The 144179-nt window shown below is 40.6% G+C and overlaps 2 protein-coding genes across 2 annotated transcripts; both read right to left on the bottom strand.

The window, feature by feature from the left end:
• Positions 1–36283: 36283 nt before the first annotated feature.
• On the bottom strand, positions 36284–84773 carry dicer1 (dicer 1, ribonuclease type III). The gene is made up of 30 exons (XM_030044169.1): positions 84638–84773; positions 78529–78572; positions 78041–78152; positions 76369–76570; positions 73474–73636; positions 73054–73184; positions 72295–72429; positions 69634–69794; positions 67996–68164; positions 66825–67297; positions 65989–66121; positions 64593–64835; positions 64234–64388; positions 63091–63223; positions 61190–61265; positions 60915–61054; positions 60283–60462; positions 59255–59468; positions 58201–58354; positions 56837–57019; positions 55426–55531; positions 54027–54202; positions 51690–52458; positions 50936–51088; positions 48082–48717; positions 46845–47100; positions 46058–46326; positions 45188–45350; positions 44905–44980; positions 36284–42793 (listed from the first exon to the last, which is right to left on the bottom strand). Exons 4-30 carry the CDS (start codon positions 76480–76482, stop codon positions 42628–42630), a joined length of 5727 nt encoding a protein of 1908 aa, XP_029900029.1. The 5' UTR covers positions 76483–76570; positions 78041–78152; positions 78529–78572; positions 84638–84773; the 3' UTR covers positions 36284–42627.
• A 4944-nt stretch (positions 84774–89717) lies between these two features.
• clmna (calmin a) lies at positions 89718–137656 on the bottom strand. Its single transcript, XM_030044495.1, has 13 exons — positions 137284–137656; positions 112440–112501; positions 108940–109035; positions 108738–108821; positions 108540–108632; positions 103904–104097; positions 102832–103025; positions 101377–101459; positions 97891–100086; positions 96659–96840; positions 96013–96103; positions 95828–95883; positions 89718–93215 (listed from the first exon to the last, which is right to left on the bottom strand). The coding sequence occupies exons 1-13, from the start codon at positions 137366–137368 to the stop codon at positions 93092–93094; spliced, it is 3540 nt and encodes a 1179-aa protein (XP_029900355.1). The 5' UTR covers positions 137369–137656; the 3' UTR covers positions 89718–93091.
• Positions 137657–144179: the final 6523 nt, after the last annotated feature.

The following is a 144179-nucleotide window of genomic DNA, read 5'->3' as shown; positions in this document are numbered from 1 at the left end:
GGCTTGGGCCCACAAAAACACTGTGGTCGCCGTGCCCTGACAGCAGAGTAATACACACCGTCAGGAGAATCCAGACACAACGGGACTTAAAGGGAGGCTTCGCTGATGCCTGTCTGTAATTGCCCCAGGTCACGGCCGCCGCTTCACTGCAGATGACCCAGGCAGGCATTATATATTATTACACGACGAGGGACTTCAAACCCCTCCATAAAATGAACTATCAAGGGTATTTCTCCCAACTTTGAGCTCAGGAGGCCTGGATTTTGTAAAAATCAAGATCTGGTTCCCCCCCTATATATACGGGGTTTTTTTTCTCCTCCCTGTCTTTTTTTAACATTAATTCCCAACAATGGTACTTTTCATTTGAGTGAGAGCAGAGCAAGGCAAGCCTCTCTCAGCACATGGTGAAGAGTGAGCGGCTGGAGCACTGAGAGCGACTCGGGCTTAAGTATTTTTTCTGAGCAGGGTCCAAAGATGACCTGGCTAATGGAAGTTCGTTGGTAGGGAAATGTCTTTGCCCGAAATACTACAGCCCAAGGCAGTTTCACTCCTCCAGTGACTGAGTTATGTAAGTGTCAAAAAATATCCCAGACTTGGCTTATTGAATCCTGGGCCCGCTACGTTCGGGCATTAAGCCCGAGAGCGTTGTTTGCTTTTTCACAGAGCTGTAGTGCATTAACACTCGCCGTCTGTTCTGCCTGTTTTCTCATTTTTAGACGATCGGATTTTAAAACCGGGACCCAAAACTGCGGTTTGAAAGGAAAATGAACCTCACAAGTCGCATTGGAAGCTAATTCCTAAAACATATGTGAATAAGTCAAAATGTCCTAAAGACTGAGGAATCTTGATGAGGTATTTGGAAACAGCCATCAGGCGCAAGTCAACTTTCATTTGATTAATGCTCCCTTTAAATGACCCACTCCCACCATGTTCACAATCCAGCAGTGTATGACTATGATATGTGGACTATTACTGATAACTTTGCTTGTTGTAAAGCTTCGGTTAAGTGGATAGAAAAATCCCAGAGAGAGCTATCGGATATCTGTTGGAAACCAGACCTTATTTTTTCATACAACACTTAATCCCTGTTTTTCCATTATGAAGCTATTTCATGAGGTTTTTTTTTTTTTTAAATTATTATTATTAAGCAATATGTTTACATAAGAATGGAAAGTGATTTGTGACTTAAGACATCAGAGTGCAAAGTGGGATTTGTGAAAATGACTTGTTTCAGGGTGTATTTTCACAACTTTTACACGGCTTTACTTTCAAACTGAAGAGTTCATTTAGAGCAGAGACTAAATTTTGTAAAATGAGCTTTAACTCTTAGACTGATATTACAAGTTGTGGACATAAATTGTGTGAAAGTTTTGCTCATCAGTTATGTGGCGACAAGACAATTGGACACTCCAGGTTAATTTAAATGAGACTTCTTGGTCCCCTTACAAATGCATGCTGCGTAGCCCAGCTTTATTCAAACCCACAGGACTTTACTTGAAATTCCACCGGAGATTCCAAGGTTTAATAAAAGGATGGCAAGACATTTAAATATTTCCTGTTTGTGTTGCACTCATAAAACAATGGCATCTTAGCTTGGGATATTTCCCTCAATGTAAGTGGGATGTAGCTTCAGTGAAGGGTTCTTTTTTTCCCTAAAATTTAAAGGGATTATTCATCAATTATCAATTATTATTATTCATCAAGCTGTTCTGTAGGACAGTAGTGGTGCTCTCTTCCTCTCATTGTTACTGAGTGCTGGATACTGGCTGGATGCTCCAAATGCTAACTGTCCTGCCATTGAGCTGGACTTCCCCCCAGCTAACATTTTGAAAAATAGTCACCTTAATCCACCCAAATTGTTAAATAAACAAAATGTATGTGCAGCAGGATTCTTACAGCCCAAAATGGCATAAAAACTGTTGCGATGGTGTTCATTCTGTCACCATCCCAGTAAAATTTGCTGCCGAGGAGGAGTCGACAACTTTGAATGTTGAATTTACAAACCACAGCTGATAAATCCTACTCATTTTGCCTTTAAGTTCTTCAAAGAAAGTTTTTATTTTTGTCCTCCAACATGTGTAAATGTGTTCAACAATAAAAACAGACATTAGCTCACTCCATAGCCATAGTTAATGATAGCAAACTCAAGGTTCCTACATCAGCCGATGGCCGCCCACCCAGAGCCGGGTTCTGCTCGAGGTTGTTGGCCTGTTAAAAGGGTTTCTTCCTCACCGCTGTCACCCTATGCTGCTCTTGGGGGAGATTTTGGTCCATGGATTTGACCAATATAATTGAGATAACTTTTGTTATGATTTGTTGCTATACAAATAAAATTGAACTGAATTGATTTGAATCTTTTCTTAAATCAAGTTCAAACACTTGTCAAGCTTCTCCAGCACCTTATGATTATATCACTTCTTCGTCAAATTATATCTGATGTTATTGTGCTATCAACAACTGGAAATATGTTTCGTGAGAACATTCAACAGAAGGGAAACAAATTAAAGAGAAAACACAACAAAGTTTCAAGTTTCAAAATGTGTCATCAAAAGTAATGCAACTACAGTTTCAAGCCATTTCAAGCACTTTAATCAAATTCCAAGAACCTGTCAAACCTTAAAAATCCCACATTAAAATTCAAGCGTTTTCATAGATTTCCTGCATCTGTGCGGATCCTGAAACCAACCTGCCTTCGTCTCTGTGGTGGCTACTGTTTCACTGGCGTACAACGATACAGGAAGTGCAGAAGTTTCTTTCTAGGTGTTGGTAGGAGAAAAAATACCTTTTTAAACAATATTTTGGTCAAAACTAACATCCGTGTGCGCTCGGTAGTCGAATGTGCACTTAGTTCCAGAAAGCTTCACTTGTAAAGTGATGTTAAACCTTCTTTGAGTGGATTAAGGTGGTTATTTTTCAAAATGTTAGCTGGGGGGAAGTCCACCTTAATGGCAGGAGGCTAACAGTTAGCATTTGGAGCATCCAGTCAGTATCCAGCACTCAGTAACAATGAGAGGAAGATAGAACCTCTACTGTCCTACAGAACAACTAGTGGGGAAGTGAAATAATACCAGATCTCTCAAAACAGGTGAACTGTCCCTTTAAGCCAAAATGAGAGTTCAACGAGTCCTCAATTAAAACTTCTTTGTAGAAATCCTGATGATGGTAAATGTATCTACCAATCAAACCCACCATAGTCCAGACCCATGCTTTCCACTAGTCATGTCTCTTCCACTTAATCCTGGACAAACAGATTTCTCTCACTTCACATGCACAATACAACCTTATTCACACTTAAAAACACCTGACTCATTTCACAAAACCATAAAGCCTCACAATGCAACACATGTATCTTGTTGCACGGCCCAACAATTGCAGCCAGAGTCATCTCATCCATAGCATTATCAAAGCTGGAATACATAAGCTTCAGATAAACAGCCATACACTGTAATGTATTTGACGCTAGGTTGCCCTAATGTGTCACAGCTCTTTTGAAGCATCCCCAAGTTGTAAGGCCCTTATCATCTACCCTAATGCATAGGTAATCACATGTGTGTCAGTTCTCACCACTTCCCCTGCTGACAGCCCAATCGGCTGGCCACTCCAAACATGAAAAACATCCTTTTTACAACATCGCTTTTTTTTTTTATTCCTCCAAGCCTGTGATGGACACCCAGGGAGACTCTGTGACACTGATGGCTGGGTGAGGGCATCATTTCCATGAGTAAAATATCAAGCCTCTGTCAGACCTGTCACCGCTGACACACACATACACACAAGCCCATGCACACAAACTCAAAGCATGCTGGGAAGCCTCTGCGACGCCCATGTCTCCAGATACATTTTTTTCCCTGAGTTTTTCTTTTGAGTGCCGCTGCCTCCTGGCCCCCAAATGGATGAGATGGCAGCGGTCTCAGGGGGAAGAAAGAAAGCATTCACGTGCGTGACACATCAGGGAGGCGGCAGGACGCTCGTCTTCGCTTGGTGTCAGGTGGTTTACCGTTTGGCCAGCCGGGGCGAGAGCAGACGGAGAGAAATGGCAGCACTTAGCCACAGCGCAAGTCATTTTGTTTTCAGTTGGCACCATTTACAGACACTCTGCGGCGTGGGTTAAAGAGGTTTGGGGAAGGAAAGTAATTTGTCTCGTCTGTTTGTTTTCCCTCATTCTTGTTGATTCTTGGACCTTTTTGGAAGTGTTTATTTTTGGATATATGTATGGCGTGTGATTATTCAGATGTTAAGCACAGTTTATAGGGCCCTTGAGGTGCAAAACAGATTCCCAATTTATACTTCATTTTAATGACTATAACTGACAACCCACTACATGGTGTGGTGGCTGCTAGTTAGTGCTAACAGATTATAATGTGTTCTTTCAGTGTTTGTGTGTGTTATTGGGCTATAGGGTCATATACATGATGAAGTATATTGAAATGGTTTAGTTTAAAACTCATTGTTTAACTCCCGAATTTCACAAACGGTGGATTACTATATTCTAATCATGATGCTGTGTTTATATTTTTAATCACAGTGATCATTAAAATTTCATCTCATCTCATCTAATTTAAAGTGGTCTAATGTAATCAAATCCAATCTAATCTAAAATAATATAATCTAGAATCATCTAAAATATTCTAATCTAATCTAAAATAATTATAGCTGTCCTACACTGTTTCCTAAAAATTACATTCCTCTACAAGTGAAGTGCGTTTAAGGGTAAGAGTATTTTGTTGCAGATTATGTTTGTTTGTGACAGATCACAAATGCATTTCTAATCAACATATCTTTTATATCATGCTGGGTGATATTTTAGCCACCAAAACCATTTGGTTACGTTTAGGGAAAGTCTAGTTTTAGGCCCAAAAAAAATAAATAAATAAAAAATAAACAAAAAATAAACAAAAAACAAAAAACTGACCTGGTTAAGGTTAGGGAAAGGGTTAGGGTTAGTCCTCCTAGCGTGGACTGCAGACTAGGTGGTTACAAACCTTCTGATGATGCGTTACGAACAAACAATCCAATTACAAAACACGTTCCCCTCAAAATGTAATTATGAGTGCAGTGTAGTTGTATGTTTTTAGGCAGCAGGGCTTGGCTGTCAGAGTTAACTCATTAACGTATGTGATTAATTTGAGGACTTTAACACGTTGTTAACCAGTTACACAAATCAACGCAATGTTGAACTTTGATCCTGTTTTGACCCTGAACTCCACGCAGCATCACACAGCAGATGCTGCTTGCAGAAAGCTTGTGAACACCCGTACACAAAATGAGTGACAAGACATCAAGGAGTCCACTGGATGTAAACTTTTCTTTCAAGAAGCTTCCTGATGGATCTCTGGACAGAAATGCAGTCATATGGACATCCTGCAGTATTGAAATATTGTTCTATTGGAGCACAACAAGTTTAAAATATCATCTAAATATCAAACATGTTTTGCCAACTTAGTGCTTCCCATAGTCCTAGTAGTATGTTACTATTAGCAGCGGTGCTGTCAAACCACACTTCCAGAGTGTGGAGCGGGCAGATCTGTCAGCACACCAAAATCACACAGTCACTCAGCGGATTTCCATGCACTGTCAGCGCATCAGCATTGTTGAAGACAACAGGCTGGAAAATAGCAGATTATAATCCATCATATAAACCCACTTGAAGAGCAATAATAGCTTCCAAAATACACTATAGAACAGTGAAAGGATAAGCAAGCAAGTATTTTCATACATTTTAAATATGTGAATAATCACGATTAATCCATGTGTACCTTGGGATTAACAATATTTAAATAAATAAATCACTTGACAGCCCTAAAAAAAAAAACAGAAAATACTTTAATTTAGGATCATCTAAGATAATCTTATCTAGGATGATCTAATGCATTAATTTGACATTTGGAAATTATTAAAATGTTGATAACACTTTAATGCCTTTTGTTGCATTACAAACTAATAATCTAATAATTAGAAGTGCAGAGATTTTTTAGAAGAAAAGTTAGAAATGAATTAGAAATGGTAGCATGAACTCTGCTGTTGCCAGATGAATTATTCAGACCCTTGTTTTTTTGGGGCTTATTTATTATTTATTATACGATGCTTTGATTATAATAATCGAGCATGCACAATATCCTTACAATGCACTTGTGATCCTTTATGAGCTCCTCTTCAGCTCTACATATTTGAGGAGTCTGTGTTGGTGGCTACCATCAGAGAGCGTTTCTGTGTCATGGAAATGTATTCAGACTGCTGATTAGGAACATTTGTCCTCAAAAGTCTAACTTTCAAGGTTTCAGCATCGTTTTGTTCCAGCTCCTCACACGTTTTCAAACCTAAACACCTCTGGGTTCTTGGTCATGCTGCTGATTGCACTGCCAGATACACTCCAAAAAGGTGAAAACAGGAGGCTCGGTGGAACGACGTAAACAGCAGAGGCAGCTTTCTTAGTTTTGGCAAAAATGTATGTTTTCATCAAAGTATTGGTGCAGCCACACCCGCAGCCGACAGAAACCAAAACTGTCTGTCTGCTGGTTACTGCCTGATATACAAAAGGGGAAAAGAGGAGCCCAGAGATACTGGTAACATTTGGTCTCGGCACCTACAATGAAATAATATATTGTTTCAGATTCCTCACATTTTGACACAAAGCACTCATATTTGTCTGCTACAAAGTTATTTCAGCCTCTGTTATAATATCTTCATGACCTGTTGTCACATACAAGGAGTTTCATTGTTACAGTGTATCCTAGTACTGGGCGAAGTTGTAACACCAGCTGGAGTAAGATGTCACATTTTAGGAAAGAGGTCAAACTTGACCCGACACTGAAATAAAGTAAATTCTGGTTCTGAGCTCAATTTTTGAAATTTAACAACTCTTTGTAGGATTTTGGCATCTCCTTTAAAATATTTATATTTTAAAGGAGTTTATATTTGGGTTGCCCTTTAAAAAATAACCACAGAAACACCAAAATGTATATTTTACTAGGGTTAACTGTAACATTTCATGCATATATATATATATATATATATATATATATATATATAGATACAGATAGATAGATACAGATAGATAGATAGATATTTATGCCATTTTATTTTCTAATATATGTATTCTTATATTTTCCTATATAGTTCTTATATTACTATTTATTGTGTGTCTTTTTATATTAGTATTTACTGTTTTCTTGAATGGAGCCTCCCAGCAAAAGTATTTAACACGTTTGTATTTGTACAACTTGTCTGAACCTAATACATACACAGTTGTTTTGACTTCAACATCCTCAGTATTATTCAAAATATGGACGTAACCCAACAAGTGGCTTTGGTACCTCTTTGGCTGTTTGGCTGTGAACTGTGAGGTCAGTGTTAGATTGATGAACGTGACCCCATGTTACCACAGTGCCTGCTCTCCCCTGTGCACTGTTGCTGCAAACCAACAGCTCTTTATCTAGTGAAACTTTGACATTGCTGATCTGGAGACCTGAGACCAGCGGGGCTTTTATCTGAGGCTTTTCTTCCCCAACATCATCCATTGTTGTGGCAGAACAAAAAAGAAAAAAAAAAAGTGGCGGCAGTGGGACCTCGAACCACAAGCACTACAGTTAATTTGTCTGCTTCAGCTGCCTTTGACTTGAATATCAATTCAACAATTAGTGGGGAAAGCGCAGGCCTGCTCTCCGGGCCTCTGTCAGACCTCCCTCTCTCCCTCTATCCACCCTTCCCTCCCTCCTGCCTTAGCTCCATTCCCCCCCTGCTGTCTGGTTGAAGGAATCCACTGTAAACTGCACTGGAGGGAGATTAATTCAGATTATCAGGTGCCGGTGCCCCCCGACTCTCCACTCTGCTGTGTTTTCTCTACATTTGGGGCCTAATAAGGAAAGCAAACACAGATATGGCTGCTTCTTATTTTCAGGACAATTGTTGCTGATGAGTTAGAGGGATAAGGAGTGGAGGACGTGGAGGAAATTGGGCTGCGGGCTTCATTCTCCAGCCCGGCGGGAGACTGCTGGGTAAAGCTTGAATAACAAATGAGTTTTGCTGAGGATTTGGCTAATCATCTCAGGCCCAGCCGCCCCGGGACAACTGGACTTATCAGAGGGAGAGAGAGGGGGAGAGAGAGGGAGAGAGAGAGAGAGGGAGAGAGAGAGAGAGACCCAGCACTTGAACTGCGGACCCCGGGCCCTAATTAACGGCGACCGCAAATGAAAAGCAGCTGGCAATAATTACATAATTAAAGTGCCTTTGGGGGGGAAGAAAAGCATAATTTCAGCCATCGCCATAAATCTTGTGCTGTCCGAGCCCATACTTTTAACATGAACTTTTCCTGAGCAGGTTAATGCATTACTCATATAAAAAACACAGTATCCCTTTGTGTTTTGCTTGGACCTGCTTAATAACAAAGAGTAGGCCGGCCGGCCGGTGGATCGCTCGCTCTGCCCCGTGAATGTATCACAGAGTTTCTGGAGCATGAAGAGCCGACACCTCCACTTACCTCCATGTGTGAACTCTCTCTCCTTTTTTTCTTTTTTTTTTTTTTCTCGCCAGTATTCCTCCACAAACGGTGGGCAAGCCGAGCCGGAGCTATTACTTACTGAATCATAACATTGTGTTGCCGGGATAAGGCATGTTCAGGAAATCCATCCTGCGAGTTACGTTGGAGAATGTGAAAGAGATTTCAGCCCCCGCCGCTACGAACCAGGAAATTTGATTGTGAATTAGGTTTTCTTTTCTTTGATGTTTGATGTTTTCTTCATTTTCTTTCCTTTTTTTGGGGTGGGGGGGTTTGTTCTCCTCTTTAGTTTTTAACACATTTCTTGGATGGCCACCCAGGCCACCTCAGGCTCCAAGGATAGCCTGTGTGCATTGTGCAAAAAAAAAAAAAAAAAAAAAAAAAAAAGTCTGACACATTTACATTTTCAAATTAGTAACAAAAACCTCAAAGGGAACATTTGGTTTTACTTTGGGTAATTCTGCTGAAACTCAAGTTGGAGGATAACTTTCGGCATGAAAACACTGCCGCCACCAACAGATGAGCAATTAAGCAATTACACCCATTTCACAAAGTAAGCCATAAACACCTCTAAGTGTATTGTGAATGGGCCCAGCACGTTCTGCCGGGCCCCGGCGGTGATCTTTTGTCAGACGTGCTCTCCGATGATTAATAGTTTAATTTTTCAAAATTATTTAGACACACAAATAATTTGATACAACGAGGGGCTATTACCACATCTTGTAATAGACATGTTACCATGATGAAAGCTTTAATTTGTTTTTAGAGCACTTACAGGGGTTAGAAAAGCCACCTCACTCCCCATCATCAATCATGTGTCACTTAACAGAAGTGTTATATTATGGGAGAAATGCAAATATTCCGCCTTAAATGGATGCTGTTGGACAGCTGGCTTTTCCCCTCGGCTTTGAATCTCCGCTTACTGTTTTCACTGTTAAGAAAATTACAAGTAGTCGTCTGGTAGAGGATTTGTCCTCCGCGAGTGAAGGATGGTATTGGCAGCAAGCACAACACGATTTGCAGGCAGGGTGTAATTGAAAAGGACAATGTCACTTAAACGGACATGTGTACTGGCCCAGAGTCAGATATCCGATGATTTAAAGATTTATGGAGCAATATTGCAGAAGGACAGGAAGACTTTGGTAAAGAGTTGCCCATTTGCTCTCAGGCCGTGGATTCCATCTAGAGAGCTTTTTCCCCCTAAAACATTACACATGACAGAGCGGTGATGCCATTCAATGATGCCTCTAGTTTTATGTGACCTTAGTAAAAGGTGTTAGTTAAAGACTGAGGTTGAAGGAGCCAGTGATTTAGCATAATATCGGCATAATATCTCCAAAATATATAATGTTTCTGCTAATCTCTTCCCAAAGCAAGCGGTGGTACGACGGCATATTAGGGCCATTGTAGGTAGGAAAAAATTACAGAGCCAGGTGTGGTGAGGGTGGATTCAGAGGAATAAACTCAGAATTTACAAGCTCAAAGTCATACATTTACAAGAAAAAAAAAATCCAAAATTTTCTTAGATTAAAAATGGTAAATTTACAAGAAAAAACACATAGACATATTTATGACCACACCCTGCTTGCTGTGTATCACACCTGCAGCTGATTCCTTCATCTTTCTTTATAATCTCAGAAACAAGTTTTCTTTGTCATAAATTTTTGAGTGTTTCTCAGAAATTTACCACGTTAATCTCGGAAATTCTGAATTTTTTTCTCAGCTTGAAACTGGAAACACTCCTCTAGGGAAACTAGTCCCCGGGGAAATATTTGCTTCACACAGCCAATTATCAGTTCCATGGTTTATGAATGGCAAAGACTTTGTTAGTCACAGAGGCAGAACATTATGAGGTGGGCATTTCAATAGAGGGATTTTCGAGTAAATATTGTTAGTAAATATTCCGCATAATCTGTAAATTAGTTTGTTGCAATGTAAAGTGTGAGGCAATTGTAGTAAATGGGCCAAATATTCAAAATGACTAATATGATCCTTTAAAGAAGCACAATGGCCCACTGTAATGAAATACTCCACACAGTATGTGTGTGTATATGCATGTCAGAGCAGAAGCTTTGGATTACAGGACATCACACAAAAGCAGAATTACTTTGCAAATTCAAACCTTGGCTGCAAAGAAAGGCGCTCCTCACAGAAGCCCAAGTGCAGTATGTGCACTTCAACAGGATTACAAAGCTCCACGCTGTTCAAGGTCCCAGACGCTCCTCCGCCGAAGGTCAGCAGTGGTCTCACCATTCCCCAGCTCCTCCACCTCAACCAGACTTTTGTGTGTTTTCTTTTCCAGAACCGAAGATGATGTTTTGTTGTATTGTAGGGGGAGTTCAAAAGGTGGCGCACAAGTACGCAGCTACACGAGGTTCCTGCATTAATGGTAATCATTGTGGCGGGGCTAAAATCTGAAGCAGATTTCTTAGTATTTATGTTACATTTTGTGTGTGTGTGTGTGTGTGTGTGTGTGCGTTGAGGAGGAGAGGATTTAAACAGCACTGGGCCGGTTACAAGCCCAGCACACATTCTCCCTGCGCTGCACCCATCCGGCTCTGTACTGTAAATGAGTTTTCTATGCCTGTTTTTGTGACTGGGCTTGTTGACACATCAGCGTGCTGCCACACAAATGCAGACCTGATTGGGACCATGAGTGTTCCAGTGCATTTCAAGCGTCTTGACAGACTTCAGGGTTAAGATGTTCTGAATTAGATTTGAATTACAACCACTAAATGCCCCTGTCAAAGCTAATTACGGCTGACACTGCCCATGTGCGTTTAGCTGAGTCGGTCTTATTGGAAAGGCACAGAGCTTAAACAAAGAAATACTCCGAAGGCATCGCCCCTGAAATTGTCACAGTGTAAAAAGGCTAATAGGGAGGTATTTCTCAGCTAAGAATGCTAATCCACACAGCCTTAGCTTGGCAAGTAAAAGCCCCGTGGAAAATCTTGCAGGGGAGGTGTTGTTCTGCAGATAAACGCCAAACTGAATTATTTGGAGGTAGGAGTGTTCTTTTTTTTTTTTTTGAAGAAAGTATAAAGAAAGACCATAAAGAAGTGCTGCTGAAATATCTACCTGCTGTTTAAGATGATAACATAAGAGGATGTGGTCAATCTGGAATGCAAAAGCACTACAGTGCATTCTCATTTCTAGTGTTTTTAGCATTTTTTTTTTTTTAGTATTTTATCTCACTCCTCTACATCACCACCTCTCCATCAGCAGAGCCAGTCACATCTCTCCTGATACAGTGACAGAGATGAGTGGCTGGGATATAACTCTATCCATAACACTGGCTCAGATGGAGGACCTTTCAAGATGAAGCTAAATCTCTCTCAGCGGCTGCAGATGTTTAAGCTCACTCTTCCTGACACAGTAATTGCCGGGGGAACCAAGGTATCCTCAAACAACGGTCAGCCTCTCTGAAAAAAAAAAAAAAAAAAAAAAAAAAAATGAAAAGACGATGAAATAAATTAAAATTCTTGTGTGAGATGGTGAAAATAAACAGTGTGCCTGAAATGGCACCAACAATCCACAGAGTGGACTCTGCTATTTCTCAGGCGTCGGTGCTCGCAACATTGGAGCTGTATGCATCGTCAAGCTCTCTCTCTCACCCTCTCTCACCCTCTCTCTCTCTCTCTCTCTCCTCTCTCCTTCTCTCTCTCTCTCTCTCTCTCTCTCTCTCTGTGTGTGTGTGTGTGTGTGTGTGTGTGTGTAGTGACAGCTCAGGTGTGAAAGTTTCACCTCAAGAGGATGAAAGACTTCTGCCCTCCTTCAACTTACATCTGGCCTTTTACCTTGAATAAAGCCACTTTTGGTAACATTTACTATAATTTACCCACATTTTACATTGCAGCAAACCTTTTTGCAAATACTTAAGACTTCACAACATATAATCCAACAAACTTGATTTTCAATTTTCAAATTTGAATTTTTGATTCAACCACCCACCTTATAATATTCTGCTTCTGCGCCTGACAAAGTCTTCAACATTGTTAAAACACAAAAATGATTATGGCTGTGTAAAGCAAGCGTTTCCCCAGGGACTATTTTCTGGCGGAGGGACTGTTTCACTCACAGTATTGTAGATTCCTGATTCTTATATTTAGGAACATCTTTTTAGATTATAAAGACACTACATGTTTCTTGTCTATAAATCATCTGTGCTGTAAAAGGTACTGTACCTGTGTCATGTGACTAGAGCTTATGATCTGTTTATGATGGTGACTGTATATCTTGTTAGATCTGATGAAGAGCATGCAGCTCAAAACGTCACTTTGACTTCATGGGTGGCTGAAAAAGCTGAACTCCAATTTGCAAGGCAGCTACAGAGAGCAGATCTTCATCTATCTTCACCGTTTCACTCTGCCTAATTTCAAGTCGTGAAAACACAACAGTGCTGCTGCTCTTAGGAAAACTAATATGAACAACTTTATTACAGTGATGGAATACTGGAGTGAAGAAAGTCTGAAGTTCCTGAAAGTTCATTTTCATATCATTGTGAAATGAATGGAGACCAACAGCTGGATAAATGATACCAGAGTTCTAAAATATGACTGCTTGCTTTGGGAAAAGATAAACAGATATATTATACATGTTGTAGATATTATGCGAAACATGCAAAATCACTGGTATGCGCCTTTAAATTGTGTCTTTTAGCTTAAGTCAGAGGCTTTAGTTTATATCAGGTCTTCAACCATGACCTGGGTGTTTTATCTCGAAGTAACCTCGTTACCTTAAATCAGGTCTTATGCCTTAAATCAGGCCATTTGCATTTGATGTTACCATTTATTTTATATTAGGCCTTTTGCAAGTCAGATGTTTTGGCTCAGATGGCCTCAGGCCTTAAGACAGTCCTTTTGCCTTTTACCTCAAATCAGTTTTTGCCTTAAATCTGTCCTTTCACATTAGATGAGGCCTCTTACCTTAAATCAGGCTTTCTGCATTTGATGGTGCCTTTTACCATAAATGACATCAATTACCATTAATCTGTCCATTTTCATCTGATCAGGCCTTTTCTTTAAGTCAGGTCTTTTGCTATAAATCAGATAAATTTGATGATACAGGTCACCTTAAATCAGGCCTTTTACCTCCTTTGTGTTTTTTGTTTGTTTGTTTGTTTTGTTTTGTTTTGTTTTTTTTTTGTTTTTTTGCCTTAATTCACCTTTTATATTTGATGATGACTTTTACCTTAAACCAGATCTTTTATCTTAATCTGGATTTTTACCTTAATTCATGACCTTTTGCGTTAGATCATGCCATGTCCTTGGCCTTATATCAGTTCTAGCACCTTAAAACACATTTCTTGTTTGAAACCATCCTGTTTATCCTAAACCAGGTCTCCTAACCTGAAAGCCCACATCTATCTGAAACGATACAAGCACTGCCTGAGCACCGACACATTTATGACCATTCCATTTTTGTTTATAGTGTAAGGTAAAATGTTAAATTGCCCCTATCTCTGCCAGTAGAAATTTTAGAATAATTCTCAAAACACAGCATTAATGCATTTACGTCATTTTTTGTACAGGAATATTATTGTTTTCTCTCAAATATCGGTTTGGAGACCAGCGTGTTTTATTCATGTTTACAATGGCTCTCATGAGCTCTGATGTAATTCGACTCTAAAAAACAGGTCCAGCAACACCTCGTTACTCGCTAAGGTAACCCTGCTGTTGCCCTTGCCCCCTCAGCCCCTCGAGGTGCCCATTTCATGACGCAAACAGGACCCCCTTTTTTCTCAGCTAACCCCCCTCCACGCCTCCCCCGATGCAGCAGCCCACCGCTGACCTGCGCAGCTACCTCCCCTCCCACTTTCTATTGGTGTGCATTACATACAGCAAGTGCAAATTAGGTTACGGAGTAATATCCACAGAGCCAGGACCCGTGGGTCTCTGGCCAGCACTCATGAAACATGTTTAAGGAAAACAGTTACTGAGCCGTTATTATCAGGGGTAGGATTAGAGCGGGATTTGGACGGTCATAAATATATCACAGCTTCATTAAACATGGACAGCCCTGGAGGGGGTGAAGGGTGCTTTGGGTGCCTCTAAGTTTGGAGTTTAGGACAGGGTGGTAAGGGTAGGGGGTTGGACCGGGCTTAGCTAATGCTCTTATTCTAGACTTGGGGGTGCAATAGGAGCGTTGTGAGGCCCGAAAAGCCTTTCCATCTGAAAGCACTTCATTAGGGCCTCCCTACGCTGCAGCTTTGCCCCCACTGCTCCAAAGAGGCATTAAACAGCTGAGGCCGAAAGCTGAGAGGCCTGAGCGAATCCAGCCCCGGAGTGGAGTCTTGATTTGGTCCGTTTATGCCTCATCATTGGCCTGGCGAGGTCTCAGCTTACACTGTTGTCAGAGCATCATCGTCGGCCAAATTAGCTTTGATGCAGTTTAGGGATATTGCACAAACAACCAGTTGAGAGTTTAGAGGGATTACTTTGTCTGAAACAATTCCGCTTGATATCCTCCAAAAAAGGAGAGCACAAAAAAAGCAATCTCCAAAAAAAAAAAAAAAAAGGGAAAAAGAGAACAGCAAAACCAGGCCAGCTGTTTCTTAAAATTAAAAACCACTTTGAGTTGTGAGGAATAAGAAATATTACATTTTGTCCCAACAATTTCCCGTTTGGGATTTGTATGAATTTGAGCCACTGCTGATATACTCAAGATAATTATAATTGCACTTATTTATACACTAATAAATTAATATTGACAAGTTTCCACATACTGAAAATTGCTAGTGTCTTGTGGAAATATATATATATATATATATAAAAAAAAAACATTTTAAGCAAATACCAAGGCAGAAGAGGAACATTTTGCCACCCTGAATAATACGTTATATCCTGCATGCCATCTGTCAAAGGCATCACGCAAATATACCCGCGGCAAATCAACTCAATGCTGAAGCTGTATGGGGCCAATATCGAGGTCTTTACAGCAGGGAAAAAGCCACCCTAATAACACTGTAATATTATACTTACTCGACTTATTTTTCTTTCAGAAAACGCATGTGTCACATTGGGCTCCCTCCTACAAATAGGAATTGAGGGTATTCCACCGCGGCATTTCTGCCTGGCTCACAAACAGACAGTCCAAATGGGACCCAGGTTCCATCTCTATGCCCCAAAATGCATGGTTGTTAAGAAGGAAAATACATGAGACGAGAGGCTTGGATATCAGATTATCATCAAGTAGCACCAGATCCCCCGGTATTTTGTCGAAGATTTTGGTATTAAATCTCCGCTTCAAAGTGGCTAATTATGCTAAGTCCTGATTTCATGGTCACAGCTGCACTATATTACCAATCACAACAGCTCGCCGTCGACTGCTGTGGTTTTTCTCAGCGAGGAGAGACTGCGGCTTATCTCTGGTGGTATCGATGTCGCTGAGATCCTCAGCAGAACCATCTGGCCTGATAACTCCTTCATCTCCAGTCGTCGGAGGCCTCAGCGCTCACCACAGAGAATGGAGACATTCACTTTCAAGGGCTATCACCTTCATACTTTGTCTTTCTGAGGTGGATATGAATGGATTCTTGTTCGTCGTCAGCAATCATCCCGCTCCCTCCACTTTTCTTCCTCCCTTAATTTTCTACAGAGCTGAGCGACCAGGCAAACCTGGGCGACAGACAACTTGTCGGTAGAGAACACTGGGCCACAGCTGAACCTCTCCTGGTCGCCACTCTTCACACTTTCCTAGTTCTTTGTCTTTCTATTCTATTTTATTGTTTCATACAACTTCTATTAGCAGAAGTACAGGAGTATTGGAGCTTTCCATTGACCTGTGGAATTACAGAGAAAGCTCCAGATTTGCCAAAACATCCATTCTTCACAAACTTTATCTCTGACTGATTATTCATTTGAAAACATATTCTACCTCAATCTAATGTTCTCTGTAGCATTTATTTCACGGTGGTAGGTTTATAGCGGTGTATTTTTTTTTTTTTAATTTGATGAACAGGCCTAGCACCAGTGAACATAACCAGCAACTGTCATTGACTCTCGTTGGCGAGTCCTTTGCTGTCAGTGGACAGACCAAAGTTTTTCTGTCTTCTTGTGGGCATCCATGTTTGCCAGGTGGAATGGATTCAGCATGGAACATGTGAAGTCTGTGGCCAGCTCCGTAATGACTTGACTGTTGGGGTCAATGATAAGCCATTCTATCTGCTGATTTATTTTCAATTTTTAATCACTTGCTAGTTAATAATGCCGTGTCAACAGAACATGTCATGTGAAATCAATGTAAAAAATGAGGGCGTCTTAACATGTAAATAAGTTCTATGCATTAAAAGAGAAAGAAATACATTTTCCCCACTATGAAAAGCATATATTATTGAGATCTGACTAGTAACAGGAAGAAGTCATTAAAATTATGTGGTGGAAAGTACCGCTGTGAACACTGTGGTGGCAGATGGGCTGATTATATTTAGTTCCAATGTGATGAATTCCCAACTAATGAAAATAAGTTTTCCTACAGGAAGGGAAGTTTTCTGTTTTGATTTTTTCATATTGACCATGGGCAAAACCTTAACTCCTACCTAAACCAAATGATTTTACCTGCCTAAGCCAGACTGTTAGCGCGCCGTTTCACATGAAAGGCATGAAGACGCTGTGTCCAATTCCTGTGCTGTTGTCACATAATCCTGTCATGGTGGAGAGTCATCATCCCTACACAATATTCATGTCCGCAACATGTGTCTGCCTTTCAGAGTTCATGCTTATTTCACAAAAATTTGAGAGCATGTGTTGTCAACCAAGATGCTCGCAGTGTGCAGAGGCAGTCACTGGCGCGCACACACACACTCTCACACACACAGACACATAAATCATCCAAACTTCACCGCCAATCCCTCCGTCCTGTGGTGCTTCATGATTTGCAGCAAAAACATGATACTCAGACAGCGGAGCTCGGAGTGATCAGCCCCTAATTCAAACCGACATGCCAATTGCTGCGGTCCAACGCTCAAAGCACACAACAATCATTTGACTTAGTTTCTATTCTAATAATGCATGTCTGCTGGTAGCGTGCTATGCCTCCAGAATACCAGGCACAATCAAGCTAATATTTTCGTCTTGAGTTACTAATGACTAATAATCATAGGCTAACATAATGGAAATAATAAGGTCAGCTCAACTCAGCTGGGACGGCTGTGCTCATCAAAAGAGGCAGGATGCCATCTTGGCAAAAAGACAGTTAATGTAATACACTACAGTGTGCGTATTTTAATATTTGGGAGCTCATCAAACAACATGCAACTGCCAGCTCAAGTTTGGCCATTTGTCATGTCATGAATAATACGAAGAAGTTCTGTTTCTAAGCATCATTTATCCAGGGAGAGCTGATGGAGCACCACAGTTCACTCTAATTAATTTATAGAGCATCCATCATACAATAATCCCACTAAAACATGGTTTAAAAGCATGACTCAACACATTTAAACCAGAAGTTGTGAGAGAATAAACATCAAAAAGTATATGAATAAAGGAGTGTATAAGAAGGTGCATGACTCATACCTTGCCTAGCGGGCTTTTTCCCCCGCGAGGCCCCCCCATCACACTCATACACTTCCACACGTTGATAGTGGGAACTCACCAGTACAACCACAGTCTTCTGAATATGAAGCACTGTGTCTCTCAATGTGAAAGCATTAAGTTGGGAGGAAACCAGTGTAACTGGGAGAACACACAGAAAACAGCAGGTCGACTGTACTGTCCACTTTGTGTGTTATGGTTGGACACAATTTGAGTGTAATCTCAGTTCACACAGACAGCGGAGTCAGAAAGCAGCCGCCAAGCTCCATGTGTAATGAATCAGGAGTAAAACTGAGAGATGAACAGAAACTGCACTAAGTATACAGTGCATGTCAATGTTGCTCTATAAGGTGCATCTACCCAGAGCCGGCCCTACGACTTTGGTGGCCCTAAACAAGATTTTGTTTGTGGCCCCAAAAACACATCCAGCACACCCATCAAATCATGGCCACACTGCTCATAACTGCATGAATACGAACACACACACACACACACACACACATGAGAAATGGACAAATGAATTAACAACAATTTCTTACTTCATTTTAAACAATGTATATTAAAATATATTAAAATTTGAGAAGTTACAAAACCCAACCAAAAATATTCAAGATGCTAAATAAAGTGAACATTTTGAAACAATAAAAGCAACAAACCTGATTTAAAAATAAATAAATAAATAAATAACAATGAGCAATCAACTTGAGTGCAAAATATTCAGAATAAAGTTGATGTCAAAATATGATCTACAAAGATTTACATTTACAAAACTAAATCATTAGTCGGAAACATTTTGGGGCAATTTGGACATTTGATAGATTGTTTATTAATATAATATACCAAATCACCAATATTTCATGTTGCAAGAAAACACTGGGTGCTAGTTAACAAACCCACTGTAGCCTTTATGAATCATAAATGATGATGCATCCTGCTCATGTTGGCTATTGTTAGGTAGCAAGCAAAGAGTAAGAAATCAACAAGCTTGTTTTAATAATTTCAGCTATTTCAGCTAAAATCGTAAACACATAACATTCATTACTTCCTAGACAGCTTCCCAGGTTAAATTACTGTGGCTTAGTTTAACTCATTCAAAATCAAAATACAAATTTTAATGTTGGAAAAAACAAAACAAAACATTAGTAGGCTAAGTAAGTTAGCCATAACCAAAGCTAGCCATACAATCAAGGTGGGTATCTGGTTAACTTATGTTATGCTTCAAATTTCAGATTTAGTGAACAATAACAAACCTTTATCCTTCACCATTTTTTTCCTTTTCCAACCTTCTCTTTTTTGGCCCTTAAGCGCCACTCCTACATTTCCATTTAGGAGATACACTATATTACCAAAAGTATTCGCTCACCTGCCTTTACTCATACTACGAACTGAAGTGCCATCCCATTCCTAACCCATAGAGTTCAATATGATGTCAGTCCACCTTTTGCAGCTATTACAGCTTCAACTCTTCTGGGAAGACTGTCCACAAGGTTGAGGAGAGTGTTTATAGGAATTTTTGACCATTCTTCCAAAAGCGCATTGGTGAGGTCACACACTGATGTTGGTCGAGAAGGCCTGGCTCTCAGTCTCCGCTCTAATTCATCCCAAAGGTGTTCTATCGGGTTCAGGTCAGGACTCTGTGCAGGCCAGTCAAGTTCATCCACACCAGACTCTGTCATCCATGTCTTTATGGACCTTGCTTTGTGCACTGGTGCACAGTCATGTTGGAAGAGGAAGGGGCCCGCTCCAAACTGTTCCCACAAGGTTGGGAGCATGGAATTGTCCAAAATGTTTTGGTATCCTGAAGCATTCAAAGTTCCTTTCACTGGAACTAAGGGGCCAAGCCCAGCTCCTGAAAAACAACCCCACACCATAATTCCTCCTCCACCAAATTTCACAGTCGGCACAATGCAGTCTGAAATGTACCGTTCTCCTGGCAACCTCCATACCCAGACTGGTCCATCAGATTGCCAGATGGAAAAGCGTGATTCATCACTCCAGAGAACGCGTCTCCACTGCTCTAGAGGCCAGTGGCGGCGTGCTTTACACCATTGCATCCGACGCTTTGCATTGCACTTGGTGATGTGTGGCTTGGCTGCAGCTGCTCGGCCATGGAAACCCATTCCATGAAGCTCTCTGCGTACTGTACTTGGGCTAATCTGAAGGTCACATGACGTTTGTAGCTCTGTAGCAATTGACTGTGCAGAAAGTCGGCGACCTCTTTGCACTATGCGCTTCAGCATCCGCTGACCCCTCTCCGTCACTTTACGTGGCCTACCACTTCGTGGCTGAGTTGCTGTTGTTCCCAAACGCTTCCATTTTGTTATAATAGAGCTGACAGTTGACTGTGGAATATTTAGGAGCGAGGAAATTTCACGACTGGATTTGTTGCACAGGTGGCATCCTATGACAGTTCCACGCTGGAATTCACTGAGCTCCTGAGAGCGGCCCATTCTTTCACAAATGTCTTGTTTCACAGTCTGCATGCCTGAGTGCTTGATTTTATACACCTGTGGCCAGGCCAAGTGATTAGGACACCTGATTCTGATCATTTGAATGGGTGAGCGAATACTTTTGGTAATATAGTGTATGTAGCAGCTGTAATCAAGGTGTTATACAGGTGCCGTGGCCCCTTTAAAGGACAGTACAGTGCGCTATGTGCTGCGCAGTGGTAGCGCAGTCGGGAGTGTGTGTGTGTGTGTGGGTAAAGCTGGTGACCAGGGCCAAGCGTGTTGGAAAGGTAGCTGCAAACGAGAAGAAATAAGGTGTGTGCCCTTAGAGCTTTTGTCAGAAAAATAAATGAGGGAACTCCTCAAGACTCAAGTTTGCAGCCCCGAAGTTTGCAGTCAGTCAGTCAGTCGGGCTGTACGGCCCGGTGTGGAGGGGGGTGGACCGGGGGTGGGGGACCACTTGTCTATGGTAAGAGTAGAAACACAGAGTCACAGTGAGTGTGTGGCCCCTCTGGTGGTTGTGGCCCTAAGCAGCCGCATAGCACGTTTATGCCAGGGGCCGGCTCTGCATCCACCATACATGTTCAGTGTGTCACTCAAACAACAGACCAGCTTCTAATAAATGACCTAACTAATATTTTACAAAGAGAGGACTCTTAATGAATGAATGAATGATACTTTATTAATCCTTTGCAGGAAATTACATCGTCACAGCAGCTTCATCACTTCAACACACATAAAATTGCACACTCATACAATACAGTGGCCCCATGGCACGGAAAAATGCAATTTTCATTGTTTTATCATGATAGGGAAGTTCTTGGGGCCACATATATTCTGTCCCATGCATTAAAGTTGTGATAAATGGAGAAATGCACACAGCCTGTTCTTTGAAACTCTCCCTTAAAGACGAGTGGACAGCACTTCCTCCTTTCTGTGATGTCACACATACGCCGACTCCGCCCACTTAAACTAGCCAGCCCGCCTCCGCTCCCCAGGTAACAAGCTAACAAGTTAGCCACATGCCAAAGAAACGTTGCTGCGCCATAGACGGATACAAGCAGACTCATGTTTCATTGCACACTCTTCCAAAAGAAACACACGGTACAGACCAGTGGCTGATGGTCATATTTTCCCAGGTCTTGCAGGATTTTAGTCCAAATTTGCTTGTCTGTTCGGCTCATTTCAGTGCCGACTGTTTTATCAACTGTGATTAGCCCGACCACATGTCACTCAGAAAACAGTAAGCCAATCAGTGAAGAGGTGCTGATTCTCTCTTCTGATTGGCTAAATGAACCGTGCTGCCAGAGCTCCAGATAAAGGCAAGAGAGAGGAGTTGTGAAACTATATTTAGCAGACCACAGGTACTCAAAACCACAAATACATCTTGTTAGAGAAATCAACAGTTCAAATGAAACCCTGGAAAAATGTTGCTTCAAACAAGCAACATGGTGAGTTCTTCCTGGCAAAAACTGCTGTGGATGACAAGCTCCTGGAGGAAGGTCCGTCCATGATGCCTGTGGACAGTGGATTTAAGAGTTTAAGTTAAATGAAGTTAAACAAGTAAAAGGTTAAATAAATGTGATTTTACAATGCAGCCCCAAACCACAAACCATACAGAAATGCACAACACTGAATCTAGTGATCTGAATGCCCAGCTTCACGGTTCAGTCAGCGGACCGTGCCTCTGCTGCAGGCCATAAAGAGTTTGCTAACAACAGGCAAGAAGTGTTTGATGGATGACTGCTTTGCAGTTAGGAGTCGAGCAGCACTCAGGCCGTCATGTAGAACTGCACTCCCCCTGACTCTGGCATTGTGAAGCTAGTGATTAAATGTGTCATTTCATTTCATCTGTTAAATAATGCTGCTATTCCTCCCCTTGATAAATTATGAATGAAGGACGCCTCTTTACCTTAGCCCTACATTCAACAGAGCTTTCATGAAACAGGCAGGGCTACAGTGCAAAGCGTTGCCCTCTTTGTGCAGCAGTATACAGGCTGTGCTTTCTGCCTCACAGTGCATGGTCCTCTGGAAGTTAGTGTACAGGTCCCGCAGTGTTGTCATAGCAGCACCTGGAGAGACAATGGAGATCACCAGTGAGTTGCTACAAGACAGATGCACTAATGTGCATATACATAGGCTACAGTATGTACATATATAGGCAAAGACAATGATGCAAATGAATGCCATACCTCCCCAGACAGACATTGTGAAGTTTGGCCTCTAAGATGGCAGAGGTTCTGCACTCCAGTCTGGGCTGATGTCAAACCCTCCATTGTGTTTTTCCCTGTGTGTGTTTCAGTGGCATGAGTGAATGAAATGCACTTCACAATACTTTAAGAACACAAATGTCTTAAAAATGACTTAAAAACCTGTCAGATAAACTCAGACTCAATAATAGGCAGCCCATTCTCATTCCCAGGGTGTCAAATACCACAGCTTGGTCACACCCTCCTGGGTCAGATACCAGCACCAGAGGCACCCATTAAATGCCAAAAGCAGGCTTTGACGTCAGTACGAGACGTAGTATAAAGAGTAAGAAAGTCCAAGGTAGGTGGTTGGGGTGGACAGCGGGTATGTAAGCCACAGGACCTTCACGCTTGAGACCTGAGTTTGATTTCCGTTTCCAGCGAGACCTTTTGTGTGTGACCAAGACCATGTCCAGCTTCTGTTTTGATGCCGAAACCTTTCCCTAACCATAACCAAGTGGTTTTGTTACCTAAGCCTAACCTTTCTCTACCCTTTATAAAGTGGTTTTGTTGTCTAAATCTATAATGTAGGAGGAGTACGACTCCATCCAACCCAAATAATTGTGTAAAGTGCTGGAAGATCAGAAAATTCAAGTCCACACACTTAATCAGTGCAAATTTCACTTTCATCCCAGGTTTAATAATAGAACCAAAAACAGAGATATCCTAGATCACAGCATTACACTCATGTCAAACTCCTCTTTGAGACCTTTAGGTTGTAGGGCATCCAAAGTGTCAATCCAGTAAAGTTCCCTCTGACATACAGTACCTTGGTTTCCACATCTCCCCCTCTATCTTCAATGTGTTCAATGAAGGCGACAGGGTGTGAACATTCATTGAAATGATGAGCTACAGGACACTTAACATCATTTCATCTGATGGAGCTCTTGTGTTCACTAATTCTTTGCTTCAACATGCGGGTTGTCTTGCCTATATAAATCTTATCACATGGGCATTTTATTAGATAAGTAACATTTTCTGTGAATACCCTCAACAGGAAAGCATTTGCCCGACTTTGGATGTTGAAAAACAGATGTTTTCTATGTCTTGTGGCACTGGGCACAGTGACCACAAGGATAGTTCCTATCAGATAGAGGGGCTGGAAGAGTCTGTTTAGGACCTTCCTAATGTTGGCCTGCACCAACTTGTTGCGCAGATTTGGACCTCCACTACAGACAAAGAGGGGAGGATCTTAAAAATGCTCAGCCAATGCTGAGTCAGATGTCAAAATAGGCCAGTATTTAAAATAATTCAGTTTGAGGACCAAAGTGGCCAACTCATAGATAAATGTGCTGGGTGGGTGAGCCTCCTCAGGGTGGTCTTTTAGGTAATATTCAAGAGCCTCTAGGCCTCTGTCATGTGACATTTGTGTATAGAGACTTTCTACATCTAGTGTGGCCAGAATGATGTCTTTAGGGTAAATCTTTTAATGTTGAGATCAGTAGAATCCTGAATATACAGTATGTAGGAAGATTCTGGACATATGGCTTAGTAAAACAGTCAGCATAATTAGAAAATGGCTCTACTTGCTGGTTTAAAGACAGGTTTATCAGACCTTTGTAAGTCAGAGTTGCCAAACATATGCCTTAGTTTAATCTTTCTAAAGAAATGGAATAGGAAAGTCTTCACCTTAGAAGGGTTTGCCTTATGTGTAGGGACAAAACAGGACACACGTGTCCTGACACCAAAGCATGCCTCTGGCATTGGTAACAGACGAAAAAAGGTATTTGATGACATGGGAATGAAAATGTGTTGACATAGGCTAGTTTGAGTGTAAATTCTCACTATGTTTGTTCCTCACTAAAAGTTTAACTTGCATCAAATAAAGCAGTTCTGTTGTCAACATACTATAAGTAACATCAGACTTTCACTGAACCCCTACTACTGAACTGAGGCTGAACCTACTAAAAAATGAACAGCTACACAACCTCAGGCTGATGTAACTGGTAACACTTTACAATAAGAGTACAACAATTAACGTTAGTTAATGCCGTAATAAACATTATTTAACAGGTAATAAACATTAAGTAACAGTTAACTAACCGTTAACTAATGTGTCTAAGAATCATGTACTAATGCTGTTCATGCTAAGTTATTAATATATGTGTTATTATAGGGTTATTGTAGATATTATTAACATTAGTAAATGCCATAATAATCATTAACTAACAGTTAATTAACCATTGCGACATTAACTAATGTTAACTAACGTTAATTGTTGTACTCTTACTGTAAAGTGTTACCATGTAACTGTTGTTGTGTGTTTTTGTTATATCTATACATTCAACTGCAGGCCCTGTTCTTCAGAAACTGAATCTACGGATACTGCTCCATACAGTAAACACTGTAGTAGTCATCTGTGCTGAGCGGCTCGAAGCTCAGCTCAAGGCTTCTTGCAGGGTTGGCCAGTCTGATCTGGTCCTCCTCCTTCTGCCCCTCTGACATCTTGAACCTCAGTGCACCTGTTGCCTGCTTGTCTGTTGACCATCAGCAACCCATTTTTAACTTGATTTTAACTATGTTAATGTGTAAAAATGTTTTAAAACATACAGAGGAACTAACCTGCTTCACTGGCAGCCTTTGGCAGTCTTAGCATCCTAACAGGTTGAGGGTCAGGACAACCTTGCTCCTTGCCTTGGGAGGAGCTGATGGAGGGGGCCTGGAGGAGTGGGCTGTCTCACAGCCAGACACATGAGCAGGACTTTCAATACTTAAATACCCCTGCAGAGCATCAGGAGTCTGCATTTCGCACCTCAAACTGTCCCGAGATCTGCTGGATATTTGCAGAGCTACTTCTCCTGTCTGTGGATATCAGTTCAGGCACCTTGCAGGCCTGCTTTCTCAAGTGAGTCTGCATGGTCTCACCCTCCATCATGTCCCACACGTCATCCTCTTTCACCATAGAAGATTGAGAGTCTTCTTGGGGAGATGCTGGGGGTCAAGGTGAGGGGATGTTCTGCTGCTGGAGGGAGTATCCCATCCTCTCCAGTACAACATTTGTATGGGCCACTTGCCAGGTGTATGTTGTGTCTGCTTTGGCAGGCAGAGCCTCCCTCTCAGCCCTCTGCCTTCCCATGAACTGAAATCTCTCTGTGGCTTCACCTGTCTTGACTGGTGCTCCAAGTAACACTATGATGCAACAAGAAAGGAAATGTTAAATACATTTACGTCACAACTGATACAATGCACTGTTTAAAAGTTTTATAAACCTGAGAGAAATTATTTACTGTATAAATGTTAGAGATAAAAAATGTTGAGCCGATTTATTTCAATTCCTAAAGAGATGAGAAGATTTTTCTTGGATAGCAGCTGTGTTATTAGACCATTCTGTTCTCTATGCATGCATACGAGAACTTCAGATGTGCATGACAGAAAACTAAGAGGATAGTAAGACATGGATAAACTTTCACCATCACCATCACCATCATCATCATTGTCATTGTGGTTTGTGACCATGGTACTTTTTGTTGTCTCTCCTCCAAAAATCAGAATCTGATGGTTCTTAGTTCACCATTGTTGAAGTTCATGCAAAGCTACAATTAACTATCAAAAAGTACACTGGTAAAGCTCAGCAAGAACAAAAGATCACACTGTGGATCTGTGCAAGCAGCTCTGGCAAGGTTAGGTCTTAGGAAAAGATAAACCTGATGTCTTACACTAACCCCATCCTCAACTTGGGTGCACAGGTGGCTTGTGAGGTGAGTCTAGGAGAGACAGCCTAAGTTTTACCTCCACCAGCAAACGTCAGAGCTTTACCTTTTATACCTAGCCTTTTTTATACTGAGTCATTGCTAACATATGATGACCAGACGTGCCAGTTTGTCAGGGACTGTCCCGGGTTCAAGCTGGGTTTCCAGAGTCTTGACAAATATCTGTAAAACACTAAAATATCCTGGTTTTTATTTACTACCACGTTCACCACAACTTTGTCCCTGTTTTTTGCTATTAATGTCACCTTTTAATTCACTGTTATATAGTAACCTTTTAATTCAAGGTTACTATATATATAGTAACCTTTTAATTCACTGTTTAAATATCTGTTCTGGCATTTATTCCTTATAGTCCTTATTAGCGCATATCAAATCAGATAATGTGTGATATGCATGTGTAAACAGAATAATTCAAAGAACTTGTAATTGCCTTTTTTTCTTGTCTTTGTGTGTGTAATCAACTTGTGAATTTTTATAGTGATATGTGAAAGTAAAATGTTGAACCCCTTTCCCCGTGTGTTAAAAACAGTGTTTTTTGGTAATATGTGGTCCTAAATAGGTGATTTTCAAAACTTTCCACCAATAGGATTTCCTGGGACTTTTTTCCCCTCACTCAGGACAAACTGAGGACACAAAATCAGTTGAGTTTGCTTCTCTTTCAATTTGTCCTAGGTTTTTTCATAAAATGACTGGACTATATGTATGTGTGTGTGTGTGTGTGTGCCCCACAGCCACAATAAGTGATTTCTTTGATGCTGCTACTGTTCCAACGTGTTTGCAGACAACTGTAATTTTGCTGCCAGGCCTACAAATTTGTTATGTGGTTTAAAGGCTATTTGTACCATAAAAGTGTTTGGCAATATGATGATAATATATGTAATTAAATATTTCTTTTCCCCCAAAAGGTTTGGTATGTTTTTATGCATGTTTCAATTCCTCCAGATTTCAGCTATCCGAAATACCTTCATTCACGAGGGGTTTGGATAACCAAAGTTCTTCTGTACTCTGTTTTAAAGCAAAGCTGCATCACCTAATGAGGAACTTTTTAAAAAATGTAAAGTGTGTCCTCCTGAGCTCTTCCGCCAGAAAAAAAAAAAAAAAAATCTTGCAGGAAAAGCTTCTCTTCCACTTTGACAAGTGAGTCAATGTTTTATTCACGTTGATGGATTTCCAGTTAATGGAAGTTAGACATGAGAAAGTCTCTCGCCTGAGTCCATAAGGTGTGTTTTGGTCTCACAAATGAATACTTCCTGTGGCAGGGGATCAAATCGTGGTGTTTCTTTGTGTCAGAATGAAGTAGGCAATTAGAGTCTGAAATGCACTGAAAGTGAAATGAAGTGAAAAACTGTGGTCTGTGATAATGACAACAGAACGCTGAAGCTGATATACATATGTATTATCTGTATAATAAGGTTTTTCGAGAATGGTTGACATGATTCAAGTGGTAACACACTTACACACACACACACACACACCTCTGATGGCCTGAATATCCTTCTCCATCAGCCAACCTAATATCATACTTTTACACAGTGATTCACCCCCTCTAGTTCAGCTGGACTCATATCATATTTAAAGTCACTATGATTGAGTCCCCCCTGTTGATGGCATATTTCTCATTTATGTTAAATCAGAGAGACGTGGTGTCGGGCCTAAACACTGCTCATTACCATCATCGCAGGGGCAGGGGGAGCAATTTACCTGTGGCGACGCAGCAACGCTGAATGGAAATAGGCCGAGCAGGAGCTGAAATGATATTTTTAATTATGTAGCACCTCTCCCTCTATCTCTCCCATCATTCCCATGCTGTTCGCAAGCCTCCGACGCCCAAACCTCATTTCAATATTTCACAGATTGCATTTGCGTCTCATCAGAAACTGGGAACGAATGAGAATTTGAGGGGTTGAGGGGAACCTGGTCGGCCGGAGGGGTTGGGCGAATGTGTGTGTGGATGTATGTGTGTGTGGTGGTGGTGGTGGGTGTGGGCGGGGGCGGCGGTGGTGGGGGGTTGTAATGTCACTACAAACCGACCACCTCGCAAATCAACAACGGCAGCCACAAAATCACGGAACTTTGACATTACGTTGATTATCGGCCTAAGTGGGGGCCGTGGGCCCGTCTTCCTGTTCTTTAACACTCCCTAAGGCTTAAATCAACAGTTTGATTCTCATTAGGCTCCTGATATTTGTGTCTGGTTTGCACTGGCTTTCATTACCAAAGCAAAAACTGCTGTTTTGTTTTTAGCTATGAAAGAATGCTAAGGAAGGGGGCAGTTGAACAAAGAATTAGAAAACAATGTCTGTGGTTACAAAACCTTATAAAAAGGCTTTTGAGTGTCAGCTTGACATTTATATTTACATGTCCATATTATCAGGTGATGCTCTGATTACAGCAACAGTGAACTTTGGCAGACTCTTGGGTTGCATGGCTACTTGGGTGCGACGAGTCCACGTGGTGGTGAAATAGCCTCATTAGCTGCTGATCCACAACACAGGATTTCTATCTCTCCATCCACAGCTATAGTGCAGCAAAACAACTCCCAGAATAACACTTCAGCACATCAGTGAATGCAAGCAAAGCCGCTTACACCAATCTAAAGAGCAACAAGTCCTGGTACCCCTATTTTGAGGTAATAAAATGGCTTTTTAATATTATCTATTTGTCCTATATGAATTAGAAAGTAGATCCGGCAGGTAGCACCTGCAGGAAACTAATGCATATTAATCTTGTACCAGGCAGAAACGTGATAATACTTACAATAATAATTGTAATTACACAAAAGACATGGCTACCAGGACTTTTTGTTTTTTATACTGGCATAATTTGCTTTTTGTTTCTGTTCATGCATGTGCAGAGAATGTTATTTTGGGAGCTGTTTTGCTATGGAACTGAACGGAGTGATCAAAATACATAATTCTGGAACAGCAGTCCTGGGGAGCACAGAGCAGCTAATGAGGAGATTTCACCACGTGGAGTCATGCAACTCAACTTACTACTAAAGTTCAATATGGATTTCAAATGAATTAGAGCTGCTGCATTTTGATTGCCATGTCACATTACACGCCTTTACACGATGTAGTATGACATGTTCCAGCAAGTGAGATCTGTGGTCTGGACAGCCCATGACGTCCCAACATGAAGTCTAGCGAGTCTGAATGTTTTTGGCTTTTGTCAGTCAGTGTGATGATTCCTGCACCATGTGTCTGACTGTCAGACGCTTCGTTTGTTGACCCTTCTCCACCTTCAGCTGTGGCCTTGACGAACCTCCCCTGTTTCCTCAGACCACATGGAGAGAATTTTGGGGTTTCCATTTAAGCTTGTGCCTGCACTGCAGAATATGTTTTCCCAGGGACAGCCTGAAGGCTTGTACAAATTATTAGGACAATTAGCAAGTCTTGCTTTCCTGTTCAAATTCAGAGGGACAACTTGAGAGACCAATGAGGAGATGATGGGCGGGTCTAATTAGCACAACAATAATCAGGGTTTGTCCATGCTGTATGCACTACATTACACTGCATTGTGACAGACGGTGTGTGCTGTGGTCACGGTCAAAAGTGTAGCAGGACAGGTTTTCACTGGTGTTGGCATGAATGTTGTCGTGGAGGATGTTGTTTAAACGATGTTAAAAGATGGTGCTGGGACCAGAGACTGGAAAAAGCAAGATGGGCTAATAAAGAGCTCTGGTCCACCTCGGCACCAAAACTTCATTGGGTTGGGCATCATTTTTCTTCTATCAGTAAAACTACATGAGGCTTATTTGTTGAAGCAGTGTGCTGTGTTTAATGTGGTGTCATTCTATAGACTTTCTAAAAAATGATTTTTAATGTCCTCTAGGTGATTTGATGAAGTAACCCTGTGGTGTTTGAGCAGCTGAGTTAACAAACATTTTGGTGCCACCTTGTTTGCTGGGTCATGAATGAAAGTGATGGATTTTCTTGTCCTAATAACAATGCACAATATCCATCTATCCATCCATCCATCCATTGTCCAAACCACTTATCCTCACAAGGGTCACAGGGGGTTGCTGGTGCTCACTGGGCGGAAGGCAGGGAAACACCCTGGACATTTCGCCAGTCAATGCACAACATGCATGTCACATTTTGCCTTCTTAAAATGATCATAGTAGAGTTCTGCTCCCAGTTTGATTAGCTAACATTAGCTTCATATATACTGTAGCTCTACTATGGGCAGCTAACGTATTAAGGACATCACCTGAGCAGGAGCTCTTGCTCCAAACCTGTCTCCTCTCTGCTGGTACTCCTTGCTTCTGTGTGGGAAATGATGGCACCAGAAAAACAAGCCGATCCGAATTTGCCTCAGCTGTTTTGCCGCATCAAAAATTAACTGGTCATTTAGTATCTTAGATTTGCATCAGCCCACCCATGCTTTAGCAGCCACTGTTACTGCCAGAGAGGAGGGCAGGACCTCCGATACCAGCCAATCAGCAGCCAGTGACTCCTAAATAACAAGTGAACGTCTCCAAAGCCTTATTAGATTCTAGGTGCAAGAGGAGTCCTGGAAAATAAGTTCATTAAACTATTTCCTCACAACCTCCTCCTTTCTTTTGTGCATCAGAAACTGGAGGAAAGAAATGAGGCTGCCTCAGACTGTCCTTCTTAAGCCAGGAAACAGAGCAGGATCCTGTCAGGAGGATTTATTATTATTATTATTATTGTTGTTGTTGTTGTTGTTGTTGTTATTGTTATTGTTGTTATTATTATTATTGTTGTTGTTGTTGTTGTTGTTATTGTTATTGTTATTATTATTATTATTATTATTGTTGTTGTTGTTGTTGTTGTTGTTGTTGTTATTGTTATTGTTATTATTATTATTATTATTATTATTGTTGTTGTTGTTGGTGAAATTAAGTGACAACAGACAAGGTGACATAGGGGATAAAGTACAAACGGTGGACATACAGTACAAACCACAACAGACAACAACATAAAGTTACAATGATATGTATTTAGGTAGGGGTGTGTGTGTGTGTGTGTGGATGAAAAAACAGAGGGTATGGTATTATTATGCCCAATATGGTATAGATAATATAATACAAAATAAACACATAAATAAAGTAAAAATATAAATTTAAAAAAGAGAGAGAAAAATATATATGTATGTATATATACATACATATACATACATACATGCAGAATATGGTATATCTTAATATAGTATAATGTAATATAATTTAACGTAATATAATGTGACATAATAATATAAGATAAAATAATATAATACGACTTAATATAACACAATATGATGTGATATAGCACAATATAATATAATCATATATAATAACATCATATGATATAACATAACATAATAATCGATTATTATATAATACGATACATAACATAATCTAATATAAACCAATGTATCATGATAATGACAGTGATAAGAATAATATTTGATAATATATATTGCAATGAGGGGTGAGGCCAGACTGGGGCATCAGGGAGGCAAGCAAGGGGCCCCCCACCAGGCCCCAAGTAGCACGGACAGGAGTTTGAATTACTGAATCACAATACTATAACTCATTTATACATTTATACTATATACTATTCATTTTGATAGGCCAGTCACTGTGCTTTGTAATTGGCTGTTGGACTGGGACAGGGCCTCTTCATCTCTAATGATGATTAGATCAGGAAACAACTGTCCTGATTCTGCTCACTTCTGCTTCCTGCTCTCCCTTCCTTTCCTCTCTTCCCTCCAGTTACTTCCTGGTGAGAGGGAGGTGGACGTTGAGGGAAGACGGGAAACGAGCAGCGGGAGAGACCAGTGGCACGCGGCCTAACACTGACAACACTGGCTGGCTTCCATAAAAATCTTAGCGACAGCAGACTGACAAGAGAAACTTGCATCAGTCTGTGTTATGTTTGTGGCTTCAAAGGGCTTTTACACTGAAAAATGACTCAGTGTTAGTTTATTGGCTTCACTATTTGAAAATCCTATCTCCTATGTCCATGTTTGATGAAAAAAAAAAAAAAAAAAAAAACATTAAAAATCATAGGAATGACTCTTAATCCCACCCCTGCCTGAGCCCAAGTACACACACACACACAGACACACACACACACACACACACACACACCTGGATGTGGTTAGGATGGAAGAAGACCAGGCCCATCATTAACCCTCAGCATTAACAAGCCATTGCTGTGCTTTGTAATTGTCAGATGGTAATTTAGTGTCGTCCTCCACGCAGCACGAGCACAGTTATCCATCAACACTGGAGCAATCAACGTGGCTGAGTCGTTTGCGTGGATCTGTGAGTAAATGATGCATGACATTGCATTTTAGGCCTGCTTTTACATTAGCTTCGGCCTTCCCACAATGCCAAGGGGCTTTAAATGCTGGAGAATAACAAGATGCCCTGAGGTCGGGAGGGCGGGCCGCGAGCGCTGAGTGACGGACGCTTTAGCGCCAGCTGGGGAGTTCAGCTCTGCGGGTCAAAACACACAACTTTTTTTTTTTTTTTTTTTTTGGCAAAGAGCTGAGCAGGAAACAATGCAAGCTGCCCCCAGCCCACCCTCCCCATCCACGTATTTATTCATGCTCTCTTTTGTTTTTACAGCACAGAGAATAAATGGCTCAAGTGACGGCGGCGCAAGCCTGCACATTGTCAGCACAGGCAATAAGTCACCATTAAGGCGGCTCATTCCCACACTCTGGACCTTTGGCGAGTCCCTCTGCCCCCGCTCATGACTGCTGCACTAGCTGACCCTGTTTGCTTTCAGCTTACAGTATAAATGTGAGAGCAAGATGCTTAATCCATACGCTGTGGGGAAAAAAAAAAAAGTTTTCCTTTGCTGCCCTTTAAAATGTTAAGTTTATTGTTCTAATGTAGTAAACCTGAGTAAACCTGTCTGATGTCTAATACCTAATCCCAGTGTTATTTCTTCTCAAATGAATGGGCAGATATTTGGCGGCTGTTCTAAGAGCATCGAGAGCAGGGATGACACTGATGGCTCATTTTTATCATGGTTATTTTCTCAGGAACAAAGCTGCAGTATGATTTACCACACTGCACACAGCTCTGTTCTGGAGCTCCACTCACACTCAGACCAAAGGCTTCTGGAGAGCTAACACCTCTGTATACCATGAAATCAGCAATAACCTCAAAATTACAGAAATGTCTCAAAAAAGAAAAAAGAAAACTACATAATTATTAAAAATACATACATATCTAAACGTCTGCTCAGTGATGCTGGATTTGATCAGATTTCTTGTTTTGAAGTGCTTGTGACAGCTGTCTGAACATTAAGCCCTTCGACACTTTAGCCATCAATCAAGTGTAATCAAGTGAATCTTGATTTCTTAAAAAATAAATAAAAATAAATAAACAAAGGTAATGAACAAATTCCATAAGCAAGTAGTTTTGGTGTGTAAACCCTGACTCCCTTAGCTTGCTGATGTTCAGAAGTGGTGGCACAGAATTTGTCCTAATTGACTTTGCACTCACATTGTTTTTATGGTACCGGAACTTAAATTAATCCCATCTCATGCTACCACCACTTAATGCACTGCTGAGAACATCATGTTCATTTCACGTATTTCTGTGCAATCAGAAACTAGGTGTATGCTTTCATAAGAATCTGAAATATTGAAAACTCCTTGGAAGAACATCATACAGATATCCAGACTATTGAAGACGAACTGAGCCCCCAGCCCAGACCTGTGTGAGGCTGAGCTCTAACGGTGAAGAGCAGGGTGCCTGGGCTTGGGGGCCAGGTGATGTCTTCACCTGTTGTTCTCTGTGGCTGATGACATCACCTGGCACCAGGGAGAAAATGATGTAATCATGCATGGTGACGTCTGAGCTGACTCTAACGCCCTGTTCATGTGATGTCGGGTTTGTCGTATATCCACTAGTTGACACTGTACATCAGTGTTGACTAACTGTCCAGTTGAACTTTTAACTCTGTTCAGTAATGAATTGGCTCAACTGTCACTGTTTGTTTCAATAAATGAATTAATTCATAAACTTTATGCAACTTGTAAACATGTGTTTATTGGCAAGTGCTCACAATCAGAATCTAAATGCACACAGTGAGCTCTTTAGAGCTTTAGAGGTAACCACACAGCCCAAGGTGGACATTTCCGTCCTGTCCAGCAGTACTGACCTGTCCTGCCTGTCCACAGCTCCTCCAGCAGAGCAGCAGCGTCAGCAGGCACGTCCCACAGAGCGGATACAGCAGGTATCAGGAGCAGAGACACTGAGGGAGCTGAGCTGATCAGCAGGCCGTGCTCCTGCAGAACTGACGGAGTGGACGTGCAAACAGCACGTCAGTGGACAACAGGTCTGAACAACATGTCAATACGACAGACACCACCTCATTCCTGCTGTGACTCTTGTTGAGCTGAGATCACGACATAATTCCTCATGTCACATAAACAGTATGCAGCCAAACCACAGCCACATTTATCTCTACTGGCGTGGAGCAACGTGTAAGCAAAACACCTATGCAGCCCCTCGAAAAAGCCCCGAGAGGAGGCAGAAAATGAACTCACCAGTGTAATTCTTCATGTGTAGCTGGTGTGCTGTAATAAAAATGACAGAAAGAGCTGTGGTTGCGGAGCAGTGACGGGTTGAGCCTCCAAGGGCTCATAAAGTGGGCAAAGCTGCTTTTCCCTGGACGAGCCTGGAGCTGAGGTCACCATCTGCACCGCACACTGCTCAGCGTCCGCGCTCGGCACCACCTTTCAAGGCCATATTCTCTGACTGCTGTCCATGTTGGCTGCTGCTCACCGGTCACCTCAGAATGACTTCAAATGGACAAAGTGGCCAAACAACTCAAATAAAAAGTGGCGTCTGAAATTACATCACATGCTTTGTGCGCTATACATGTTTATATGTAAAAAAAAAAAAAATTGAAGTCTGCATGAAATGACCTCACATGACCTTTACTTCCTGTAAAACTGACTACCTTAGTTGGTGACATCATCCTGCACTAGTGGGTGACCAGTAAAACCTTCACAGATCTTTTGACGTCCTCTCTCATCCACCTGTCCCAGCAGGTAAAGTTGCTGTTGGTTTGCACTTCGTTACACTGTGATCCTTCCCTGCACCATGCCCCGCCCCCAAACTTCCTGTTTCAGCAGCAATAGTGTGTATGTATATTTACGTGTTCCTTATCATGTGACCACCATCTGAACTCCTCCAGGCTTAATAATTCTATTTTCTACACAATCAATCAATTAATCAATCAAGAGGGAACCACACTTTAATTTCATTATTCAACCTGTTGTATGACAAATAAACTTCCTTGTATCCTTGTATCCTTGTATGTGTGTGAAAACTATTGAGAAACTGCTACTTGACCTAGAAAACTGTCCATGAAAAAAAAAAAAAATGTGTAAGCTTGTTTTAACAAGGCTCACAATTTGCATCGTCATGGGACTGTGACGTTTAGATATTCTTTGAGAGAAATATAGGGACGTGCACTGAGGTTCCTGAGGGCCCACAGGGCCTGGCAGCACCTTTCATCTGGCAAAACCAAAGTGAATGGCTCCTGGTTGGCTGATGTGTGGACCACGACTGACGGGTCCTGACGCTCCACCAGCTGTGAACCACTGGATCGTGTTTTTGACCTGTCTGACCCTCCATACATATGACACTGCAGAATGGCAGCTCAGACAGGGCATGGAAGGTAGCTAACGTGCAATAGGAGCCAAGTAATGCATTTGAATACGTGATCGCAGCCAAACTTTATCATATTCCAAGATATTTCCAGGATACTTGTTCAGAATTTGGCGGGTGTTTTCCATGTCTGAAACACAAACTCACTGCCCACATGACACAAAAGTTACATTCAGAAACATTCAATTAACCTCGCAGGACCAAGAGTGAACGACCATACCATTACTTTTATTGTAGATATACTCGGCTACAATTATTACAAAAGAAAAAACAAAACAAAACAAAGAAAAAAATTAAAGGTATTTGTGATCCATAAGGTGCAGACCGCAAACCACTGCAGCACGGTATTACAGTATGAGTGAGGAGTTCAATTTTTATTCCAATGTCCCTTAAAATTTTGCTGCAGGTTGTGATGGCCCATAATTCCCCATACTGATAAAGAGTTCATCGATCATTCTGTTTTTTTTGTTTTTTTGTTGTTTTTTTGTTCCACTCTGCTGGTGTTCTGCTGTTTGGTGATGACTCCGTTCCCTGGAAGTCACCATCGTTGCTCCATGCTGGCTTTTGCGCACCCGATTCCATGCTGTGTAAAGAGCACACTCCCCATCCCGTTTCCACACTGTCATTTAGCAAAGGCATTTCATTTTTCACTTTTCCCAATGGACCTTAAAGGAAAAATCCAACCTAAAACACTACCATTGTTTAGAAACAGCTCTTGAAACATCTTGCAATTCTGGTTGTTTGGTGGTGTCTCTTTTCCCCCAAGGATTTCTGTAACATCAACCGTAAAGATCCCTCGTTCAACAATTACACAAGAAGAAATCCATCACAGAAGAGGCAAAGAGACCGATTTCCCCAACAGTCGCCTCAAAACACCACAATGCAATACAACCGCATGTCCTGAGGCGTGTTCAGACCAAACGACCAAAAATAGACGCAAATTCGCAGATGACGTGAATTTCCGCATCGCAAATGATGCGAACACGTGAAAGTCCCGCATTCACATGTGTTGAAATTTTTCAACTTGAGTGAAAAAAATCAGGGCTGTGTTCATACGAGGCTGTGATGCAAAAACACACTTTGCGTTTGGTTTGAACACACCTTTACACCTTGAAGAAGGGGAGTGGACTCTACCATAGACACATAACCCACAGACTGACTGATTATTGGGGCCAATATTCACTTTTTTTCCAATACCTGGTATTGTAATCTTGACTGACATGTTGGCCGATATGAAAACCACTCAGGTGCCGCCTCTCTATGTGAAAGAGGGTGGAACAAAAGTGGGCGGGGCCACATTTGCGCTAATATGGTTACTATTCTCATTTCCTTGTTCACTGGATTTGCCTTTTTTTGGTGCATTTATTAATTTATTTTACTTAAAAAATAAATATTTTCTAACTCAAAGCAAGGTTTGTGTTTGACACTGTAAAGCTGTACAATGCAATTTTCAAATTTACTACAAATGAATATCCGCCCTAGTTATCAGTCTCCTGGATTGCTGAGAAATGAACATCGCTCAATCCCTAATGCCCTTACACCTGCTGTGGATGGAAAGCAACAAGCTCTTCTCTGGGGGTTGTTGGATAAACGAGGCAGGATGAGGGAATGAGAGTACACTGAGACAGTTAATTACAACACTAAATCACAATTTAACACAGATCTGATGATATTTAGCAGTGGAAGAACATCCGAGTGGTGGATTTTTCCTTTAAGTAACTGATAAAGGGCTGGGGGAAGTTTGTCTTGCTAGACCAAACTAACACCACAGGAGAAATAGAAAATCGACCGGGAGCGTCGCTCGGATGACATGCAGTATATTCCATATGAAAGTAGTCAAAACAGAACTTGATCGCGAGGGACAGTTCACTTAGTGTGATTCAAGTCATGCTTGGACATGGTTGTTTGAGGGTTACAATTCAAAATATTTCAAAGAATCGTTTTTTAAGGCAGGACATGAATGTACGCGACGCCCATACATTTTAGCCCCAGATTGCGGAGATCTCTTTACTACAGTGTATTCATCAGATGATAACCTGCAGGCACATTTGTCACCCCCTCCCGTAGCCCCTTATTTTCTTTAAATAGTATTGTATAATACCAGCAAGTGAAACAGCAGCAAAGCCTGAACCACAAGTTAGTCCTCTTTAACATAACGGCATCATATATACACTTTTTTTTCTCCATCTTTCACTCCCTTTCACACTCTGACATGAGGTAAAGTATGGCGCCCAAGTGCAATGCTCAATTGTGCTACATGTACAAAAGGAAAAAAAAAAAAAAGAATCGAAAGAAAAAAATTAACAAAATAACAAATATGCCAGTAAAAGAACACAGTCCGCCACAAGTAACGCAGGGCAACCTTAACTTCGACACTCCCAAAAACAGACCCCCCCAACGCGGGGGGAAAAAAAAAAGAGAGAGAGAGAGAAAAATAGGTTGTAGGAAACTGATGCCACTTCTGACTTTAATGATTATTTGTGAGAATGTCTTTATTTTCATCAATCAGATAAAAATAAAGAGTGGGCGTGGCACCTAATGTGTGATTTCACATTCTTTTTTTTTTTTTTTTTTTAAAGTAATCCCTCGCCCTCCCTCCCGGATTTGACGTCAGCGAGTCGAGTCTTGTGGAAAATTAGTGTGTCTGGCTGAACGAGTTCAGCAGAGAGAGAGAAAAAGAATAACACGTTTCGTAAATGTAAAAATGGCTGTTTGTACACTGCAGACTTAAGTGTTGGAAGCGGTGTGACTGGCAAGGGCTTGGAAGTCCAGTTACACTCCAATGCGAAAGTCTGACACTGATCCGTTTGTCTTTTTAACGGGGGAAAGCAGAGGCACAGGCCAGATCTCAGGTTTCCTCTACGTACACTGCAGGGTGACACGCGTGCTTGAGAAATAATGACAGATTGCACTCCGTTTGACAAGAACAGACTCAAGGCAGAACTGCTTTCACCCGACCAGTTCTCTGATTTAAGTCAATTTCTACTGCTATAGTTCACATTCCTTTTTCACTCGAGCATTTTACAACGGATTCACACTTCACGCGGCTATTTGCGGAACCCGACGCAAGCCAAATGCAATGCACGGCACCCGACGTCAGTCAGTTACTGCATCCACACCGATCTGCAGCAAGTCCGTCTGTCTGCTGGCCACGAAGCTCAGTGTGTGTCAAAGATCGTTCAAATTGAGAGGTTTGGAAAGAAATCAGTGCCAGAAAGGACTGTATTTGAACTGCAGAATTTGTTATGTCACATCAAATTAGGTTATAAAAAAAATGAATATACTGAATTGATGAATTAAAAAAATTCTAAGGCCGAATGTAAATCTGAATGTAATTACTGTTGCATTTAACTGCCATGTCAAACTAAATAATGTGAGTTCAGATTAGCTCAAACCCAGCAGCCTGTGGATGGCTTTTTTTCTACCATTTTAGCAAAATTTTGTAATTTTATTACATTTTTCCCCTAATTTTACAGTTATTTTGCTTATTTTCTCATAATTTTTGTTTCCTAATTTTCTAGTAGTTTTTTTTTTTTCTGAAAGCACATCAAGTGCTCATGTTTAAGCTCTGAGGTTTATTAAATTTTATTTTTTGCTGCTTTTGTGAAGCACTTTGTATCGTTGGTATTGAAAAATGGTCTATAAATAAAGATTATTATTCAAATAAAAATTCAATCCAGCAACATTGGGGAGATATAAAATGACTGCCAGCTTCTACAAATCCCGAGTGTACAGTCTGTGATATGGCTTCCACCCTTGTGTCACTATTTTCCGGTGTGTTCCAGGCTGCATCCACGATTAGTTTGAAGCAGCTAGCTGAAGTTCTGCACTTTCACAAGCTACATGTTCAGTCGGCTGTCTGGCGTTGAAAAACTGAACCTTCACTCATTTGCTTTTCCTGACTCTCTGGGTGTGTGTCACACAGAGCTCAGTCTGAGTTGAGAAACCTGAATGTCTAATTACAGTTTCATAGTTGATGTTACATTCAGTAATAATCACATTCCATTTCTAACCATTGGATTCAATTCGAATTTTTTGCCTTAATAAATTCACTTTCCAATAAACTCATTCCTTAAATCCCTTTTTCAAACTCAACAGTTCAGCATGACTGTGACAAGTTCAAATGCAATCGTTTCTGGCACTAATTTGGCTCCACAGCAAGGCACTGGGTTTAACTTTTGTTTTTGACAGATACAAATTACTCTGAGGGAACGTACTGTGGACTCAGTGCGAAAAAAAAAAAAAAAAAAAAAAAAAAATCATCTATTTGAGTATGACATAGACAAGACCTAATTTTTCAAGGTGCAGATATCACAGTAAAAATACTACAGTACGTAGCACTGCCATAGGTATTTGTTGAATTGCAGTGTTGTCGAATAAATGTCCCGTTTTTTTCTTTACTGACGTATAAAGACAAGCGCCTGGCAGAGAGCAGAGTGCAGTGTTTTTGAGGTAGTAGCACTATGGGTGGGATATTTGACTTTCAATTGGGTTTCAGCTAGCCATACTAACACAGCTTTAGGAAACACACAGGCTAAGGTCACTTCCAACACTGTTATTCATGAAGAAATAAGTCAAGTATCATTCCCTCTGCCTGGGTTTAGGGAGAAAGTCCTACTTATTTAGCATAACTGAGTGGAACTCAAGAAAAAGCTTATGATTAAGAGTGCAATCTGATTACCTCTACAAGCATTTCTACCCATCTGATCGTTCACTTATGCTTGCCTTTTCCCAGCATTTAAAAGTAGCTTCTTAATTGATAAAATGAATGAGACTGATTACTAATCGACAAGGAAAAATTAGTTAGGCTTATGTGCAGAGAATACACTTCCTGTCCCCCCTGAAATCATCAAGCATCAACCGAAAAAGTATGGGAGGGAAAAAAACAACAACGCAGCTCTCCTCTACAGCTGTGACAGCTGATAGAACAGGACAACCAAACCAAACAGATCTCAAAATAAAAAGGTCAAATGAAGAGGTATTATAGTTACAGTGCAAAAAGATGAGAAATTCAAGCTTAATACAAAAACATAGCACCAAAAAAAAAAAAAAAAAAACAAACAAAAAAAAAAACAAAGAAAAAAGAAAATAATGCATGCAATTAACTGAGGTATTCAAGTGAAAAGGGCTTATTGATAAGAAAAAAAATGACATTTAGGCAAGAAGCAAAAAAAATTGCCAGAACTGAAAAGATGACAAAACAAAAAAGGCTGGTATCCTTATCCCTAGGAATTGACTTCAACCTCATAGTGTCACATCTGCTATAGCTTTGGTAAGTTAAGGGATGTGAGGACCACTAGTGTGTGGAAAATTAACTCAACTTGTTTTTTTTTTTTCCTAAAGACTGTACTTTAAAAGATTCTGTGTCTTCACACGAGTATCCAATTCGTAGAAAAGTCTGCAGCATATTGTACGAGTGATATGTCTTTCTCTAAGATCTGCTGTTATATCAAAACTCGGCAATTCATTCGATGGAAAGACATTTAGTGCTCAAGAATGACTTGTCAAATTCATTCATTCTTGGTATCAAAACACATTAAACAGAAACCAAGATGTTCACTAATGCCATAAACATCTAATCTCTCCCTCTCACACGGTAGATATATTGATAGATTTATAACATTATATAAGCCATCCAGTTGTCATGGTTAATACATAAGCTACACGAACATGCAACCTCAAGTGCGGTTAAAAACTACTTTAAATTACAGTAACTGGGAATGTTGAAATTCCTATCCATTTTGCAGGATATGAGGGTGGGCCTTAGCATCTAAGGCAAAGAATATCATAAATGTATTTTATATTTTTTTATATATATTTATATTTTGCTACGTATATGATTTTGGTGTCAACCTGACCACACAATTTTCAAAATAACAGACCCTAATGGAATAAGTGCAATAATGATTAAGAATACCATTTCAAGACAGATTTCAGACAGAAGTGCCACCAGGTTTGCTCCAGTGGTCTCTGTTAGCCATGTCCGCCATTAGCGTTTTAAAAACCGCTTTAAAACTGGCACTAGTGCACAGGCTGAGGAGTTTAGCGTTTTTTTTTTTTTTTCCTACATACTTTGATTTACAACTTTGATTGAACTATGTACAATCTAATACTACACAATAAGCATAAGCCTCATCTCAGACGTATAAGTTTAAACAAAATAAACAAACCAAAAAAAAACAAAAAAAAAAAAAACAGTGAGGAATAGACATTGCAATCTGACCTTTTTTTTCTTTTAACACTTTGCTAAACGTTAATAAAGCACTCGTGTGATTACACAAAGCAGAGAGGGAAAGTAAAGATTGTGTTTGCGCAAAAAAAAAAATTAAAACAAAGAAAAAAAAAAAGGAAAAAAAAACATCCAATGTGAAATCTGTTATGAGATCAGTCTGCTTCTTGTGTTGCGTCTCCACACAGTGTTCCCTGGCTGCCTTGGTTGTGCCACTGAGGGCTGAAGATGCAGGGCTAGCATCGCGCTGTGTTAGGAAGTGTCGCTTTTTCTCTTAGCGTCAATAGCTTAGGTGCTAACGTTGGGAGCTAGCAGGAGAAGCTCAGTTGTTTTGGACCTGAGGTTGATTGGCTTTGAGGCTGCGCAGGGCCCGTCGCGCTGCTGCCGACTTGGCGATCCGGTAGCTGCGGCCAACTCCTTTGAACTTGCCCTTACCGACGACCTCCACAGTCACCCGAACCTTGCCATCATACGTTCTCTCTGCAGGGCTACAGAGGGAGAAGGGTTAACAGCACACAGTTTTTCATATTGAGCTGAAATAATGACTTAGTCAGGGTTTGGGTTTTGCATTGGCTGATCACCGGTGCAACTGGCGATGAAATAATACATTGTAGTTGGAAGCTCAAACAATGGCATGCCAACTTAAAGTGGACTCTGTACAGTAGTGGTGCTATCTCCCTCTCATTTTTATTGAGTGCTGGATACTGGCTGGATGCTCATTTTTCAGAATGTTAGCTGGGGGGGAAGTCCAGCTCAATGGTAGGAGGCTAACAGTTAGCATTTGGAGCATCCAGCCAGTATCCAGCACTCAGTAACAATACCCGTCTTTTCACTATGGTACCACTGCGAGATAGGGCTATCTTAGAGCCAGACTGTGTGAATCAGTACGTTTACATGCACACCATATTCCGGTAGTATTCGGAATATTTGCAATATTCTGGTTGCGCACAAGTCATGTAAACACGCACTGAACAGGATTAAGGTCATATTCCGGTTGGAGAGAATTCCGAATAAGACCCCTGGCATATGCCTGTTCCAACTGGAATATTGGGGCATGTAAACACCTTAGTTGGAAAATGCCCCAACAGGAATACTCAGTCACAACTGTGCATGTTCGATTTGCAAGGAATTCTGGGGCGTCTTTGTTGCTATGGTTACTGCAAGCAGGGAAAAAGACATGGCGCACACTACAGCATGGAGAAAAGCAGCAAGAGCCAGGAGAATGCAGTCTGCCTTCAGCTAATGAAAGACTTAAATATCATGGAGGATATCGATGGGAGAAAACATAGAAATAGCGACAGAAGAAGAAGTACGCGTACTGCTGCCCCCCGCATCTGAGTGTCGCATTACGTAAGAGAGTGGAAACACGCCGAAACACAGGAATATGCCAAGTAACATGTAAACGGAATATTCCAGTTGCCGCAGCGCAGTTACCTTAACCGAAATATTGACCCGAACCAGAATATGGTGTGCATGTAAACGTAGTCAATGGCCTTTGGCCTCCAGCTGTGAGAACAGAAAAGCATTCGTGTTTCCACTGTTGTGCGACAGCCCCGCAGTCTCGTCTCATCCATGTGAGTGGGAAGTAGGAAGTAGGAAGCGAGTGGTTGAAGTCTGCACACCCAGCACCAACTATCTACTGCAGAAGTACATGCCACAGGATTTTTTCCCCTTGGGACATCCCTTTGTGCATTGTGTGCTTTAACTGCCTTGTACAGAGACCTCAGTTTTTTCAGTTTTTCATTGCCCTGTGGATCCCCACCACTGCCAGCTCTCTCACTATATATCGCATAACATTCTTGTTTCGTTTATCCTCTGCCCGGATGGTGAGCAGAGCCCAAATGTCCTCGTTTGACCAGGACTGCCGGCAGTTCTCCATTTTTCTATTCTGTTATTTTTCTCCTACAAAAGTGAGCTGCTGCACTGAGATCAGTACTTACCAGCTGCACCGTCTCCCCACTTATGACTCTTACCTTTGCCTCAAACCTAAGTCGGTCTTGTCTAGCCCAAGGATATTTGGTGGGTCATTAGCACCAAGAAAGCGGCCCTGACAGCCCTGATGAGGCACCATCAAATGCAACTGGCCTTGGCATGCACTAGCATGCCTATGTTTGGCAGGACAGTGAAAAGCCAGTTGTTGAGAGGAAGATATGTAGAACTACTGTTCTGGGGGAAGTATTTCTTTGCCTCTGTAAAGCACTTTGAATTGCTTTGTGTATGAACGGTGCTACAGAAACAAAATTGCCTTGCCTGTATGGAAATCAGGAAAACTAATTAATGTATAACAGCTGTCAATTTTTATTATCAGCATGGGCACTTTAACAATAGATTCTTTTTCAAAACATAAATGTCCTGTACGCAATTACAGTCAAATGGTATATGGACATGCACGAAAAATGCAGGCCTATAACTGAATCGCAACTAAGATGGTGATCAGCCAATCATCTATTTAGAATATCTCTAAAATGATTATGATCGGTGCATAGATTTAACTAGTGTAATTCAACACAGTAGCCAATTTAGAAAAACAGAAAATCAAATGTCATATATGCTGAGTGTAAGAAAACCTGGAGGTGTTGATAAAAAACTGATCCCCTACCTGAACTTGGCAGTTTCCGGTTCCATCTCTAGCAGTTCCCTCACGGGAGAGCGGGGTACATTTGCCGAGAATTTCTCTGTATGGGGGAGGAGGAGGAGGTGTTAATGGAAAATCAATCATAAACTGCACATTATACCTCCCCAACTCTCAAATTCATCTTCACATGTCATCACAACTGGCAAATATAAAGAATGTTTGCAATCACTTATGATCCCTACATGAACTGCTAAGCAATCAGGAAGCAAAAACAAAAATGAATCATTTCCCTTTCGCTCTTCCTCACCTATAAGTGGCCTCATCATTGGATAATACACTTGCCACACTGTTTCCAATGACATCCTGCTGTCCATGTAAATTGCTCCAGCTAGCGACTCGAAGATATCCCCCATTGCCTTGGGGACTTCGATGTCTTCCTCCTTCTCTTCATCTTCTTCGGAGCGCCGCAGCTGAGAGGAAAATCGCACAAAACTGTTATGCCACCATAACACACCATTTCAAGTGTGCTAAATATGAACACTAAATATGGCTACTTCCATGTGCTGTAAACCTTGCTTGTACAATGTCAAATGTGAAATGACAGGCCTAAACATTATATATCATTATCTCATGTCATTATCAAAGACATGTCAGTGTTAACCCTCTGAAACCTGAACCAATTCACTTGTGTTCTTGGAAAAACGGTGATGAGTAAATTAGCAAGAAATGAATTGAAAATTATCAACAAATGAGTAAAACAGGATACAGGATAAGATTACAGTAAATAAGAATGGAATAAATACAAGCTACTATTACTGTTATGAAATCAACACAAAGTAGATGACTAGTACCACATTAATGGAGCAGATTTTTTGCAGCACATTTTTTTAATACACATTTCCTCTTTGTGTATCCCATGTTGTCCTTAAGGCATAAAAGTACCTCTCAAGCAGAAAAGATTTGGGGCCAATACAACCATTTCCAGCCAAATTAAATCCAACTGCATTTTTCCTTCAATACTAAAATCACTGGAATATGAAACAGATCCATAGCAACAGACTCTTTTTGAATGTTAACTATTATTTAAAGAAAGAAAGAAAGATTATGTTTCTTCCTACAAAGCTTTGTTGGTCGGTACGTATTGAGCCACAGCAGCATCTGTGGGAATGAGACCCACCTCGGAGTCCATGCCTTGCATCTCATTCTTCTCCAGCTGAAACTGCACAAAGTCATCGATGACATGGAAAAGTTCGGGCGAGATGGCCTTGAAGTACTTGTGGTAGTCGTACTTGACCGCTAGAGAGGCGAAGATGGTGTTGTTGACGAGTGCTGATCGCAGGTCAGTCAGCACGCCGGGGGAGTGCTGCCGCGGGTCTTCATAAAGGTGCTTCGTAATGAGGTAGTCTAGAATTGCATCACCAAGGAACTCCAGCCGCTGGTAACAATCTAAATGGAGACAGGATTGAAAGTCAAATATGAGTAAACCTACAGATCAACAGACACTTGTGGGTCTCCATTAACTATTTACTTGGGCTACAGCCACGTGATTTTTTTTTAAAACAGTCTTTTTCCTTTTTGTCCTTCTGCGCACACAAAAAGATGGAGTTAAATGCTTTTATATTTTTGGTTATGACAGGGTAAACACTTGTCCTGAATTCCCGAGGCATTTCAAAGTTCTATTCTGTTGAGAATTTAGTCACATTCATCATTCTTTACGAAATCATAACAAGGTGGGATGCCCTCCCCTTTGAAGCTGCATAGTCTGCCTTTAATTTCAATGTTTCACCCTTTGAAAACTATGTCAAGTCATTTCTTTTTTTATGGTTAGATTACTATTGGATTGGATCAAACATCTTTATTTACAATTTCACAGTGAGAATTTAACACCCTAAACTAATCAAGAGGCAGTTTGGACTGTCAAAGGAAATGAGAGTAGCATGAGGTTTGCCACAAGAAAGTCTAACCTGTAATGGTATTGTAATGGTAGGAAGCGTGGGTGAAGGCCTGCAGGAGGTAAGCCTTGTTCTGGAAAGTGTAGTTGATCTTCTTCTCAAAGTTCTCGAAGCCGGAGATAAGGTGGTTGAGAGTTCGCTCTGCATCTGGATGGTCCAGCATGCAGCGGGGCGGGATCTTCAGCCAGCCATAGTGAAGGTCTTGAGTCATGGCCTGTGGACGTACCACTGATGTGTCCGTCACGGCCCTTCTCTCCACTGGTAACACCTGTGATCATCATCGATACTAAATATCATGGAACTCGCACAACTAAATCAATTTAATAACCTCTCATGGCATAGAGGAGACAGAAGCCTTGCTGCAATGCAGTCAGTGTTGCAACACTGACACGTAACAGAACAAATTTACATACAGGTGATGTTTTAGTTCACTATGGCAAATCTGCAGTTTATATTTGATTTGCCAATAAAGAGGAACAGAGAATTTAAACTGTTTTTCCCTCCTTTTCTTACTTACCTTTTGTTACAATTCACAAAAATCTATTTTTTTGAAGTGATTTCAATACAAGGGCTGCAACCAACTAAGAAGTCAAATGAAAGCCATATATTTTTGACTGCAGTAAAACCTCCTTTTAGTTATATTTTTTTTCCCATATATACAAAAACTATTCTGCTAAATGCAATGCTGGCACAGGACCTGGTAATTATTCAAAAAAGACTGGAGGATATACAAAGAGTGTAAATCAATCATCATGGTCCAGTAGGACAAGGCATGCCTCACACAATCTTGTCAAACACAACTGACTACAGTGCTAGACATGACTTTTTAATTGCTATAAAACCTGTAAAAAAAAAAAAAAAAAAAAAACGTATACTAGACACGATATCTAAAACTCCACATGATATCTAGCATTGTTGTTGTTAATGTAATACTGATACACTGCCATGCCTGAAAGTCTGAAAACAAGTGGCCATCTGGGTTGTGTTGAAGGCCAACAAGAAACTGAAGCTGTGAGGTAAATTTCTTCTCACTAAAGTTTGCAGTGAGATTCTACTATGTACAGCTATAAATGATAGGTATCAACTTTTAAGGTGCACATAACTGATCCTATCAAAATTAAACCAAACTTTTTTCCCCCAAGCTTTGGCCCTCAACGCTTAAGACTAAAAACATCCAACCTTTAACCTAATTAAGTACCCCTGTCCCAGATCATGCCCAGCTCCAGGAAGTGGTACAGGAAGTGCAAACCTTAAGGCCCAGGGAGCAGAGGAACATCTGGGCAGCTCTCTCTCCACAGCTGGTCAAATAGCAACCCAGAAGAGCCTCCACGCAGTCTGCAATGCTCTTGTCAGCGATACACTGCTCTGTGTGCAGGTCGTAGGAGATGGACTGCTTGCCCAACTCTGCACCACAGTTCTCCTCCGACGGGTTCCAGAAACCCACCACAAAGTCATCCTCCTCGCCGGCCTTGCTGGGGTCCAGGTAGCACATGGCATCCCATGAGCTGTAGTCGAATTCCTCAGCAGAGGGCCCGCCAGGTGCCACTTCTGAGGGGTAGTGGGGTGTAGCATGGTGAGGGGGCTTCTTGGGAGCCTTCCATTCGTAAGGCGAGTCGGGGGCAGGAGAGGAGCCAGAGGCAGGAGTAGGAGAGGGTGGGAAGCCACTGATGGAGATCTTCTTTCCGAAGGCACCGGAGCCAATCAGCATGTTGTCAATGAACCTGATGTGCTCCTGGTAGTACTCTAGGTCATCCTCCATGTTGACCTCATCCTTTGGCTCGTCCTTCAACATCAGCTCTGCATCTTCATCCCCGTCCTCGCCATCCTCCTCATCCTCCTCATAGTCATCCCCTGATCGCCCATTGGCCAGGAGCTCTTCTTTGGCCTAAATGATGAAAAGGAAATGGGAATTATGAGACAGATACGCAGTGAAAGTGACCAAGAGAGGATGAATACCACATGGCTTTCAATACACAGCTGCCCAAAGTGAACTTCTGTTTTAGATTAATTTAGCAATGACACGAAATTCATCATAACAGCCCCTACTCCTATCAGAATAGATTACACTGTAAATAAACAAGTTTACGACACCCCCCAGAAATACCCTCACGCCCCGCCTCCTTCCCCCAGGTAAACTAGCTAACACTGCAACACATCCTGTGATGGCAACAGGCAACACTGCATCAAAACCAGAGACTTATTGATGTATCAGTCAATGTGAAAATGTATCACATAAGGACCGCAGTACGTTTTGTATGCTTGACCTGAAATCTTTCGGTTTTGCTCACACCATCATCAAAAAAGAAAATTGACAGGAATTTTAACAGATATTAGGGGAAAATTCTAAGACCACTAGCTCTGATGTCTTACGGTTACTCAGAGATAAATACATGCACAACAGACAAAATAATATCACGTTACATTTGCATGGATTGCACAGAGCAATAGAGAAATAATTCACACACAGGTCACCAAGTTCTAGGACACTGTGCAACCTGAAATGCATTAAGGTATCTTAACCAAAAAAAGCTTTCCTGTTGACGGGTTTCCAGGATGAGTTGACTCAGATGTGCTCGAGAAGCTAAGTGGGATTTGAGGAGATTACAAGGTTTCAGACTGAATCACAGCACTAGGTCAGCTAAACTTTTTGGGATGTGTGAGGACATGATGCCGAGCCAACTCCATGACTCAGAGGCTTGTTTTTCTTTTACTGTGGTGAGGGAAGTTCAATAATATTACAGCTCGAGTCATAATACAAATGTTGTGAATCTGTGATTTGCTCATTTGTAGAAATACTGAACTTGGCAGCTATACATAACCATAAAAGACACTAAAACAACAATTGCACAGCCGTTTATAGCTTCCTGTGGACCTCAAGGCTTGAAACTAAGAACATCCTGATGTCAAGAAAAACAATAAAAAAAAAAAAAAAAAAGATGCCCAGAACTGTTATATGTGACTAGTTTGGACAGTTGGCTCATGGCGAGGACATGCATTCATGGGGCCAGCTCAAACAAATAGTTCTACAGCTTCTTCAGTAGATCATTATGTTTAGCTGCTAAGGACTGCTGCTGTACTGAGCCGTATTAAACTGTTGGCCTGCCAATAGTTTAATTTGTATTCCTACAATGAGAAAATCATGGATTCACATTTTTGTCTTATGTTTTCTTCTTATTATGTTTAATATATTATTAAGAAACCCTGCATAAATCCCTATCCTTATACTTGTGGAAGAGGGTTTGTTTACAACAACTAGATTTGATTTTGATTTTTATTCATCTTCTTGTGTCCTGATTGCTTTGGGTCAAACTGCCAATCAGAACGCTCTTGCCTGCCAATCAGCCACCGCTATCGATCCAACTTGCTGGATCAGCTAGAGAGGTGCTGAGGAGGGCCAATGAGAGACATCAATGTTGGATACACAGATTACAGGCAACTATTTGATGCAGAAGACCCAACAAGATCTAGTCATAAACTTTGTATCTCAGGCGCTTTACAGCTTAAGACTCATACTTCTGCATAATTCCTTGTTAAAGGACACTAAACAAATCTATCTATCTATCCATCCATTCATCTATTTATTTGGAAAGATAATGACATGGTTTATTTGGCCAGATTTTAACAATTTACTGCTGTATACAAACAGTTTAAATTTCTTGATAATGAATGTTGGAGTTTAGATAATGTAAAATATAATATTTATTAAGGGATGGTCAATGTGTAGTTTGAGATGGTTAAAAATGGATATGAGAATGGTTTTGGGACAGTGGTGAAAAATGTTAGTTTTGTGCCCGTCCAACAAGATGCATTCAAGGGAACAGAGAATAAATACCTAATTTTGGTCAAAGACCTAGAAAGAACTCATCCAAAGTAAATCTACTACATACTATTTTTAATTTTAAAAAAATTACGGTTGAGTGGTGTGGGGCGCATGTCACCACTGCTGGTAAGAGTCCATTATAGTCCTACTATGAATGGAAGACACATACAAGCAAGGTGGAACCACGCCCTCTAGTGGTTTGACAAAATCATGGCTAGTGCTAAAACACATAATCCAACAAGGACAACAAGGTGACAACTGCAGCAAAAGGAGTGGCGCTAACCTCATCTGAATCCCACTTGTCTGTACTGCTCTTGTCCTGGTTGACCACGTAGCCGGGAGGCAGCCAATTGACTGGAGGGTCGAAGATGGACACCACCATCCTGCTGGGGAGCCCCTTCTTCTTCCCCAGACGGTAAAGGTTACAATTGCTCACCTAGAGAGTTTGTACGGAGAAACATGAGTCAAGACTGGTACACAGAATCAAAAACAAAATGCTTTTACCATTCTTTACCTAATGCCTGTTTCCTCCTTTCTGTGTAGCTTGATGTGCATGAAATCAATTCACACAAGCCCACAGCCTGTAAGCCCCAGTATTAAATTCTGATTTCTATGCTCCATCCAACAAGAAAAAACTAAGTAACATAAAATACAAAATACCAGAACTGGTCAGTCCTTGTTTGTTCAGCTAGTAATGGACATAAGTATGTTTATGGAACTATGGTGCTAATCCCCGTCAATTCTCCTTGTGCAATAGCATCCACAGGTATTGCTACTGTTGTTCATGTAATGTAAAGGCTATTTTCATTGTGTGCAATTTTTTTAAATGTTTTTGAAAAACAACTTTTCTCACATGCAGTTTAAGACTGATACTGTAACTATAGTAGAGCTGTTAGAGGTAAGGAATCAAAAATACCATGAAGGCTTTCAAATAAAACTTTCTTCATTGGGGATTGAAGGCAGCACACAGTGAGTATGTGATTAAAAAATTATGCATTATAGGTGAGATGTCCCTTTAACTGAATTAAATGTCTCACCTTCTTGCTGCGCATGTAAGAGAGGCGGCCCTCGTGGGCGTCGGGGTAGGTACAGAACAGATAGGTTGTGATGGCATGCTTAAGGAAGGAGTCACCAAGCATTTCCAGCCGCTCCAGATTGAAGCCGTCACTGGCATTGGATAGGGTCAAGGCCTGCAGGATGAGGCCTGGGTTGGGCCCCAGGCTCTTGGGGGAATCCCCTGCCTCAGTGCTGGGCTGTGGAACACCCGCTGGGTCAGGTGGGGAAGGTGCTGTGGGAGGGTCGGGACCCATGGCTGCCAGGCTGCAGACTGAGGTAGCTTTATTCACGTGGTCTGAGGTCCTCCCGGGTGTACATTCATCACTAGGCTGGGGAGGGCTTGAGCTGGGCTTTTTGAAGCTGGGAGAGGGCTGCACAGGAAGTGAGGTAGTGGTTTGTATTGATTCAGGGCTCTCCTGCCGCGGCGAGCCGGGCTGGGAGCGTTGGCAATTGTCATGTTGATGAAGGTGCTCTTCTTGGTGGCCGTTGTCATCGCAGTTGGTGACTAGGGCAGTCCCATTAGTTAGATTCCTGGTGCAGGCGGCATCTCCGGGCTGAGGGGCCGTGAGGGGCCCCTGTTCAGAGAGGGAGGAGTGGTGACTGCAGGGTGGAATCGGGGCATCGGGATCAGGGAATACAGCCGCTTGGTGTTTACAGTGACCCTCAGCATGCTCGGCGCATGACTCAGGACAGGAGATGAAAGTCTTGCTATCTATGGACCGCTTCCACCCAAAATCCAGGTTTGGATACCTGCCAGACACAAAGACAACTGCTGTTCATTTTATGTGATTTGCAGGCTTGTGCCTTTTTTACAATGGAAACATAACAGTGATCACCAGCTGAATTGAGCGTTCTCAGTTATGGAACCAAAGCCACTCAATCACCCTTTTCCTTATATTATCAGCACAAGATACAGTTGAGGCAGTGCCTTTTTTATATAAGTATGAAAAAAACTGCTTCTCGCTGAACATCAGGCTTAGTTTGACACACTGTACCTGACATCCTCTGACAGCAAATCAGCACATTTTCATTTCACAATTTAGATTTAAACTGTTTTTGTGCACTGTTGGCCAAATGTTAATTCAGTTGTTTCACTCAATTGACATACTGAAAACAGTTGTTTTCTAGAATCCCTTTCCTTCATATCAGGGGGTCTACAGGTATCAGACAAAACTAAGATTTAACATAACTTAAGACTGATTATCGGATAATTCATGATTTTTTTTTGTTTTTTTAATTCAAATACGCATAGCATGTCAGTATGAAGGTATGTACTATAGATTTGCTCCAGTTATAGAGATCATTTATAGGTAGGAATATGGTCAATTAAAATAATTAATGATACTGTAATAACATGAGAAATGCTGACTGATGCAGAAGAATGTTTATGTGGAAATGAGGACCTTGTGAATTAAAATTTAAGATTATGTAATGACTTTTAAGGCCTAATATTTATAAATTTCAGTTTGGGACATTTTAAGACTTCATTGGACTAAAGTTCAGGTTAACATATTTACAAAAAAAAAAGTATGTATTGTCTTAATAGTTTAATTAATTCACTGAGCCCATCTCTTCATGACACAGACCTCCATATTAACACAAATCCTTTGCATCTGTGCAATAAATACAACATGTTGAGTTTTTACAATGTACCTGTGTATGCTACAACACCTTCTGCACACACAGGACTCCTTGTATGCTCGTATTACTGTATACCGTATTTCACTAATTAATCGCCGGGCCGCAAATAGCCGCTGGGGTCTTATAAACGCCTGGGGTCTGCACCCATTTTGCGTATTAAACGTCCACCCGAATAACCGCCGGGGCGATTATTTGCATTATACTGAGGTAACCCAAAATAAGGCTATTAACCTTATTTTTGCAGAAGTAAACAGTTAGCCTCACAATAACAGTGCAGCACTTCCATTTTCTGTCAAAATAAGAGAGCTAGCTAACGTTAGAAAAAAAAGGTGTACCGTAATCTTAAATTGACCAACTGTAAATATGTTGGACAGTAACAGTCATCACAATAATGGCCTGGTGCAGGTCTGTGCAAAAATAAATAAAGGCCTGCAGCGAATAGCCGCCTGGTTCTTTTAAACACCTGGGGTCCAAGTTGATTTTGCATATTAAACGCCCGGGCGATTAATTGGGGAAATACGGTATTTACATATTTATTTAAATTTTTCATGTCTCCTTTATTATTAGTTGCTGCATATATTGATGGTATTTCAAAAATGGCTGCATTATTTCATACTGTATACTGACTTGTCTATTGCATCATATTATGTGTTATGTGCTGTGTATTTCTTTGGGACCTGAAGTCAGGGGGGAGGGTCTGGGCTCCCACTCCAGCATCGCTGGCTGTCTGGGCTCTCAGCTCCTCGGCAGTCAAGAGGCAGTGGAGGCGGTAGAGGATGCTGGGTAGACATACTGCTTTCCTCCACAGTGATGCAGGGATGGGGTGGATGGCACACAGCTCTGGAACCAGAATCTGAAGACGACAACACAGAATGAAACATCAGGAATGTTCAATCGGTGGTCTCAAGAGAGGGTGGAGAGAATTATCTAACATGGCAACAGTAAACATGCTGTCACCATGAATACTGCTCTCTTCCAAATGGCAAATCAGTATCAAGTATTCAATTTCTTTATTCATTTTCCCAAAGTTTCTCAACAGACAGAAGGACACTCATGACAAATGCACATTTTAGAGTGTCCAGTCCAACTGACATACAGGAGGAAATGGGGGAACACACAAACTCCACACAGAGAGGAGCAGGAAGCAAATCTGTGACCTTCTTGCTGTGAGGTCATAGTGCTAACCACTAAGCCACTGTGATAGCAAATAACGTACTGGTTTCTCTGTTTGACAGGGGTCTGGCAGTGGACTTCACAACCCTTTCAACTCTTAATCCATCCACACAATGAAACCTGAAACTCTGAACAGCACGCCTTTGGCGAGGTGCCAGCTGACAGTTAAGATGGAGGAGATAAAGCAGTCATGTCTGGTAGAGCGTCTACAACAGCAGCATAGCAATCCTGACAGTCCAGACAGTCTGCTAATGATGAATGAAAGTTAACATCTGTTGTCATTTCACTTGTTCGTTATCTCATGTCAGTGTCTTCAATCATAGTAACTGTTGGCAAACCATGGTCAATTTGAGACTCATTTAAATATTCAGTAGTTGATTTACACACTTCTGATGCTGATATATTGCTGCAGAAATCCAGTGCATAAAACTGATTAACATTTTCCCTATCATACAACAAATCACTTTTTTTAAGCTGTAAACCAAGTACAGGCAAACAAAATAAACAAAAGTGTTAGCTACTGAAGACTAACCTGTTTCTCAATAATGAATGTAAATAATCTAAATGTAAATCTGCAAATTTTTAGACTTTCTTGTGGGAGGATCAGATTGTAACATTGCAACATTGCTACATTACGCAGGAGCTAAGCCTGGTTTTAACTTCCCATTATCGTGTATCTCTTGCATTTCTGATAACGTACAAAATACAATGATGAAAAAAAGAAGCAGAAATGTGAGATATCTGCAAGCTACACTGGTGCACCTAGACAGTCAAGTTTAGTTGCACCAGATCTGACAAAATTGAGCCCTGCAGCAATGCCAATGTTTGGTATGGGGTAAACCCAGGAGCTGTTGACAGTTGATCAGTTTCTTGACTTGCATGTCTAATGGAGGCATCTGTTACCTGTTTGTTCTGCAGACTCTCCCACTTGGCCTTCCTCTTCTCTGCACTGCTGAGTGGCAGGGCTTTGCCCTTCTGGTTCAGGTGCCGAGGTGTTAACAGGTTCAGTCTGCACGTACAAGAAAAAAAAAAAAAGCCCAAAGTTAACCCTTGCCTGAAAAGCAATGTTCAAAAGCAATGTTTTGTAATAATGGTTTAAGCTTACTTTTGTCATTTACATAATGTGCAATAGAAATAATTTGCTGCCATTTATGTTCAGTACAAAATGCTGCCTTAATTATTTTGTCAAAAAAATGTTACTGTAATCAAGTGTAACCGAAAACTAAGAGTCTGCCAGAAAACATTCCCTCTTCACTGCTGATTCTTAATTCCCAGCACAACTGTTTAAACAAATAAACAAACAAAAAAACAGATCTTCACACTGTAATAATTTGAACTCCGCATGAAGGAGTTCATAGAGATGCATTGTTTCTTTTCAAAGTCTTGTTGTGCAAGTTTTCTTAAATAAAATTGGCTTTGACTGGAAAGCTGAGACTCTTGTGGATTCAATGAGACACATTTGATTCATGTGTGATGATGTTAGCCCCCATAGCAGCCATTTCATTGAAGTCAGACCATTTTTTGAAACTTGATGTCACTGTATAAAATGACCTATGGTGACCTCTAGGATAATCACAGCCTCATGAAACTTTACAATCACAAACTAGAGAGCGAGGCCATTCAAAGGATGTCTGGTTTTCCAGGTAGATTGAGAATATAGAGGAGTTTCTCAGAAATTTCCAGAACAGAATGCCAAGTGCCGAAAAAATGCAATTCTTACAGAAATCTCCAAATCAAAGCATGAATTTTTCCTCAACGTCTTGGCATCCTAATGTGGCATTTTGCAGAGCTTTTTGACTGTTTTTATTTATCTTGAGTGGTAAAAAATGGCTACATTTGTGTTTAACATATGGTAGCATAAAAATTGCTGCAACATCTTATGACAACTTATGGCTTGAAACCAGCCTCAAGATTGTTTTCAGATGAATCACATATTATGTGATCGCCTCTTAATCCACCTAAATATTCATTAATCTGTGTATTAGTAGACAATTTGTGTCCAACACTCTAAATGCTGCTAAGAGGCTTTTCCACCCTAATGAGAGTAAAACACTTCATATGTTTTTGTTTTTTATTCACTATTTTTGTGCTCATTTTTGAGCCTCTACGTTCAAAAGATTTGATACCACATAATAATAGCTATTGGCAGTTCCAATCCAAAAATGTTCACTGTCAAAATCAGTACTGGCAGAAACCCCAAAATCTACTTCCTAAACTGAAAGCAAAGTTGACCCCTCTGCTAAACACATTATGTAAATTAAAAGCAGTTTCATATGAAACTGAATAAAACAGTCATGATGTCCATGGTCCTGACCTGGATGAGGTGTGGTCTACATCCAGGAGTGGCTGGTTCAGGTTGGACAAGTCCAGGTTGTACTTGGTTTTGTAATACTCGGCAAATGTCTCATATTCTGGCGAGGGGAACTTGCTGAGCGGCGTGAGGTCTGTGTACACGTCGGCCACATAGAAGCGATGAGGCTGGTCAAAGTTGCGATACCTGCAAAACACCCGGTTGAAGTAAAGGTAGAGTGGCCACAATAGAGCTGAAACAATTAGTCGATTAACTGATTATTTGATCGACAGAAAATTAATTAACTGGTGTTTTCACTTGATGAATGACTAAAACGATTAATCAAAGACTTGCTTGCTTTTCTCATTTTCCTATCATTACAAAATGAAGATGATCAGATTCTACATACCTTATTCAACTTTATGCAGGTGTGTAGGAACAAAATGTAGAAAGGAGGCCGTCCTGCACATTGCTAAAACTTACACCTCATTCACCATGCAAATGATCAGCAGTTTGCACATTAACTGCTTGATATACAGCATGATTTTGTACGATAAATGACATGTTGTCATGTGTCAGTTTCTTATCATTTGATTGGCTGCACCGTATTTTATATCTCACTGCGTCCATCTGATTTCATGTCTGCATGACAAAGGTCTCCAACTGAAACATAGCATTTCTTTTGTGAGTAAAATAATTAATAAAATAATAACACTAATGCATGTTACAGCAGTGTGCAAACTACCTCTGTTCTACACGTCATGTCAAAATATATACTTTTTTTGTCTGCTCATCAGACTAAGGAAGCAATTTGAAGCAACCATTTATAAAATGCCATCATAGTCCACAACAATTAGAACTTAGATTGAATGCATTTAAAATTGCTGGCCAAGTGGCTAGCTGGAAGAAGATTAAAACATGGCAACAGTCTTAATCTTAATCGAAATTCCCTGGTTTTCTGATAAGTAGTTTAATTTTACAACATGACCTTTTGGGGTTTTTTTTTGTATGTCAGACCTTTCTTGAAAGTAGGCTTAATGCTTTCTAGAGAATGTAATATTAGCTTGGTGCAGTCTCAGTAAGAATACAGTATGATAGCTGTAGCTTCAGTTGTTAACTTGTTGTACTGGTGGTGAACTGATTTTAGTTTATTCAGGCAATCCTGTTGCTATTGTAATGAAAACTGATAGGTGTTGTGGCCTAACCACATGTCCATACCAACTGTTGGAAGAATCAGTTAATAATTGCAGCCTCAGGACCGTTCACAAGAAATTCTCTACAGACAAGGCTGCAGGCATATGACAGCTGCAACTCCACAGCATCCGTTGGACTTTGTCCAGGGGATACGATTAATATACAACAGAAGCAATTCTTGAAAATTCCACTACCTTGGAATGATGACAGCGTCCTGGTAGTCCTCCAGCTTGAAGGTGAAGGGGTTCTGCTTGGTGTACTGAGTGGTAGGAATGCCAGTGCGGGCCTCAGACTTCTCAATGTCCTCCATGAACTTAAAGTCCAAATCTAGTGTGTTGGAATCCCCAACTGGAAGAGGTATCAGCATAACAACAAAAATATGAGGAAACTAATCAATATAAAGAGGCACATGGTACCTACGGACAAGTTAAACTGTAAGGGAAAATGTATGTATTCTACTAAAATTTAAAACTTAACAGCTGCACTAGAGCAGATTTTAATGTAAAACAAACAAACAACAACAACAAAAAAACACTGAGACTGAGAGGCTGTAGATTTGACCTGCTTGTGAAAATGAGATTCTGGTGTTGGGTAAAGTCACTGGTGAAAAAGTTAGTATGGTGGTTAAGCTAATGAAACACAGCTTTACTACCACATTAAGTAGGAGGGACAGGCGGGAGGAGTGGCCAGTGACATTTTAAACTCCCCATGAAACAAAGTCACATGACATTTACTTCCTGCAATGGTGGGAGTAATTAAAAAAATAGCAATAAAAAAATAGCAATAAAGCTTGTGTTAAACTTACCAATGATCCCTTTCTTGCATTATGTCCCACCCCAACATCATGATTCAACATGAAATAAATAAAATCAAGTAAATAGCTAAGTAAGTCAGACTGATATTTCATGGGGTTTTCAAAAAGACTAGCTGCACTGCACATAAAAACCAGCAGGTGGCAAGTGTAAGTGTCAATTTATATGGTCACAGACAACTCAAATGTTTTCATGTTCATGTACCCTATACTGAACAACTGTTTTTGTTTTTGTATATAAAGATGCTTAAGACAAGTATGGGACAATGACTGGCCACACAATGTTCTTCCCTATGGTAGACTGAGAACATAAGCATGGAAAATGTGGTGCCAGCACTTTTTTTTTTTGCTTGGCCATACATACATTTAGCAGGCAGTCAAAGGCACAAACCTGGAGTGCTGTAAAATTCAACCTAAACATATGTGATTCTCCTCACCAACATTCAGAGGTAGAACGCAGTAAGCTGAGTCGGCCAGCATGGGCTTGAACTCCAGTGCAGGTTTCTCCAGGCGGAGGATGTGGGAGAAGATGTACTGGTGCAGGCGAGTGATGAGGTCTAGCTGGGCAGTAGTGAGCGTGAAGCCCGACTTCTGCAGCTCGATTGAGATGGTCACCTCACCCGAGCGAGTGTACACCGGGAAGTGGGGGATCTGGAGAGGAGGAAAGCATCAGTTACCATCTATGATTACTGATTTCAGTGCAAAAAATATATATTTCTTAGCCCCGACACAAAAAGGGTAGGTTTAAGTACTCTGTATAAACTCAATAAATGGGAAACATCTACTTTTCCAAAATCTATACTGAATCATAAGCACTACTCGGACAGCATAAGCTTTCCGGACAATGCATTTGGCCTATTCGGATGGGATAAACAGTCTCCGTAATAAGTCTCAGTAAAAGCAGAGATAAGCATATCGACTCCATCTACGAATTATTCTCACACCAAAAATGTTGTATGCATCCTATAGTTTCCACGAGTTTACCCAATGTTTAAAAGTTTATCCATAAAACAATTACAACAATTCATATGGCTATGTAGATAGGCTATTTAGCAATAGTACTATGGCCAACTATGCAGATAATAATTCTACTGCCTACTACAGGATATCTCACCTAAAGCTGCCATGAGTGTCACTGACAAATTAATTTTTTAATGTCTTTCGATGGCCTTGATTTTCTGTCTTTCCAGGTATAGCTGAATAAGAATTATGCTGTGAACGTGATCCAAAAAGAACTTCTGCAAGTGCATTCTCTCTTATCATTACCTGGGGTTATTTTTACAGAGTATTTTGCTGTAGGTAAAACAAATGAACAAAGTTTCTTTGCATGTTTTGGTGTCTACCAAGTCATCTTCTTTAATAAAAAAAAAAAAAAAAAAAGTTATGTCCTGAAGTAGTAGGTAAAAGCTGAAGCCATATTGGTTAAGCTTGTTGGAAGAGATAGCATTCAAAACAGTTGGCATACTCGAGGTATTGGTTTGGCGGTCAGGATGCCGAAGCACCTGGTGGTATCCTCTGGTGGGTAGAGCTTCCTTCTGCGGAAGTTGAGCTCATCAGGGAGAGGGGTGGTAAGGACCATCCCAATCACGTAAAGGTAGTAGGACTGCTCTGGTACAGCGTAACTGTCCCGCAGACACTCTGGTATCTGGAGATCAAAGTCACAGTTATAATTTAAGAACATAACTGATAAAGTTGAAAATAAGCATTTAAACTTCTAAATCTTTCAGACACATCAAAAAACTTTGCATAAATACCCATATCAGTGAATTGTAGACCAAATTTGTGGATTCCCTCAGCAAAATTTAGCTCAACTTTGGAGTATTATTTGACTGCTTGCCAACCTCCTAGCATGACATGATTGGTACTAATGGTACCAATGACCCCAAGCACATTTTTATATCGGTACTTATCGGTCAACATACACTGATACTGATATATCAGTGATGCCAATATCGGCCAATCGATCCATCTGTCAGTCACTACTTCTATTATTTCTAAGTTTGGGAGAGACTTGCACATCTTGAGAGTTCTAGACCAATCCATCAAAAACCACAGGTTCAGGTCCAGGACACAGGTTTAATATAGCAGTTCCCTTACGGCTTTAGGATAGCACTGCCTCCTTTTGGTGGAGCCAGGCCGGCCGGGGACACTGGTCTCCTCTTCATCGTGTAGGTCCAGTTCCTCCTCATACTTTACTGTTTCCTTCCCTACTGGCATCAGATGGTCATCCAGCTCACCTAGGACAGTAGGAAGCAAGAAGGAATGCAAGCAAGCAAGGAGGAATTAAGACAGAAAGAAATTAGTAATGCAATAAAATCACATATAATGGTCAACAAAGAATGTTCCTTTTATGTGCTCAGTTCAGGTTTTACCTATTTTGTGAAGTTTCTCACAACATACTAGTGCAACTGCTTTCTCTGCGAGTCTGGCACAGCTCATTGCAGGACCCTGTAAAGACAGGAATGCATCACAACAATGAAATAAGAACTTGAACGAATTGCAATCTGATGGTCCATTAATAATATGCTAAACTTAAAAGGATGTGGTTGAAATAAATGAAAGACCACATGACAAAGGACTTAAACTTTGAAATACCAGCACCTCCAGTATAATTACGCTAAAATCCAATTAGTATACATCAGCTTTAAATTCATCATTTTTAAACGCACACTTTACGGTGTCACACCTAGCTTAAAAGTGGCTGTTGTATATTCTGGAGGAGGAAATTGCTTGCTGTGGTCCTCAAGTGACTGAGCAGGCAGAACTGACATTCCTCAAATCAGGCACAACAATATAGCACTGGACTAAAGATTAGGCACACGCTTGAAGAGTTCCAAAATCGGCTCCTAGGTGTAGCACCCACACAGACGATCTTCACTGATTTTCATGTTTCTGTTCAGTTAAGGACACACATTAGATGAGTTGTCGTATTATCCAGCAACTTTCCAACGATGGTCAAATGGGTTGGAGGCTGGTGTCTTGGCCTCATATCTTGTCATTACAATAACATGGCTTGGCCACAAGGTGTCATACTTGCCTTCCCCCTCAGACCCTTGGTTTGTTGAAGTTATCTTTATGCAAATTTACAATGGCAAAACTTGGAATTCTACAATTTGTTCCAAACACACATTAGTATCACAGTTTGTGTAACACCACCCAACACCAACAATAGGGCAGAAAGTTAAGATGCCTGAACCACTGGGTTCAACTGGACACACTGCTGTCACTGTAGGTCAAGTAAGGACAATTAAATCATTCATAATACATGACAGACTGATATTTTGACAGTGTCAGTCCTCCATAGCCTACTGACAGCAGGCCACAGAAAGATATCAGAGGAAACAAATATCAGGTTTTATGTTGGAGGGAGAAAGACCTAACTGAAGAAATGTGCACTGTGCACATAGTGCGCATGAAAGGCACTATTTTTCCCAGGAAAAAAAGAAATCAATAACAAAAAAAAAAAAAATACTCTGACATGGAGAAAAATGTAAAGATTGGACATCATTTATCACCCCACACCTTCAACCTAGGCTACTGGTACAAACTTATTACAAAGTCAATGACCACAGAATTAAATCAACATCTGGGACAATGTCTCAACAAAAACTATGAGCTTATATTTATGACAGTGCTGCCATTTATTCACTCATGATTTTGTGATTCCAGTGGCTAATATGGTTTCATGAACAACAGGATAAAGTCGAACTCCTTCTATGGCCCCAGTCAGCAGAGCAAAACATCATTAAAACTTTGTGGGAAACACTTTGTGGGAAGACTGATGCCGCTCTGAAGGCAAACACAAAGCCTACTCCTTCTTAACTATTGATATTTTTGTATATATTACAGAGCTTTTTAGTCATTTATTCCACTTCCTCAGATTTGAATAAAAATAAAAAATAAAAAAAGCAAAAGGTTTGTCTGTCTGCCCTGCGATGGACTGCCGACCTGTCCAGGGTGTTTCCCTGCCTTCCGCCCAATGAGCGCTGGGATAGGCTCCAGCAACACGCCGCGACCCTTGTGAGGATAAGCGGTTTGGACAATGGATGGATGGATGGAAAAAGCAAAAAGACTAACAATTACACAGATCATGGGAATATGTATATCTACTCTGCACTGTGGGGTGAATAAATCACAAATATATTTGTTAACCTACAAAGTTACCAAGAGCAGATAATATGAGAAATCTGTATTGATTTAAGTGGTCTAGCCAAAGAGGAGCATCACCTATACACTTGGACTATGGAAATAAGATTTTGGTTTTAATCTTCACCTTAACAGGAACTCGAAGTGGCGAGTTGATAGGCAAGTAGAGTGTGGACTGGTATCGTCCATCTTGTGTCTCCACAGTCTTACACTTGGGTGCCAAGTGGGTGAATGGGTCACTGGGCAGCCGAGCACAGTACCTAGAACAGAATTTAAAAAAATAAATTAATTAATTAGAAAAGTCATTAAGCAAAATGTTATTTGTTTCATCACCAGGAGTTACTGTGCAAAATAGGATAAAACATTGGCATTTTTCTCCCACAGCCTAAATTTCCAGTTGTTATTAGACTATCAAAGGCCTCTTGAATTATGACTGTTGATTTTCAGTGATATTAGGAAAAGTGTTAGTGTACTTTTTTTGGGATACCGCCTTGCCCTCAATGGCATATAAATATAGCTAACTAGCAAGCTACTAACATTGCAACGTGTCTATGATTGTGGTTGTCCCCTCAAAATGCAACATGTCTTTTAGCTGAATTCCATTATGGCCAATTGCGGTTAGTACTGGCTGAAAATGGGCACTCCCTCTTCTATAATGGTTTTCCTTTTCGTGTATGTTTAACATCAGGGCAAAAGGACAGGTCTAGAAAGACAGCTTTACTAGCCAATATCTGCTGTGTATCATCAATGCCCCTAGATGGCTCAAAACTTTAACAAGCACGGGCCCTCTACCTCTAGTGCTCTGCTGCCTTGATGCATGTTGGGAGAATTCAAGTAGTGAGAAAATGCAGTTTATACATTTTGTCCTTGAGGGCAGCACTACAGGAAAGGTCATGAGGTCACCAAAAATCACCAAAAAAGGTTCATCCTCTATGTACCATGAGAGTCCTACCCAACTTCATGGCAATTGAAGGTTTCAAGGTTTTGATATGCAGTATTTGGGCAATATGGAGGCATTCAGCAGACATACTGACGGCAGATATACCGACAGCAATTCCAAATACTCTTGTGTTTGGAACTTCTTTGTAACTCTCCAAGGGACTTACAACTACAGAGAAAAAAATAATACAGTTCCGGTCAGGGTTCCAGTTACCCGGTTCCATGTGAGGTTTGCCTGGATTATCAAATCCCTAAATTGAATCCTGGAGTTACTGAGAATACTGAGAGCTGCCAGAACTCTAACTGCAGAGATCAGAATGTGACAGAATACCTGTTAATGTGCCCAATGGCTGTGTTGATGGTGACCCGGGGACCTCCATCCTCAGAGCGAAGCACATAGGGTGGCAGGATGTTGTCATCATCTACCACCTGTTCAACTTCAAACTCGCTAACTTCCGCAGATTTTGAACATTTATTCCTTAAGATCTGGTCAAAATAAGAAAAGTAAGAGAACCATAGCTAGTTCTTATTTCCATATTTTCCAGTATCTTGAGAAATGTAACTATACAGGATCAGTAGGTTACTCAGTTAGACGACCACAAATATTATCTCAGAAATCAATCAGTTAATCAATCAATTCCACTGATCAAACGCACAAAGAAAAACACAAAGACAAAGACAAAATGTTACCTTCTCAATAGCCTTATAAGTTGTGAGATCGTCCTCAAAGGCTTTGGTCCTATCACTGTCAGCCAACATGATGTAGTTGGAGACTGGTGCCCGGGCCCTGCCTTTAGATTGGACATAGGATCTGTACTCTGTTGGCAGGTCAAAGCGCACCACCAGGTTACACTTTGGAATATCCACACCTTCTTCCACAATGCTGGTGGCAATGAGCAGGTTGGTTTCATGGGCCCGGAATTTGCGGAGAACCTTTAAGAGGAATATGGATTGTTATTTTTATCAGCAGATAGGTAGGGACAGCAAAAGGATAAAGCCTTGATACAAATTTCACATTGTGATGAGACAGATGCTCAAGAAACTCTTTAGCTCCATAAAACCAAAGTATCTAATCAGGAGACATGGGTAATATGGGCAACTGGGCGTCAAGTATATCCTATTCCTTGTATAACTACAATCAGTTCATGTTCAAGAATCTATACTTAATCCAGGCTTTAAAGGATTTCCCCAGTGCTGATGAAGGTTTGCTATATTTTCACTGGCATCTCTCTCCACCCTGTTACGTAGAATTTCATATACAGATCCTACTTTTTGAAAACAGTGTCATAGTGTGTCAAGTAACTTCTTGTTAACAGTTGCTATGGAATAATAATGTCAACTTATTCTACATTCACTATTTTCTGGCAAATAAACACTTTCACAGCTCTGTCTGAATTAACTGAATTCTGAATTAACCATGCAGGACACAAGCAACTGGAGAGAAATGCTATGACCCTATGTGCAGCCAGAAAACTTTCTGACCCTATAGCAGAAACAATATGATGCTATAGGGTCAGCATGAACCCAGAGCCCTGTGAGCATGAACAGCGCCTTATTGAATCCAAGCCTCTAGGTCAGGGTTGTCCACTCATGTACCATGGAGGGCCAAGAGGCTGCAGGTTTTCATTCCAAACAAGACCTCCACCAGGTGACTTCACTGATCACCTTACCTTGTATCAGAAAGGAGGAACTAATAAGTGAAATCACCTGGTGGAGGTCTTGGTTGGAATGAAAACCTGCAGCCTCTTGGCCCTCCATGGTACATGATTGGACACCCCTGCTCTAAGTATTAGGCCATTGTAGAGATAATAAGGGGCCCCACCCAGCACCAGCTGGGTCAGGAATACCTAAGAAAATGTATACTGACTTACTGCTGTAAATACAGTACCACACCACCAACTAGTGGGAAACTGTGTGTTGAGCATTGTGTTGAGTTTGTGATACATGATCAATCAAGCAAATGTTTGTAAAAATAAGATACTGAGTTTATGTTCTGGCACAATCTCACTAACTAGGTGAGGTGCATTAAATGGCAAGATAACTAAGAATTATAGCATTCTCTTTAATAAGAGGCGCATGTCGGTACCTCTTCTTGTTTCCTGAATTCCACCTCCATCTGCTTGTTTCGCGGCTGGTTCTTGCCAATGCTGTGGCCTGTGATAAAGTTGCTGCTGATGTAAGCCAGCTCTGGGTCCTGCTTCCCTGCCTCTTTAATTAGACTAAGGAAGAAACAGAGACATGGAGTCATGGATAACATGTTAGGGAAACATCAACTCAACTAGCTAACGACAACTAGTATTCCCTGATGTCATCTTTAAATACAAAAGGGTCATTCCATGACTGGGTGAAAAACAAGCTCAGATTATGTATGGTAATAAACTAGTATACAACAGGGGAGAACAACACTGATGGTGCTGATGGCCAAATAAATTATGTAGCCACCACAAAAGGACAAGTGTTATTGTCTGAGTAACTGCTGGGTCGTGATCCAAAAGTGGGAACCTGATAACTTGGGTCCAGTCGGCAAAAATAAATACTTAAATAAAATAAATATAATTAAATAAAAATAGTAACTGTGATAGCCAGCTTGTAGCAATAGAAAACATTCTCTTCATTCTTTATAGCAAAGGAATTAATACCTTTTGCCTGGTTATTGTTAGAAGTAGATATTATTATTAACGCATAATTTCTGTGTAGGAAAAAAATTGTTTTGGGGACCTGAATTAATCTCCAATCCAGGTTGCAATGGGTTTTTTTTAACTGCTTTTATACCCCCATTACACTTTCTTGTTTGTTTTAACAGAACATAAGAGCATTGTTGATAACTGCACTTTTCATTTTGCACAAAAAAATGGACTAACTCTTAAATTGTGGACTGTGACTGTCATATTGGATGCAACCATGATGAAGACGTAGCCCTACCGATTAAGTACAACAGCCGTGTAACGCCTCTCCACAAAGATAATCCCGCACAGAATGTTAGTAAACGGTGAGGGAAAGTTGGCTTCAGGCTTCTCTTTGGCCTCCACCTCCTCATCCTCATCTTCATCTTCAGAGTCACTCCAGGACACGTAGTTGTCCTGGTTGCGGTTGTTGTACCACTCCACACTTTCAAACTGCTGTCGCTCAAATGGTTTGTACTCGTGCAGGATTTCCAGCAGGCGGAGGACTTTAGGTGTGACAAATTTGAGGTCCAGCGAAGCAGGAGAGAAATGCTCCTCGCAAAGGGCATGCACTTTTCGCAGGATCGTGTCAGTGAAGAGCAGGAACTTGCGGTTGAGTTCCTCCTGCTCATGTTTGATGTACTTCTGGAGCTCACGAACCATGATGCCTGCAACCTTGTCAGCACACCAGGGCCCAAGTACAAGCAGCACTGCTCGGCAGTCATTCAGGACCTAGACAAGATAAGGGAGGATTAGTTTGAACTTCAACATGTTTTAAGGGTGTACTCACACTTTTTTGTACTGCCTAAAGCACTGTGATATGCACTTTTCTTCAACTGGCTGCCTCAATTAGTGAACAATACTTACTACCAACCGTCAAAATAAAAATTATTACAGAAATTCAGCAACACAGGAAATATGTCTCATACTGACTCTTTATGATAATAGTGACAAATACTGCCAGCTGTTGTTAGCTGTGTATGTGCCTCTCTCACTAATCTGACAATAACATGGCATGTTATTTCATTTACTTTCACAGTCAAGTGCACAGGAGTGCATTGCACTAATTTTATTTTTTTTTTTTTATTATTATTATTAATATGGTCACAAAATCAGCTGTCATGACATTGCAAAATGTCATGACAAAATAGTACTATCTAGATTTGTGATATTCTCATTCATAATAACTTGCAAAATCAAAGTAAATGCTTGCAGTAGTTGGACGAACATAACAATTCATAGTCACAAATTTATTTCACAAAGACTAAAACTGACAAAATACTTACCTTCAACATAAAGTACAATTTGACTGAATGTCAAAAAAAAAAATCCATGCTCTGAATTTACACTGATAGCTCACAGTATGTTTTGAATTTAAACCGGTATTATGTCCATTCACACCAAGTATGCGTTCTAGTATTTCCTCTAACCTGTTTGGATATGAAGGTGGGATCACGGTCTTCTCTGGCCACAGATATGTTGCAGTCATTCAGGAAGTGGAGAGCTTCATCCAGCTCGGTCTGCAGACGGGAGGAAAGTCCACTTTTGTCCAGGTAGGGGCCACAGTCTAGCACCACTTCCCTGGGCTGAGAGGCATATCTGGAATCGGCGGACATGCTTAGGTTACACCTCATCACAGATACCAAAACACCACTCAAACTAGCATTACCAGCCAACATATCTTGCTATCATTCATTTATATTTACTTGCATTGCAAGGTTAGCTGCAACCTTTTCAAAACCTAGAAAGAATTATTGATCACATATTGTGCTGCAAGCAGGTGTTTGTTCAAGAGGAGAACTAATGCTATGCCATCCTACAGGAGCATATACAAAACAATTAAGTGCAAAATGGATAATCTAGACTGACTTGTTATGAAGATCATCTTTGAACATCTCAAAACAAAAAACTCCAGCGCTGCCTGTAACAAGGAAAGACCGAAGACTCATTCATGGATCAAACAGACACCTTGTAGGCTGAAAAACTATAATTGGCCCATTTGGTTTCAAAGACATACTACACTGTTCTTAACTAGTGTCCGACCAATATATCAGCTGGCCAGTATTATTGCCAAATTTTGGCCTATAAAAGACATATCGCTATTATTGATATCAAGGAATATGTTGACTGGTATGCACTGATATGAACATAATGCAGAAAAAGATGCTTTGGGTAATCAAGAAGCTTATATTTGTTCCTTTTTCTTAACATCACCAGCTTTGATGTTTATTTATTTATATTCATTGTTTTCCTCAGTGTTCATTTCTAGAACAGTTATTTGTTTAAGAAGACAGCCTTCTGAGTACCTGTGCCAACTATGCAAAGGTACTGGTGAAAAATCAGTGCACAATCCACAAAAGATCTATTTTCTTTTAATTCAATTTCAATTCAATTCAATATTATTTGTAGAGCGTCAAATCATTTAAGAAAAAAAAGTTATCTCAAGGCGCTTTACAGAAACCCAACAAATATTGGTCAAATCCATGGACCAAAATCTCCCAAGAGCAAGCACAGGGCGACAGTGACGAGGAAAAAACCCTTTTAAAAAGGGCCAACAACCTCAAGCAGAAACCGGCTCTGGGTGGGCAGTTATCTGCCTTGAGGGGTTTTTGACCTTTCCAGCTCAAAAATTCACTATACTGGCAATCCTTGAATTTTTCCCTTCTGAAAGCGATCTCAGCATCAAAAAGGCAGGGTTTTACATAGGTCACATTTGGACTGAAGATATAAGTAAACTCAAATTAATTGCACTGATATTCATATGCATGACAGATCGCTTTCAGTTCAAACTTAATTTCTACATCAAAATACAGTAAAAATGGGTCTAGGACAGGCAAAGGTGCCATGGAGGACTAAGAATATGCAGATTTTCCTTCCTGACAAAAAAATCGCCCTCATAATTTTCAGTAATTAGTTCCTCTTCCTCTGACTGAACAAATTCTAATCATTGAATCACCAAGTCTGTGTTTGCTTGACATGAAAAGTTGCATGCTCTCTGGCCCTTCATGGCACATGGTTGCCCATCCCTAGTGTAAGTCAGCAATATAATGTATACTAGCTTGCACTACCTGTCCAGGACCACAAGGTCAGTGGCAGTTTCAGCATTGCTCCTCAGGATTTGCTCCAGGTTCTGGATCTTCTGCTCCAGTTCTGACGGGTCACACTTTCCATTTAGAATGGAAGCGGTGAGACCCAGAATCCGAGGTCCAGACGGACAGCCTTCAAACAGCTTAACAGACAAAATGGTTAGATAGGTCATTTATCTTGTATTTTCACTATAGTGGCTACATCAACTGAATAACTGATTAAGTGATTGTCTTAATAAAAACAACAATTTGTAATCAACCCGCCCCTCCACCCAAGTACCTAAAAGATATTAATACTTGTTCCCAACAAACCACTGTTACGGCAGATGGAAATGTAAAAGCTATCATTTCATGTGTGCCTGCTGAAATACTTCTCAATCACCAAGTCTTTTTGACAGAAAATATTAAGGTTTAATCATTACTGTGTTTATTGAGGAGCCAAATGGACTATTATTTATATCTAAGTGTCATGTATTGTTAAAATGTGGTCATTAAATACATACGAGACAGTTGAAATGAGAACCATACAGCTCTCTAACTTGGAGGGATATGCCAAATTCACGATTGCTGTTCTATTTTAAATAATCACTTATTGACACGTTCTCTTTTTGATGCAAGACCACATTCAAAAAGACCACACCAGTGATTTTGCATATTTAGCATAATATCTACAAAATGAGCATACTTCACGTTGCTGCTAATCTTCTCCCAAAGTAAGCAATCATATTTTAGAAATCCATTACAATTTTTCTTATTGTGTTATTTTGTGTATTACTCTCCCTGTCCAAAGACTGGATAATCTTTCTATGAGTTGAAACTGGGCGGAACACATCCAAACAGAAAATAGTCCCCAGGGAAACATTTGCTTGACACAATAAATTATGGATTCTGTGGTTTCAGAATTGCAACGACACAGTTAAGCACAGAAAAACGTTATAAGGTGGGTGTTGCAACCAAAAATTCACATTTAAAAATCAAGGGGTTTGATTATATGTTGTGAAATCTTTAGTACCCTCACATGATTTGCTAAATGGTTTGTGGCGATGTAAAATGTGGGTAACTGTAGTAAACAAACATTCAGAATGACTGGTATGGTCCTTTAACTCAGAATGAGTGTTGCATGAGAGACAGTTTCCCCATCAGACTAAAACCAAGTGACTGATTTGGGCTGTCTGCAGCATTTTTGGCTTGGGACTGACCATACATATGGAAGTAAGTTTGGCTAATGGGAAGCTGGCAGAATTCTGCTCATTTGTAAATTACAACTAGGTCAACTGACTGTACTATCACAGCATGAGCAGCTTTGCTGATGGGTCACTCTATTCTGATTGTGGGCCATGCAACAGGCTATAACTGCATCTGTAACAGAGTTTGGAAATAGGCACATCATGTATTTTTTATTTGCTTTGGCATTCCTTCTCATAACATTGCATTCTTTTTTATGCGTAACACAGCTAGCTCACAAATGAGAAGTAATTAGTGGGGATGAGATTTTTGTATTTGGGAATATCACATTTCGATTTTGATTCTTTAGGTCATAAGTCAATTTAAAATCTGTTCAAGTCATCACACTTACATACTATGTAACCTTATACATGGATTCTAAAGTGCCATTCTGAATTATCTGACCACTTGACTGTAAAAGATATTAAAAACATTGTCCAGAAAAAGACATATTACATGTAATCGAAGACGGCCTTAATTCACAGTGGGCTGTGAAGTATGTATTTGTAAAAGCATAGTTCTCAAAAAATTGCCACAAATTCAATTATGTGTGTGCATAAGCTTAAGCAGATATTTAGTGGCATCTGGGTGGCATCTTGATGGGTAGTCATGATGATTTTGACATGTTAAAGCTCATGAGGCATTGATCACTGTCATTAAAATCTCACACAAAAGATGGACTAACAGCTCCACATGCATGATCTGGCATTGGCACAGTTTTGGCATATGGCTTGGTCTTTCAAATGAGAATGGGGGGAAAAAAATGATTGGATGATTGGTCATCAGTTTATCATCATCATCATCATCATCATCATCAGTTCTTTCATTATCATCTATTAGACCAAGAAGTGAGTGTGTGATGCTGTTTTCATCATTCATGTAAGTCAGATGTGTTACCGGAATACACTGAAATCAAATGACAAGTCTGACAAGTGATGTGCCTTTTATTACCGACGTTGTTTTGAAATCCATAATGAAGACATACACATCTACTTTGAAACTTGAAACTTTAAAAAGAATCCACCATTGACAGTGCAAGTGGACAGACAGTTAAAACGCCATGTACTTTCCATCACTCACACTTCCTTTCCTTTGCGACCCTGAAACTGATTTTGACATTGCCATCTGGCTAGCCATCCTGATACATACATGCTTCTGAGTCTCCTTCTGCTAAGCTTTGATCAAGGAAACAAACATTCATCGCAACACCCATTATACAAAAGGCAAAAGGATTATATAAAAAAGGCAAGCTTATTAGATGACATGCAGATTTGAATTATGTTTAGCTATGTAACAGTGAGAAACATAATTGTATAAGCTCATTCCTTAGACTCATTCATCTTTCACCTTGCAGGCAGCAAACAGGTATGCACCTTTTCAGAGTACCGGTAGCAGGAGCATTAGCGACTATAATCTCACCTTCATTATCTCCCGGTACGGATGGTCTGTGATTGCCAAGTGACACTCATCAAATACCACCAGGTTGATTTTAGACAATGGCAAGACTCCATTCCTCAGAACATGCAGGAATATGTGACAAGTCATGACCAGCACCTGCACCACGGAAAACAGAATTTGGAATGTCACCGACAAGAGAGTATTACTGTCGACAAAGATTACAGTTTGATTCTATCCAATACAAGCTTACTTACATGCTACATATACTTACATACGACATATGAATACTATTTCATTTTGTTTCAATGCTAAGTGTTTCCATCAGGTCTTTGTAACCACAGTAGTAACGTTTAGAGATCAGCTGATAGTCCACTAGTTACCTCCCCCCTGCCAGCCCTGCATGGAGGAGATCTTCATAATGTATAGCACACATTTATTTGGCATTTTTATATGTTATATATGTCAATATACAACATATAAATATACAATATGTCATTGCTGAAAGGAAGCAAAGAAAGCTGAAGACAAAGAACTGTGTTATAGAAAAACATCTTCAAAGACAAAAAAATAGCTTTCAGAGGAGAAAAAGAGACAGATAGACAGACAGACAGACAGATAGATAGACAGATAGATAGATAGATAGATAGATATGATTAATTGGTTACTCAAAAACATAACAGAAAGATTAATTATCAAAATATTTGTAGGATGCAGCCCTATTTCATTTATTGAAAGAACAAACTTTTTAATGATGTTTGATTTTGAGAACGCTAAGCACACCTGATTCTCAATCATCTCTTGGCTCCACTCTTTGTCAGTCCATGCTGAGGTGTCCTCCAAGCTGGTGTATTCGCCCACCTGGAGGTCAGAGTGAGTCCTGACTGCAGCTGCTTGCTGAACCACAGACGAAGCTGAACAATTAAGATCAAACATACAGTCAACACTGTAGGTTATACTCAAATATGCAATCACTTGCAAGATCAAAAGATGTATGCTTTTGAAATTAATTCAAATAAGAAAATATTTAAGGATGCACATATGCCAACTATCAGTGTGAGTTGAAACATGAACATGAACACTGCCATTTCCAGCATTACTCTGGACACATAATTTGCAAGTAGTTACATACTTAATGAGAACATGGAAAACTCAGGCTTTTGGTGTATGTGCACAAGGCATGCTCCAGTCAACCACAGATACCTGTATTGACCAGAAAAACAGTCCTCTTCGCATTTTCTCGGAAGTCTCCACGGATTTGATGGGAGAGCTCTTTTGTTAGGAGTACTGCAATAAAGGTCTTCCCTGAGCCGGTATTCAAGCAGACGATAGTATTGTGTTCAAGAGCTGCTTCAAGAAGTTCTACCTGTAAAGGGAGATTCAGTATCACTGACAATGCATAAAGGACTGAGAGATGCCTTAAAACAGGGTTCTTGCACCATTTTAAAAGTTAAATTTAATGCTTTTTAAGACATTTTTAAGACCTCAACAAATGTAATTTAAGACCCAAAATGTTAACACGATCAAAGCTCACAGTTGGCATTTTCTTTCTTTTTTTTTATTTTGTTCCATTGTGGTAGAGAACAGAGCCAACATACACAAGTTGCATTACGTTAAACACACTGAATTGCATGTAGGAACCTGGGTTTCTGTTATCAGGTAATTACCGGACTTTGTCTGGTAAAATATGCCGAAGTCCGGTGATTTTTAACCCCTCCGGTCAAAATGTCCGGTGAAAGCATTCCCTCTAAGCACAATTTAAATTTTATTAAAACAGTCAATTTCCACATGTCATTTTATTAAAAAAAAAAAAAAAAATAGCATGCGTGATCCCTGTCTCCAGTGTACCAGCAGAGAGAGGTTTTTCTCTGCAGAACCGGATCAAAACAGCGCAGCGAAGTCGCCTGGGGGAGAACAAGGTCACAAGACTGATGCGCACTGCAGGTTGCGGAGAGACACTTGAGACTTTTGATTTTAATTCAGCTGCTGCACAGTTCACTGTAGCGAACATGCGTAAAAAGTAGGCTAAAATGTCCCAAGCCAGAAACATGTTCATGGATTTTTAAGTTTAGTTTTTTTTTTCTTTTTTTTTTGAGTTTTTATTGCATCTGTTTGATTTCAAGTTGGCAGCGCGCCGCGTTATTAAAATGGTATGAGCCAGTCCAGGGGTCCGTTTCATGAAGCAGGTTCAGCAAACTCCGAGTCTTACCCCGAACTCTGAGTTGATCTACTCTGAGATAGGAAACTCTGAGTTTTCGGTTCAAGAACAGCTGATTTCAGTTAGTTTGATCAACTCGGAGTAGTTTCACAGCTGTAAAAAGACAGCGTAAATGAGTCACCATGACGAGTCACCATGGCAACGGGGAAGCGTCGGGCTGCATTTCATTCATACAGCGAGTTTGAACATGTTTATTTATTTATTTATTTATTTTGTTTAAAAAAGTGCAACACTGCTGCAGCGGCAAAGGAGAGGGAGACGGCGTGGGAGAACATTGCTGCTCGGGTCAATGCGTAAGTTTAAATGGAGTCCGTTGCAATCACAATAATATTACTGGGGAAAACTGCTTGAATGGTAGCCTATTAATTTATTTCATTTAGGTGCAATCCCGTGGGGGAGAAGCGCACTTGGCAGCAGCTTAAGATGAAATATAAAAACATTGTCCAAACAGGTAAAACATCTATGCGTAGTCTTATAACCATCTCCCGAGGAATATTTAATTCTCTGTGCAGTAACACTGCACCTTCATCCACGGGATCGCTGTCGAAAGGACATGCCATGTTCGTGAAAAAAAGTCGCCACCTAACTATTAATGGACTTTTAATAAAGGCCTACTGACTGATTTTTTTTTTTTTAAATAACAGACGGCAAAACTAATGCCACGCCAAAACTGGCCTGCTGACTGAATGAATGAGGAAGGTAAATACCGTGTGTGGCTGAAAGAGGACGGACACAGAGAGAAACTCGAGGTTTCATGAGAAAAACCTGGTCCCGACCAGGTTAGTTTCATGGAGTCTGTTACTGCGGTAACTGACCGAGAGCTTAAGTTACCTCCCTCTGTGAAACAGGCTAGAGTTACCCCTCTGTCTCTGCTTTGAGTTACCTCCCTTTGTGAAACGGAAAACTCACTTTCCCGACGTAAGCATCTGTCGCTGACGGTACGTCGCTTAACATCGCGAAGTATCCTATTCGCTGCACGGTAAGTTAATGAAACAAATACACACTGTTTTACGGCGGGCCACAGTGCTTTCCCATCGGCATTAAATGCACCGTCTGGAAATGTAATACCGACAGCAAATTTACGGTAAATTTAATACAATTTAAGACCTTAATTACCCAGCTTTTAATTTAAGACATTTTAAGACTTTTTAAGGACCCGCGGGAACCCTGTAAAAGCAAAACTCATCTTTGGTAGGGTGTATAGTCCACAAGGTATTGAAATATCCTAACTTGTTGGTTGGTGCTCCTGTGGGCTGTAAATCTGTAATAATGCATTTGTGCCTCTAAATTCACTTCCATAGCAAATCAGCTCCCAAAATAACACTTTCAGCACAAACAACCACAAACAAAGTGCATTTTATGTTAATATAAAAAAACTAGTCCTGGTACCCATTTTTTCATGTCATTAAGACTATTGTGAAACCACTATCAGGTTGCTTCTTCCTTGCACAAGGCTACAATGCGAAGGATGCTACCTGGCGGACCTACTTTCCCATTCGAATAGGACAATAACAAGAAGAGGTGTTTATTTTCTTCAAAAAATGGGTACCAGGACTTACATGAACCACTGGCGTTAACCACTTTGCTAGCATTAATATATGCACAAAAGTGCTTTAGAACCTGTTATGCCGCACTATGGAAGTAAATGGAGAGACAAAATCACAGTACCAAAGTTCTACCAAGGTTTAATTTTGCTATAAAAAGATAACTGTCCACGAAAACCAGTATCAAAATATCAATCCCTGATTACAAAAGAGCAGCAATAAATACTGCAAAACAACTGGTTCTTCATGCTTAATTCACAGTGTAAACATGGCTACATATTTATACACATACAGTGGCTGCCTTAAAGAAATCCTTATGCATGCTGTCACCCTTGCCTGATATTTCCTAGGTGTGTAGATGTTATCGTGAATTGCCTCCTGCTGCCATGGCAGACCAAAGAAAGGCCCCATGGGTGAAGAGGCAGGGGTGACAAGCTGGAGGCCTGCCATGCTTCAAAGAGGGGGCGGAGGTTGGGGGCTGGGCTCCTCCAGTCGTCCACTTTATCTCATTTCATCCTTTTCCTCTTTTCAAAGTTCACTGGCAGGGGAGACAAGGACACGGTGTTACTGAGCTGTAGACTGCACTGCAACTGCAACTGCAGCTCACTCTGTAAGCTGCAAACAGTGTGTATGTTACTTTATACTTTAAGTGGGAGTTGTTATTGTAACGAAAAGTAATTTCCCCCTGGGGATCAATAAAGTATTCTGATTCTGATTCTGATTCTGATTCTGATTCTGAACCCCCGGCTTCCACGTTGTCTTTGGCCATGCAATTAATCCAGAATGCCTGAACCAACCTGATCAACATCCTCTCTGAAGTCTCTTAGGTGACCACTCCTACCTACAATGCAGATATTCCTCAAATAAAAAAGGAACTTGACCAAAATTTGGAACAAATTCAGAATTGACCAAGATATTTTAAAAGAATTTACAAACTAGAATGTTATTTCACATGGATATGTACCCAGAACAACTTGAGGAGCCTTTGCTGATAGGTTTTACTGTGCAACAAAAACTGACAACAAAAGTTAATAGGTGTTATAGCCTCACAACGACCCATCACCATCCTAAATGCTGAAATAATCGATCAATAATTGTAGACTCAGGAGTTTTCATAAGAAAATCTCTACAGATATGTGACAATAGCAAATCCATAATATAGGCTACTTCATTAAGAGGATACAATTAGCAAACCTTTGATAACTAGGACCTTTAAGACCGTGACTTTCCCTAAATATGTCAGAGCACTTCCATGATTTGAAACTGTTATTCTTTCCTGCATAATAATACTGTTTTCCTAATGGGGTTTAGAGTATGACTTTCACTACAGTTGAGCTGAAAACCACTAACAAGTTGGAAAACGGATCCTGCTACACTCCTATAAAATGACCCACTTGATCACAAAAAATACCAACTATTCCCTGACTTCTCTAGGGAATTTAACGAATTCTGACTTTCCCTGCCTTGAATAAACCACTTAAAATTCAAAGATATTCCAGATATTCAGTGACTAGTGGGACCCATGGGAGAATGAATGATTAGGCCTACCATTAACATTGGACTACTATGAACCACTGGACAAAAAAAATATATATATATATATTTTATAGTTTTAACTGGCTTATAATACAAAAAATTGCAGTGGGTTTCTTGAGTCTGCATAGCAGCACACTAATGAAACCCATTTGTAGGCTATTCCTGTGTTGTGCCCTGGTTCATTTAACCGTGCAAATGTCCCACTTGCTCCAACATGACTGTTGATGTTACCGTGCATGACTCAGAGTCTGCCATTCAAAAACTCATAGTAATATTTTCAGAACTGATGAGATAACAAATGTAAGTTGCAACAATCAAGATGTCATTTTAAATAGTAGTAAAAAAGAGAAGAGAGAATTAGATAATCCTGAGAGACACAAAACCACAGATGAGGTAAGAAGAAGACTTATAGGATAGGTTGCAATATTGCTAACAAAAATATGGTTTCCTGGGAAATGTAACTTCTACTTACAGGTAATGTCTGGGACTTGCTGGGTAAGCAGATAGTGCTTAATCTTGGCTTCATGATAGATGTCAGTCAATCAACTCCTGATGCTCCCCCACATCTCTGAGTGGGGACTGACCTGAGAAAACAAACACACTGCACTGTTACATACAGACATTTCTACAGAAGGCTTACAATAGCGCAACTGTGCAAGTTAGAAATCTGTGATGAAAACATCAAACTAACGGTAACAAATCAGCATCAATAACTGAGACTGTGATAAAAATGCTCTGTGCCTATTTGCCAAAAACGAGAAACTATATCAGAATGTCACTATTTAAATCAGAAGTACATGATGCTTTCAGGCTTGACAGCTTCATGTCAATACACCAATGAAATCAAGATCTTCCTGTGCTCACCATAAATAAGAAGAACATCATAGCATGGCAGCCAGAGAGACAAAACCTCCTACTACCAATATATTGATAATTGTAAACAGTGAAATAGGAGCTCACCTCTACACAAATGGGAAGTGGAAAAGACTGGGGGTATTCCAGCTCTGCAAAAGAGAATCAGAAAAGAAAATGAGAATGCCAGCATTTTGCTGGGGGTGACAGATGCTGATGGAATTGACTACAGCAGAGGCAAGAAGTATTCAGACACTAGACAACGACAGGGCTTTCAACACATTTTTTAAACACAGCCCAAAATGAAGACCACACGACTCTGCAGCGACCACCACTGAGCCACACAGCTGCAACCAATCCCACCAGTCAGCTCGGTTCAGCCAACACAAGCCTTCACTTTAATGGAGTGGCTCACATTTGCTGGTGGTTAAAAACTGGATCCAACCTGGAGCCCAAGCATGGAGCTACAGTACATCCAAGCATTAAATCAAATCTAACCTGATTATTCACTGACTGTGCCAAGAAATAAGTGAAGCAGTTCTGAAATTACTCTCCTTAAACACTCAATACCTAAAACCTGTTTCAAACCAGGACAGAACCACACTAAACTCTTCTTAATACTGGCAGTCTCAACATTTCACATGTTCAAAGAGACAACAGATTTGCTGGAAAATTCAGGGAGGCTAAAGCCCAGTATGCCTTTAACATAAATGTAAAATCTGTATGGGGCTTGAGTCCAACTCCAGAGATTTCACTCTGCATTTTTAGGGCAGCATTTCCTGTGACAATACTGTGAAGTCACATTTAAGGTATGATTGCAGTTTTATCAATAAATGTGTACATTTCAGTCGATCCGACAAAACACAAAACAAAAGTAGTGTGGTACTATGGCTGTACTCTACTGTATTAAGCAGGCATGCAAACTCATCAGGGGTGAGAAAGGTGAGAAAGATGCAATAATATCAGCTTTAAACTGTGGAGTTACAGTCCCTTTTAGCATTGGAACTTGATGCCACTGTCCAACACCAAAACAACGCCACAACAACTGCACACTAAGGGCCAAAGCTAATGCACTGACCTTAAGAAGCTTCACTGATAAAAACCAGAATAAGCTTCTGTGTTATCAAACCCTTAACACAGAGACTGAACTGGCCAAACACCTGACCACTCCTGAAACCAAACAAAGAACGATTGTAACTTGGGGACCATAGCCTTGAGAAAAGACAAGGACCTTCAATAAGACTAGGTTAAAACCTAGTACATGGTAGGCTGCAACATTTAAAAAGCAGCTGTTTTGACATCAGTTCTGTGAACAGCAGCTGTGCTGGACAGCAGATTTCAAACCCTGATACTTTAAAGAGTGCTGATGTTTTTTCACCATCAAAACACAATCCAACATTGTTTTGATGATGCAGGTCTGCTGCTATGGTGGTTTGGCTATTTCTTTGTTCTGATGGTTACATTTTTGCCTAACATCTTTATCTAGTCTTGGCCTCTTTGGCAAGTGAGCACTTTCTCAATGTGTGACATTACTGTCATGTGCTGTCATCACAACTGTCATTTGTTTCAGAAGGCCTATGAATTAAAATAATAAGGTTAACAGAGTAATAAAGTACAGTCCTGTCTCCATCCCTCAGCTATCTTCTGCATCTTACATTGTAACATGAATTATGAATTAGGTTTAGGACCTTATGCTCCGCTTATGCAACAGGTTGTGTCATTGCATTTCATTTATCATCCTCATTTCCTCCACCTAATTGAAAAAAAGTCAGTGATTCTACTATAACATTTAAAAAGTTGAAAAAAGCCATTTGATTTGTATCACTATGGAATCAGGAGATTAACAGGAGAAATGACCAATCAGGAGCATGGTGTGACAAAGGATTACAAATAGGGAGACTCCCACAAAAAGCGAGAGTGTTGACAGATATGAAAATTATTTATATCAGGGAATCTCTGATTTACGCTAATATTGTGCATGTCAAGCAGCCATTTTGAGTCAGCCTTGCTGCAAATGCACCCCAAAGCCTAAAATCATGGACATGCAGGAGCTTGGCTGTCCCTCTCTCTCCCTCCTGCCTTTGTTAAATAAAATGTGGAATGAGCTGTAGTGTGCTAATTCATGCTTAAAGAGGAACAGCCACTAGGGTCAAACACATGGCCGACGAATGGTAGCCAAAGTCTTTGGTCTGCAGACCAAACGTGTAACCTCCCTCCCTCCCTCACAGCAGTCTCTTACGCTGGTCTGACTCCTGGCCCAACCAAAAAAATTGCCTCATTGTATTTCATTGGTGCGTTCACAAAATATTTACACGAAAAGATCTTTGTTAAAAGAGATTTGATCAATGTCTGCACAGAGAGATTTTTGATAAAACGGCATTCTGATAAATGCCTATATAATAACTAAGTGGGTCCAGACAAATAGAACAGCTAGAACACCCAGGTAAGTTCCGAAAATTACATGTCTTTACTGTAATTCAGTTTTGAACACCGGGTGAAGACGACACTTATGCCATTAGTTATTACCATATGCAAAATTCCAGACGATTATATCTAGTCTCACATCATGACATGTATATAATATCAATATATTGCCTAGCCCTAGATAAGACCACCGAGAACCATGTCAAATATTTGTGCAACATCAATTCTGCCATTCCTGCAGCCTTCCATGATGCTCTTGATTTGTGGCTGTTAGGAGACCTATCACACACGAGGCTTATTACACCAGATACTACGGCAACAACTCAGCATCAACACAGATTCAACAATGTGTTGAATTTACGGTTCTCGAGGGTGAGAACCGTAAAGTTAAGCCAAATTTGTCATGCTGAAAAAACATGAAGAAGCTTTGAAAAGTCGGGCAGCACGTTACAACACAACACTCAGAGAGTCAGTCTGTTTTTTGTGGCATGCTGTGTTTTGCACAATATATTCAAAGCAGGATGCCAATGTGACTTTTCAGAGGAGGGATTACAAAGAGTAAGGCTGTGCTCAGATGAATGAAAAAAGTGAGTGAGTTCAGATATGCCCCAGGACGAAGCGCTTAGCACTGGTCATTGTGATTGTAGTTAAACTAGGGCCCATGTTGTCCTTGGTTTGTATGATGCAGCCTAACGTTTGCACTTGTACCAAGCTTTGCAGCTCTACTGATTTGGGTGTACTGACTTCTGTCTGGAATTGATTATCATGATACCATTAACATGGAAGAAAAGAAATACACAGGGCTATTTCATTTCATCTAATAATATATCTGTCAACATTATACTATGACAGAAGGGGTTACCTATAGCAATTCACTGACAAACTATTCTTTGTGAATTTCAAATTCCACCCACTGGCTGCTGAAGTTCAAGTACAGTTCTGCCCTGTGCTTGGGTCACATAGCAGCATTCCATGGGTCTGGGTGTTGAGGTCACCCCCCATGGTGCGGCACACATGTGAGCTGTAGATTACTTTGTCAATTAAACCTTTCTAGTGAAATTAAATTTTATTAGTGAAATTATTTTTTTAAGTATTGATTCCCTAAAACTCAATGCAGAGTTGCAGTTAAGAGATAGACAAGAGAGATGACTGCTGTGTTTTACTCTATTCTGAAATCTAATTTGAAAAATCATCTGTTCTGTGACTGAGCCTTGGTTTGTGAAACACAATGGAGGGAATAACAAGCTGGCTGAAACTGAAATCAACAACATTCAAAATGCAACCACACAAATGCCTAATGTAGGTAAGTTGCTTTACATCTTTTATGTCCAGGCCAATGTTACAACAAACATGCATATTGCTTCAAAGTGTAGCAAAACTGCAAGCTGCCTAAATCTGTGCAGAGCCTAACATCTAATTGAATGAAGGATGCTACTGAAACCTCCCTCTGCTACTGTCTGACCTATAATGCTAAGTGGTCATCTTTGAAAACAGGTGGTAGGGCTTATACGGTTCATGAATCATATTAATCATATTAATTTGACAGATACTGCAATTTTAATATGATCTGCTATTTTAGCAGGAAATATCATTTCCCTGTTCATTTTCACTGAAAAAGCTGATAAAATGATGGAGTGATTTTTGCTAGGGCCTGTACCAAATAAACATTTTCTCTCACATCTGGAAAATACAACTTGTAGGGCAGGGCATCTTCGTAGCATCATAATATTTTATTTACATTATCACACATTTCACCTTTATCAAGAAAATACAGCTCCTGCAATTTGGATAATGAACTTGCCCATATTGAAATTTCAGTAATATTTCAATGAATTATAAAGTTCTGATAGGTGGTAATAGCGGCATTCAGCTGCATGTCTTTTACCATTAGAGGTCAAAGTTAACACAGTTTTGATTTTGGAGTTAACTTTGGGCTTTTTGTTTCAACACAGGACATCAGCATAGTATACATCTATTATATATAGCTGTAATAGATAGCTGTACGTCTATTATATACACACACACACACACACACACACACACACACACACACACACATATATATATACATACACACACACACACACACACACACACACACACACACATATATATACATACATACATACACACACACACACACACACACACACACACACACACACACATATGTATGTATATATAGATAGATATATAGATATACACACATTGATTCTATGGATATTTTGCAGATAGATTTCATTACACATATAGTCTATGCAAAGGTTTGAAGGTGAAAGGTCTAGATATTCTATAGATATACTATATATGTATCTAGATATTATATATCTAGATATTAGATATCTATATATGTATCTAGATATTCTATAGATATACTATATATACACACACACACATATATGTATGTATGTATATATACTCTTAAGATGTGCATTTTTTTTTTTTTTTTTTTGCTTTTTTCTTATATTTTTTATATTGATCCACTTTATTTTGTTACTTGTGTTTAATAATTTTTCGAATGATATTTATTTCTCTTTCTACTGAAAGGTATATTTTGTGTTGTGTGCTATTGTTCCTGTGCAATGTCTGGACAGTCTTCTGCTCTAACACAAAAATTTCCCAATTTGGGATCACTAAAGTACATTATCTATCTACCTATCTATCTAGTGCAAGCTGCCAGATACATCGAAGTATCAAAAACTGGTGTTGTGTCAAGCAACCATACCTACAATACACACAAATACTGCAAGCTTTATAATGATATTGACTTTTTGCCCCTCGTTGTTCATATCCAGCAGAGGTGGTAAACTAGTTGTCTTGTCTGACCTAGACTGAGAATACACAGATATCCAGATTTCTCCTGAAAACAGGATTGCAGGCAATAAGTCTAACGTCGTTCTAAAAACTGGACCCGTCGACAAAGTTGTTCTGGGGTTTCACGCTCCTTGTTTGAGCAGTAAATATCCTCATACTCCTGGCAGTGAAAGGCTGTAATAGCTGGTTGAAACCTTGGCCGTAACGTTACCAGCAGGGACCATGCTGACTAACGTTAGCTAGCTAACAGGCAAACCTATCCTATTTCGGAGCCACACATGTAACGTTAGCGGGGTTGTTGGGCAGAGCAGGTCAAACACACTCTCGGTTTCAAAGTTTGTTACAAATGGTTGAACACCCAAAGAGTGAAGCATTTCGACTCACTGGCCTTTTGTTAATGGAGAATGGAGAACCGTTATTCAGCTAGCTAGCTAACTATCAACTGAGGGCTACCATATGACAAGTTAGCTTGTCTACCTGCCTGCTACGCTGTTGTTCCAACTATTGTAAAATGGATAGAGTTGTCAATGAAGTAACCTGCCTATGTAAAGCTGATATTTCACTCTGTAGCACTGCGCTGCATGCTAAGCAAATAGACGCAACAGAAAATGATAACTGCAACCCTCACGTTGTGACAAACAGCATAGCATGGCTAACCTAGCTAAGCTAGATCAAACGCGTCGCGCCTGTCTGAAGCTAATGACTTCGGTAATGAAGCCAGGTGGTCAACGGTACATGGACACGGGCCACGTCCCCGACACTGGCCGCATCATCTGTAGAGCTACACTGAAAAAGACTTTTAACAAGAATTCATATTGTGTAACACAGCATAACGTCAGGGCAGTAGCTGGAGCCATCACGCACCATCACCATGTCAGCTAGCTAGCTGGTAGCTGGCGCTAGAGTGTGTGTGCAAGGCCGACACTTCCATAGGAGTTTCCCCTTATGAAGAATTAAATCGTGCGGTAATTCAGCTCACCTGGGCTACGTTCCTTAATTGGCAGTCTTGACTTTAAAAAGTTGGGGTCTTTTGTTTGTTTTTCTCTCAGCCATTCACCCTTGCTGTCCCGATTAGCTCTCTTGTCGTCCAAAGTGGGATCACTTCCTTTCACCTGGGCCTTCGCTACGCTGAAACATTTGCGTAATATGCGTAACTGCACTTTACGGCGAATGCCATACGATTAATGTGGCGGTAAAGAATCCTAGTCCCCCGTAACGTGGTGTCACCATACACACTTCCACCGTCACCGGCCTCGCTCCTGAAACACAGTCGGAAGACTGTTTCCCCTAGGATTCGGATACATGCCAGACGTGGTCTGCTTAAAAAGAAAAAATACTCTCAATGTCCTCTGAGTAAAAAGACAAACCTCTTCAGAGGAAAAAGATCTCAGGTCCAGTGCACCAGTAAGTAAACATGGACACAAGTGAAGTGTGCTTTGCAGATCACAAAGACTGCACAGTCTATAAATCCCAGTGGTTTGACAAACAAATAAATAAATGAAGTTATATATGCATATACACATATGCATATATAACTTCATCTATCTATCTATCTATCTATCTATCTATCTATCTATCTATCTATCTATCTATCTATCTATCTATCTATCTTATCTATCTATCTATCTATCTATCTATCTATTTACGTTCAGTTTCAGTTAGTCTTTAGAGTGGGTTTTAGATCACTTCTTATTGTTTGAAAATAGTTTTTATTAACAGTATCAATACTAGTACTAGTTAGGTTTTTTATATAATATGGGGGGTGAGTCAGGGGCAAGACTGAAGACGTTCAGAATAGGTATTACAATCCACACCCAGCACTTTGTGGAGGCAGCTGACTCCCAGTCATGTCAACATCCCAGTCTCAGTAAACATCAGCACCAACACCTCCTCATGCTGGTTGGGCTCACACATTTGACCAAATACTAAAACTAAAGACATTTTCTGTATATGTTTATTTTAGTTTAGTTTGTGTAAGTAGGCTACATATTGTTTCAGTTAGGTTTTGTTTTTTCAAAGTCTAATTTTTATTTTTATTTCAGTTACACTAAAAAAAAAATGTTCACACTTAGTTTTAGTTTTTAGTTCAGTTTTAGTGAACTAGAATAAGCTTACCTTTTCATGCATTGTTTCATTAGATAGTTTATTATTTTTAATAACAAGTGACATTTTCCTATGTGTCGGCACCAAGTAGAAGGTGCAGGACACCAAAATATTCAGAGTACTCATGTAAATACTCCTTAATAACTACTTGCCTGAGAGTTCTAATTTAAGTGCATACGAACGCTTTTCATAAAAACCAATGAATAATATATCCTGAGAACTCTAAGGGTCCTCCCACCACCACTGTGCTCTGTTTTATGCATTTGTATGGCCGCACAAACAAAAACAATGACTAATACTGACTATTAAACAACACTGAATGAATCAGCCAGTGAAGCCAGAGATCATTCCATCTCCATGTTGTTGGCCACACAGCGGCAGCACAGAGCTTGGAACAGCACATAGAAGAAACACTGGAGTCTTCTCTTGGCCTTTTTGACATCTGAAAAGTAAAAGAGCAAAGAACAAGAGCCTGAACTCTTCTTGATGGAAGCAGCTACCAGCTGCAGTATGAACTCACACATAAGTCACTATGAGCCTTTCCTAACTGCTGCCTGGTGCCTGCCTGGCCTCCTGCCTGGTGTCCCTGCTGACGGGCGGGCCACAGGCTTCAGAGGAGCCAAGTCAACCGCAGAGCTCACTTCTGGACTTGCTGTTGTTTGTCCAGGTTCCTGGCTTTGACCTCCATCAAGAGTGGAGGAGCCTTCATCCTCTCCATCCAGCCCGGGCTCCTCAATCAAACCTCCATCAAGGGTGGTGAAGCCTTCATCCACTGCAACAATGTCAGAGGATTCATCTTGCTCCAGCTAGAGAAAACAAGTAGTGCTGATTTTGGAAAATCATGTGGTAAAGGTCTTCCTGAGACTTTTTCTTGCTGGACAGGGGCTAGTACTGCTGCTGAAGATGTAACATCTGCACCAGCATTTTGTTCTGCAAAAATAACAAAAAGACATACAAATCAGGGGTTTTAGGCATTCCCATGCACCAGCAGATCTGCTCAGTTTGATCATACAGCGGTGCATAGAATAATGGTTTTGAAGGAAATGAGATCCAGCAATATCACTTTACATCCTCTTGCACTTCATTTGCACTACAGTACCACTGAAAATCTTTGCAATGTAACTGCAATAAAAGATGATCACATATCATGATGGGCTTGTAGATGGCCCTGTCTTTTCCCTCAATCCAGTTGATGGACATAATGTCTGCTAAATGGGATTGGAAAAAGTGCAGAGATCATTGTGGCTATGAGCAATTAAAGTGTAATGAAAAAAATGTTATTGTGTGATATTGCTAATTTATATTTCCTAAAAATGCTGCTCATGTATCAAGGCCCATTTTCATCACAAACATTTTATAATTACACTGCATACATGTTTGTTTTGGTGCATTGATTTTTAGTGTTTTCTTTTTCTGTAAGTATGCTCTCTGTCTTTGAACGGTCTTCAGCAGAAACCAGCACACTTTTTTCTTTTTTTTTTTTTGGCAAAGCTTTTTATGCTAAAAAAAAACTCACTTTAAATTCTGTTTTCTTATTCTCATATCTCTATGAATCAGCAAACAGTATATTTCTCTGCTCTCTTCAGATGTTAGCCCTTGATGTTTTGCAACATTCATATTTTTGTACTGCTGACATACAGTGCCCTCCACTAATACTGACATCCCAAATAAAGACTGTCACTTGCTGGCAGTCACGTTTGTACTTTGCCAAATTTCTAGACTTGATTTTCAGGGATATCAAGGCTTATGATCAGTGCTCCAGCTAGAGTGTGGTTCGGATGAAAAAAAAAAATTGAAATTTGGACAAAAATTTTGACTCAGGTTCAGTCACATCACCGTTATTTTAGTGAAACTCTAGTGAAAAAAAAAATAAACTGATGAACCTGCTGTCTCTTCTGGCCAACTTCCTACATAGTGCTGGAGTTTATGTGACAACGCTGAAGGCAACTTTTAGGCTATTTCAGGTGCTAAATGTAACCTTGTCAAGAACCAGTAAAATCTCAGGCTCGGGTCAGGTTTGGACAAAAATATGTAGCCCAATCCGCACTCTAGCAACAGCAGAGATTTGTGTATAGCAACACCCCTGCACTGAACCAACTTAATAAATAAGGCCAAATCAAAGGTTGAAGGTCAAGGTCACATAAGACACAGGCATTTCCGTAACGATCTGGCCTGCCTCTTATAATGGGGAGGACACTTTACCGCCAGTACATAATAACAATAGTATTAGTTGTGGGTGTAGTCTTGATATGGGGGACTATGCAGCATGGGAGAGGCTACCGTTCTGAATCTTCTTGCCACTTATTTGATTTGATTTGATTTGATTTGATTTGATTTGATTTGATTTGATTTGACCATGTCAGTTGTCCTGGGGCCTGGGTCAGGGGAGGGCCCTCTAAATAGTCCGCTGATCTCTTTTGGAGACCATTTTGTCCTGGGCATGAGCAATACACAGAATCAACAGTTAGCAAGCATGGAACTACTGCCCTGGAAGGTTTTGTATGTTTTCTAGTTTAAAAAAAAAATAATAATAATTACATATGAGAAAAAATGTAAATGGCTGTGATATAGCCACCTATTTCAGATATTTTTGCTCATCATCGATCACTGATGTCCTTGGATGTCCTGGTGGATTAGTGCCAGACAAATAGAAGGCAAACGTGAAGGTCCTTAGTCAACTGTCACAATTGCAAGCAAAACACAAGCACACCTCCGTGCAGCAAAGCAGCTATTGATTTTCATTTTTGGAGTCCTTACATCTAAAATCAAACCAAAAGTATGGACTTTTGCTGTTATGAAAGAGAGGAAGGAAGGGAAGTCAACTTGGTAAGTGTGTTTACTTTAACAATCTTCAGAACTAGTTTTCCCCAAGTTCCTTGTAGCAATTAATTATGCGACTTGTTACAATGTAAAGAACCCCTCCCCCCACCCCCTCCAGTACTGTAACACATTTCTACATTAACCAGTCATTTTTACATTTTACAGGCTCTTTTAATATAATTGCAGCTTGAACATGTGTTACATCAACAGGTTTTATTACATTTTCTACTCATTTAGAGGGACATTTTAATTACAGTTTCTTATTACATTAGCCACCACTCATTCCATCATCAGGTCCCACAAGGCTTTCAGCAGTAAGTTTTACCGTTACTGTTCATATGTTACATCTTCAAATTTGCAACTGGTGCTTCTCAGTTGACAGCAGCAGTGCAGCAGCAGTGGCACGTTACTGTCAGGTCTTTGAAAGCTGTTGACTTGTGAAGCATGTCCTCTAGATGGCAGTATTACTACACCAAGGCATGAAGTCATCTTACATAATGTTGGAGATGTTCTGATGGCACCGAAATCAAATGTTTTTCTACTTTTCTTGACAAACAACAACAATCATTCCATCTCTCGTTCCCTAAATATAGAAGAGACACAGTGGTGAAAAGGCCAGGGTGTGCAGGTGACTTTCCTGGAACTGAATATGAGACAGCTTTACAAAGCCAGAATATTTGTCATTGAACATAGCTAATCAGAATTCTAAGGATAAATAAACAGTATTTAGGGTTACAAGGAACTGAACCAGGAAATTAATTGTTTAGGGTCAAGATATCCAACTGTGTATTAAGGCATAACTGTTTGGTATATTGTATTAACCCTGTTATGTGGATAAGTGTAATGTGACCAACTAGAAGTGAAGTAATGTAATATAACATAAGAAATTGAAGCCAACACTACCGTCAGTCCCATTCACATCTCTTGGTTAAACACAGAATGTGTCAACTGCCTTATTTCATTTACTTTACAAATCTTCAGATAATGTAAATAATCTGTCAATGACTATTTTTATAGCTGCATCAAATGTAATTAAAAGTGATGGTGAAAAATCAAATCAAGTTCTACTTTATAATGCCTTGTGGCTGCATTAATTTTGATAACCTGAGGGAAAAAACGCCACAAGAGACAAAGGGTGACAACATGTCATTTATTGCACTTGAGTGGCGCTGTTGAAACAATTAGAACAGACTGAGGTTTCAGTACAAAAGCGAAGAGGCTTCACTAGGGCAGTCAATGTCAGATTCAGGAGGGGGAGGCTGGGTGTCCTGTGGGCACACTGACTACACACACACACACACACACACACACACAGAGAATCACACTTGTCTTTCTACTAACCTTGTGGAGATGGACCTTTGACCTTTCTGTAACCCCTAAGCCTAACCTGAAAGATCTAATGCATGCTGTTTTTTTCCAGTTTGGCTTATTGATCACCTTACCCATTAAGAGGATTGGCACCAAAATCATCACTAGCCCCCTTTCCATAGCAGGAACTCTCCCCAGGGATGAGGAACCTTTTGAGGAACTGTCTGCACTTTGACAATTCAGTTCCAGGCATGTTTTCGCCCCACAAAAAGTCCCTGCTCTGGTGTTTGTGCTTTCCAATGGTCCAGGAACTTTGAGGGTGGGGTTTGCAGGGATGGCTGTCACTGATTGGTCAAAAGGGCTACTGTTTCCACTTGTGTATTGCTTCATTCATAAAACAAGTACTCTGGTATCGTTTGAGGACCGGTTTAGGACAGGGGAGGACATTTCTCTTTGATTGATAACACTAAAAGTACAGTTAGACTTTGCTGTCAGCTTCCTGACTCATGACAAAATGGCAAAAAAGACAGAGAGAAGGAGAGAGAGAGGCAGCATGACAGCGCTGTGCATGAGACAGCCAGTGAAAAAGAGAAATAAAACATTATTTTCAAATTGATTCACTATGGTTGTGTCTCAGTCAATCCTAAAGTTAAATGAGGAGCACAATCCCAGAACAGATGTACCCTACAGTACCTTGATATCTGCAAGTGTTTTCCTCAGTGATTGTAATCTCATGTAAATGTATGCATTTTTGGTTTCCTGCCCTAATTTCTTTTTTCTTATGTGATGTTACAAATGGTGCTGCCATTGATGCATGATTAATATGTTATCAATCATACCACATCAGTCACACACACAGTATATGGCTTTTGTCTCGCAGGCAGGACAAAGCAGAACTCCTCCGAGAGAAAAACACTGTTAGTGCCACTAACCTGTGGCAGTAACCAGTAACAAGGTAGCTAAAATGGGTTAAATAATATATGCATAATAATATAGGCAAATTAAATATGCAATTTTATTTCAACTGAAGAATTTGCCTAGTCTTTGCAGGTCTGTGGCTCATGGTAGAAACACAGGCAGGAACAGGCTGTGGGCACTGTTCAGTTCCTTGAAAAGAGGTTCCTGGAATGACTGTGCCTGGGTAACGTGTGGAAAATCCCCCTCAGTGTCTCCAGAAGAGAGCTTTGTGTTTAAAAGTGCCAGCGTGTACTGGAGCTCTAACATGGCAGCATAACTTCAACATGTAGCTCTCCAGTGCGAGCACTACTCTAGCTCTCAAGTGTTAGCGTATAGTGTACATGCTGCATGCTAATGCTTTGGGAACATGTCATTTAATTGTAGGCAACTAGATTTATCAAAGTATGTAGATCAATCTTTTTCATAATACAAATTTGGCATTGTTTTAATTATGCGTAGGAGATTCATGACCTCTGAAAACATAACTCTGAACCTTTACTACAAATCAAGCGCCTAAAATAACTAGCTGACTGACTTCAATCACTTCCTGTGGAAACAAAGCAAGTCATGAATTAAGTCTCACAGGAACTTTTCTACCATTACCAGTTCTTTTGTTGTGTATGTGTCTGGTACAATTAGTTTAAAGCAGCCACAAATTCTCATTTCCTCACTTTAGGGCATCCACAGTTAACTTGTACACTGTATGTTCAAAAGTTAACATGAGCACAAGGCAGAACTAGCCACCTACGAAGATGATTTTGTTGCCAATCCACGTAATCCTCAAACTGAAATATTGGGGTAGAATGGGCCAAATTCCAGAAAAGTAGCCCTTTAGCCCTTTGTCCTAACCTGAACCAAAGTTTCACTTACAACCTTAAAGCTTAACTAAACGGACCTGATCCTTCCCCTGACCTTGGATCCTAACTCGAAATCTAATGTCGTCCCTTGAGGAAATCAGAACTGGCAGGTATGTCTCTGAGTCTAATGCTAAAAGTGGGTCTCACACGCACACACACACACACACACACACACAGATGGAATCTCATTAGGATGTGCTGTACTGAATTGGTATGCATGGCTTTTATTGCTCCTCTCTAGATGAAGGAGCTTTGGAGTAAACAGTGAAATCATCCACTGGTCGGCCAGTGTGGAGCAGGGTTTGTGCTTGTTGGATGGGCCGATACGTCTGAACAGGGTAAACAGGGATGACCAGATAAATGGAAATCAAAATCACTTTTCCCATAGTGCTTCATTACAGACACTGTTCAAAAGTAACATAAGGTAAGTCATTGTAAAGCATTCTCTTTTCATTGACAGGCTCAGACAAGCTCAAGCATAGCTGAATTACATACAAACATTTGTTTGAATTTATCATAAAACATCTTAAAAATCCATTCATATACCTTATGACCCATAAAATATTACAAATATTTATTTTGCCTCAACTATTATACAAGACAGAGCTGGGGTTATGTATTAGTACAAGATTTACTAGACTTCTTATATGTTAAAAACAATATTCCATCATTATTGGGCCTGTGGTGAGTTGTGTACTTGCTGTATTAGCACTTCCAACACTATGTCTTTGGCAGTTTGCATACTTTGTTTCAAAAGTGCAATGGATTCCAAAATCCCCTTCATTAAGTACACAAAGTTAATAGCTCAAAGGAAGTGGTACAATCATATTCATCTTTTCATATTCCTGCTTCAGCTCCAGTTTTCATTATTAAAAAGCCTGAAGCTATTTTTATTAAACATCCTAAGCTGGCTAAATGGCAATTGAAATAGGCAACTGTGTATCCATATATCTCTATCTACATACCAGTGTGTTCTGTACAGTTCTAGTCTCATCAAGATGCCTCTGTGTGCTTTGCACAGCAACAAACAGCATGTCTTTACAACAGGGGCAGATCACATTAAGCCACATCAAAAGCCAAAATGCAAAAGCCTAAAAAGCTTGACTATTTTGAAATATACATCCTATAAATGCCTTCACTTGTTCTTAAAAGATAAAAAGAGTGTTGAAGTGGAAAGAGGTGTGGCAGTCAAGCTGTATGTGTGTGTAGTTGCTTGTATAGGTTTTTTAGTGATAGCGCATGTAAGTGTGTCTCTAAAACTGACTAATTTCTCTCTCCTTCTTTCTCACTGTCTGTATTTGTGTGTGTGTTTCTGTGTGTACGTGTATATGTGTACGTGTATGTGTGTGTGTGTGTGTGTGTGTGTGTGTGCGCGCATGTGTGTGTGTTCAGAGGTCCAGGCTGAGCAGCAGACGGGGCAGTGTCTTAAGGTCCATCTGAGGCAACAGCCATACACAGTAGAGCAGTAACCACAGCAACAGAAGCAGATAAAGCTCTGAGCACTCCGTCCACCTGCAAACACACACACACACACACACACACACACACACACACACACACACAGAAAGAGAAGAGAGGTTATAATAGGGTCAGTAGAGACACAGACAAAAAATCAAGAGCTTAGTAGAGTAAATTTTCTCTGCATATGACAATAAAGTCCTATGTAAAGAAAAAGCATTTGTTTTCAATAGCCTAGTCTGAAAAGTCCATCTTTACATTTGGTATCTGGATATTCTGTCTAGATGACGAAAGACACTTGTTACTGTAATGTCCAGATCATGCATTGCTAAGGGAATTCGTGGGAATCTGCAGGAGTCAGCAAGTTAGAAATGCCATCCGATGCATTCCAACAGTTTGCTCTTATTAGTGAGAAAGTATGAATGTGCCCACGGGGTAGAAATATCATTACCATGGCTAGAATTCCTTAAATAAAAATGTCATTGCCACCCAGTAAAATACCACTGCCACCAGTTAAAACATCATTGCCACTGCCAAAAAGGCTTTGACATCAGAATGGCTTTGCTACGGATAGAAACACTGCCTCTGGTAAAAACTCCATTTCCACAGTTGGCAACAACACTGCCACTGGTAAAAACATCATGACAAAAGTCAGAAACATCATTGCCATGAGTAATAACGCCATTGCTATGGTTCGAAACATCGCCACCAGTAAGAATGCCGTTGCCATGTTTGGAAACATCACTGCCGCCGATACAAACGTCATTGCCACAGGTAGAAACATCATGGCAACAGCTAACAATGCTATCACCATGGATCTAAACCTCATCCCTGTGGGCAGAAATGTCATTGCAACAGAAAGAAACCAGTTCAAACATGATCACAACAGGTAGAGACGTCATCTCTGCAGCTTCTGGTCTGACCAGCCAGCCAGCATACAAATGAGTTGAAGTCATAATCTGGACAGATTACAGAACACATGGAAGTGTAAAATAAAATGGCCTGAACATATTGCTCTTTACTCTTACACTGGGTGCAAATGAGGCTGAACACTGTGTGCATCTTTTTATGCTTCAGTACACTAAAAACTGCCCTCAGTTGCTGATATCCAGCTATTTGTTTTATCTGTTGTCTGCTCTGTCCTTCCCCAGGGCATATCAGTGATGTAACCATTACACTGGATTACTGCTGAAGCCCAGCTGCACCCATGGGGACACACACGCTGAAGTCAAGGGAAGCCTTGCCTTAAAGGTACAAAATGTATTTATTTACTTTCAAATGTGCAAATGACCATAACACAGTAACAGTTTTCCTAGTGTTGGTGATCAATGCCAGTTAATCCACTGTTACCCCGACTGCTGAAATTTCAAGCTCTCTAAATAGCAAAGACCGTCCGGCTGTTTTGTTTTGTTTTGTTTTGTTTTGTTTTGGGGAAAATCCCCCCTCCATGGAAATAAGTTCAGGACTTTATAATTGCAAACGTGATTAGATCTGCAAATATATACTGAGATCTGCAAATATGTATTTTAGGTATGCAAATATATCCTGTGATCTGCATATGTATGTTTTAGATTTGGTATGCATCAAGATCTGCAAATGTGTGCTTGGATTTGCAAATATATAGCACCAATTCAAAATATGTGCAGACATTTGTAAACAGGTTTCCAGACTTGGAAGTAAAGTATATATTGAGTGGCTCATGTTTCATTTAAAACTTCATTCAACCCCCCACAGATTGGTACAGGGGTCGGGAAGTACAATGAGAACATGGACACGGACAGTAGGGTTGGGAGATATCGGCCCAAAATATCAAACTATTTCAGGTATTTTCTAACGATGTTCTCGTCAACATGACAAAAAAGGTTGTTTTGTTGTTATTATAGTCTCTGGTAATGGGTAATTACCAGACTACTGCAACTCCTCCACCACGGAGCCAGTGGCAATGTTACTCTCACTTTCAGCAATGTTTGTTTTTGCTGTGTGAGATGATATGATGTCAACAGGTCAGAATATCATAATTTAAAAAAAATCATTAAAAAAAATATAAAATTAAAAAAAAAAAGAACATAGTGCAAAAAATTCCAAATTGTACCAGTAACACGCACTCCCATATCCACACACAGATGAATGAGGTGTAATTAGATTCTAAAAATGGTGGATAAAAGAGTGAACCAGAAGACAAATCATGTTCGCACAACATGCCCAGTCATATAATTTATATTGGAGTCTCAATTCCACTTCGCCACTGCACTTCATTTTGAGAACTTGCTATACTGGCCAATTTGAGGGTTATGTCACATAAAATGGAATAAAACAGCAGTGCATCCGTCTACATATGCTGCACTTGTCCAAAAGTTTTCAACTGTATTCTTGTAATGGTGTCACTCAAAATACATTTGTTATGTAGATGTAAGTTCCAGCATCAGTACCACAGAGCAGGAGACGACAGAATGCCCATTTTGTAATGTTGAGAGCTGGGTAGTGTGTGATCTCTCGTTTTTGTGTGTGTGAAGCCTCCATCTCTGTCCTGTCAGCCTGTGTGAACAGCTGCCCGACCAGATGGCAAGCGTTAAGTCTGAGTTGCCCTCGTGAGGCAAGACTTGAACACTTCTTCTAGTCTGCCCAAGCCCGTCCTGACTTTCAGATAAACAGTGAAAGGCTCTTACCCAAGATCAGAGCTGTCATCGTGACTTTTGCTGGCGGACACAGTCGTCTGATTGTCCTGTGAATGAAAAATGACCAGACGCAATAATATAGCACAGTAACTTTACACCCATCCATATTTCTGGGACAGCATATATGCTTGGTCAGTGATGTTCCCACAGAGACTGAAATGCAATGTCAAACCAACCATGGACTCGGTGGAGCAGGCCACCTTTCTGTGACGGAGAACTGTAGGGATTAGGATGTCTTCTTGTCTTCTGGAATGTGTAGTTTCAATCCTGGACAAGATAACAGCAACACAAAACACAGCCTGTTGGCTTACACCTCCACAAGAGACCAGACACAGGAAACACAGCAGTTAAATGCAAACTGAATACTAGTAGATAGCGATCTCTTACATCATTGCACATTGAGGGTAAAGAGCATGAAGCCAAAACAAAAAAGCTACTGTTCAATAGCTTTTTCTTGAATGACAGAGGTCCCCTTACCTTAATACTTGACTTTAGGTTTCAATAGCTCTTTACAGTTAACATAGAGTTACAGTTCAATTCCACTCTTTAATAAAGCCAGGAAAACACTGTTGTTGTTGATTCAGCTTGTTCATCTTGTTATTATTAGCCTGCGACATTTCCTTCTTGTTATAGCCCTCTAATGGGGGTAATGCCTTAATTTCCACTAACAGCCTGATTGTGGATAACTCAGTACATTTAAGGCAATATCTCAGCACACTGGGAGGCCAGAACAGTCCCATCCATTGCCATTATATTGCTTTCCCCCAGGGTAATGTGGGTTTCTCAGTGTACCAGGGAGCTGACTAAGAATAGAAAGCCTACCTCATAGGCTCAATTTCCATGGCAGAGCCTGGGATCTGTTCCTGAGTCTCAGTGACATCATCATCACTGCCTTCTGCAGGCCTATCTGTGCCCCGGCCTCCTACCATCTCCTCCCCAGGCAAAGAGCAATGTTCCTGGACTTCAGATGGTGTAACAACACCCTGGTCAGTCTCTGTGATTTCCTAATATGAGAGAAAGCGTAGGAGAGTACAGACAAATACAAAGAGAAAAAATAGGGGGTGAAAGATGGGAAAGGTGGAGGTTGGATAAAGTGTTTTCTTAGGGGGGGAGATAAAAATAAGTAGAGTAGACTGTGTTGACAGTTACACAAGGTATGACAGTATGATAGCTCAGAGATGCTATGAGCCACCCAGCTTTACTTCAACGCTTCTGTAGCAAATAAATATCTCTGTTTCTTTGAACTTCCAAACTGTCATTTGTGAGGTCTGTTTTTAATAAGAAGGCATAGTGTGGTTACACAGCTGCTGGTGTCCGTCTGAATATTGCTTCTTTGCCATAAATAATTTATCATCATGTAGAGCATTAGCATGGGAACATCACACTGGCTAGTCGAGAACCTTCAGAAAGCATCAGAGGGACAGAATGGTGTGATTATGGATGATGAATGCTGACAAGTCATCTGGTATGACTGCGCTAAACACGTGTGAGATTGTGGAAGTGTGAAATGTCACATTGCTCCATGCTCTTGGCTGTTTGGGCAGTTTGGCCATTCAATACAAAAACACTCGTGTACATACAGCCAGGAAGCAATGTTGGGGAGGTTATCTCAAAGCCTACAGAAAATCACCCTAATGAAAAACATGGTTTGCCAATTAAAGTTACTGAGACACAGTCTTTTGTTTATATAAAAAACCTTTAAAAATAAATAAATAAATAAATCTGTATTATCATCATATAATACAAAATGATGTGGCTATAAAAACACCACTGATTGGAATGCTAACAAAAATCATATACAAAAAGTAAGTTCACTCAATCAGCAAATATTAAGATAACCCAACCCTTCTTTTCTTTTACCGCCAAAAATAGTTGGTAGTTGAAATAATAAACTATGATTTAAAATTCTAAATCAGTACACTAAAAGTTTGCTAAAAACACAATACACCTTTAACTTCAGTCAAACTTCTGCCAAGCTATTAAAACATGTAAACTACTAGTTTAACTATATGTAGTGAAACTACCAAATAAAGCTTCAAACAAAAAAAAATCACCTTGTCCTGTTGTCCATGTATTGCTAAATCAACCCCATTCATGACATCTTCACCCAGCTGGATGAGTGGTTGTGCTTCTGGCAGTGTCTCAGAAGCTGGTGCTGGCAGGAGAGCAGACACACTCAGAACAGATGAGTGACTTTCAGTTTCCACATCAGATGGCTCTATAAACATGGGTTCCTCTTTGTCGGGGTAGAACAGATCCATGGGGTCAACTGGGTCACCAACTATCTCGTCGATGGGAGAACTTCTGTCAACATCTGTAAAAAACACGTCCATGTGTCCTGCTTCAATGACTGGCTTGTAACACTTAGTTACATTTGGCCCCAAGTTGTCCTGATCTGATCTGTTTTGTTGTGCTATCGCTGTCTTATTGACAAGAAAGGTCGGGCTCAATGTGTCTTGGTGTCCATTGAACTGATCACGTGAATTCCTCTCTATGTCTTGGTCAGAGTGAACAGGGGGAGTTTGGTCATCAAGAGGAGACCCGCATTTCTGTTGGGTTATACTTATTTCCATATTTTCTGAGGCCTCCGGCCCCAATGAATCGGCAGTTGGCAAACTCTTGATATCATGTTGGTTTATGTCAGCCAAATGCCCATTTTCTACTTCTCTCATTTGTTTTGAACCTTCTGGCATAACCTTATCTGACAATTGACCTTCCAAGTGGCAAACGGTACTTTCAGGGGCTTTACCGTCATCATGCTCCCTGGACTTACAGCTCTTTTCAGTGAGATTTTCAGATCTGTTGACATCAATGCCAAAACTCTTATTTCCAGAATCCCCAGCATGACATTCTTTTTGTGGAGCACATGTCCTCTCTTTGTCCTCCTCAGTTGGGTCATTGGAAATGGAAGTCAGAGGAACATTTGTATCCATGCTTAGGTCCAGACTTGATGCTCTGTCCTGGTTGGTTAGATGTGTGCTTGCTATAGCATCATGGATCTGTGTGCTGTTATTTTCTTGAGGATCTGTATGGCCATTAAGGATCTCTTGACTCGTCCCATCTTGAGTTGTCGAAATTTCTATGACGTCTTCACCTCTTCCCTTTGAAATCTCTACCTCCACTCTTTCCTTGTCAGAGGTTTTGTCCTCATTCAAACATTTTGTTTCAACATTCAGTTGTCCTTCATGTTCCTGTGATTCTCCACTTAAGTCCACATGGTCTTTTGCACATTCTGAGTCTTTGTGAGCGTTCGCTTTTACACTGTCCTGCTTGATCAGTTCTTCAAAAAGGTCAGGGGTTTGTGGTTTAGGGTTGGAGAAAGGTTGTGACTGGTTACTTTCATTAATTTTGACCCCAGAACTAGCCGATTCTGTCACATTAGATGGCTGCACAGAAGGTTGCCACTCACTTGATACTTCTTTTCTTTCTTCTTTTTGAAGCAGGCTCATATCTGTCTTTTCAGAGTCTTTCTCTGCTTTGTTATCAGCTCCATTCTGACCAGGTTCATGTTTAGATGCCCAGCCCTGGTTGGGGGGCAAGATGTTTCCTCCCTCCTCCTCCTTCTCAGGATGTGCTTGGATTCTTTCGTGAGTGCTCTCTAGTGAACTTAATGAGTAGATCCCTTCATCTGCATACAACTCAGGAATCGACTGTTTATCAGACGGTCTATCCACAATGGAGGGCATCAGTTCTTCATCAAGGGTGGTGACCTCCTCAGGTGTGATGGGGGGTGCACTGACATCCCAGGCAGTCCCGCTGTCACACAGTGAACTGTCACTTGGGCTTTGACCAAACCTCTCTGGCATTGCCTCCACCTCACTCTCTACCCAAGAGTCTGGCGAACTGATTGCCGAATCACCAATCAATGACTCAGTGTTCACTGACTCAGTCACTGAAGAGCCAGTAGGTGAGTTTGAGATGGTAAAGACCTGTTTTCCAGGATCCTTAGCATCTCCTGCCACAATGGGGGATTTGTCATCTATAGGGGTGGACCCTGCCAATGAGTCTACACTTGCCCAGGAGCGAGCCCCAACTGGTGGGGAAGTGGGTGACATGGCCCCTCTGTCCTCCGACATAGACGAGATAAAAATTTTGGGTGGGGGGTGTACCCAGTCCTTGCGGACTATGTAGGGTCTCCCCCTCAGACGGCCACGGTGGATACCATTCCTCATCTGGTCGAAGTCACTGTCACGGGAGCTAAGCCGGCCCATAGAGATACTCCGCTCAATTAGCTGGCAGGGCTCCTCTGGCTGAGAGAGAGACAGAACAGACTGGCAAATAAGACAGACACATGGAAAAAAGTAATGGAGAACATGTCTGTTCTTACTAAAGTAGTCAGTGATCCGGAACATAGCGCTGATTCTAATAAGGTTTTGGTTCTGAGTCTCTTTGATCTAAGCGCAGGATTTAACACAGTAGACCACAACATTCTTATAAATCATCTTAAGAACTGGTTTGGACTCTCAAAATGTGCTCCTAATTGGTTTCAGACAAATTACAGGAAGGATTTTTTTCCTAAGCCTTGGGGATCACATGTCAGAGAAACATGATGTGTCATCTGGTATTGCACAAGGATGCTGTCGTGCTCCCCCTCTCTTTTCTCTAGACATGCTCCCATTAGGTGATGCCGTCTGAGAATATAATGTCAATTTCTACAGTTATGCTGATGACACAGAATTATATACTTCTGTACAGCCATTGACATCAATGTCTTATGCTCCCTAACTGCCTGTCTATCTGCAATTAACAAATGGATGAGTAATCATTTTAAAGCATAATGAGGAAAAAACAGAAATATTTGTAGTTGGCCCCAAAGCCAAAAAGAGATGCACCTTCTATAAGACTATGAAATTTGGCTTACCAGATTAAGGCAGAAGTTGCAAGCCGGGGTGCGATTTAAGAGTCATTAAGTTTAAATTCTCACATAAACAAGGAGACTAAGACAGCATTCTTTCACCTGAAGAAAACCAGGGATGTGGCTTTTTTCTGCTATGCTCCCAAGCTGTGGAACACCACCCCCAAAGCTTGGTGAACACTTTTAACAAGAGCTGAAAACATATCTGGCCAATCTAGCATGTAACTAGCTGCACCTTTTATTTGGCTATTTTTATTTTTACTTGAACTATTAAGTGTTTTAACATTTGTTTGCAGTAGACATATTTTACTACACCCATAAGCTGCCTTTTATGCCTTTGCTTGTTATTGTTTTAAATTGTCATGTTTTATTTGATTCTTTATTTGATTCTTTTTGATTTTCTTTTTTCTATTTATTGTTGCATGAAAGGTGCTATATAAATAAAGTTTTAATATTTTTATATGATGGCATATATATTTATTTATTATAACTATCATAATCATCATCATTCGCCCAAATGTAGTTCCCCCTTTTTTCAAATAGTGTCATTTAAAAAATGCAGAACACATTAATGTTTCTCTAAGTTTCACCAAAATCCAGTTAGTTGTGATGCAATCAGCATAATTTTGCCAAATCTGATCTCTGAGACATTTGTGTAATTTATTTGCTGTGGAGGCACACTCACCTCCTCGATGCCAGGGAAGTGCTCCAGAAACTGTGACACATAGGTCATGATGGACTGCTCATCTGGTGAATTAATAGTGACATCTGTGGAGATAAAGGACAGTTACACCAACGCTAGAATGTGATCTGATACTGAGGTTTCCAGGACATTGGTCTTGATCCATACAGGCAAATATCATGAACAGGGTGTAGAGGTGTGGCATGACTGTGACTGTTATTACATCTGTTGCTGTGTCTGTGTGTGCTCTTCTGTGTTTACACTGCCTTTTACTTCATAAGCCACTCTCATCCTGACAAAAAATGGCACTTTGGATTACCTCAAAGCAGCTTCTAAGCCTTATTAGCTTTCCTCATTGTACCAGTATTAGATTTCAGTCTGATGATTTTTAAACTTGCCACACAGGCTAGAGAGGCATAGAGACTGTAGTATTTTTATTTGGGTCTTGTTGAACTGCCATGTCTGAAATGGCTGTGGCAGTTACCTGTCTAGATAAGTTGACGACCCATAAGTTACCATTCTTGATTGTTTTTGTTTTCACTGTACTTGCGCTGGAGGGAGCCTGGAGGTCACTTTGGGCCCAATGTTGGGAATACTGACTCGGAACATTCCAAGTTCCAAGCACAATCAAAGGCATGTTAACTAATACTAAGCTAATTTTCACTTGTTTTTAAGTAACAGAAAATGGATACTTCTCAGATATTTTTGGTGAGCAGAGCATTGTTTCATAAAGCTGTGAAAATACAATTTCTGCTTCTTTCTTTTACTTTTTTTTTATCGTAGGCATGTGGCTTAAGTGAGCCGATTCCGTGCCCTCTCCCAACTAGTTTAGACTAATTTGAACATATGCACCCGTTTTTAATCATATTGATGGGTTAACAGGAAGCTCAGTAGTTCTCCTAAGAGCTTTGCTGGGCAGTTAAATGGTATTCAGCTTCTATCATGTCATGATGTTAGTAGCTCGGTGCTGCTGGCTCTGCCACTGGAGGGTTACTTATTCTTCTGGTACTGAGTAGCACAGTTTTGGTGGATGTACTGTATGTAAACATCATAATTGGACTAGAGTAAGCTGAGTGAGCTCATATTGGCATGGCTTACACCCATGATACTGTAGCATGGAAGCATCTTACTGTTTCACTTTCATTTTTCATTGTCAAGCTTAGACTTGGACTTGCAATCTTGGGGCATTCTGATGTCCAAAAAAATATGGTAATGAATGCCTACTTTTATTATTACTACTGGAATCTCTCCCTCGTACTAGCAGTAAGATACTTCTACTTAGTCAAAGAGGGAGCATGAATGTTCTGTTAACTGGTCTATTTACTGGTAACAATGAAGCTCAATCTCAGGGTATCAAAAGTTCACATAAACAGCTTAACCTGAGTAGGACCTTAGTCAGAGCATGGATAATAACCTGGTTACACTGGTGTGTAAACATAACCATTTTCTTCTTCTTACCCTCTGGCTCCAGTAGGCGTGGGATGCCCAGGCTGTAGTGGGCTGTCCTAAAAGCCTCCTCCAGGTTCTCTCTGGCACCCCTCAGCAAGGACTTCCTCATATCTACCAAGCTGGAGTCGATGGACTTAATGACAGCCAGGAAAGCCAGACCACTGGTCCAGCTCTTCCCAAAGTCCTGCACTGCCACGCCATACCTATGATATGACACACTCCAGGTCAAGACAGATCCAGAAAGCGAATCAAACATACCCCAACTGTGGCCAAAATGCTAAATCAGTAAAATTCAATCTCAGTGTGGCATTGATTAAAAATACTGGAAATTCAATTTGTTTTGTGTTATGTTGTCATCCACTTTGACTAAATCTAATAGTTGTAGCCTTAGTGCTTCTCCCTTGCTATTGTTTCAGTGTGTCTTGGCCCGTAATTATAAATTACAATGGCAAAGGATTACTGATCTGAGAGGTTTGCCTCTTAAGTTACAAGGACGATCATATCAATGTGTGCCTTGACTACTGATCCAGGATATCATTACTAACTCTGGCATGCCTTCATTAATTTGCAATACAAATCTAATGATTTTGTCAGCCATTCAAATTCCAGATTCCTGATAAATGAGCGAGGAATCTACTCTGGCTCTTTACTGTTCTTCCTGTTAACAACAAGGATGCTTTCAAAAGACAGTGAATGCTGTGTAAGGGTCATTGTTACATAAGGATAATAACCAACCTAAATACCAGGGTTGAAGTCATTCTGTATTATTGATTGGTACGGCAACAAGGGAACTCCAAAACGGTAGTAAATTGATCCTGCTTGACAGACCATGGTTTAATCACAAAGCAATAAAATCTAAAATTTCATCTGAATAAGGAAGGTCCATCAGCTGAATTTTAAAACTTTTTTAAGAAGACACATAGGATGAAATATAAAGACCATTACACAATAAAATAAACATAACATTGCAAACAACTGTAGTCCTATCAGAATGTAGGTCTGCATGACTGGACTGGAAATGACAACATTTCATTAAGTGGGACCTTAATGTAAAGTAGGAAGGTCATTCAAGCACACTCACTTGCGTGTTCGTTTCTGCACCCACTGCAGCAGTTTCTTGATGGCCTTGCCATGTTCGCGTATGGCTGAGGACGGCCGTCTCTCCTCTGAGGGTGTGCTGGAGAGGGAGGCATCCGAGTCAGAACTGGTGGGGATGGATGACAAGCTGGAAGAGGAGGGGAACTGGCTCCTGATGTTTCCGGTCAGCTCCTTGATCTGGAAGGAGAGAGGAGAAAGAGAGATTTATTACCTTAAAAACTGAGTCAGCGCTAGCAGAAAGCCCTATTGTACTGCCATCTAGGGGTTGAAATGTTCAAGCTTCTGGCCACACCCAACCAGCTGCCACATCACTGATTGGGTGTGGCCAGGTGACCAACATGCATGGAAGCTTCAGGGCCTAAAGGGCAATGCAGCAGATTTTTGCTACCTTATGTGATTTAGTGCTGAGTTATTGTGAGTTAAGTGCTAGTCCAGGTTTTTACCCACATGGTGGTATGTACTGCTCCATACATCCTCCATGTTTGGCCTGTCAACTTGTTGCGAGAATTAGCCCTTCACTGGGACTGTTATTCTCTAAAATGAATGACGACTGCCTTGCCCATGATGTTGAGCAGCGACCCAAAGCCCCAAATTCTTCTGAATAATGGACAACATCACACATTTGTTTAGGATTCATTATTGATGCCCTTTTCCAGCTGTTGCGCTTCCCTAACTGTTGGATCTACTTTGCTCCTGTAATATTATGTAAGAGCTCTCCTTAGTATTGCATGTTGGTTTACACATCCAGTAAGTGAAGCCGTTATGCAATGAAACCTTCACAACAATCTTTCTGTTGTTGACTGAAGCTTGAAATTGTGTTGTTTGCTGGACCAGGAATACTTAATTCATTTTGGAGAAGAAGAGTCATGGTGACGTACTCATTCTGGCCACAGGAAAGGAGCTGATGGGTCAAATTTGGTGGATCTATTACACTCCTGTGGAGTATTAAATAAACTAAGTAGGTATGGAACTATCATTTTAAAGTGATAAAAAAAAAAAAAATCAAATAAAAAAAAAAAAAAGCACACAGAAGAGCACCACACCCCTCTTTGGCCAATCAGTGTGAAAAATGTCTCTTGCTTGGCCTGTGACCAACCTTCCCACCAAGTTTCATATCAGTTCATAACCCTTTGAGATATCCAGCTAAAAATTAAACCAACAAACAAACACACAGACAATATAGTGTTTTTGGTAGATTCTTCAAAAAGGGAATACATTTTTGTAGATCTCTCCCCCATGCTAACACTTCTGTGTGCATAATCTTGAGCGCTAGTAGACTCCCGTTTTGCATATACTATCTTGTCACAGTAGGCTTCATGCTGGCATTCAAGCAAAGCTGACTAACAGGTCAATGTCCCAAAACCTCTTCTTTGGGTCTGTCAACAAAAAATAGATTTCAAAGTACACTTGGTGTAGCACGAGGAATACACCAGTCAGATTTTCCCTTACCTCATATCAGCCAATACTGGTTGTTGTGGCAATTTGATGGATGCACATAGCAGGGTTTTCAGACATAACAAACTTAAAATATTCAAGTAGTATCAAGAATGGTCTGCTCTCTTTGCTTTGTCTGCTTGACTCCTGCTGTGTTGTTGTTTTTTTTCTATAATTTACATGTCATACCTTTTCTTAATTCTTAATTGTCTTAATTCTTGCTCTGACCTTGTGCAATTGGCTAATTTAATTTGTTATGTCACTCTAGATTTTGTAACTTTGCAATATGATTTGTTTTTCCATTGGGTGTAATTGGCTGATTTAATTTGATAATTTATCCATATGGTCGGCACATACAGTATGCCTGGCTGACCTGGAAGGGGCCCCCTCTCTCTGTGGTCCTTCTTAAGATTTCTTCCCCCTTTTCCCTTGTTATCTGTGGGGGCATCATTGGGGGAGCTTTTTCTTGCTATGAGGATTTATGTCAGGGGGTGTCATCCTATTTTGTTTCTTGCAAACTTGAGGGCATGTGAAGCCCTTTGACTAACAGTGATTTGGGGGTCTGAATGAACTTGAACTTGAATGTTGGTGCTAACACACCCCATAACAAGTAAGGGCTCAATGATATCAATTAAAGGAGAAATTAAATTGAATTTTATCCTCTTCCTCTGACAGTACAAAATCCCACAACACACACATTTTCTGGGCTGTGCAAAACACCCTCCTAAGCTACATAAAAGACTGCCCCCTTCTTAGAAGTAATTGGTCCAATGGAACAAGCAGAGCGTCCACAGCTACACACACACACACACATGCACACACATACACACACAGGCAGCACCTCCAGATTGCCTATACCCATTGGTTCAAACCTCATTGGTGAAATAATTTCATTTCCTCCATGCCCACTGCTATATATCTTGTCAGCTTCTACAAAGGAGCGATTGAAAGCATCCTGACTGGAAACATCACAAACTGGCATGGGATGTGCACGGCCCAGGACAGGAAGACTCTGCAACGAGTGATTAAAACTGCCCAAAACATCATTGGCACCCATCTACCAAGCATCAGTGATATCGGGGAGGTGAGGTGCCTGCGCAGAGCCAAAAGGATCCTAAAAGACAACACCCACCCCAGCCACAGCCTGTTCACCCTGCTGCCATCAGGCAAAAGATACAGAAGTATTCGCTGCCGTACAACCAGACTACAGAGCAGCTTCTTCCCTCAGGCTGTGAGACTACTAAATGCACCATCTGCACTCCTCCATGTTTAATAATTTTATTTTCTATACAATCAATTAATCAATCAAGAGGGAACCACACTTTAATTTCATTATTCAACCTGTTGTATAATGACAAATAAACTTCCTTGTGTATCCTTGTATCCTTGTATATAGCATCCTACTGTGTCTATGGAACTGGAATACAGCAGGGTATAATTCCGCGCAACAACTCCAGGATGAGGGCACAGTGTGTGAACTATGGAGGTATAATTGTTCCTCATGGTGAAGGTCCAAGGCATTCAACTGGAGTGTGGATTACATAATGATCTGCTGTACTGGAATGAGCTGCCCTTTCCCAGAGCTTTGTGAATGGAAACAGCACAGGCTGCAAATGAGGCACTGTGTTCTTCCAGTTAATCTCATGTTGGGAAGAAAAAAAGGGTGGGAGTTTGACACTGCAAGTATGCAGTAAAAACCAAGTCCAACATGAAAGTGGGTATTTAATTTCAATAAATTCTCCCTTTCTGATTACCACAAAACAACACTGTGAAAACAAGCCAGGCTCTCATATTTTAATTGATCCTTGGGATGCCGGTACATTCATCATCATCCAGTTGACAATTTTGCATCGGTTGCACTACTGTAAAGCTGCTTTGCCATGGATTTTTCAAGGATACAAGGAAGTTTATTGGTCATTATACAACAGGTTGTATAATGAAATTAAAATGTGGTTCCCTCTTGACTGATTAATTTACTGATTTATCTTGACTGATTTACCAAGACACTGACCATGTATGTGAAAGATGCAAAACTGCACCTGCAACTCTATACCACATGTTTTGGGGATGCTCCAAACTGCAACATTTCTGAAGTTCATATTTTGATATATTTTCCTTTTTTTTTTTTTTTTTCCAAAAAAACTAGTACTCCCTGACCCCTTATTGCAATCTTGCAATCTGGGGTCACTTCAGAAAGCATATCATTAACCACTCATAAACCAACCCTGTCGCCTAAAAATTACATTCACATACAACTTAACTGCATTTATAATTAGAAAACAGATTTGTTTCTGACGCATCACAAGTACATATCTAATCAACATATTGTGTATATCATGTTGGGCGGCATTTTAGCCAATTTTGTTGCCGTTAGCCAAAACTACTTGGTTAAGGTTAAGAAAGGTTAAGTGTAGGTAAAACAAGCACTTGGTTATGGTAACATAACATAACGTATATAAAGTCTGCAACAAACAAACACTGCTGTCACTTCGCACTGGGCTTGAACCCGGGTTGTCTGGGTGAGAGTCGGTTGTTAGACCCATTTGAAACCCCACCTTCCTCGTAATGTGGACTTCAGACTAAGGGATTACAAACGTTCTTGTGATACGTTACAGAAAAACATAAACCAATTACAAAATGCATTCCCCCTCAAAATGTACTTGAGAACACACTTTAGCTGTATGGGAATGTAATTTTTAGGAGACAGGACTCCATCAGTGTAAAGTGCTGATAATTCCATTCTGTTAATGCTCAATCTAGATAGATAGATAGATAAAGATACAGATATAATCTGTATTCTATAATTTGTTTTCACATACATACAGATAACTATACCGCAACACACAGAATCAGAGAACCTTCAACCCTCCCAGTGTCCCAACACATACATATGCATCACACACACAGATAAGCCTGGGTCTATGCTGGGTCATCTAAGGATGTGTATACTCTTCTCAAGGCATTTATGAGTTTGTGCAGCTTTGTTTGGTCTCATGCTCATTTTGTTACACTGTCTAACATGGACTCTGATGTTTTGTTAAACTGTTACCTAATGCGTCCAGTGAAACTCAACAAAGATACATAAAAAACTTTGAAAGAAAGAAAAGAAAATCAAAGAAGAAGACTAAAATAATGAAATAGATCAAAAGAAGAGCTGAGACAATGAAAACAGGGCAACATATTACCTGGAAGAAGAGGATGATATTCCAAATGAGTCCCAGGATGATGGAGGAGTTCCCATCAGCAATGTCGGCAGCATCAATACTGACCAGCTTTACCTGAGTGCACATCAGGACAGACATACAGTACATGTGAATAACAACTCACCAAATCAAAACGTGTCAAGAATAGGTTTCTTTCTGCCAACTGGCTGAAACACTCACATTTCTCTCCTCCAAGAAAGACAGGACCTTGGCGATGTTGTTGAGTCTGAAAATCCGATGGGAGGATTTCTTGAACCCATGAAGCTGGAAGACCATTCAGAATGAGATTAAAACATTACTAAATAATATCAGAAGTACTTCTGCTACTAATACTAGCAGGACTACTACTGCAAGAGATATGCACAGGAGAAAGGAGCCTGACCAGCTTGCAGCCTGAGAGCTCCTCCAGCAGGGCCATGAGGATGCGTCCATCCTGGATGTCCCGGAAAAGGTCATGGACCTCAATGGGTGGGTCACACTGAGAATAGAGGAATGAAGGGAGAGAAAGGAGAGGAGGCTTTACTCAGGTCATTTAGACTCTGTTCACAATAGCAACTTCGGGCTTGACAACCAAAGTCATTAAATGCAGTCAGTCAGTGTCGGGTCGGGTAGGGTCAGGTCGGGTTCGGGCAGAATATGAGAACTCTAATCAGGACTCACTGTAGTATTGTCAGCACTGTAATGAAGTGTGCGGTTGTATGATATTGGCTCTGAGTCTACATGTCACATTTCAAACATCAAGTACTTTCTTATATTCAGTTTTTAAATAGATGGTAAACTAAAACTGCATGAAACTGCGAGCACCTAAATGAATGCAAACTAAGACAAAATAAAAAACAACCTATCTCTGGAAAGTTAACTGTCTGCTTTCTATTAGAAAACAGAGCTGAGGCTTGAATCTGCATAATTTCCTACTTCATCCCAAATTTGCTCTCATGACTTTCTTTTCAAAATTGTGAATGTGGCAGAACAGCAGAGATCAGGGCACAACCCGTCTTTAACCTTGTGACACCCAGGAGCCCAGGGGCAGGCTTTATTTAACCCTCTGAACACACCATCCACACACCACATTCCCTTTATTTCTTCACAAAAATATGAATCACTGCTTTGGCCTATGCAAATGCATTTTTTGTTGTAAAGCATAGTCTCATTTATATGAGTGTCATGATTAACTAACTAAATAACTAAATAAGTAAGTAAGTAAGTAAGTAACCATAAAATAAAAAAGCAAGTAAGAAACACATGTAAAACTAAAAGATGGAAAGTGAAAATGATACAAAATATTAAATACAAAATATTTTTTTTAAATAAATATTACATTAAAAATATATTTTAATATATTTTAAAAGCTATGTATACAAAATATAAAGAAAACATATTAGTAGGATTTAAGGATTATACAAAAAGAAATGTCTGTGCTTTCGGACAAAAACAAATTTAAAAAAATATTACATCTTATGCCAAAGTAGTGATTTTTAAATACATCTAAAAGAAACTGAGGGTATTTCATTCAGGTTTCAGAGAGTTAACTGATAAGCTTTTTTCCTGTCTATTAGAGCTGTCACTGTCAAAGGAGCTTATTCTGACCATAGACTTTCCATGTAATTTTGGTGGAAAACAAACATGCAAATTTGACAAAAAACGTAACCTAGAAGGGAAACGCCTTATAAAAAAAAAACCCTCGAGCACTATCTGATCCAGCGATTCACTGCTGCTATCAAAACAAGGCATTACTAAGTCAAGCATTCATGAACTTGTCTGTACACGATGAACGGCGGCAGGAGGGGGGCAAAGTGACTGGAACTTTCCAAGACAGCAGAAGACAAATGTATGATTGTCAATTAGTGGGTCAGAGATTTGCTGCGGTGCCAAACAGTGCGTAAGACAAGAGTGGCTCATTGTGTGAGACAAAACAAAAGGCTTCATCACACAGTTGGGCTCCCAGCTCACCCTGAGATGCTCCCTTTTGGATGTGTTTTTTTTTTTTTTTTTTTGTGACCAGGACAAGATAAAAGAGGCCAGCGACTGGAACTTCAGAGGTTACAGGACAACACAGCAGTGCCATACGCCTGCCTGCCTGTGGATCTGCATGTGAGTGAATACACAGGTAAAACTACAGCAGGCAGGAACAATTCAGCACAATTCATCTTAGGGATCCACCAAACAAGGTTTTTAGAACTGACTTTGATCATCAACACAGTCACCAATGATTCAACTGCTTTCCAGCTTGACTCTCTACCAGCGACACGCACAGCAAAAATTCCAGATCAGGCAGTACTACTTCAACTTAGCTCTGTGTTTAAAGGGATGGTTTGTCCATTTTCAAAAGTCTGATATTATTTCACATATTCCCCAGCTGTTATGTAGGCCAGTAGTGGTGCTATCTCCTCTCATCTCAACACACAAACATAAAAGCACACAAATACACACACACACACACAACTTCAAAGCAGGTGTGTAAACCTTATTTCATCATAACCTTTCCCTACATGGGGTACAGGGCTTCCAAACTAAACACACACAACTAAACTGAATTGAATTTCTGTATTCATTTCAGTTTAGTTTGTATTGCTTATAATGTTTAGTTTTAGTTTAGCTTTTACTAGTTTCAGTATTAGTTTTAGTTTGTTTTTATATTATAATATTATTTAAGAAGCTCACAATAGCTATTACAGACATCCCAGTCTCAATAAACATCAGCACCAATTTCTCCCTTTATTTAAATCAAAAAGGTTTTTTTTGTGTTTTTCTTTTTTTGAAAATGACCATAAATTCGAAAAAGTAGCGTAAAACTTGTGGTAGTGAGTTGGAATGAAGTTGGATAAAAAGAATTGGGTGATCATCTACACTCCATGTTTTATTAAGAAAAGTCAAACCAAACCAGGTCAATCTGACCCGGGAGGACAACGAACATCTCACCCACGGGAAGACAACATGAGCGTCAAGCAGTTATTTTTCAGAATATTAGCTGGGGGGAAGTCCAGCTCAATGGCAGGAGGCTAAGGGTTAGCATTTGGAGCATCCAGCCAGTATCCAGCACTCAGTAACAATGAGAGGAAGATAGAGCCACTACTGTCCTACAGAGCAGCTGGGGGAGTGAAATAATATCACGTTTAAAAATGAGTGAACTATCCCTTCAAAAAAACAAAACAAAACAAACAACAACAACAAAAAAAAAAACAGCTGGACCTGTTCTCTATTTTAAAATAAAAAGCATCGATTCAGTGGGTGATCTATGTAGAAGGTCTGTAGGCAAACTAAGCTCGGCCCCTGACTGATCAATGCATTCCTTGTCCTTTTGTTGACAGAATTCCCTGTGCAAGTCCCCAAGGAACGCCGGTCGTTCTTAATGAAGCACCTCTGAATTTGCAAAGAAAGTGAAAGGGGAGGAGTGGAGGAGAGGAGCAGGCTGCTTATTCCTCCACCCATCCTTGCTGCTGCAGCAGGATAGGTGGGCTCATCTGGGAGTTAACTGACCAAGGCAGTATCTCCAGCATGGTCCTCTGCGATAAGTGTTTTACAGCCTAATGAAAATTTAATGCGGCACACACGCAATTCCACACAACCACATCTATAATTCAGAGACCAAGATGGAGTGGCTGCAACTGTTGTTTATGTGTAGTATTTTTCTGACACTACAGGGCGTTGGGCTGCTGTAGGAGTTGTAAAACCCACACAGAGGGCTTTGCGGTCTAAACATCAGTTCATAATCTGGTTTGGGGTTGGGAAGATTAGAGTTTTTACAGATGGGAATAAAATGAATTCTTTTGGTCCACCCAGGTAATATAAAGTCAAACCCCACGAGCAGCCCTATAATAACAGAGTAATGCAGAATCAATTTCTGCTTTGTGTTTCTGCAACTTTACATTACTGTCAACAAACCTTTTCTAGATGTAGATTCATCCATCGGGTAAAGGTCCTCTTCTGGACAACTTCTCTTTCAACTGCAAGAGAGAAACAGAAAGACAAAAGGTGGTCAGGATCAAAACTCTGAATCCTGGATGGGAATCCAGCAGCAGAGGAGACACGTCATGTGAGTCATCAGACACACTGAAATGGGAGTCACCTCCCACCAAAGGCTAGAACTTGTGTCTACACACTCCTTAATGCAACTTTTATCTGAGTTCACACATCCTGTCAGTAGAAACCAGCTTTTGTCTCCCATGACGAGAACACGCATTTGGAAGCCATTAGTTTTGCCATTGAAAAGTTACATTAATCATAACTCCTGGAAGTCTGATTTTTCATTAAATTTTCCTTTAAAATCCCCATGAAATCACCTAACATGGCTTCTTTTTATCTTAAATAGTGACATCATCCTGCACTAGTGGGTGTACATTAAAATTTCAATCAATAAAACCTTGTCAAATCTTTAAACATCTTCTCTCATCCACCTATCACATCAAATAAAATTGTGTTTCTCTCCCAAACTGATACCCTGTTGGTTTGCACTTCACTGCAAAAAGTCAAAATCTTACCAAGAGTATTTGTCTTATTTCAAGTAAAAATGTCTTATTTCTAGTCAAAATATCTCATTACACTTAATTCTGCCAATGGAACAAGCAAATTTTTACTTGTGACACAAGTGAACAAGTAAAAATTTGCTTGTTCCATTGGCAGAATTTGTTTCTTGTTTCAAGCTAATTTTAACTTGTTTCAAGTAAATTTTCACTTGAAACAGGTGAAAATTGTCTAAAGACAAGTTACTTCTGAGGTGATCATGTCTTATTTTAAGTGTAATGAGATATTTTGACTAGAAATAAGACATTTTGACTTGAAATAAGACAAATAATCTTGGTAAGATTTGACTTTTTGCAGTGGAATGATCCTCCCCTGCACCATGTCTCGCCCAAACATTCTGTTTCAACAGGAACTGCATCAAATCAAGGAAGTAAGAGTCCATTTCATGGGTTCTATTAGTAGCTTCAATGTTAGAAAAGCAATCAACATCATAAACATATTGTGTATCTGTCAGCTGAAACACTTCGCTGAAACTACATCATATTTATATTGTTTGAAATATTCTAACCCAAGACCAAATCGAGAATATCGAGATGTCTTGTGCATCATTTTATGTGCATTTCCCTGGAATCAAGCAGGACATATCTGGTATCTTTGGAAACCTTGGGATCTGCACTTTTAAATCAAGCTCTGTTGGTTTTGAACAAAACTCAACCACAGAGCAATGAGGAACCGACTAACGAGAGCATTAAGGTTGGAGAGCATCAGTTTACCTCATTAAAATGCTAATTTATGCAGCAAGATGGTTCAAAATCTAGTCCAGTCGTCTGCTCCATGGGGAAATCACATGGTCTCAGCATGAAGCTTCCCTACAGACTCCACCACAATGAGGTTTGGTTTCAGGGAGGTCAGCAACATCATTTGTTAACCCTGCCATGAGTCATACACAATATCTAGCACACCAGCGAAGAGACAAAACTTAGGGAAATTAAGCATCTCTGAAAAAGAGAGGAAATAATTATGCAAAAGTATTTCAAGTATTTTTTAAATTAGTTTCATCATCATCATTTCAGGAAATATTGCCTTCTTCAGGATAAAACCAACACAATTCTTCAAAGGTATATATGGGGAACAGATTTTCTACATCAAGACAATCAATATAAACATAGGCCTAGATAATATAGAAGGGTTCTCCAATATATAGAATGTATAATGGCCACTCGCGACCAAGACAGGCCATTAACATATAGTGACATTCCAAGGACACTGTCAGTAAGAATCATCAAAAAAGGTCAGACAAAGACCTTAGAGAGCACTACTTCAGGTGCCATTCAATCTTAATATAAAGTTTAACAGAAAAATAGAGAATAAATAGAGAAAAGAGAGTGAAAATGAAGTGCAACCTAAAAAAAAAATAGACAAAAATGCAATGCAGCCCTTCAAAACCAGATGCTTATGGGTTCAAGGGAGATGGAGTGTGTGATTGCGAGGCTGACAGGGCGACATGTTTCTTAGCGACTGGAGAGGGTTAGCACATTCGCTGCCGACCTGTTGCATTTAGAATATTCTTTCTCAGCGCTTGTTTACAAGCCTGAGGGAGCGTCAGCCACCTCAGACCAGACTGCCTTGACTTAGCAGCCTAAAGAAAGCATGGGGGGATGGCAAATAGCAAGAGTGGGAGGGGCTCTGGAGAGGTAACCATGGTAGCGGTGTCTGCTGCTATTTATCTTTATGTCCAGTGTGACTCACTGGAGGCTGGGGTTAACAGTTCCTTTGTCTCCAGCATGGGAACAGTGAGCTTTTGGATGTGTCAATAGTGTAATCATTTTCATTGTTTGCTCCTGTGGCATCTTCATCACTCATCAGGGGCGTCGATATGAGAACAGTGTATCTCCATTCCTGTGAAAACCATAGAAACTGCATAAGCAGCGGTGCTTTAGGTAAATGCAAAGAAAATGTCCCACTTCCTTATGCAGGGGTCAAGGCTGGAGGTTAGAGGAGACTCTGTGTAGATGCAGCAGTAGCTGTCTGCAGGCCACATTTGCCTCTCAGTCGAAGAGTAGTGGCATCTGGACTTGACATGTGATGGAGAGCTGAGCCATTCCCTTGTGAATGCAGCCGCCTTTAATCAAATGGCTTTGGCCAGTCCTGAAGTGTCCTCTTAGGGAAACGCCTCAATGGAGAGACTTCACCCCCAGTGTTCACTGTGAATGCTGGAGCTGGAGTGGGGTTGGTATTCAAGAGATGGAGCTGAGGCTTTAATGCATGAATCTTTGTCAGGGCAGAGACAGGGAGGTGGCAGAGGACAGAGGGAGGTGGATGACAGAGAGAGAAAAGACAGAAAGGGAGATGAGGAGACGATGAGGGAAGGAGTGAGAGGCAGCCTGAGGCCACATGAAAATGATGAGCTTTAATATGAACGGTATATTCGCTAAGTTTTATGAATTAAAAAAAAAAAAAAAAAAAAGGAAGCAGAAATTAGAAAGGAAATACAAGAAGATTATTCGAAAGTTAACCAAAAAAAATGACCAGATCTACTGGACTAGATAATTACTGGACATTATCAAATGATCAAATTAACAAACAAACAAACATTTAAAAAATATCATATGTGGTAATTTTGTACTTTTGTTATTATGTGTGTAGACAGACAAATAGATAAATAGATAGATAGATGGAGATTCTACACTTAAAAGACAAATTACCATAAAGGTATCCACAAAATGTACAAAAAACAAAAACAAAAAAAATCCATAAAATTACCAAAAAACTGCTTTCAAAATGACAGGAAAATCGCTCCAAAACTTAAAAAAAATTAATTTTATTCAAATCATGAAATCAAACTTTTCCAAATGAAAGCCACGAGCCCCTGGGTTTCAGAGGGTTAACGCTTTTTCTGTCAAAACAATCACACAGTATACGACGGTTGCACTTTTTTCCCAACCAGCCTAACATGCCAGAAGGTGAGGTCCCCCTGGCCTGAACAGCACACTCTCTGTGAGAACGGAACAGGCAAAATCCAGCGAGCAAAGTAAACGACTCGGCTCTTGGCCACTCGCAAACAATAAATCACAAGCGCTCACAATGTGGCACATTCATAAGGACACATGTTGAGGTATCCGAGCGAGGCCGGATGCCGTGACCTCATCTTTCATAAAAGCGTCAAACACTCTGCAGCCTCTGCCGTACAGCCAGCGCTGATCTGGCCGAGGTGATGCCATAACAGAAACCAGAGCTCCACTTTGGATAATATACCTGGAAAAATTACATCAACTGTCGTCAATTGACGGCACTGCTTTTAACGGGCATAATAGGCCTCTTTTAAAGTTTTATTTTACAAGTCTGGGTGTGTTTTCTCACAATGACAAATGAACTAATTACTCACAAAATGGTTATTTGTTCATCTAATATGGAAAGTGGCAGCTTCATAAAAACAGAAATAAGGCAAAAAAAAAAAATGGATTTGTGACCATAAATTCTTGAGCTGGATGTGCAAAAGAACGCCTGTAACGGAATGTTGGCAAGACTCCTAATTACACTTGTCTGGGTTTAATCTCCTCGTGTCCGCTGTCTGTACAACCACATCTGTGTGTGTGTGTGTGTGTGTGTGTATGTGTGTGAGAGAGAGAGAGAGAGCGAGAGAGAGAGAGCGAGAGAGAGTGGGTGTGTAAGTACCTGTGTGCTTTTGAATAATAATTGTGATAGTGATGTATTATGCATGTTATATTCATATTCACACGTTTACCACCCGTCTGATGGAACAGAATTAACAATAATTCTTGCCTTGTGTTTCTCCCTGGTTTCGCAGACATCTACATTGGCCTTCTTTCACTGTATTATATCCCACAGTGTGCAAGCAGTACAGACCTTATAAAGGTCAAGTGGAATGACCTCAAATAGTCCGAGACTGTTAAACGTGTTTTTGTGGATGTATATGTTTTCAAGTCAATGCCCAAAAGCCTCAGCTGTAAGGATGGATCTGGTCATCACCAGTGGCCTAAGGCAATACGCCTTTTTCACAGCAGCCATTTTGACATGAAGTAACAGGTGTTAATAGCAGTGTTGGGGTCATTACTCAAAAAATAACATATTATTATTATCATTATTATGCATTACTCATTGCTTGTTTCTTTTTAAAACAGTAATGCATTACATTACTTAGCTATTCCCAGTAGAAAGTCATTTGCTACACTACTTGTTACATTAGTGCCATAACTGTGAGTTAACAATATAACGTTAACCCTTACATCTGCCCAAATCCCCATGCTAATATGAAGGACATATTAGAGATATTTCTTTTCTGCTCTTTAATAAAGTAATAGCATAAAGTCGACAGCAAAGCCGGTGAAAAGCAGCCATTTGATGTTGTGTTCACAGCAGTGGAGAGCTGTTTCTGGCCTGGCCACACTTTGCACTTCACCCATTCACATTCCTCTCCTTTCACACAACAAACTGTCAGTAAGGTGCACCTCCACCCCTCAGAAGCTGGCCACTGCTCTGCCATTTGGTCCTCTCTCCCACACCACCTCGAGCCAAAGTGAGGTGACAACTTGAAGAGGTCAGAGGTCAGGAGACTGTAGAGCAAGCATGAAGACATGTTGGACTTTTTTCTCTATCCGCCCGTTATGCAGATCATTATATAAATCTTTATTGCAGACTAAATGTCCATATAAAATAACAACTTATGGAACGCAAGTAAGGCCACAACTGGTTGATTTGTACTTTGTACTGTGATTAGTGAATATAGGAACAGCAACAGTTACCTAACTGTGTTACAGATGAATGTGATGTAAATTCAGTAACGTCTTACTTTTTTCTGCGCCACCTCCATCGCAGGTTACTAATGACATTACCAAAGGTTTTTGTTCCATTTAGGTCTAACAGAGCCAGAGCCCTGCTGCTGTGCATGCTGGCTCACTCTAAAGGCTCTGGTACATGTATTTGGAACCTTCACTGATATAATCAATAATATCTGTGTTTACCCTGCTATTTCATGTTAAGATGGCTGCTGTGAAAAAACAGTGAGAGATTTGGTGTGAAAAATGTAGAGAATAGGTATGAGAGAGAGAGAGGAAAAAGTAAACACTTTCTGGTAATCCTATATTTGCAAAACTCTAGGGTCACAGTGTCGCAGGTGTGGTTAAAGGTTAAGGTTAAGGTTAAGGTTAAGGTTAAGGTTGAGTAAAGAGTTAGGTTAAGGTTAAGATCATAGGAGAGTCAGGCTCCACGGTGCTGAATCAAGTGTGCATGTAGGAGAGGGTTGCCATGTTGACACATCCCCGTCTCACACTGTTAGTTCCATGCTTGCTAGCTGAGAGTTTGTGTTAACAAGTCATTTTGAAAAGTGACCTGAAAATAAAAGCGATATACAACAAAATCACTGATACTAGCTCACTACTGAGGTTTATGGGACTTCATGTGAAGTTAAATGATGAACAAATGGTCAAACAAATGAACAAGTCTTAATCCCCAACATGCACCGAGTGAGAACAGAAATGGATATCAGGTTGTTATTGTTGACTGTTGAGGTTGTTACGAGGAAATTTTTTTTTGCGTGGTGCGATTAAATACAACATCAACGCAAATATGAAAACAGATGTGAATTTGTTGAAAGTGAGCTGACACTGTTCAGCTCAAGCAAAAGGTTTGTGGCTGTATGTGCATGTGTCCGAGAAGCACAAATTCACTTTGCATTAGGTGTAAACACACCATGAGGGCTGACAAATTCATGTCAACTGCAACTTCTCATCAGACGTGCTCTTGACTTGTGTAGCAAAACTAAACCGATTCACAGGGCATGAAAAGGAAAGGCTGGAGCCAGTTTGTTTCTTGATGATTATACGATTCTGAGACCTCCAGGTTCCGTTGCAGAGAGCACTGTGAGCTATTTTCTGTTATGCAGATGCAGATCAGAGTCAGCGGCTGTATGACAACAGTCTGCGTTCTCACCAACACAGTATCCTACTGCTCAGAGTATTGTGTCTTGTTCAAGCTATCAGAGGTTTAAGGAAAACGCTGATACCCTGAGTTATGGTGTAATAATGGACACCTTTTAGCAGGCGGTGTGAGACACAGAGAGGACACAGTGGTCTGTCCACTGGCCTCAGCCAGCACTAGCTCTCTGATGTCAGCTTGGCGGCTCTTGCCCTTGGAAACCGGAGAATGAAGCAGTGGCGTTTACATTGGGGGCTGTTGGGTAATGTTGCACCTGTACAACAGAGGTGCTATAGCTGCCTTGTGCGCAGATTAAAAACTGTTCTATTTATGCCCTGGTTTTAAGGAGACTGAGAGGAACATTTGACAGAATGATGAATGTCCTGTCCAAAACAAAGGCCAGAGCTGCACTCAAAGCCGGACGCAAAACCAGCAGTTTTGTTTAGGGAAATTAATTTGCTTTTGTCTGAAGGTCAGAAAGGCTTGGAGTCTTCCTCTCACTCTCTGTTCATGTGATCGCAGCCACGGCGTGGAGGCGTGTCTTGTTCAGGGCGTCAAAGCTTTACATACACCTCTGATACCCTGAGATCAGCTGAGTCTGTCTGTCACCATTCATAAAGCAGCAGGACGCTCACTGCAACAGTCTTTTATTTCCACTGAATGATGATCACATTAGTCACAGCAGTAATAAATTATATACTTGCAATTTTTATTTATGTCAATATGTTTCCATGGCACATTAGCCAGTTTAAATATGGATCATAGACTCATTATGAGATGACCTTATCTGGGTTATTATAAGCCAGATAAGCTTTGATTCCTCAAATCTGAAAAGGTTAAGAGTCAGGACCTGCTCTGGACCGATGACTACAGACGTCCAAACCAAACAAAGTCAGCTCTCTGTCTGTGCTGTGCTTTGACCACTGATTTTTTTTGTGTCTGTGTAGCTAAATTTGTTTATTGGTCAAAGAAACATGTCACAAGACTAATCGTGTTCTAGCCAAGTTTCTTCGTCAGAAAGACAATCATGTTTTATTTTACAAGCATTTAACCTTTTTAAACCTAAGATGATTTAGCAAGAAATGCCAAAAATGTGCAAGAAATTAGTAAAAAGTTACAAGAAATTTAAAACTATGTTACACTGGGAAAATGATCTTTTTAATTTCAGGTCATTTCCTTTTTTCTCTCTCTCTCTCTCTCTTTTTGGGCTCATTTTTGCGTCATTTCTTGCAAATTTTTGCACATTTCTTGCTAATTTTTCCTCATGGTCTTTTCCCATTTTGGTCTTTTGACAGAAATCATTTGAATCTGCTCATGTTTCAGTGGATTAACACACAGCAAGTAGGCTAGCACAGCTCAATGTCCTTTTTCTCCAAAACAACTAGAGATAAGGACAAAAAATGACACCGAACATCCTGTGATTCATAATCCACATGTTCAGAAGCCAAAAGACGGCACTTAGAGTCCAAAACCATGTCTTTACACCAGCACTTAGTTTAAGTCTCAACTAGAAACAGCGCATCTGAAGGGGTCTGTGCTTGCACACAACTTTGCCCAGTGTCCACATGCTACCAGATGTGGTCATGTGACCTTTTCCCATTTCCATGTCTCCTTGAGGTTCACATCACACAGATACAAGCCTTACATATCAATGTAACCACTGCTTATTAAATCTCATAGTCCACGTTTACTCTGAGCTTCTCAAATATCACTTCCTGAGATACAGGTGCATCCAGTCCAGCAGCATTATGTCTGCTACTAAAGATGAGGTCATGGCAACATGTGAAACAAAAGTGACCTGTGTCAGTGTATTGACATCCAACATTGAACGGCATCACAGGCTAAAAATCTGGAATCAGAATGAATTTGTTCCATATCTTGAGCGGCTTTCACGGGCTGAGCAAATCATCAAAAATCCAAGTGCCCCACTTCATCAGCTATGCTTTTGTATGACGTGAGATGAAAAGAATCCAAAATGCCTTGCCAGGAAATCACAACTGCAGTCACACAAGTCTAAAAACACTGCTTCACACTTACGTTCCACACATATTACTCTTTACCCCCTTTGCTTTCCGTTCATATCTCTTCGTAGGTTTGTCTGAGATAAGCGGTCACTTGGAGAGCTGTGGCTGGGCTTGTTCTCTCGCCGTGCAAACAGAGGCGGCTCAAATGAGTGCAACAAATGCATGAGGCTGCCAAAGCCTTTCCACTTGCACATGAATGATCTGTTAAACATGACAAGTCTTTTATTGCACTTGTGCACGTCAAACAGGGGGAGGCTAGGGCACAGAGGGAGCCAGCAAATATAATTAAGTGGCAATTAGCTCTTTGGGGGCTGGAAGCCAACACACATCTATAAAAACCAGACATGCAATGACTGATCTTTTTGTGGGGCTTCTGGCGTCAGTGTCTCTTTGCTTTGTGAATCCCACCCAACGTTATGGCCTTGCTCCCTTCAGATGGAGGATTAACAGATATCAGATACAAGAGCAAACCTATGGCCCTGCCCTGATAATGGAATTAGTAGAAATCAATGCTGTGTGGCTTGTGCTTTGTTCCTAACTTCTGATACCCAGGAAAAACAAAGTCAGTCTTTTGTTCAGATGTCAAAAATTTGCATGCTTTTTTATGATTACCTGTGGTCATATTTTTTTTTTTTTAATGAATAATACTTGCGATGCATTTTGTTTTTCTTCTAATTTTTTTTCCAATTTTTTGGTCATTTTGTTTGTCTTGTTTTCTTTTTGTTTTGTTATTTTTTTCTGTTTTTACAATTTGTGGGGGCTAATTTTGGCATTTTTTCATGTAATAAAATGTTAAATATGTCATAACAATAACACATACAGTTTTCTGTTGTTTTTTTAGACTGATTTTCTAATTATGGCCTTGGAATTTCTTCCTATTTTTTTTATTTTCTGATCATGTAATTTGTGCTATTTTTCTAATTTTCTGACAGTATTTAAATTTTTTGCCAATTTTAAAATAATTTTCTTGAACTTTTATTTTCTTTTTATTAAAATTAATTTCTCAATAATTTGCTCGTGTCCTTTTTCCCCATGAAAGAAACCAAGTGAATTTGCTCAAAAGGGTTGAGGCATCCTCCTACCATAATTGCCACAGTGTATCAGACAGAGTTCAAAGAAAGAAGAGTAAAAATTAAGAACTGTGACTGACTACCAGTCTTATTCCACTGTCTGAATAAACCGACTTTGTACCCCAGCAGGGTGAACCAGCGCTCTGTTCTGCCAATTACAGCCATGAAGAAGAGCAGACACAGTTCTTCCTCTCTGGTGAAACAGTAAAGCTGAGCGCCTGCAGACGTCCTGGAACCACCTACATAAATCCCAAAGTCTGAGCAGAAAGTCTTTGAACACGGCTCGGGAGATCAAACACACTATGTGATGATGATGTTCCCTGAGAAATACTCTTTTTTAATGATTTTGTTGTTTGTTGTTTTGCATTTTGAGCTCCTTGGCCCTGTTGCACATCACATTCAGTCTGGCAGTGTGAAGCTAAGATTGTGTCTGCTTGAAACATAAGGAAACTGTTAAAATATGAATAATAAAAGGAGAGCTTTTCATTGAAATATTCATACAGCGAACATGACAGGGGCATCTCATAATACCCCTGCGATGCATCAGCTAGAGGTATTACATAATTCCAAAGATTTCAGGGGAAGGCTCTCTATTCTCTTGGCTTTTATATCTGGGTAACCAATTCTCCATCCTACCTAATTGGGATCATTTAGAGAAGTGTTATTATATTTCTGATCACTGTACAGACCTAATGAAATGCAAATGCGTTTTTGAAGCTGTCGGTTCCCATAGAAACAATCCCTTTGGTCGATAAAAAAGTCCCATGCCTTTAAAATATGGTTAGAGTGGGCTGATGTCTGGCAGTGTGGGCTTATGTAACCAGACTCAACTGACCAACAACAGCGGCCAGTGATTGTTGATTTCATTTGCAGGCTCTGGACAGATAATCGATAGCTTACAGAGAAGCTGTAAAATCAGTTTCCTCATCCTTCCATCCTTTGACTCTCAACTAAAGGAATGGATAGTATTTTTTTCTGGCCCATTGCTACCTTTACATTGACTTTTTTTTCTAATCACAGTCTCCTTAATTTTATGTGTTGAACTGGTTAAAAAGTTATGAAACAAGAGGAGTGCTATGCATTCTATCTCTCAAAAAGAGAGATAGCATGATGAAGAAACCTTTGGAAACTAAAAGTAACATTTGGGTTTTGAATCCAAACAACTTGCTGTATTGTCTCATCTTATCTAACCATGAACTTAGATAAGATATTCATGATGTGCTCAATCAAATGGGCCAAGAGGGTCTAGTGGCAGTTAAAAACTCTGGAAGGGGATGCTCCTGGAGGAGTGGGTATCCTCCTGTGGAGTTATTATTTTTTGGCATTTCTGCTGTATTTGACAGCCACAGTAGAGATAGACAGGAAAGGCAGGGGAGTGTGAGGGGATGACATGCAGCAAAGGGCCCGGGCTTGGATTCGAACCCAGGACGCTGCAGTCGGAACTCAGTGTTATAAAGTGGTATGTGTTGTGTCTGGTGACCTACTGCGGTGGCCCATAAACAGCACTGTTGGCCAAATCCAGGGTGCCTGCTGCGCTGTATCAGAGAAAGATTTCTCAATGGGTATGGTAGAATACGATAGTGAAACCACTACAGACAAACTGGGTCATCTGGCATGGACGGATCCAGGGCAGGACTCTTTCAAATGGCCTCCTTTCCTGCTAGCAAAAGAGAAATCAGTTCTCAATCTTGAAGTCAACATGTGTGTGATAAAGGGTTGCTGGTAATGGTGAGTAGGACGGTCGGGAAATGTGTTGGATAATCCAGATAATGTGCTTTTGCCCCACTGGGAAGAGGGGGCTATGCGTCACCAAATTGGTTGGTTGTCTGTCTGTCAACAGTTAGGTCCAGAGTGGCATATCTCTCTGTTTGGTGAATGGTCATGAATTCTGGTGATAATATTCATGTTGGCTGGAGAATAAAACCTGTCAATTTTGGCGAATCTATGACCTTTCCTCTGGTGCCAGCAGCACAAGAAACTGACATTGCCATGAAATTTGGTGACAACATTCACATGTGCTTGATAATGATACTGATAACTGTAACAGGTGGTAATAACAGGTGAAATCTGGTGACAACATTCCCAGCAGGGGATCTGCATTAGAAATACCACTGTGACTGCTGGTCATTTACTATGAACCCAATATCTGTGATTGGTAAAGGAGCAGCCAGATGGGATCATAGTAATGATCAAAGTGGAAGTCAGCCTTTATGACCAACTGGCTGACCTTTAAGATCAATGTAGTCTAAAAATCAATTGAACAAAATACAAAAAAGCAAAGAGCAGAAGTGAATATGACTGGTCACTTACACATTGCTGGATGCAGCAGTGCATTGCCATCTACTCTGTGTTTACTACACTCTTCCTCCTGCTAAGCACTTGAATGGAATGGAATGGAATGCACGAACCCCAATGACAGTAAAAAAAAACAAAAACAAAACAAAACAAAACACTAGGACAGGCGTTTCTTTAGGGATGCCTTCCTATCCACAGCTACAGTTATTAGCATCCACAACAAAACAAGGCAGTGTTTTTGTGTTTTTGTCCCCTCCCTTTAAAGTACCAACTGGAAAGATTTTCTGTTCCGTTACACCACCACCATCCCACCCTGTCCAAGAACTCCAGATGCAAACATGACTATTGAGGCTGGGTTTCCAGGTATGCATCCAACTCTGACTATGGCATAGTTTCAGCCTGAGTCACTGGCCAGTGGCAATTACTTTGTGTTCAGTGCCTGCCTTTGGTGTAGCTTCAACCAGAGACCCCCAGCCTGCAACCACTGCAGCCGAATATGCAGTTCACCATTTCAAAACCATCCATGTCAATGGAGTTTCAACATAACAGGGAGTCTAATTAAAGTCACTGAAAGTCAGTGAGTTCATTGACAGTTCCAGTATGGGCCCTGGTCATGTGCCCTTCAGCAAGAAACCAAATTTCTAAGATCTACAAATTAGTTACAAGTTGAAGAACATCACATTTTCTTGATTAAATGCTTTTTAAAAGGTTTAAAAAGGTCAGAAGTTGGTGGAACACCATAAAACACCATAAAATTAAAGTTGGATAGTGAAGTACTATCAAAGCATAATTGAACAAACTTACAGAAAATCTCTGTAGTACAGCCAAATACATTTTTTAACATGATTCCGCATTAAGTCAGAGAGCCTCTCCTTTGCCTGTTGACACTCAGGACACATTTAGCATGTTTGGAGTGCTTTACTCAAACTCTGGAGCATTTAATGAAAATAACGCCATTTGACCTTGGATGGCATCTAGCTACTCGTAACTAGCTGATCGGAGCTGCCTGAAACAGTACAATTGATTGCAATGATCTGATGACCCATTGTTGTCAAACCCCAATACTCTGAAAAATGTCCCATTTGATTGCTAACCCATTAGTCCGATGGCCTGATATCCCAAAAACAAATGCCCATTGCTCTGAAAATACACACTCTGGAGTTCAGTGATTGCTGGTGTTGTGCAAAGATTTGCAACCGTACCGAGAAATACATCCACTGTAACCTTAACCTGGGAAACCCCTGCTTCAACTTAACCATATGGACAGAGTGGACATTTTTCAGTCCACAGGGTTTCAGAATAACGGGCATTTGTTTTTGAGATAACAGGCTGTCGAACCAATGGGCTTTTGGTCCAGTGGGACATTTTTCAGACAACTGAGGTTTCAGAATAATGGGAAGTTGGACCAATGGGCAGTCCCACCTGAAAAGGGTGTGCAGTTTGTTAGAAGAACATTCCTGCAAAGACTGCAGATTCTCTAACCATGCGTGGTTTGTTGGAGAATCAGGTTCAAAGCGGAGAAAATAAACCGTGGGTGTCATCACACAATCACAGGCATTAGGAGACACGGAACAGGTAAATTTAAGATCTCTTGACTCTGATCACTGCGCTCTTTTTCCCTGACTTCAGAGAAAAACACAGGAACAAAACACAAGGGAACAATGCCTCAGTGATCCTACATATCAGATCAGAAAGCCTGCCTTTGAGGAAGCCTCTGTTTGAATTGTTTGAAGAGCTCAACGTAAGGTGCATCAACTAATGTCGGCCTGCATCAGACATCTTCCACATTCCAACAGATTACAGAAACAAGCAGCCTCTGGAAAGAAGCTCACGGGTGTGATTAAAGTTATAAGCTTCAACAACAGCAGAGGATAAAAAGCAGCTGCAGCTCCTGTGACCGAGACCATGTTCATCCAAAAGCTGGGGGATTTCGTTTTTAAGAAAAGCAGTGAGAGCACTTTCATCATCATGTGTCAAGTATTTTCTGTACTTTTTGAAACTGTTGATCTTCCCTTGAACAAAGTCATCATAGAATGAAATATATAAGCAATGGCAGCATAAAACTTTAATAACTTAAGGAACAGAAGGAGTCAGAGGAGAGCACTGGGAGAGAAAGCAGCAACAGATCAGGTTGAATCAGTGGGAAATTGAAAAGCAATCCCTTGTGGGTGGGGTGTTTTTCTGTTGCAGTCATACCTGCTCAGTTAATGCCTGGGGAGGGGGGGGATTGCAGGTCAACCTGAGAGCATCAGCAACAACACTGTTATTAATAACAGTGTGGTGAGCAGCGGCACCGTATCATCACTGCCGTTATCTCTAAACAGTGGACCGTTTGTGCTGGTCCCTTTCTCTAGCCAGGCGGTAGAAGCACCTGCATCTAATAAAACTGGCCTTTCAGACCAGTTATAGACCTCAAGACAAAGAGTGAGCTCACCCAGGCTTACATCACCTCTCAGTAGAGGCTGATCTGACAATATAACCACTGAGCTGAGGTATTTTTAGAGGGGGGAAATGGGCATGGGCTTCATAAACGGAGAACTTTTCAAGATGCGCTTTAGCTCTTTGTGAGCACTTACTAACAGATAAGCTGCTATCCACCAAGCTGGACTATAGATATTTATGTCAAAATGAAAAAAACATGGTGTTGCTACAACAAAACTGAGGGTCCCAAATTGAAAATTAAGAGCCTGTCCAGTGTCATCTGACCTCACCAATGTTAGATCTTTAACCTTCCTTGTCCCTTTGGTATCAGAATGATATAAAGCATCACAGACTGTTGGTAAACACAAATATGCTTTTGTGCAGTTTACTGTCTGCAACTTCAAGGATTTTTTAATGTTTACAATTTCAACTATTTTACACACGTGGAAAGTTGCTTACTGTGCAGCCACATAACAGAGTGCACTGTATCATCAAATGAAGAGTGTAGGCAAAGACACAAGGCACTTGTCTCGACACTTCATGTTGTAAGTACTGTGCTATGAAGTGCACCAAGTGTAGGTGTGTTCCAGTGCAGGCTGCAGTCAGCACAGTACAGGTCAGATGATGAAAAATGAGGAATATCAAAGAGGTGATCTGAGTTCCACAGTGTCACTTGACACCCAGGCATTTGCAGACGAAACCTTTTAAGGAATTATGCTGCACAGATTGAGCCCCTCTTCTTGTTCTGAGATGTCACTTAGTTCCAAGGTAGTGTGAAACATGATCTTGGAGCACACATTCTTGATCATTATCCTGTGGCTGTCCACATCTTAAACTGGCAAATCAGACAGTACAGGTTATGTTAAACTTTTAGCCCAAACACAGAGATAAGGCTAGTATCTGATTCCCTAGAACTGTTAGTGATGTATTCATGACCAGAATCTTTCATGAATCTACCAAAGAACAACAGAGCTTTTCTTTTCTGCATAAGCCAATCTGCAGGAAGGCTGCCGCTCACAGCATCCAAGATGCAGATCTGGCAATGGCATTGTTATAGCTTACATAAGAGCTCTGCCAAACACCTGCTAGCTCTTACCTGCCTTTGCCTTGTGGACACGGTGGCTATATTTGATTTACGTCACACTGTGAGTGAGAAAAGCATGCAAAAGACAGCAGAGCCGTAAGACAGATCAAATACAGCAACTCAGCTGAGGGGAACATCTATCAGTCCATACTGTTAACTACTGTTAGCTGTCTTCTTTACACTGTTAAAGGGATAGTTCACCCATCCACATATTGCACACACACATATTATTCCACTGTCCCCACTAGCTGTTCTATCTATAGTTACTGAGTGCTGGATACTGGCTGGATGCTCCACATGCTAACTGTTAGCCTCCTGCCATTGAGGTGGACTTCCCCCCAGCTAACATTCTGAAAAATAACCCCCTTAATTCAGTGAAAGAAGATTTAACATCACTTTACAAGTGTTGCTTTCCAAAACTAAATAACACATATGATTACAGATGGTGTTGCTCAAATTACTGCTTATAACTCTGTTTTTACTGTTATCAATATCCAGAAAGATCCAACTGGGTTTAACTGTAACTTGAAGCAAACAACTACCTATAACTATAGCAGATTTTAACCAGGTAGTCACCCTACTAGCTAGAGGACATCATAAAAAATGAACAGTTGTTGCAATTATTTAAATTATTATCAAAGCAATAGCATTATTATCCTCAAGAAAAAAAATGTGAATAAGGCCAAGACTAACTGGATTGGCACTAAATCTAAGAAGAAGAAGCTGACTGCTAACATAAGTCATCCATTATCAACATAGAGTTGAATCGAGGTCAACGGGACTTGTTTGTAGATTCCTGAAGACGTTTCAATTCTTATCCAAGAAACTTCTGATTCTGACAGACCGGTGGGGGGTGAACGATCCAGTCACATCAATCACCTGGGGAGCATCCCCACACAGGGTAAAGAGCTGGGACTCCCCAGCGGTCTGTCAGAACTGAAGAAGCTTCTGGGATGAGGGCTGAAGCGTCCCCCCTCACTGCCAGCCTCCCACATGGACTGAGAAGAGTCTAAGAGGAGCCATGCACTCTCCTCAGGGAACAGGGCTGATGAAATAACACAGATGTCAGCGGTCATACCGTACTAGAGTTCCAAGGAGCTACGTTGTCAACCTGGGGAGGTAATCCCCCGCTAATGAGGGAAGTGGAGCAGGGCATGAGAGAAGAATTACATGTCTCCAAGATATGTATTGTAAGTGCAGAGCGCATGTGACTTTGATAGGGCTTCTCTGCTCTGAATAATAACCAGAGAGACAGGAGGTCCCGGAGGGAGAGGGAGGCACGGCTACTTTGTCTAAGCAAATGAACACTGCATGTGAGGTCTGAAGCAGGAATGTAAAAAAAACAAGTGCAGGCAGACGACTCAACTAGTCTGCATGAAATCCCCTCAAGTGATATTATCTGAAGAAATCCCTCTTTTGGCAACTGGTTCAAGGTTCAAGGTTATCTTTACTGTCCCACTAGGGGAAATTTGTTTTGCAGCCAGCGTTGACATAAAAACAGAAAACACCATAAATCACATAGCTACTGCAAGGAAATGGGAATTCATACTAAATACAAATGTGTAAGATACGCAAATGTGCTACTTGCTATTAAGCATATCAGCAGCACTTGGGTTAAAGGAGACATGGAGTCTTTTAGATGTACAAACAGGTGCCCTGAAAGGACGCCCGAGGGCTCACACTCCCTCTGCTGTGGATGGTCCTGGCAGTCCAATATAGCATGAGCTCTGTAAGGACCTGTCTGTTATTAATGTCAAGCTTGGCCTAGCTCCTCCTTGAGATGTTACTAGCCCATTTAACAAGACCTCCAAGTCTATTCTTATTGGATTGGATTTAGATTCAGATGGTCCTTCTACATGCTAGATAATGTGATAACTTGTCAGAATGGATTAAAAACTTCCCACAAAATAGGTTGATTTCAATGCCTATTAATGTACGGCCAACACTACACATGAAACTTTTTCATCCAGTGTAGTAGTTGAGTTTCATGGGAGTTGCACGGTACAGCACTACCTTGCAATAAACTGAAAAGCTGCATAAAACGTAGTTGCATCAAGCTGAACACATTTCATGCAGCACTCAGTGAGAGCAGTTTTAGCTCCTGTGACTCCACAGTTTGGCTCTGACCCTTCATTTAGATCTGGATCACAATGGAGACCTTCTACGGCCAAAAAAAGGAAATTGCTGTTATTGAATACTTTGGTTAGTCTGATTTATGTAATTATTCCACTTTGGTAGAAGTTATTTGGTAGAAGTAATTACTAGGTAACACTGGCCTCGTTTCTTAGACGAATTTGGTCTTGCAAGATCAAATTCGTTTGACAGCCTGGCAGTTCTTCAGCTGAAGCACTGAACTGGGAAACAGAAACAATCACTGCAGCCTTTTCTTACTGAAACAATAAGAATCATATACCAACGTGCTAACAAGCTTGCAGCTTGCTTACCAATACACTTAGTCATTTTCATTAGAACAGTTGCTGCAGTGTTGTGCTGCATCACGTTCATTTGATTAGTCAGTTAGCTAATGATGATGATCCAATCAGCTGCTATTCACCAACATTACGACAAAAAAGGTTAGGCTATACCCTTATGAAGAAATCATTTCAGATTAATGCAATACAGTGATATTACACAAAAACACAAAGGAATGTATTCCAGTGAGAGGTTTTATTACTTTTACCTCCTTAGAGAGAAATATTGATATACTAACACTATCAAATAATTATTTCATTATTAGCTGTTAGCTTTTATATAATCTCTGTGATGACATTTCTCTGCAATTTCTGTAAATATCAGCCTAAGGCTTGTACAAAAGAGAAGGCATGTTTGTTGCAAGACATCTGAAATTATTTAGACGCCTTGCCCTGGGAATGACTGACAATACAGAAGGGGAAATGCAAAAAGAATACGGGGATGAAGCAAAGAGAAGGAACCTTTGTTGTTTCCACCCCCCAACCTACTCTGACCTCCACAAAACTCATACCAGAGCTTCTGAGGGCTGAGGCTCTGTTATCAACTCCAGCTTTGGGATGTAGGGGGACTGGGCGCACGTTCAACAACGGCACATTCAAACGAGTGTGAGCGCTCTCCCTCTTCATATGTGGACTGACCCTGCTGCTTGCAGGCAGCCTCCCTCCCACAGCAGCACGTCAGCAGCACACAGTAGTGGAAGTCTTCTCTACAGCCTCTTTCCAGCTCTGCTCGACATAATGCAGTTTGCTGTTCAGCACCGTTTGTTACGGTGAAATCTTCTGCCCTCTCAGAATAGGATGGGACACACACTCACACATAGACAGCATCCACACACCCACACACACTCTTACACAGTGCAAACACATATACCAAGGGAAAAGTTTCACTCCAGCTGTCATGCAAACTTTACAAAATTATTTGACATGTTGCAAAAAATAAATTCGGTTGGTTTTTATCAATGCGCTTGTTATGAATGAACAAGCTTCTACACAAGAAGATGCACAAGAAAAATGAAAAGGATTCATACTCATTAACATTGGTTAGATTTGGGTAATTACGTGTCAGCTAATCTTGCCAGTATTTCACTTGTTTACATGAAGATGAAAAGAATTAAACTGGAGGTATTCTACTGTGCCAGCTAACGTCCCGTAGTGAAACGGAACTGGACTTTCTTCCTATGTTCCTTATCATTCAGTTTCTCAACATACACATTTTCCGCTTGAAGAGACTAAAAAAAAAAAAAAAAAAAATTGGCGGAACTGAAGAAATTCGATCGAGCAAAAAACAAACAAAACAAAAAACCATCACACCATGTTGGGAAAAAGCTGGTTGGAAGCTCAGCTAATATGTCTGATGTTGATCGGATCTTGAGTGCTTCACTTGCTTTGATGGAAGCAGAACCTATTTCTATCTCTTTCTCTCCAAACGAAGTGAATATTGCGCAGGCGAGATGTTTGAGCTGAGACCAGCACGCTTAACTGCACACTCAGAGAGATGCCTGCTTCCCCATGAGGTGGGAGCCTCTGGATGTATGTGTGTGTGTGTGTGAGAGAGAGAGAGAGAGAGAGAGAGAGAGATGTGTGGGATGTGTGATGTGGGAATGTACCGCTGTGGGACTCCAGCACAGTGATGTAGAGGGCATTTCTCTCTCTCTCTCTCTCTCTCTCTCTTTCTCTCTCCCTCTCTCTCTCTCTCTCTCTCTCTCTCTCTCACGTTATGTAAGACCCTTCAGGCCATTATTTTAAAGCGCTGGCTGCTCCTCCTGCTTTCATGCTGCAAAACACAGCCTCTCCAGCCACTCTTCAGTCGGTGGACGATCATCCGTGAGCGTCGCAAAGAATAATGACCAAAGCACAAAAGCTGCGTGTCATTTGAAGGGGCTGGAAAATGTCAAACTGCATAGGAAACGCTCCGCTCAGCGCCAAGAGACACAGAGTGGAGCGCTCTTACGCCACAATGCAGATAACTTCAGCAGAGGACCCACAGCCTGCTCATTAGCGCTGCTCTGAAACCCATACTTTTCATGAGGTTAAATATTTGATGTCATACTAATGATGTAAGCACACCATATTCTCAGAGCATAGATGCTCCTACTCAGCTACAGGTCGGGGGCTGTGGTGGACAAACTGTGGAAGACAATCCCACCTAAAGACACTTTACAACCTTTTTTAGGCCAAGTTAAATCTTTATGACTCATTTTCAAAGTATAAGGTGAAGTAAGTTCCATCAAAGTGACAATATGATCCCTAGCGATGTTTAGTTGTCATCACAAGGGCTCGCCAGTATGTTACAAACAAAACTACGCACATTTCTGTATTATTTTGTATTGTTAACTTTAGGCAACATGTCTATTTTTTGGCTCAGTAGACCTATGTCTTTGCTAACGATGCCAGAAGTATTATTTTTCATTTTCAAACTGGCTCAAGTCAGATTTGTAAAATAAAGGCTACGGCTGATCACTGCGCCATCCGGTGTCTTGAAGGAGAACTGCATGCTTGACTGGGGGAATAACGCACAGCGGCAACAAAATGTGTTTTTAACCTTGTTCCAAATGTATTTTTTTATGATTCTTACAACACTAATGAGTAGGGATGTCATGAGAACTGACTCTTCAGTACCAAGTTGATGCCAGTGGTCCAAAAATTCAACAGTACCCGCTTTTCATCACCATAGAATCCCCATGTATTTATTGAGATTTAGTACAGGGTGACCCAAAAAAACGGGAGTTTTTGAAGTGCGTATTGGCAGACATGAGCAAGTGGCAGCACTGCGAGACAGTGACCTTGAGCAAGTAAACATTTAGTAACCATGGATCAATGGAACGGGCAACAGCGTGCATTAGCCATAAAAATGTTTTATAAAAAGGGTGATAGTTTGACAGCTGCACAGAGGGAGTTCCGACGTTTTTACAACTTAGGACGCCATGGTGCTGTTCCATCAAAACACGCGATAAAATGTTGGATTAATAACTTTGAAGAGACTGGATCTGAATTCAGGATGAAATTCACAGTACCCCAGCTGAGATGCTGCAGCGGTCAATGAGGAATCTCAACAACAGATTTCAAGAATGCATTCGTACAGGAGGACGCCATCTACAGGACGTAATTTTTAAAAAATGAAAATTCTATCATTGTTTCTTAAATGGCATGTTTTAAGGTTTCAATTACTATGAATAAAATATTTTTCTTCCATCACTCTTGGTTTTATTGGATTGTTAAAAAGTTCCCGTTTTTTTGGGTCACCCTGTATTTATTTAGATTTAGCTTTCAGTGGGTTGTAACACATTCTTCCAGACCTGACGGGGGCAGTATACACGTGTGCACTGAAGAAGAGACAAACACATGAAAGACGGCAGCTCGGCCTCGGCTCGTCCAGAAGAAACACAGCGAGAGGCGTGTGTGGAAGGATTTTGTGTTCGAGGCCGATGATCAGGGGACAATGATAGTTTCACAAAAACAAAATATGCAAACGGTGCCATCGAAGTAAATAGTTGTTTCTTTTTTAATTACGTATAAGCCTACTGATTATTTGCATATTTTTCTCATGTCTCTGCTGGATACTGCAATTGAAATTCTGTGCATCTAAAACATTGTTATTTAAACACAGTTGACTTATTGTTTGTTTTAAATACTTGAAGACTTAAATACTTAAATGTTCATTGTGTATGTTGAATTAAATGGTTTTTTCTCGTTTTTTTTTTTTTTTTTACTGTGGTACTGACACAGGTGTCGAGAATCGTGGAATTTCACTGGTACTGGTATCAACTTCTGAATTTCTGGTATTATGACAACCCTACTTATGAGCAAAGAAAAGTCAGCGAAGGTGAATGCTGTTCATTTTTGGTAAGGAGGAGTCAATATTTTGTCACCCAAAATGACATCTGCTGTGACTTCTGGTGCTAAACCACTGCAGAGAAATAGACACCACTGAATTAAAACCACAAGCCTTTCCATCCAATCGCAGCCGGTCACCCTGAGACAGAGGGCTAGATGTCATCTGGAAAAGTGTCCTCTATTAGATGAAGGCGCTGTCAATCAAAGTCATGTTTGCTACAAGAGGTCAAAGGTAACTTTCATAGCCGTGTCTCTGAATCAGCCATAGCTGTGTGATGTGGTCTGGTCCAATAGGAACATACAGTATTTGACAATATCTATCTGACCTAGAATCAAACAGCGGGACCTTGCAGATGACATCCTAAGCTTTCAGAAGACGTCCATCCTGTCAAGTGTTATTGATGATTAATGATTGTTGATGATTAAATACTTAAAATAAAATACTTCAAGGCATTTGTATTTTATCTAAAATAGTGATAAGCATGATGGCAACAACATGAATGAATGAACGAATGAATGGACTTTATTGTCATTGCATGACCAGGCACACAATGAAATTGCAACCCCCCTGTGGTGCGCATAAACAAGAAATAAATAAAAATAAATTGAATAAAAAAGATAGCAATACGAAAAAAATTTAAAAAATATATTTAAAAAATAAATAAAATTGAAAAATATATAAAACATAGGTTTAAATTGGCATTTTTTCTGTTAGTGTGCTTACCAATCTCTAGATGTTAAAAACATTATTCTTCAACATCTAGCTGCACCTCACAGGCCTTTAAAAACCATCAGGCAACGTAGCGTGCAGCCACCATCTTGACAGAGAAAGTTTGGGGTTTTTTTGTCTGTGTAAGCTTATCGGTTCAGGTTTTACAAACAACATAAAGTTTGTGTAAGCAAATAGTATCATATGACTGCTCAAAAGCCCTGAAGTCAAAACAGACTGTAAACGTTTTCAAAGAATGGTTTCAGTTTGCTTCTTTGCCATACAAGCAAAAACTGATTCATAAAAACACAATATGTGTACAACACTGCAATCCCAAGAGGTTCAGCAGATAGAGCATAAATAAATGTTTTTCTGTTACTGTTTTGTTTCTGTTGGAGGTGCTCTGCCTTGTGTTAATCCCTCCTTTCTAATTTATACATCCCAGCCTAGCATTATTTGGCCCAGACTACTATTATTGCAGTATTCTGGGCCAAGTCAGAATATTAACGAGTGGTTTGAATATAGGAAAGAGAGGCCCATTTGTTTATAGGCTTGTCTGTTAAAGGCATGGAGATGAACTGGGTTAGACCTGAACAAAGCGTGCATTCTTACCACACTCATTAAATCAATTACTTCCAGTTTGCAGACCGACTGTTGTTCGCCCGCTCTGTTATGCCTGGTGGAGGCCGGTTTGGCCAATGGGCCACACTTATCTACAGGTGAACTGTGTGCCTGCTCGTTCCCACAGGGTTTATAGGTTCACACTAGTTCAAAAAGCAAAGCAAAGAGTTGGGAATGTGTAACTACATCTGTCTGATCACATGCTACGTTTTTATTGGTACATTCTGAGATCACACCTTTCACAGCTGTAGCACAAGCACTGACACTCCCTATTCTGATGAATCCACAGATCCTAGGCAGAAGTCAAGTGTTTTATTAGGGTTAAAAAAAAAAAGTCTTGGCAATATATCGTACATTTCAGGCCGGGTCGGGACAAAAATTTGGTAATTATGTTTGGGTTCGGTCATATCGTCGTTATTTTCATGAAACTCTAGTATACAATAAAGAAAAATGATGGACCTGCTGTCAGGTGTGGGCAGCTTGCTGTACAGTGCCACTGAAGGCAACACGCAGGCCATTTGAGGTGGTAAAGGACGAGCAAAATCTCAGACTCGGACTATATTTCTGTGACCTACACCCATTTTTGACTTAAGACAAAAAGATCACATCGAGGACTGTTGAAATGCATTATGGGAAACATAGGAAATCACTAACTGAAGAGGTTGGACGAGGGAAAACGAGTCCACCAAAAAACTAAATGACAGCACTTCATCATTACATAACTCCTGGTATGCCCTGAACATCAAAGACCGATGGCATCTAACAAGTGGAAGAGGATCATAATAGCAGCAGTTGATTTTCCCCTTAACTCAGAGGTTTCACTCCTACCTCCTGACTGAGCTACAGCTACAGAATTCTGCAAAATATCTTCAAAGATGCTTCACAATCCAATCAAATCTCCACATCAGCATCAAAGACCCCAACATGTCTTTGATGTGAAAAACTCTGGGAGCCCCTGGGCTTCCATATATTGAGACACAAGCAAGGAGCAAAGCAGCGATGGGGGGGCTAATGAATGTGCCAAAGTTACACAAGGACCTGTTTGAGGACCCTGATTTGAAAAGTTTAGGAGCCCCCAGGGCTTCTATAGGTCAGACCAGCTGGTTTTCAAAGTGGGGTCCAGTGAGGCAGCATGCACCATACACCTCTGTGAAAGCATAAAAGCATATCTTTCAAAAAACATGGTTATAATGTTATATTAGCTGCTAACAGGAACATTCATTTAAAATAAATAAATAAATAAAGGGCTAAAAATAAAAATGAGCAAAAACTATATGTATATATGTATACATCCATATCGGTATTTATCTATATCTATTTAGATAGATATAGATATAGATATAAATATAGGTATAGATATATATATAGATATAATTCTGGAGTGATTATGGAGAAGATATCCTATGTTTTATTGTTATGAAAGGTATCACAAGCATTTAAAAACAAACCAAAACAGCTCTTTATTTACGGGTTCCTATGGGACCCACCCACTTCAAATGGGGGGTCCGCGGCTTATTCAAAGTCAACTTGGGGGTTCAGAGCACGAAAAAGTTTGAGAGCCCCTGGGTTGTTACACAACCATTCCACAAGCCCGGAGTTCTCCTGTTCAGCTGCCTTTCCACCACACCTCCTCTCAGTTCCCACAAGAATTCTAGCCTGCAGCCTGCAATCTAAGCCCGGCGGAGGCATAAACAAGCCGTCGGCCGTGTGTGCGTGCGTGGCCCCCGGGCTGGCCAGGCCACGCCGCGCTCTGGAACAAACAGCACTCACAGCACTGTGTCAGCGCGTCGGGATGCTCCTACCTTGCAGGTTCTGCACTCGGATGTCGCTGATCTGTCCGATTAATTCCTCCCGTTCAAACCAGTCCTCCCACTCGTGTCCAGCCATCTGGACCCACGGTGAAAAGTTGCAGGGATCCTTGGGCAGGAAGAGAGAGAGCTCCCCGGGCTGGAGGAGGGCAAGCTGCTGCGGCGGGATGTCTATTGTCCGGCCGGCCGACCGGGAGCCATGCAAGCCGCGCTGAGAGGTGCCCGCTGCTGTGGGGAGCGACGGGCGGATCGGTCCGTTTCACAGCGCCGCGTTTTCACGCTCACAGCCCGGGCATCCTGGAGGGTTTTCCTCGGGTTTCTGCTCCCGCTTGCAAAGCAGCGCCAGCACTGAAGATGAGTGCAGGGAGAGGAGGAGGAGGAGGAAGGAGCTGCACTGCATGCAGCACCTGGTTGGTATTTCCGAGGTGGGATGGAGCTGCTCCAGTGCCCGCCCACCACACACACACACACACACACACACACACACACACACACACACACACACACACACACACACACACACACGCCCACAGGGATATGTGATGGCAAACAACAAGGAAGATAATCCACCAATATGAACAAAACGCAGTTACAGTTTGAAAGAAGCACTGATTTATCATCATCTGCTATATTCCTGTTATAATGTTGCCATGGATGTGTGCTATGGATTTACCACATGTATGGCAGACACACAACAGCTGAGCTGGATACCCATAGTTATAGCCACTGTTGTGTTGTGTGTAGCGAAACTGACATTTCACATAAAAATGCCCTCTATAAGATTTTCAGGTCCACTTCCAGCAGAGCATCCTCATTTCTGCAGATTACACAGCCTATGGGAACGTGTTCAAATCAAATGAGTGTTTAATTATAAAAGGCATAGATCTGTCTCCACTGTTGGCATGGGAAAACTTTAAACAGACCAAGATTAACACTTTTTTTCTTTTTTTCAAGATGAATACACATACATTCTTAGTTTTATCAAAACCACTGGTACTACCTGTGACTAACCTGTGACTAACCATCAAGTGCATGGTTGGTGACAGATCCAGTTAATCCAAAGGGCAGCAGACACGAGTTCACTAGCTGAAACTGGAGCAACCCAGTTGTAATCTCTTGCGATGGGAGACAGTGCCCTCACACTGGCAAAGTGGCAGTGGGTGAAACATGCCAGATAAGTGCCCTAATTTAGGCTCCTTTGATTAAATTTAGGCCTCACTCAGAAAATAGCAACAGAGGCTGCAAACAGCTTTGGAAAATTCCAGCAAACTGTATTTTTGCCACCTTGAGGAATTAGTTTGTTTACAGTGAAAACTTTGATTAAAGAATGACTTCCCAGAATCTTCTCCCTGTGATTCTGCTTGACCTCTAAAACGGGTCTTATGGGGTTATTCAGGCACATTCACCCCAAGAGTGTTTGAGGCAGTTTATTCCAACTCTGGATCATTTACTCCTTCAGCTTTTGCAGAGGAGAGAGAGTTTATCCTACCTCACAAGGACAATTTAACTGCCACTCTTGCTGGTTTTTGGCTGTAGGAGAAAAATACTGTAAACACTAGGACTGGGCCATATGGACCAAATCAAACATCACAATATTTTTGGCCAAATACCTCAATACTGACATTGTGACAGTCTTGTAGACATGACTACTGGTGTTTTCACAGAATTTACACATTGATATTTATGATAAATACTCATTAGTAAGGTGGATATGATGTCCAAACAGGTAGAGACAAGTAATACAGCAGCTGGAACAGTCTAGTAAGTTCAGAAAATTGTCTTTACTGTAACGCAGCCTTTAAAACCAGGAAAATACTTTTGTTATATCATGATATTACAGCACCCAAAGTCCCAGAAGATATCTAATCTTATATCATGTTATTGATATAATATCAATATATTGCCCAGCCCTAGTAAACCCTGATCAATATTATTTTTAATCTACAGTTATTTATCTTTGACTGCTAACCTGGCCATTTTGAAAGCAACTTGAAACCGTATGTATTCAATCTTCTGGTCAGGCTGTGGTTTTATGTCAGGGAATGGTAGGATCTTGTTAGCATAAATTTAAGCTGCCAAGAACATGTCAAGTTATACTGTGTTAAATGTTTGTTAAAGGTGCACAGCATGGTGCATTTTTATATCGACATATCATTACTACATTTATTTGATGATATTAGTATGAATACTGTAAACAAATGAGACCATAGCTGAGATGATTGGCACGTCATGAGCCACTTGGACTCTGCTCCCACCTGGTTTAACATCCGCCCTGTGAGATCTGATCACCAGCTGACACCTCTAAGTCCAGGTGGAAGCTCAGCTCGCCTTAATAAGACATGAGCTCCCCTAAAAACAGGATGCAAGAAACTTTGGCGGGTCTCTAAAATATGTATTGACAACATGCAGGGTTTTTCTTTTATATAAAATTCAGAGGCAGCCTTTCTTAAATTTCATGCCCCGGCAAGATTAAACACATCCTTTCTAACCCGTGATGTAACTGAGTTACTATAGGAGCACTACAGAAATATTACAGGTGACAGTGTGAATGTGTGTTGCAGTTACTACAGGAATACCACAGAAATATCACAGGTTAATTTATCCACCTAAGCGGAGAGCCCGACCCTCTCAGACCCGCTGGAATAATTCAATAATCTGAGCCTGAACTGATCTGACTGGGTCTGTAAGAACGTTCAGATGTGAAAAATGTTTTACATGATTGATGATGTATTAAAATGAGGCTGGCGTGAGCAAGAATGTCTTCTTTTGTTAAAGGCCTCTTAAATGCCATTTTATTTTATTTTTTTGTATGCGAAGTAAGAATTCCATTGTACAGTGTAACTATACTGTGCGTATGATCTCTCTCTCTCTCTCTCTCTCTCTCACTCTCTCTCCTAAAAAAAAGCAAACCAACCCACATGGAAATGTAACGTGTTTATTTGCATAGTGAGCAGGAGCGTGAGATCTGATCACAAGTGGGCAGGTGAGACTCATGTGGACACACATTCTAATGTCAGGTGTGAACGGATGGACTGAGAGCTGTCCACTTGTCATCACATTATGCAGGACAGATGTTAATACCGGGGGGGAACAGCCTCGTGGGCAGCTTTGGTGGGAAAAGAGAGCAACAGGCTTTGTGGGAAATGTGGAGATTACACAGCTTTGTTTTTCATTGTAAATAAAATCATACTGTATACCCAAGCAATTACCCAGATTCTGAATCATGAGTAGTTTTGTCTAATGTCAACAACAGTGTGCACCTGTACAGAGTATTCCATAACCCATGACTGATGGTTGCAAGTGCACATACAATACTAAGTCAACCATCACTGCTTAAGTAAATACAGTACGCAGCATTAGCACAGGGAAGTGAATGTTTGCACAAACTGGGCCAAACTGGACAAACCAGACAAGTGCCATTTTGACTAAAACACATTTTTATTTTGGCAGCAAAGGACGGCACAATCTATAATAGGTGGCATTCTCTTAAACTTTTCACCAGTTTCCAGTTTTGAGATAACAGGATCACTCAAAGAAGAACTTTGTTAGCTCATATTACGTTATTCAGCTAATTACATCATGGGAAATTCATGAGTATGAAATGAATTCAAAGTAAAACCCCTAAATTATTACAGAAATATAAAAAAAAACATACTGGTATAATATAAAACTATAACAACACACTGACTGCCTGGATATGACAGGAAGCGCTGAGCACAAGGTGACTGCAGTTCAGTGTCTCTAAGCTGGAAACATGTCCTAACCGCTGTTTATTAATGTAATTAAAATCAGAGTAGTCCTCATGTTACTGTGGTTATGCCTACCTCCACTAAGAGCATAATCCCATTCATATAACTGCAGTGTGCTGGTTACATGGCGTCTGCCACACTCACATTATTGCCTTAATCGCATTATAATCATATTGCTGATGTGTGTGTCAGTGTGCGAGCTGTAAGTGATGGGTACGCTTGGATTCATACTGTAAAGCACACCAACCTTATCATACACAGGAGCACCTGCTCTCTTCATGGAACACTGCTGGTAATATCTATGTGTCACACAAACAGAGCTGCAGTTAAACATTAACAAGTTGGATAAGTATTGGTATTTTAATAAAAATCCAATATTAACCAGCAGTCACTTACTACTGATATGGGGGTGATGATGTGATTTTACGAATTCAGTGGTGTCAGTCTGGAAAGCCTTGCTCCCTGTGCCTTAAAGGAAAACTCCACCCTCAAGCTCATTAACTTTGTTTACAATCAGGGCTGCATCTCATTTGTGGTGTTATGCTCTTGTTTTAAGGTGAAATGTCATTTTCCTGTTTGTGACAAAAAGCCATTAGCCTCCCCTGTTTGTTCCGGTGAAAGGAGAGCTTCAAAGCAGGTACAAGTTGGATTATTGTCATGCAGCATTGGGTCGGTAATTCTGTGCTGTTTATTTGATTTTGGCCAAACACCCGCTGGAAAAAACCTCAAAGTCAATGTGTAGCTGATCTCTGGGATGTGCGTCTTCCTGCGCTGCCGTCATTAAGGCCAGAGCGTGGGCCGTCTGCTCTCTGTACCATGTCACCACTCAGGAAATGGGAATCAATTATTCGTGAAGCATGTTTACACACTTTAGACGGGCAGTCGTGTTCGGTGGAACTGGAATGTTTCAAAGGTAGACGAGCACAGATTGGCAGTGTGATTAAAAAGGTTTTTGATAGCCTGTGACTGATACCAAAAGTGGTGCACTGATGAAGCTGCTGATAGCGGATATTCAGCAAGTTTATACTGGAGCCTTTTCATGCCAACACTTAACACTGAATCAAGGGATGGATGCAACAAATACATAACATGGCTGCAATCAAATTTTTAACTATTCCACATTTATCAGGTGCAACTTTTGCTCATAAAATAGCATCACATCAGATGGAAAGACATGCGTGCCAAATTGGACTTTGCTGTATGTGCTATGTGCAGTTTTGTGTGTGATTTGTGCACAGATTGTTTTCTTGACCAATAGAAACAATCTGTCTTCAGCTATATTGGAAATAAATGGACTTTTCTGACTCATTGATCGTACTGCTCATGTGGTCCGTACATTTACATTACATTTATGTTACATGGTTTGTGTTGAAACAGTTACATACACCTACGTTCAGCTAAATTCTGCATTCAGTGCAAGACAAAATAGCTCGGACAGACTTCAAGCTATCTTCACAGCAGTATTCCATCACTGTAATAAAGTCATCCACATTAGTTTTCCTAAAAACACGGACTTGAAATTGGATGGAGTGAAACAATCTCTCTGACAGAAAATAGGTCCCAGGGAAACATTTACTTTCCACAGCCAGTTATCAGTTCTGTGGTTTATGAATGCTGATGACTTTGTTAGCCACAGAGGTAGAATATTATAAGTTGGGTGTTTCAACCAAAAATTCAAATTTGAAAACCAAGGGATTGTAATTATATGTTGTGAAATCTTTAGTACTCTGCAGGATTTGCAAAATGGCTTGTTGTGATGTCAAATGTGGGGAAATTGTAATAATGGGTCAAACATTCAAAATCACAGGTATGGTTATTTAAGGCCTATTCTGTGCGACCTGCGATAGGAATTAAAAATACAGGAAAAAACTGTGAAAAGCAGCTTGATTGATGATTGCACATACTGTAGCTGATGAAAGTTGGGAAATAGGTTGAATAAGAACAAGAAAAGTCAGCAGGAAATGAATTGTTACGGGGCATGAAGTCCAGCTGTGTTTAGTAAGGCAAACAGGATGCAGACTGTCCCACTGACTGTGCTCTGGAATCATCGAGGAGTGGACATGCAGCACAAAGAAAACTGAAATAATAAACATCTTAATAACCACATTTAAAATACTGTTTTGAAGGCCTTAACGTTTGTAAAGTTATTTTCACGGGCACAAGCTATCAGCTTTAAACCCAACAGACAGAGATGTATGAGATGGAGGGTGAGATACTGCTGCAGAGGAATCAATGATCGGACCACATTTGTTGATTTTTCCCCTGTTGCAACAGTTAAGATAAGAGGTTATTTCATTTCCTCTCAGAGTTCTTTCTTTTTAACAGCTCGGGTCATTGCACCCCAGCCCACATACAGCTACCAAGTATGAGGCAGAGCTGGCTGTTGTGTAACTGTTTGTGAGGAGGAAAGTGGTAATCCTCCTACGAACAGAGACGGCGCTTTTTAGGAAAAAGGTACTGGAGTAAAAGTATCAACCTTAATGCTCATCCTAATCTTTGGTGAGCTAAAAACAGCAAATTGCTGCCCAGTGTCATCTGGGCTAATCTGTCTAAAAGCCATCTGGCATATTTTACTGCACCCGCTTGTCCAGCACAAATAATCAACTCAGCACTGATTCTGCGTGATCAACTCATATTTCTTATAAATAGTGGCATACACGTGTCGTACAACTAGAGTGCAGCACTCAATATGGCGTAGTAGCATGTCACTGAAGCCTTTAGAGCAGGGGTGTCAAACTGGTGCCATGGAGGGCCGAGAGGCTGCAGGTTTTCATTCCAACCAAAAACTCCACCAGGTGATTTCACTGATCACCTCACCTTGAAGCAGAGAGGAGGAACCAATCAGTGAAGTCACAGAAAGCCGAACCACACCCACTCCTACTGACTACTGGGAGACTGCAAAACTGAGTGCAGTACAGTCTTTTGTACATCGGGGGCAGTGCAGAGCACTTGTTAAACAGAATAAACTGCATGGCAGCCAATATGGCTAAATACAACAAAACAGTCAGTACACCTGATTTCAAATATTTACAGAATTTACAATATTTGTAATATGATGTGAAATCCATGGTTGTAAAAGGATGTCAGTTTCACAGCCTTTCTATTTAGAAAGTCCCACTGACCACTGTTCATTTCTGTTTA

This window comes from Myripristis murdjan, chromosome 22 (genome assembly GCF_902150065.1).
Source record: "Myripristis murdjan chromosome 22, fMyrMur1.1, whole genome shotgun sequence".
Taxonomy (NCBI): Eukaryota; Metazoa; Chordata; class Actinopteri; order Holocentriformes; family Holocentridae; genus Myripristis; species Myripristis murdjan.
The sequence above is the reverse complement of the archived record's forward strand: the minus strand, read 5'-3'. Positions and strand labels throughout refer to the sequence as shown.

Bases quoted from the DNA above. Each gene is read 5' to 3' on its own strand.
- dicer1 (XM_030044169.1), bottom strand. From the start codon at position 76,482: ATGGCAGGCCTCCAGCTTGTCACCCCTGCCTCTTCACCCATGGGGCCT. The intron at 72,430-73,053 runs GTGTGCTTAGCG...TCCGTGGTGCAG, and splicing joins AAGAGATGATTGAGAATCAG to GTGCTGGTCATGACTTGTCA. The intron at 59,469-60,282 runs GTATGCCAACTG...CCTCCTCTCCAG, and splicing joins CCGCCAAACCAATACCTCGA to ATCCCCCACTTCCCGGTGTA.
- clmna (XM_030044495.1), bottom strand. From the start codon at position 137,368: ATGGCTGGACACGAGTGGGAGGACTGGTTTGAACGGGAGGAATTAATC. The intron at 104,098-108,539 runs GTAATATGTTGC...CTCTCCTTCCAG, and splicing joins ATATCATCCTCTTCTTCCAG to ATCAAGGAGCTGACCGGAAA. The intron at 101,460-102,831 runs GTAAGAAGAAGA...TTATCTCCACAG, and splicing joins ACGCCTACTGGAGCCAGAGG to ATGTCACTATTAATTCACCA.